This window comes from Oryzias latipes, chromosome 9 (assembly GCF_002234675.1).
Source record: "Oryzias latipes chromosome 9, ASM223467v1".
Taxonomy (NCBI): Eukaryota; Metazoa; Chordata; class Actinopteri; order Beloniformes; family Adrianichthyidae; genus Oryzias; species Oryzias latipes.
In genome coordinates, this window is record NC_019867.2 from 28,805,175 (window position 1) to 28,946,982 (window position 141,808).

At 41.8% G+C, this 141,808-nt stretch overlaps 9 protein-coding genes and 1 long non-coding RNA gene across 14 annotated transcripts; 5 read left to right on the forward strand and 5 right to left on the reverse strand.

The window, feature by feature from the left end:
• Positions 1-3,242: 3,242 nt before the first annotated feature.
• Positions 3,243-5,764, reverse strand: LOC111947914 (probable serine/threonine-protein kinase DDB_G0277071). Its single transcript, XM_023958620.1, has 3 exons — positions 5,750-5,764; positions 4,222-4,581; positions 3,243-3,968 (listed from the first exon to the last, which is right to left on the reverse strand). Exons 1-3 carry the CDS (start codon positions 5,762-5,764, stop codon positions 3,519-3,521), a joined length of 825 nt encoding a protein of 274 aa, XP_023814388.1. The 3' UTR covers positions 3,243-3,518.
• A 2,213-nt stretch (positions 5,765-7,977) lies between these two features.
• LOC110014609 (arachidonate 8S-lipoxygenase-like) lies at positions 7,978-14,018 on the forward strand. Its single transcript, XM_023958799.1, has 15 exons — positions 7,978-8,055; positions 8,134-8,313; positions 8,461-8,662; positions 8,752-8,833; positions 9,079-9,201; positions 9,283-9,386; positions 10,730-10,896; positions 11,010-11,153; positions 11,346-11,549; positions 11,625-11,711; positions 11,790-11,959; positions 12,739-12,860; positions 12,964-13,064; positions 13,274-13,444; positions 13,612-14,018. Exons 2-15 carry the CDS (start codon positions 8,164-8,166, stop codon positions 13,789-13,791), a joined length of 2,007 nt encoding a protein of 668 aa, XP_023814567.1. The 5' UTR covers positions 7,978-8,055; positions 8,134-8,163; the 3' UTR covers positions 13,792-14,018.
• A 5,130-nt stretch (positions 14,019-19,148) lies between these two features.
• On the reverse strand, positions 19,149-22,100 carry LOC105354832 (probable serine/threonine-protein kinase DDB_G0277071). Its single transcript, XM_011479798.3, has 3 exons — positions 22,086-22,100; positions 20,558-20,917; positions 19,149-20,304 (listed from the first exon to the last, which is right to left on the reverse strand). Exons 1-3 carry the CDS (start codon positions 22,098-22,100, stop codon positions 19,855-19,857), a joined length of 825 nt encoding a protein of 274 aa, XP_011478100.2. The 3' UTR covers positions 19,149-19,854.
• A 2,244-nt stretch (positions 22,101-24,344) lies between these two features.
• On the forward strand, positions 24,345-47,118 carry LOC101162054 (arachidonate 8S-lipoxygenase). 3 transcript variants are annotated; one of them, XM_023958802.1, is made up of 16 exons: positions 24,345-24,391; positions 24,470-24,649; positions 24,797-24,998; positions 25,088-25,169; positions 25,415-25,537; positions 25,619-25,722; positions 27,066-27,232; positions 27,346-27,489; positions 27,682-27,885; positions 27,961-28,047; positions 28,126-28,295; positions 30,219-30,340; positions 30,444-30,544; positions 30,754-30,924; positions 31,092-31,289; positions 47,048-47,118. In XM_023958802.1, the coding sequence occupies exons 2-15, from the start codon at positions 24,500-24,502 to the stop codon at positions 31,269-31,271; spliced, it is 2,007 nt and encodes a 668-aa protein (XP_023814570.1). In that variant the 5' UTR covers positions 24,345-24,391; positions 24,470-24,499; the 3' UTR covers positions 31,272-31,289; positions 47,048-47,118. The 3 variants fall into 3 exon arrangements, with proteins under 3 accessions (XP_023814570.1, XP_023814569.1, XP_023814568.1); XM_023958801.1 differs by having other exon boundaries at positions 31,092-31,273; positions 47,032-47,118; XM_023958800.1 differs by lacking the exon at positions 47,048-47,118 and having other exon boundaries at positions 31,092-31,498.
• Positions 37,029-39,592, reverse strand: LOC111947915 (probable serine/threonine-protein kinase DDB_G0277071). Its single transcript, XM_023958623.1, has 3 exons — positions 39,578-39,592; positions 38,050-38,409; positions 37,029-37,796 (listed from the first exon to the last, which is right to left on the reverse strand). Exons 1-3 carry the CDS (start codon positions 39,590-39,592, stop codon positions 37,347-37,349), a joined length of 825 nt encoding a protein of 274 aa, XP_023814391.1. The 3' UTR covers positions 37,029-37,346.
• Positions 41,787-47,207, forward strand: LOC111947934 (arachidonate 8S-lipoxygenase-like). Its single transcript, XM_023958804.1, has 14 exons — positions 41,787-41,883; positions 41,962-42,141; positions 42,289-42,490; positions 42,580-42,661; positions 42,907-43,029; positions 43,111-43,214; positions 44,566-44,732; positions 44,846-44,989; positions 45,181-45,384; positions 45,460-45,546; positions 45,625-45,794; positions 46,574-46,695; positions 46,799-46,899; positions 47,116-47,207. Exons 2-14 carry the CDS (start codon positions 41,992-41,994, stop codon positions 47,176-47,178), a joined length of 1,719 nt encoding a protein of 572 aa, XP_023814572.1. The 5' UTR covers positions 41,787-41,883; positions 41,962-41,991; the 3' UTR covers positions 47,179-47,207.
• Positions 47,208-54,162: 6,955 nt separating this feature from the next.
• Positions 54,163-63,491, forward strand: LOC105354806 (RING finger protein 225). 2 transcript variants are annotated; one of them, XM_011479660.3, is made up of 3 exons: positions 54,163-54,335; positions 60,764-61,590; positions 62,067-63,491. In XM_011479660.3, exons 2-3 carry the CDS (start codon positions 60,893-60,895, stop codon positions 62,308-62,310), a joined length of 942 nt encoding a protein of 313 aa, XP_011477962.2. In that variant the 5' UTR covers positions 54,163-54,335; positions 60,764-60,892; the 3' UTR covers positions 62,311-63,491. The 2 variants fall into 2 exon arrangements, with proteins under 2 accessions (XP_011477962.2, XP_011477963.2); XM_011479661.3 differs by lacking the exon at positions 54,163-54,335 and adding an exon at positions 57,842-58,055.
• Positions 63,492-69,990: 6,499 nt separating this feature from the next.
• Positions 69,991-75,222, forward strand: LOC110015560. Its single transcript, XM_020705620.2, has 3 exons — positions 69,991-70,124; positions 73,252-73,686; positions 74,099-75,222. Exons 1-3 carry the CDS (start codon positions 69,991-69,993, stop codon positions 74,334-74,336), a joined length of 807 nt encoding a protein of 268 aa, XP_020561279.2. The 3' UTR covers positions 74,337-75,222.
• Positions 75,223-91,610: 16,388 nt separating this feature from the next.
• On the reverse strand, positions 91,611-93,387 carry LOC105354808. 2 transcript variants are annotated; one of them, XR_002873899.1, is made up of 5 exons: positions 93,226-93,387; positions 92,922-93,032; positions 92,728-92,816; positions 92,542-92,636; positions 91,611-92,443 (listed from the first exon to the last, which is right to left on the reverse strand). It is a non-coding gene; the product is annotated as an uncharacterized LOC105354808 (long non-coding RNA). The 2 variants fall into 2 exon arrangements; XR_002873898.1 differs by having other exon boundaries at positions 91,611-92,636.
• A 6,377-nt stretch (positions 93,388-99,764) lies between these two features.
• LOC105354809 lies at positions 99,765-107,699 on the reverse strand. Its single transcript, XM_020706282.2, has 7 exons — positions 107,682-107,699; positions 105,336-105,723; positions 104,600-104,875; positions 101,130-101,438; positions 100,202-100,495; positions 99,961-100,098; positions 99,765-99,855 (listed from the first exon to the last, which is right to left on the reverse strand). Exons 1-7 carry the CDS (start codon positions 107,697-107,699, stop codon positions 99,818-99,820), a joined length of 1,461 nt encoding a protein of 486 aa, XP_020561941.2. The 3' UTR covers positions 99,765-99,817.
• Positions 107,700-141,808: the final 34,109 nt, after the last annotated feature.

Here is a 141,808-nt window from a genome sequence, read left to right on the forward strand (position 1 = left end):
TTATTTATTTATTTATTTATTTATTTATTTATTTATTAACATTTCACCAGAACAGAGTTCAATCCCAACAAAGATTAGTTTTATCCAGAACTGGTTGCCAGACTTTTTGGGATTAGTCTAATTTTTAGCTGACCTGTCACTATAATACAGAAGTACAATGTACCATGTCGACGAGCTCATTTCCATTCTGTTAATAATATAGTCATTAATTTATTTGTTTAAGTTTATCTATCTTTTACTAATATTAAAGTACATTGTACTGTCAGTGACTTTATTCCCATTCTTTATATACACAGTTTTTTTCTATTTCCTATACTATTCTACTTTTAAACATTTTAATTACTAATACTAAAGTACATTCTACTATTTCTGGCATCTTATCATGATGCTGTAACATCATCACCTCCTTCTGGGGATCAAAGTCCTATTTATTTCTACAGTATCTGTTTATACAGTAACTTGAACACACATGGCCATTGGCTGAGGAGTTGATTCTAGAATTTACTTGAACCAAAAAACAAAAAAAAACAAAATTTACTTGAGCCAAGGGTGAAGCAGAATCTGTTCCAGACTGGGGCGCCTTCTTGGGTTTTGGATGAAGCATTGCTTCATAAAGTCTTTGCAGTCTTTGGAAAGGTTTTGCCTGAGTTGGAGCTTTTTCTCCATGAGTTTAGTTGAATTGAAACGTTTGTTGTGGAGGCATTCAAACAGGACAATTCCCAGCTGCCACACTGTTGTGGGTCTAGCGCTGTACGTGTGTTCATACCACCATTCTGGAGGGGCGTGAATCTCTGTTCCATAAAAGGTGGTGTATTCTGAATGTGACTCTGTGAAGCAGCTGACTCCAAAGTCAATTAAACGGACTTGTGGGGCGCCTGAACTCATGTCTATCAAGATGTTTTCCACTTTGATGTCTCGGTGGAAAATCTTTTTGTCCTGAAGGGAAATGGCTGCTTTTACTAGTTGTTTCAGGATCATCTTGGCTTCTTTTTCTCCAAACCAATCTCTACACTCTTGAACGTAAGTTTGAAGATCCACGGCTGGCATTGGTCTCTCCAAAACCAGGATCAGCTCATGTGGCAGCACATACCAGTCTAGCAAGGCGATTGGTGCTCTTCTGCCAGCGGAGTGTGATGTTCCGCTCCTGAGCTTCAGCATCACAGCCACTTCCCCAGATATCTCTCTTCCCTTTTCATCCACGTGTTTGCAGTACTGGTATTTATTGGGGACGTGTTTGATGGCAACGTCCAAATGATCTGATTTGCGATAGCCAGCAAACACAGATCCACAACCTCCTTCACCGAGTGGATGCAGTTCTACATATTTAGCCTCAAATCTAAGCTTTGGGTTGTCTTCTTCAGCTGGGTTTCCTCTGAATCTTTTGTCCAGCGGTTGTTCCAGATAGCTTGCTTTTCTCTTTCTGTTATGGTCAGGAATATAGAATGCAGATTCATCCTTTAGGGAAGGAAACTCAAGGTCCCTTCTTTTCTTTGTCGGTGTTGCAGATTCTTTGTCATAGTCAGAGATTTTCCTTTTGCCGCATCTTTGCTTGACTTTAGCATCATCTTGAAATTGAACAATGACTTTTAGTGGGTCACTGTGAAATGGAGGATTTTGATGTTTGCTTCCAAGGAAAGCGACTTTCCTAAGAAAACTGCCCTGATTTTGAAACATGGTTTTCAAAAAGCTTTAACACTGAGAAGAGAAGAATATCAGTCTTTAAAAAGACTACGAAGGTCTTCCTCTTTCAGTGAAGGCTCAGGGGAGTCAACCTGACTTGGGTTAGCACGTGTATAAGTGGATTAGGTTGGCAGTGACATCATAAAGCAGTTGGTGACATCAGGTTGGCATTGTCATCAATGATGTCATAAAGCAGTAGGTGACATCAATGTGTCTTGACTTGGGGCTATATGTCGTGTTGCCTAGCAACATGACTGTAAGGCATTATTAAAGGGTCTTTATGATGCCCTAGAATCATTATGTCATGTTGCTAGGCAACAGAGCTTTTTTCTTAGGACAGAATAGGAAAGATACAACCAGTTACACAATTCATCGGTGTACCTTTAAACAAATTAACAAACCTAATTTACATAAGAAAAATTGAAAGTAATGAAGACACAATTTTATATGAGATTTGAATTATTACATATAAAAATGTGTAATTACATGATGTTACAAAACCCTTTAACTAACATGAATAACAAACCCTAATATTATATGAAAACAATAAGTTTGCTCCTGGGGAAAAAGTGATTTTTTTTTAACTCCACCCAAATACCTGCAAATGAAAAAAAAACCTTCATGACATCATTAAATCTGCTAATGGGAACAGTTTTGAAATATGGTTTGCTTTTGAACTGGGAGTCATTAAAAAATGAAAAATGAAACTCTGCCATTGGGAATTATTAGTTATTTTTGCAGCTCAGACTTCCCTCCTCCTTCCGCCCACTTCTTCCAGCACCTCTGGGGAGACCCCAGGGTGTTCTTAGGTCAGCCGACAGACATAGTCTCTTCAGCGTGACCTTGGTCTTCCCTGGGACCTCCACCCAGTGGAACATGCGTGGAACAATCCCCAGCGAGAAGTCCAAGAGGCGTCTGGACCAGATGCTTGAGTCACCTCAACAGGCTCCTCTTGACGTGGAGGACCAGTGGCTCTACTCCGAGGTCTCTCCAGGTGACCGAGCTTCTCACCCAATCTCTGAAGGAGGACCTGGAAAACTCCCATCCAGCCAGCTTCTTCACCAAAGAACCAAAGGTAGGACCCCTTCTTGGACCACATGAATCACATGTTAATTCTCAACTAAAATATATTCTAACATCCAACTGTGTTCTTTTTGAAACTCAATCAGGTTTCAGGGCCACAGTGCAATCACAGCTGCAGTGTCTGCAACAAATGACATCATCAGTGCCTTGGCCACAAACCTGCTCTACTGTGTGTCTCCTCTGCTTTCCCCTTTTCTGATCAGGTGCTGATATAGTGAAGAAAAGCTTTGGAAGTTTCTCTTTGTTGTGGAGAACTCAGCATTTCAGCTGTTTAGCATCAGTAGAAAACCTTTTCCCTGCTGGAATTCAGCTGCTCAGATCTGCTGCTAATCCCAGAAATGTTGACATGAGGAACCATTTCAAGGGAAATAAAGAGGCTTTCCTACAAAATCAAATCTAGAACTAAGAAGAAATTGTCTGTTAAACTAAAACTTCTTTAGATTTTGTGTAAAGTTTATTAAAACACAACAACTATTGACTAGAATGAACAAAAAAAGAATGAAATAGTTTAAATATTGAAGTTTCTGAAAATGAATCAGGAGTTTGTCTTCATCATTCTTTTGGCTGTTGGTGCAGCATCCGTACTTTTAGCACTTCTCTTAAAGTTCTGCTGTCCATGCTGCTTTTTTCTTTCTGCCAGTATTGATTTGAGGTTCTTGACCCACTTTGTGTTCGTACTGTTCATGGTCGGGGGCGGTACGGGTTTTCTCTTGGGGTGTGGGGTGTTTGAAGGTCTCTTTGAAGAACTGGGTCCATCACATCTTCCTGCAGGATTTCCTTTGTGCTGTCTCTTTAGAACAAGCTTGTCTTGGTCTTTCAGCTTCTCGTAGGTCCAGAAGTCCTCCTTGTGTGATGAAGAACACTGAGTTGGAGGAGAGGCAGAGGAAGCAGTGGAGAAACGTCTTGGAGGAGAGTCTGAATCTGAGGAGAAACTCAAACCACCCGTAGGTGTTCTTTGGAACAGGGTTGATGTTTGGAGAGGATGGAGCATAGAGATACTTCTGAGGAGGAGAGTCTGAGTCTGAAGAGGAGCTCAGTCCAAACTCTGGAACCGGGCCAGTTGGTGTCTTTGGAACAGAGTTGATGGTCTCCTCTGGGTTCTCTGATGTTCCAGGAATTAGAATTCTTCTCACAACAAGTATTGGATCGTCAGGATCGCTTGGGTTGGGAAGCAAAAGAGATTTCCAAGTGTAGTGCTGCTCTGTCTGAACATAAAGAAAACATTTATTTCAGTATTTCACTAGAAATGAAAACCTGTTTGTTTAAAGATTATCTACTGAATTCTGATTAAAACACAACAACAATTGACTAGGATGAATAAAAAAAGAATAAAATAGTTTAAATATTGATCTTCCTGAAAATTAATCAGAAGTTCGAAGAGTAAAGTTAATCTTTTTAGCTTTTGGTGCAGCTGAAAGACCTTGAGGAGAAAGAGAAGGAGCATTTATGGGAACGTACCAAGCTTGTACTGGAGCTCAGCTGAACATTTGAGGAGGTCTTTGGAGACCTGTGTGACGAACTGGGTCCATCACATCTTCCTACACGATGTCCTGTGAAGTCCTCCTTGTTTGATGAAGAACACTGAGTTGGAGGAGAGGCAGAGGAGGCAGTGGAGAGACTTCTTGGAGGAGAGTCTGAAGAGGAGCTCAGTCCAAACTCTGGAACTGGGCCAGTCGGTGTCTTTGGAACAGAGTTGATGGTCTCCTCTGGGTTCTCTGATGTTCCAGGAATTGGAATTCTTCTCACAACAAGTCTTGGATTGTCAGGATCGCTCGGGTTTGGAAGAAAAAGAGATTTCCAAGTGTAGCGCTGCTCTGTCTGAACATAAAGAATACATTTATTTCAGTATTTCTCTAAAATACTGAATACTGTAATAAAATACTGTATCTGACACTTGTGTCGGTGTGAGTGCACGTGTGCGTGCACGTGTGAGGTGAACTGGTGTTGCCAGCATTCCTCTGAGCACTGGGAGCTTGTTGGACTAGTGGTTGACCAGACTTTCTCTATTTTGATGGATTTCTTTGAAGAAACTGAAAGGGGAAGTGATGAGGGAACCACTGAACTCAGTCTCCCAGAGTTCTTTGCTGCAGTGAGCCTGTAGATTTTGTGCTGTTTGGAAACTTCTGCAGCATCTGCTACAGTAAGTTCACCTGTATTTTTGTGGAGTGGTTGCAGGTTTAATGTGGTTTTATGATGAATAATTCTCAGTCAGAACATATGGTAGACTATGATTTTACTAGTTTTTGTTCATGGAGGATTCAGGACCTTTTTCTGTATGATTTTATTTCCAGTTCCTCCTCCTCTTCATTCATTTTCACCTTTTATCAGATTAAAAAATGTCTGAATCTTTTCTTGTAACCCTTTAAAACCCAAATTCAGGAGAGGAGGAGAAGGTTTAGTTTCTCCTGTTGGGAGGGTGCAGATTCACACCCTGGATTGTGTAACAAACACAAAGTTGATGAGAACCTATCTGGGAAACTGTTTATCTGAGTTGTGCAGTGATTCCACAGAAGAGGGTGGAATAGTGATGAAACCTTGGGGTTGGGTCCAAAAACATGCTTCAGGGTTAATTAGTGATTCTAAATTGTCTCTGCTTGTAAACATGAGTGTTGTTGTTTGTGTGGCCCTGCAATGGATTAGTGAACTATCCAAAGTGAACTTCGGCTTCAGCCAACAGTGGCTGGGATAGGCTCCAGCAACCCTGTGACCCTAAAAGAGAATAAGTGTGTTTGGACAATGGATGGATAGACTGGGGGGTGAGGTGGGGGGACTTAGATAAACTCTGTTTTACTGTAGTGAAACAACATTTTTATTCATTTTAGATTTAACTTGAGTTTACAGAGGAAAAAACAGAAATAAAAATCTCAAAGTACTTTAGGTTCTTTTTGTTGTTTAGTTCAAATGTAGGTTACGTTGGTTAAATGGATCTGCAAAATGATTTAATGTCGATTTAATGTGACCTGACCTTTCTACCCTAGAACTTTACACAGTAACCAGTCATGGTGAGGCAGCTTACCAAGATTAGAAGCAAACAAAAAGCAGCTTTAAATTAAAATGTAAGATTTTTAAATCTAACTTCTTGTCACAGTCTTGTGATCATTTTAGTATTTTGTCACTTACACCTGAACTCTCTTCATTCTCTGATCTGATCTCAGTAGGTTGTCCTGTCATCTACTGATTACCGTTGGTGTTTTCATTGCTAGAACTTCCTGTCAAATCAGGCTAGCTAAAGTTCTGCTCTTCTGGACTCCACATCTGAAGAAGATGACAACTCCATCCAGCTGAGATGGAGACTTCTTAACCAAAGAACCAACAGTAGGACAACGTCTTGGTCCTCAGAATAAAGGGTTGAGTCTGACTTTCACTTCTTCCTACCCTCTTCTGTGGAAGAACTGTGTGGAAATAGACCTCTCCTTTGTTATCTCACAGCCCAGGTGACACATTTTATGAGCTTGACACTTTCTCAGGTTTTCTCTTATCAACTTTACCTTTATTGATCAATCCAGAGTGTGACTTGTCATCCTCCCACATGGATGAACCAAACCCTTTTCCTGCCAGCAGCAGCCTTACTCAGGTTTCCACAGAATTACCAGCCGGGGCCCCAAGGCTGGACTTTGCTGCAGCGGTTGTGATGAAGATGAGCTGAAGAGTTGAACTTCAGGCAAAAGATTATTAGAGGTAATGAAACTTCTGTAACTGTAACCCAGAACCTCTCCCAGTTCTTTATGTCTTCTGCACATAGATATATTGAGGTCTCCCTTCAAAACGTCCATCTACTGACCCCTTTCACCACATGACCAGCTGCACTGAATGATCATTCAGTGAACTCTGGAGGCTGAGCAGGTATGGCAAGCCATGAAGACCATAAAAGCCCCTAGATCCTGACATATATGCATGGATGCAAACGTCCCTGTGTATAGTATGCTTTGTGCAGGAGTCTGCGTTTCCTTTTAGTTTTGTTTTGACAGTTTCTATATCAATACTTTGGATGCAGTGCGTTGAAGCAAACAATCTAAGAAGAAAGTGACAAGCTGCAAATTAGGTAAGCAGCTATGGTGAATGCAGACCCTAATACTAAATCTAGGTTTTGATTCCTGTTTGGACCAGGACTGATACGAGGATGAGCCCTCATGTGGCAGTGACAGGTGTGTGGTTTTGTACAACCAGCTGTCAGGAACTGGTGGTGTTGGACCCAAAATGCCTCCTGCACCAGGCTTGGTGGCAGAACCTTAAACATTTCTCAAATAAACTGAATCCTGAGCAAAACTCTGGAGAAGCCGACAAAGCAGATGACCTGACAATGACAAACTGAAAACCAGACACTCAAACACACTGAGGACCTGGAGTGACTGACAGTAGACTAATCAGAACAGAACATGACCAACAATGTCACTGAAACACTAAAGTAGAGTGGACAACCATCACAGTACCCCTCTCCAAAAGGAAACATTCCAGATAATCTTTCAAACTACAACATTTGGACGGAGAAGACCTTATGGAACAAAAGAGCAAAAACAGAAAAAGTTTGACTCAGACAAATTCTAAAGTATTTTCATACATTCTAAAGTATTTTCATACATTCTTGTCAAAAGAACTGTGAGACTGATGGTGAGGTTTCACGTTTTCCCGACTATATTTCTTCTCGTCAGCAGAGGGTTGACGTTGGTGCTTCCCTGCAGCCTAATGGAAGCTGGTTCTGTAGAGAAGATGGTTTGGTTTCTCCTTTTGGGAGGCTGCAGATTGAAACACTGGATTGAGTAACAAACACAAAGTTGATGAGAACATATCTGGGAAATTATCAACCTGAGTTGTGTAGTGATTCCACAGAAGAAGGTGGAGTAGTGATGAACACTTGGGGTTGGGTCCACCTGCTGACCCCTTTTACTACATGACAGTCCATATGTGTGAATGACTGAGAGGCAGTTATCCAGTATGAAAATCATTTTGTCTTCAAAAACTGCTCCATCCATGAGTTCCAGGCACCTGTAGGAATCTTTAAAGGTCACTTTCAGGACATGATGAAGCCACTGAAGCTTCAGAGTCCACAGTCATCACATTCATGAGGAAACAAGCATTAAAGTGCAACCATCAATGACAGCTGATTGTTTCCTTTTTCTGAAGAACCTCACACGCTGAAGCTGTTTAAACATGTTGAAAGTTTCATCATCAGAAGCATCTGCTGCGCGTCACAGAACATGCCCACAACACTGCCTTTAAAAGAGCGAAGCCTCTGTGAGGAGCTGTATCTGCAGAGCAGTTCTTCAGAGGACGTTCTTGGTTTGATGCTCAGAGGTGAGACCTGCTTTTTGAAAACCTGAAACATAGCAACAGAAGTGTCTTATTGATCTGCTTCTGGTTTGGTTCTTGAAGCCTGTCAGGAATCTTTTGCTGAAAGACAAAATGACCGTGGAGTACCAAGTGACCGTTTCTACCGAGGACGTGGCCTTTGCTGGGACCATAGATGACGTGTACATCACCCTGGTGGGCCAGGATGGCAGCAGTGAACAAGTGAAGCTGGATAAAAGCAAGTCTGCTTTCCACAGAGGAGATGTAAGTAGAAAGCATTGGTTTGTGTGTTTAAGAGCGCCCCCTGTTGCTGCACTGCTGTCAAAGTCTGCAGCAGAGGTTGTGTTTCTGCAGGAGGCAGAACAAAGGAAGATCTGAGATGGTGATGAACGTGTTTTCTCTCAAATCCAGGAGTCCACGTTCACTGTGACCTGCTCTGAAGACCTGGGACAGCTGCTGGAGATCCAGCTTGAAAAATGGGGATGGATCATCATCAAAGACAGTTGGCTCCCTGCAAAGGTGGAGGTGGAGTCTCCTGATGGAAAAGTCTACAGTTTTCCCATCTACCACTGGTTAACAGACAGCAAGAAGCACTTCTTCAGGGAGGGGGCAGGTCTGTTCCTCTCACATGCACTTTGCTGTCCACATGCTGTCCTCCAGAATGATCTGACCTGCTTCTGGGCTTTTCTTCTCTGCTCTCAGCTGTGCTGGACTTCCAGGAGACAAATCCTCAGATGATCAAGACGAGGAAGAATGAGCTGAAGAATCAGAAGAATCTCTACAGGTCAGAGTTCAGATCTTTAAAGATGTTCTTTATGGTGATGCTCCATCATGATCTCAGCTCTGATGAAAGGAGCCACAGCTCCTCCCTCTGTTCACTGCATAGAAATACACTGAGCAGCTGATCAATCAGATCAGGGTTTTAGATGAAGCCATCTTTGTTGTTGGACGTGTCCAGGTCCCTCTGGGATCAGGACTGCTCACAGCTGGCTTACCTTCCTCTGCTCTCTACTGTTCTGTTCTGCTCAGGTGGGCCGTTTACAAAGAGGGAATACCACTCTGCATGGAGGCAGATACCCTGAAGTCTCTGCCCCCGGATGACCGCTACCCCTACACAAGAGAACTGGAGTTTAACTTCACAGCAGTGGCAGCGTAGGTGTCTGCTTCCTGATGGTGTGACATGTCAGAGTGACTTTGAGCTCAGGAAGTGACTGTAATGTTCTCACCCTGCAGGCTGGGAAAGCTGGGTTTGGAGGCGTGGTCTAATTGTATAGACAAGTGGAACAGCATGAGGGACATTGAACAGCTGTACGAGTGTCATGTGACCTCCATGTCAGGTACTCTCATTGATTCTTACAGAAAAAGAAATCCTTCCAAATACCATCAAAAATGTTACAGAGATGAACAGTGTAGTTTTTATGCAGATGGAGAGAATATTTGTGACAGAAAGACGCTCTTTCCAGAAACCACAGCTCTAGAGGGTCACTGTGGTGGACTGAGCAGTAGAAGGCAAGGACAGCTAACAATTTAATCAAAAATATTGAAATTCATTTTTCAAAAAGTGTAAATGGGCAAAAATGGGCCCTTAAAAGAGGTCAAAGCAACAAAGTTAACTCAAGCGTTTAAATGTAACAGAGGACAACTGAACAAACAAACCAACACAATTTAACTGATCTACCTAATTGCAAACACAAGGGAACATATATAGTGGCTGATCAAACCAACTAGACACACAAGGGGGAACTTAAAAAGACTAAGACAAAATACAGAGAACAAACTAAACTAAAGTCCATCCTATAGTAAATTAACATACACAAATAAATGAAAATAAAGATCATCAAAATAGAAACTACAGTAAAGAAACACAGAAAGAGTTCCTTGTCCACTGGGTGATGGTTCAGTCCAATTAGCTGCCTGCTGAATATAAGGCCTCTGCTGACTGGCATGCATTGTTGTGTCAGGCCTGACTTGATTGTTCCAGCAGCAGATGGCAGCAGCAGCAAGAATGGTCCCCTCAGCACTGGTAACTCAAAGCATAACATCAAATTAATAAAGCAAATTATAATAAAGTCAACTGAAACATGTTAATAAATTTCATGATCAAATGTGTGCTATTTTTGAAAAAGAAATCTAAAAGTATATGCAAACAAATAAAGTGAACAGATATATGTAGGGTGTGGTGCAGGAGGTTACTGCCCTGATGGTGTGGCAGCATAGGCAGCCATCACAGTCACACTTCAATACAGATCATTTCTAGTAACATAAATCTGGTCAAGAAAGATGAATCCTTCCTTGAAACTGTTTGGAACTAGATAGGTAGGATACAGTTGATAAAAGTTGATACCGTTGATAAAAAGCTTGACAAATTTACAAAAAGAAAACTTCTGACATATATTCTTCAGCGTGGCAAATCCTACGTAATTTCTAAAACAAACAAAAAACGTATTAAACATATTTTCTGTATTTCAGTTGTTTGACGGGTTTTAAAACCTGAAATGTCTTTGCAGTGACTAACACTGTGTTCATAAAAGAGGACTTGTAGCTACAGAGCCTGTCCTGATCACATTAGAGGATTGTTTTCACCCAAAATAAGACAATATTCTATTTTTTAAAGATTTCACTAAATTTTAACAGGATGGTTTTTGGAGAACGCCTTTTAAAAACAGATTTGTTTTGTCAGATTACGCCATGAAGCACTGGAGGGAGGACGCCTTCTTTGGCTACCAGTTTCTAAATGGAGTGAACCCGATGATGATCCAACGCTGTAAAACTCTCCCATCAAAGTTTCCTGTCCCCTTGGACATGAACTTCAGCAAGTCTCAGCTCACTCTGCGGACTGAAATGATGGTAACAAGCTCCTGACACGCAGCAGACAGATTCTTCTCTGGTTTCCACATGAACGTGGTGCTAAAATCAACCCCTGAGGGTAACAGTGTCATCTTTCTCCCCATTCACAACAGAAAGGAAACATCTTTCTGTGCGACTACAACATTCTGGATGGGGTGGAAACAAACACCATCAATGGGAGGAAGCAGTTTCTAGCAGCTCCGTTGGTCCTGCTCCACAAGAATGAAGATGATGAGATGATGCCTATTGCCATTCAGGTGAACAGAAACTTCAGGAAGGTTTTCCTCAGAAAAAGACATTTGTATTATTTCAACAAAAAGCTACAAGAACATGGCAGTTGGAGAAGAAGGAAGACTGGAGTCAGACATCTTTGTTGTTCTCTGACAGGACCAGGAGTCAGATCCTCCATGGATTTAATCATCACATGACACTTGTTGATATCTCTGCAGCTAAAACAGGAACCAGGAGAGGACAACCCCATCTTCTTCCCCACGGATTCAGAGTATGACTGGCTGTTGGCCAAGACGTATGTGAAGAGCGCAGACTCCAACCTGCATGAGCTCAACTATCACCTGCTGCGCACCCACCTGCTGGCTGAGGTGTTTGCGGTTTCTCTGCAGCGCAACCTTCCCAGAGTTCACCCTGTTTACAAGGTACCTGAAGCTGATCCGTCACCATGTTGATGTACTCTTTCTGGATCTTCATAACTTTTCCTGTCTCCATTTCAGCTCCTCATCCGTCACACACGCTACACCCTGCAGATCAATGTCTTGGCTCGAAACTCGCTTATCTCAGAGAGTGGAACTATTACCCTGGTGAGTGAACTGCAGAAGATTTCTTCAGCATTTGTGGGTCATCTGAAGTCTCTAACTTTGCTTTGATTGCCTGTTTAGTACACAGCATCTGGTGGAAAGGGCATGCTGACCCTCTTGGACAGGAGTGTCTCCTCCATGAGCTACAGATCCCTCTGCATACCTGATGACATCATTGATCGCGGCCTGGAAGATGTGCCCAACTTCTACTACAGGGACGATGGGCTGAAGCTGTGGAACATCATGCAAAGGTTGGTAGTTTCCATAACTAATGAAACATTTAGAAGCTGGGTTTAACATAAATAATGTTTAGAATCCCTTCAGGGCTGAAGTGACAAAAGAGAAAGTGCAGAATTCTGTTACTGCTGGGTCATTTTCTCGATGGGAAAATAGATTATGAGTTTGTAAAAGTTTGAATCATTAATTTATCCAATCATTCAACAACTTCCAAGACATGTTGGATTATATGGAAAGCCAAGAAGGTTCTAGAATGGATTAATTATCCAAAACCGGCAGAAACCACACCCACCACCAAGAAATAAATCACTAACTAACCTATAGGACAGGGGTGTCAAACTCATTTTCACCGAGGGCCACATCAGTATAACGGCTGTCTTCAAAGGGCCAGATATAACTTATACATGTAACTAAATGTAATGAAAAATAAACATAACTACTCCCTAATGTTAAATAACTGATTTTTTATTTACTATAACTTTTTAAAGTGACAATTACAGTTGCATAGAAAACATAGGTTTGCTTGTTTCTCTAGCATAAATCCTTTAGATATGAATAAATACACACAATTTTTATTCTAAGAAATTTAAAAGTATTATACATAAAATGACAAGGCGGGCCACATTTGGCCCGTGGGCCTTGAGTTTGACACATGCTGTAGGAGAAGCGGCAAACCTCATGAAGAGGCATTACGATTGGGATTAGAATATTCAAACAATGACAAAACACAATATACTGGACTCAAACTTCAGGTGGAAATGCATGTTGTTGACAGTTTGTGTTCTTCTCCAAGGTTTGTTCACGGCATCCTCAGCTTCTACTACAAGACCGACTGCATGGTCCAGAATGATGCTGAGCTGCAGAACTGGATCCAGGAGATCTTTGAAAATGGCTTTCTGAGATGCAATGAGACTGGTGGGTGGATTTTATGAAGTTGGAGATAAATACATTCCATCAGTTAATGGTTGATCTGATCTTAACCGCTGTAAGTGAAAACGTTTTTCCTCCTAATCCTCAGGAATCCCACAGAAGTTCACCACTGTGGCTGAGCTGGTCAAGTTTGTTACCATGGTGATGTTCACCTGCTCTGCACAGCATGCCGCTGTTAACACTGGACAGGTGAGTCTTCATCATTCAAAAGAGATCCTGGTTTCTATGTGTGAGAGATTTCTTGAAAATAAGGAGGAAATCTTCGACTGAAATCATCAGAGCTTTACTTTCTTATGAAGTTTACCTGATGTCCATCCTTTTCTTTAAAGTATCTGAGGCATATTTTTTTTTACCAATAATCCTCTTGGCCTCTGATTCAAATGCTACTTTTACTGCAGTATGACCTTTACGGCTGGATGCCCAATGGCCCCTCCACCATGCAGGAACCCCCTCCAACCCATAAGGGTAAAGCAGATGAAGCCAGCTTCCTGTCCACTCTACCAGACGTTCAGACTACAGTACACATTTTGGCTACCGTCTGGCTGCTCAGTATGCAGTCCTCTGACGCGGTAAGAGAACAGGGGTTATGATGCCATCTTAATTCTCTGAACCCTGATCACTTCAATCGTTGTTACCATGGTGACACTCCAGAACCACCATGCACTGCAGGGAAGACCCAGTTTTCTTCCTGCTTTTGATAGAAATGTGTGACTGAAAATGTCTGTGTTCTCCACAGCGATACCTTCATGATTTTGTGGAGGAGCATTTCACCGAGGACTTTCCGAAGTACAAGGTCACCACGTTCCAACGAGATCTCATTAAGCTCAGTGAAGACATCAAGGACAGAAATGAAAATCTGAAGTTGCCGTACACCTTTCTGGACCCAAAGTTGGTGGAGAACAGTGTAGCCATTTGAACCCTCAGAAACCTGTTGGTTTCCACAAATGGAAATTTCTTCAATTAGGACTTAGAAACTAAAGTCGCCTCTTTTCTTTTTCATAGGTCTTTGCACATCCACACATTCCTAATATTAAGAACATAGATAACCATATTGATTTGATATGATTTATTGATTTATTTCAAGCATTGTAGTCAAAGCAATAAAGAATTTACACATTTTTATCAAACTCATTACAGAAATGTTGAAATGCATAGATTAAAAAGACAGAAAAACAAACAAACAAAAAAGTCACTTAAATCACATTTGCTTAATTAAATACACTGATCATTAACTAAATTCAAGTAGAGCTTGATTTATTGCTTGAAAAGGAGTCAAAAGAAGCAAATTTATTTAACCCTTGTGCTGTCCTATGACCCCACCCTTACATTGGCGTGTTCTCCCTACCATAAATGCTAAAACAATAAACTAATTCAACTATGATCTAAGTTTCTTGCATCTTTTTGTCTAGTTTGTTCATTAATTAATGTTTTGAATATTTGTTCTTTGTACCACAATATCACCATGAGAAACCTCAATATGACTTCACAGTAAAGAAAACAGTTCTTTGTGTTTATTTTGGGTAAAGATAGAGAGAGTTTATAAGCCGGATCTTCTTGTTCGCTAAATATCCAAAATCATAGAAGTCTGTGGAGCCCAGAATCACTGTTCTCACTGTTGTCGAGTGGAGGGCCTCAGTTTATTAATGATAATCTCATATAATATAATCAGCTGCTTTAAATGTGGGTACTATTATTTCCAGTCATTGATAGATAAATGATGACTGAACAACCAAGAGACGTGCATTGGGTAAGACTTAATGAGCCTGTCTTACAAAAAGGAGTTCCTCTACTCTGGATAAGAGTGGCAACTTTGAGGTCTGTTAACCAAAAATAATCCAAAGAGAGAGAGTGAAGCAAACAAGAGCAAATGCACGCAACAAATTCTCTAAGGCAGACAAAACACTTGCTCCCTTTCTACTTCTCTGACCAGACACAATTAACATATTTTAATGTACTGGTATAATCATTTTGATTTACGATTAACCCTTGTGCTATCTTAGATGACCCACCCTTACTTTGACGTGTTCTCCCTACCATGACAAAGGTGGATAAAGGTGGAAAGATTTCATATAGACTATGGACACCAGTGAAGATCAAGAAATCATTGAAGAAAAAAGGTTCAGAGCACTGTCTAGTGGGTCTAGATGACCCCACTTCCAATAGTAAAGTGCCTAGGATAGCACAAGGATTACATCAAGTGATAGGCATACCTTACCAGGAGGTGGCCTCAGGGTAGACTTAGGACACACAGGAGTGATTCTGTCTCTGCTGGATGAAATATCGGATTTCCATAGGATCAGAATTCCTTTTATTGTCATTGTTGCACAAGAAGCTTGTGACACAACGAAAGTCTCTGTGCTCTCCAGCTGTTTAAAAAATGATAAAAGTCAGGTTGACTATAGAATAAATATTAAATATAGAACTAAAAAGTTAAGAACAGAAAAAATGTAAAGTAAAAAAACATACATTTATAGATAAAACATGTGTTGCACATAAACATTATCTCACTTCCATACTTCCTGAGGTCACCAGCAGCTTCCTTTCCAGGTTGTTCCTCCTGAGTTTTCTTAGGAAGCAGAGATGCTGGGCCTTCTCCACTGCCGCTGTGGTGTTTTCAGTCCAGGAGAGATCCTCAGTGATCTGCACGCCCAGGTAGCTAAAAGAGTGAACCCTCTCCACGCATGTCTATTGATGTACAGTGGGAGTCTGAAACTATACGTGATCAGACCCAACTTCTGATCATGTGATCAGATCAGGACATCTGTAGTCGCTGCACTAACCTCTTTGTGTTCATTTGTGTGCAGGTCCAAGGACATTACTTTAGAAGGGCTTTCTCAAAAAAACGGTTTGGTTGTTTCTGAGATTGGAGCCATTTCTGTTTCACAGGGATGCAGTGACCTCAACTCTTTGGGTTTTTAGCAAAACAACCTCAACTTGTTGAGAACCACCAATGATTGTTTTCATGTTAAATTTGAGTTTTCTTACAGTTCAACCCTCCTCCTTTATCCGGGCTTGGGACCGGCAGAGTTCTTGTAAAAAGACACTCTGGCGGAGTTACTTTTTTTGTGTGGGAAGCCGGAGCACCCGGAGAAAAACCCACTAATGAATGGAAGAGCTCGCTAATTTAAAACTATCATGTGTTTGCAGTTTTTTTACATCATTTTTTTTTTTTGCCTTGTTTGGATTAGTCTAATTTTTTTTATTTTATTTTATTTGGGTAGTGAAAACAGTCAATCATGAAAAATAGAACATCAAGATGTTTACAAACTCATATTTTCTTTTTAACATCACAACCTAACATAAACAGGCAGCAGTTTCAAAAATAAAATAATAATAAAAAAAAGAAAGAAAAAAAAAAGAAAGAAAATCACCAATCAACCTTCATCACCAGCGACAAAAGGCTATAACAGGTTTTTATTTATTTATTTATTTATTTATTTATTTATTTATTTATTTATTTATTTATTTATTTATTTATTTATTTATTAACATTTCACCAGAACAGAGTTCAATCCCAACAAAGATTAGTTTTATCCAGAACTGGTTGCCAGACTTTTTGGGATTAGTCTAATTTTTAGCTGACCTGTCACTATAATACAGAAGTACAATGTACTATGTCGACGAGCTCATTTCCATTCTGTTAATAATATAGTCATTAATTTATTTTTTTAAGTTTATCTATCTTTTACTAATATTAAAGTACATTGTACTGTCAGTGACTTTATTCCCATTCTTTATATACACAGTTTTTTTCTATTTCCTATACTATTCTACTTTTAAACATTTTAATTACTAATACTAAAGTACATTCTACTATTTCTGGCATCGTATCATGATGCTGTAACATCATCACTTCCTTCTGGGGATCAAAGTCCTATTTATTTCTACAGTATCTGTTTATACAGTAACTTGAACACACATGGCCATTGGCTGAGGAGTTGATTCTAGAATTTACTTGAACCAAAAAACAAAAAAAAACAAAAAAAAAACAAAATTTACTTGAGCCAAGGGTGAAGCAGAATCTGTTCCAGACTGGGGCGCCTTCTTGGGTTTTGGATGAAGCATTGCTTCATAAAGTCTTTGCAGTCTTTGGAAAGGTTTTGCCTGAGTTGGAGCTTTTTCTCCATGAGTTTAGTTGAACTGAAGTTTTTGTTGTGGAGGCATTCAAACAGGACAATTCCCAGCTGCCACACTGTTGTGGGTCTAGCGCTGTACGTGTGTTCATACCACCATTCTGGAGGGGCGTGAATCTCTGTTCCATAAAAGGTGGTGTATTCTGAATGTGACTCTGTGAAGCAGCTGACTCCAAAGTCAATTAAACGGACTTGTGGGGCGCCTGAACTCATGTCTATCAAGATGTTTTCCACTTTGATGTCTCGGTGGAAAATCTTTTTGTCCTGAAGGGAAATGGCTGCTTTTACTAGTTGTTTCAGGATCATCTTGGCTTCTTTTTCTCCAAACCAATCTCTACACTCTTGAACGTAAGTCTGAAGATCCACGGCTGGCATTGGTCTCTCCAAAACTAAGATCAGCTCATGTGGCAGCACATACCAGTCTAGCAAGGCGATTGGTGCTCTGCTGCCAGCGGAGTGTGATGTTCCGCTCCTGAGCTTCAGCATCACAGCCACTTCCCCAGATATCTCTCTTCCCTTTTCATCCACGTGTTTGCAGTACTGGTATTTATTGGGGACGTGTTTGATGGCAACGTCCAAATGATCTGATTTGCGATAGCCAGCAAACACAGATCCGCAACCTCCTTCACCGAGTGGATGCAGTTCTACATATTTAGCCTCAAATCTAAGCTTTGGGTTGTCTTCTTCAGCTGGGTTTCCTCTGAATCTTTTGTCCAGCGGTTGTTCCAGATAGCTTGCTTTTCTCTTTCTGTTATGGTCAGGAATATAGAATGCAGATTCATCCTTTAGGGAAGGAAACTCAAGGTCCCTTCTTTTCTTTGTCGGTGTTGCAGATTCTTTGTCATACTCAGAGATTTTCCTTTTGGCGCATCTTTGCTTGAGTTTAGCTTCATCATGAAATTGAACAATGACTTTTAGTGGGTCACTGTGAAATGGAGGATTTTGATGTTTGCTTCCAAGGAAAGCGACTTTCCTAAGAAAACTGCCCTGATTTTGAAACATGGTTTTCAAAAAGCTTTAACACTGAGAAGAGAAGAATTTCAGTCTTTAAAAAGACTACGAAGGTCTTCCTCTTTCAGTGAAGGCTCAGGGGAGTCAACCTGACTTGGGTTAGCACGTGTATAAGTGGATTAGGTTGGCAGTGACATCATAAAGCAGTTGGTGACATCAGGTTGGCATTGTCATCAATGATGTCATAAAGCAGTAGGTGACATCAATGTGTCTTGACTTGGGGCTATATGTCGTGTTGCCTAGCAACATGACTGTAAGGCATTATTAAAGGGTCTTTATGATGCCCTAGAATCATTATGTCATGTTGCTAGGCAACAGAGCTTTTTTCTTAGGACAGAATAGGAAAGATACAACCAGTTACACAATTCATCGGTGTACCTTTAAACAAATTAACAAACCTAATTTACATAAGAAAAATTGAAAGTAATGAAGACACAATTTTATATGAGATTTGAATTATTACATATAAAAATGTGTAATTACATGATGTTACAAAACCCTTTAACTAACATGAATAACAAACCCTAATATTATATGAAAACAATAAGTTTGCTCCTGGGGAAAAAGTGATTTTTTTTTAACTCCACCCAAATACCTGCAAATGAAAAAAAAACCTTCATGACATCATTAAATCTGCTAATGGGAACAGTTTTGAAATATGGTTTGCTTTTGAACTGGGAGTCATTAAAAAATGAAAAATGAAACTCTGCCATTGGGAATTATTAGTTATTTTTGCAGCTCAGACTTCCCTCCTCCTTCCGCCCACTTCTTCCAGCACCTCTGGGGAGACCCCAGGGTGTTCTTAGGTCAGCCGACAGACATAGTCTCTTCAGCGTGACCTTGGTCTTCCCTGGGACCTCCACCCAGTGGAACATGGGTGGAACAATCCCCAGCGAGAAGTCCAAGAGGCGTCTGGACCAGATGCTTGAGTCACCTCAACAGGCTCCTCTTGACGTGGAGGACCAGTGGCTCTACTCCGAGGTCTCTCCAGGTGACCGAGCTTCTCACCCAATCTCTGAAGGAGGACCTGGAAAACTCCCATCCAGCCAGCTTCTTCACCAAAGAACCAAAGGTAGGACCCCTTCTTGGACCACATGAATCACATGTTATTTCTCAACTAAAATATATTCTAACATCCAACTGTGTTCTTTTTGAAACTCAATCAGGTTTCAGGGCCACAGTGCAATCACAGCTGCAGTGTCTGCAACAAATGACATCATCAGTGCCTTGGCCACAAACCTGCTCTACTGTGTGTCTCCTCTGCTTTCCCCTTTTCTGATCAGGTGCTGATATAGTGAAGAAAAGCTTTGGAAGTTTCTCTTTGTTGTGGAGAACTCAGCATTTCAGCTGTTTAGCATCAGTAGAAAACCTTTTCCCTGCTGGAATTCAGCTGCTCAGATCTGCTGCTAATCCCAGAAATGTTGACATGAGGAACCATTTCAAGGGAAATAAAGAGGCTTTCCTACAAAATCAAATCTAGAACTAAGAAGAAATTGTCTGTTAAACTAAAACTTCTTTAGATTTTGTATAAAGTTTATTAAAACACAACAACTATTGACTAGAATGAACAAAAAAAGAATGAAATAGTTTAAATATTGAAGTTTCTGAAAGTGAATCAGGAGTTTGTCTTCATCATTCTTTTGGCTGTTGGTGCAGCATCCGTACTTTTAGCACTTCTCTTAAAGTTCTGCTGTCCATGCTGCTTTTTTCTTTCTGCCAGTATTGATTTGAGGTTCTTGACCCACTTTGTGTTCGTACTGTTCATGGTCGGGGGCGGTACGGGTTTTCTCTTGGGGTGTGGGGTGTTTGAAGGTCTCTTTGAAGAACTGGGTCCATCACATCTTCCTGCAGGATTTCCTTTGTGTTGTCTCTTTAGAACAAGCTTGTCTTGGTCTTTCAGCTTCTCGTAGGTCCAGAAGTCCTCCTTGTGTGATGAAGAACACTGAGTTGGAGGAGAGGCAGAGGAAGCAGTGGAGAAACGTCTTGGAGGAGAGTCTGAATCTGAGGAGAAACTCAAACCACCCGTAGGTGTTCTTTGGAACAGGGTTGATGTTTGGAGAGGATGGAGCATAGAGATACTTCTGAGGAGGAGAGTCTGAGTCTGAAGAGGAGCTCAGTCCAAACTCTGGAACCGGGCCAGTTGGTGTCTTTGGAACAGAGTTGATGGTCTCCTCTGGGTTCTCTGATGTTCCAGGAATTAGAATTCTTCTCACAACAAGTATTGGATCGTCAGGATCGCTTGGGTTGGGAAGCAAAAGAGATTTCCAAGTGTAGTGCTGCTCTGTCTGAACATAAAGAAAACATTTATTTCAGTATTTCACTAGAAATGAAAACCTGTTTGTTTAAAGATTATCTACTGAATTCTGATTAAAACACAACAACAATTGACTAGGATGAATAAAAAAAGAATAAAATAGTTTAAATATTGATCTTCCTGAAAATTAATCAGAAGTTCGAAGAGTAAAGTTAATCTTTTTAGCTTTTGGTGCAGCTGAAAGACCTTGAGGAGAAAGAGAAGGAGCATTTATGGGAACGTACCAAGCTTGTACTGGAGCTCAGCTGAACATTTGAGGAGGTCTTTGGAGACCTGTGTGACGAACTGGGTCCATCACATCTTCCTACACGATGTCCTGTGAAGTCCTCCTTGTTTGATGAAGAACACTGAGTTGGAGGAGAGGCAGAGGAGGCAGTGGAGAGACTTCTTGGAGGAGAGTCTGAAGAGGAGCTCAGTCCAAACTCTGGAACTGGGCCAGTCGGTGTCTTTGGAACAGAGTTGATGGTCTCCTCTGGGTTCTCTGATGTTCCAGGAATTGGAATTCTTCTCACAACAAGTCTTGGATTGTCAGGATCGCTCGGGTTTGGAAGAAAAAGAGATTTCCAAGTGTAGCGCTGCTCTGTCTGAACATAAAGAATACATTTATTTCAGTATTTCTCTAAAATACTGAATACTGTAATAAAATACTGTATCTGACACTTGTGTCGGTGTGAGTGCACGTGTGCGTGCACGTGTGAGGTGAACTGGTGTTGCCAGCATTCCTCTGAGCACTGGGAGCTTGTTGGACTAGTGGTTGACCAGACTTTCTCTATTTTGATGGATTTCTTTGAAGAAACTGAAAGGGGAAGTGATGAGGGAACCACTGAACTCAGTCTCCCAGAGTTCTTTGCTGCAGTGAGCCTGTAGATTTTGTGCTGTTTGGAAACTTCTGCAGCATCTGCTACAGTAAGTTCACCTGTATTTTTGTGGAGTGGTTGCAGGTTTAATGTGGTTTTATGATGAATAATTCTCAGTCAGAACATATGGTAGACTATGATTTTACTAGTTTTTGTTCATGGAGGATTCAGGACCTTTTTCTGTATGATTTTATTTCCAGTTCCTCCTCCTCTTCATTCATTTTCACCTTTTATCAGATTAAAAAATGTCTGAATCTTTTCTTGTAACCCTTTAAAACCCAAATTCAGGAGAGGAGGAGAAGGTTTAGTTTCTCCTGTTGGGAGGGTGCAGATTCACACCCTGGATTGTGTAACAAACACAAAGTTGATGAGAACCTATCTGGGAAACTGTTTATCTGAGTTGTGCAGTGATTCCACAGAAGAGGGTGGAATAGTGATGAAACCTTGGGGTTGGGTCCAAAAACATGCTTCAGGGTTAATTAGTGATTCTAAATTGTCTCTGCTTGTAAACATGAGTGTTGTTGTTTGTGTGGCCCTGCAATGGATTAGTGAACTATCCAAAGTGAACTTCGGCTTCAGCCAACAGTGGCTGGGATAGGCTCCAGCAACCCTGTGACCCTAAAAGAGAATAAGTGTGTTTGGACAATGGATGGATAGACTGGGGGGTGAGGTGGGGGGACTTAGATAAACTCTGTTTTACTGTAGTGAAACAACATTTTTATTCATTTTAGATTTAACTTGAGTTTACAGAGGAAAAAACAGAAATAAAAATCTCAAAGTACTTTAGGTTCTTTTTGTTGTTTAGTTCAAATGTAGGTTACGTTGGTTAAATGGATCTGCAAAATGATTTAATGTCGATTTAATGTGACCTGACCTTTCTACCCTAGAACTTTACACAGTAACCAGTCATGGTGAGGCAGCTTACCAAGATTAGAAGCAAACAAAAAGCAGCTTTAAATTAAAATGTAAGATTTTTAAATCTAACTTCTTGTCACAGTCTTGTGATCATTTTAGTATTTTGTCACTTACACCTGAACTCTCTTCATTCTCTGATCTGATCTCAGTAGGTTGTCCTGTCATCTACTGATTACCGTTGGTGTTTTCATTGCTAGAACTTCCTGTCAAATCAGGCTAGCTAAAGTTCTGCTCTTCTGGACTCCACATCTGAAGAAGATGACAACTCCATCCAGCTGAGATGGAGACTTCTTAACCAAAGAACCAACAGTAGGACAACGTCTTGGTCCTCAGAATAAAGGGTTGAGTCTGACTTTCACTTCTTCCTACCCTCTTCTGTGGAAGAACTGTGTGGAAATAGACCTCTCCTTTGTTATCTCACAGCCCAGGTGACACATTTTATGAGCTTGACACTTTCTCAGGTTTTCTCTTATCAACTTTACCTTTATTGATCAATCCAGAGTGTGACTTGTCATCCTCCCACATGGATGAACCAAACCCTTTTCCTGCCAGCAGCAGCCTTACTCAGGTTTCCACAGAATTACCAGCCGGGGCCCCAAGGCTGGACTTTGCTGCAGCGGTTGTGATGAAGATGAGCTGAAGAGTTGAACTTCAGGCAAAAGATTATTAGAGGTAATGAAACTTCTGTAACTGTAACCCAGAACCTCTCCCAGTTCTTTATGTCTTCTGCACATAGATATATTGAGGTCTCCCTTCAAAACGTCCATCTACTGACCCCTTTCACCACATGACCAGCTGCACTGAATGATCATTCAGTGAACTCTGGAGGCTGAGCAGGTATGGCAAGCCATGAAGACCATAAAAGCCCCTAGATCCTGACATATATGCATGGATGCAAACGTCCCTGTGTATAGTATGCTTTGTGCAGGAGTCTGCGTTTCCTTTTAGTTTTGTTTTGACAGTTTCTATATCAATACTTTGGATGCAGTGCGTTGAAGCAAACAATCTAAGAAGAAAGTGACAAGCTGCAAATTAGGTAAGCAGCTATGGTGAATGCAGACCCTAATACTAAATCTAGGTTTTGATTCCTGTTTGGACCAGGACTGATACGAGGATGAGCCCTCATGTGGCAGTGACAGGTGTGTGGTTTTGTACAACCAGCTGTCAGGAACTGGTGGTGTTGGACCCAAAATGCCTCCTGAACCAGGCTTGGTGGCAGAACCTTAAACATTTCTCAAATAAACTGAATCCTGAGCAAAACTCTGGAGAAGCTGACAAAGCAGATGACCTGACAATGACAAACTGAAAACCAGACACTCAAACACACTGAGGACCTGGAGTGACTGACAGTAGACTAATCAGAACAGAACATGACCAACAATGTCACTGAAACACTAAAGTAGAGTGGACAACCATCGAAGTACCCCTCTCCAAAAGGAAACATTCCAGATAATCTTTCAAACTACAACATTTGGACGGAGAAGACCTTATGGAACAAAAGAGCAAAAACAGAAAAAGTTTGACTCAGACAAATTCTAAAGTATTTTCATACATTCTAAAGTATTTTCATACATTCTTGTCAAAAGAACTGTGAGACTGATGGTGAGGTTTCACGTTTTCCCGACTATATTTCTTCTCGTCAGCAGAGGGTTGACGTTGGTGCTTCCCTGCAGCCTAATGGAAGCTGGTTCTGTAGAGAAGATGGTTTGGTTTCTCCTTTTGGGAGGCTGCAGATTGAAACACTGGATTGAGTAACAAACACAAAGTTGATGAGAACATATCTGGGAAATTATCAACCTGAGTTGTGTAGTGATTCCACAGAAGAAGGTGGAGTAGTGATGAACACTTGGGGTTGGGTCCACCTGCTGACCCCTTTTACTACATGACAGTCCATATGTGTGAATGACTGAGAGGCAGTTATCCAGTATGAAAATCATTTTGTCTTCAAAAACTGCTCCATCCATGAGTTCCAGGCACCTGTAGGAATCTTTAAAGGTCACTTTCAGGACATGATGAAGCCACTGAAGCTTCAGAGTCCACAGTCATCACATTCATGAGGAAACAAGCATTAAAGTGCAACCATCAATGACAGCTGATTGTTTCCTTTTTCTGAAGAACCTCACACGCTGAAGCTGTTTAAACATGTTGAAAGTTTCATCATCAGAAGCATGTGCTGCGCGTCACAGAACATGCCCACAACACTGCCTTTAAAAGAGCGAAGCCTCTGTGAGGAGCTGTATCTGCAGAGCAGTTCTTCAGAGGACGTTATTGGTTTGATGCTCAGAGGTGAGTCCTGCTTTTTGAAAACCTGAAACATAGCAACAGAAGTGTCTTATTGATCTGCTTCTGGTTTGGTTCTTGAAGCCTGTCAGGAATCTTTTGCTGAAAGACAAAATGACCGTGGAGTACCAAGTGACCGTTTCTACCGAGGACGTGGCCTTTGCTGGGACCATAGATGACGTGTACATCACCCTGGTGGGCCAGGATGGCAGCAGTGAACAAGTGAAGCTGGATAAAAGCAAGTCTGCTTTCCACAGAGGAGATGTAAGTAGAAAGCATCGGTTTGTGTGTTTAAGAGCGCCCCCTGTTGCTGCACTGCTGTCAAAGTCTGCAGCAGAGGTTGTGTTTCTGCAGGAGGCAGAAAAAAGGAAGATCTGAGATGGTGATGAACGTGTTTTCTCTCAAATCCAGGAGTCCACGTTCACTGTGACCTGCTCTGAAGACCTGGGACAGCTGCTGGAGATCCAGCTTGAAAAATGGGGATGGATCATCATCAAAGACAGTTGGCTTCCTGCAAAGGTGGAGGTGGAGTCTCCTGATGGAAAAGTCTACAGTTTTCCCATCTACCACTGGTTAACAGACAGCAAGAAGCACTTCTTCAGGGAGGGGGCAGGTCTGTTCCTCTCACATGCACTTTGCTGTCCACATGCTGTCCTCCAGAATGATCTGACCTGCTTCTGGGCTTTTCCTCTCTCCTCTCAGCTGTGCTGGACTTTCAGGAGACGAATCCTCAGATGATCAAGACGAGGAAGAATGAGCTGAAGAATCAGAAGAATCTCTACAGGTCAGAGTTCAGATCTTTAAAGATGTTCTTTATGGTGATGCTCCATCATGATCTCAGCTCTGATGAAAGGAGCCACAGCTCCTCCCTCTGTTCACTGCATAGAAATACACTGAGCAGCTGATCAATCAGATCAGGGTTTTAGATGAAGCCATCTTTGTTGTTGGACGTGTCCAGGTCCCTCTGGGATCAGGACTGCTCACAGCTGGCTGACCTTCCTCTGCTCTCTACTGTTCTGTTCTGCTCAGGTGGGCCGTTTACAAAGAGGGAATACCACTCTGCATGGAGGCAGATACCCTGAAGTCTCTGCCCCCGGATGACCGCTACCCCTACACAAGAGAACTGGAGTTTAACTTCACAGCAGTGGCAGCGTAGGTGTCTGCTTCCTGATGGTGTGACATGTCAGAGTGACTTTGAGCTCAGGAAGTGACTGTAATGTTCTCACCCTGCAGGCTGGGAAAGCTGGGTTTGGAGGCGTGGTCTAATTGTATAGACAAGTGGAACAGCATGAGGGACATTGAACAGCTGTACGAGTGTCATGTGACCTCCATGTCAGGTACTCTCATTGATTCTTACAGAAAAAGAAATCCTTCCAAATACCATCAAAAATGTTACAGAGATGATCAGTGTAGTTTTTATGCAGATGGAGAGAATATTTGTGACAGAAAGACGCTCTTTCCAGAAACCACAGCTCTAGAGGGTCACTGTGGTGGACTGAGCAGTAGAAGGCAAGGACAGCAAACAATTTAATCAAAAATATTGAAATTCATTTTTCAAAAAGTGTAAATGGGCAAAAATGGGCCCTTAAAAGAGGTCAAAGCAACAAAGTTAACTCAAGCGTTTAAATGTAACAGAGGACAACTGAACAAACAAACCAACACAATTTAACTGATCTACCTAATTGCAAACACAAGGGAACATATATAGTGGCTGATCAAACCAACTAGACACACAAGGGGGAACTTAAAAAGACTAAGACAAAATACAGAGAACAAACTAAACTAAAGTCCATCCTATAGTAAATTAACATACACAAATAAATGAAAATAAAGATCATCAAAATAGAAACTACAGTAAAGAAACACAGAAAGAGTTCCTTGTCCACTGGGTGATGGTTCAGTCCAATTAGCTGCCTGCTGAACATAAGGCCTCTGCTGACTGGCATGCATTCTTGTGTCAGGCCTGACTTGATTGTTCCAGCAGCAGATGGCAGCAGCAGCAAGAATGGTCCCCTCAGCACTGGTAACTCAAAGCATAACATCAAATTAATAAAGCAAATTATAATAAAGTCAACTGAAACATGTTAATAAATTTCATGATCAAATGTGTGTTATTTTTGAAAAAGAAATCTAAAAGTATATGCAAACAAATAAAGTGAACAGATATATGTAGGGTGTGGTGCAGGAGGTTACTGCCCTGATGGTGTGGCAGCATAGGCAGCCATCACAGTCACACTTCAATACAGATCATTTCTAGTAACAAAAATCTGGTCAAGAAAGATGAATCCCTCCTTGAAACTGTTTGGAACTAGATAGGTAGGATACAGTTGATAAAAGTTGATACCCTTGATAAAAAGCTTGACAAATTTACAAAAAGAAAACTTCTGACATATATCCTTCAGCGTGGCAAATCCTACGTAATTTCTAAAACAAACAAAAAACGTATTAAACATATTTTCTGTATTTCAGTTGTTTGACGGGTTTTAAAACCTGAAATGTCTTTGCAGTGACTAACACTGTGTTCATAAAAGAGGACTTGTAGCTACAGAGCCTGTCCTGATCACATTAGAGGATTGTTTTCACCCAAAATAAGACAATATTCAATTTTTTAAAGATTTCACTAAATTTTAACAGGTTTGTTTTTGGAGAACGCCTTTTAAAAACAGATTTGTTTTGTCAGATTACGCCATGAAGCACTGGAGGGAGGACGCCTTCTTTGGCTACCAGTTTCTAAATGGAGTGAACCCGATGATGATCCAACGCTGTAAAACTCTCCCATCAAAGTTTCCTGTCCCCTTGGACATGAACGTCAGCAAGTCTCAGCTCACTCTGCGGACTGAAATGATGGTAACAAGCTCCTGACACGCAGCAGACAGATTCTTCTCTGGTTTCCACATGAACGTGGTGCTAAAATCAACCCCTGTGAGTAACAGCGTCATCTTTCTCCCCATTCACAACAGAAAGGAAACATCTTTCTGTGCGACTACAACATTCTGGATGGGGTGGAAACAAACACCATCAATGGGAGGAAGCAGTTTCTAGCACCTCCGTTGGTCCTGCTCCACAAGAATGAAGATGATGAGATGATGCCTATTGCCATTCAGGTGAACAGAAACTTCAGGAAGGTTTTCCTCAGAAAAAGACATTTGTATTATTTCAACAAAAAGCTACAAGAACATGGCAGTTGGAGAAGAAGGAAGACTGGAGTCAGACATCTTTGTTGTTCTCTGACAGGACCAGGAGGCAGATCCTCCATGGATTTAATCATCACTTGACACTTGTTGATTTCTCTGCAGCTAAAACAGGAACCAGGAGAGGACAACCCCATCTTCTTCCCCACGGATTCAGAGTATGACTGGCTGTTGGCCAAGACGTATGTGAAGAGCGCAGACTCCAACCTGCATGAGCTCAACTATCACCTGCTGCGCACTCACCTGCTGGCTGAGGTGTTTGCGGTTTCTCTGCAGCGCAACCTTCCCAGAGTTCACCCTGTCTTCAAGGTACCTGAAGCTGATCCGTCACCATGTTGATGTACTCTTTCTGGATCTTCATAACTTTTCCTGTCTCCATTTCAGCTCCTCATCCGTCACACACGCTACACCCTGCAGATCAATGTCTTGGCTCGAAACTCGCTTATCTCAGAGAGTGGAACTATTACCCTGGTGAGTGAACTGCAGAAGATTTCTTCAGCATTTGTGGGTCATCTGAAGTCTCTAACTTTGCTTTAATTGCCTGTTTAGTACACAGCATCTGGTGGAAAGGGCATGCTGACCCTCTTGGACAGGAGTGTCTCCTCCATGAGCTACAGATCCCTCTGCATACCTGATGACATCATTGATCGCGGCCTGGAAGATGTGCCCAACTTCTACTACAGGGACGATGGGCTGAAGCTGTGGAACATCATGCAAAGGTTGGTAGTTTCCATAACTAATGAAACATTTAGAAGCTGGGTTTAACATAAATAATGTTCAGAATCCTTTCAGGGCTGAAGTGACAAAAGAGAAAGTGCAGAATTCTGTTACTGCTGGGTCATTTTCTCGATGGGAAAATAGATTATGAGTTTGTAAAAGTTTGAATCATTAATTTATCCAATCATTCAACAACTTCCAAGACATGTTGGATTATATGGAAAGCCAAGAAGGTTCTAGAATGGATTAATTATCCAAAACCGGCAGAAACCACACCCACCACCAAGAACTAAATCACTAACTAACCTATAGGACAGGGGTGTCAAACTCATTTTCACCGAGGGCCACATCAGTATAACGGCTGTCTTCAAAGGGCCAGATATAACTTATACATGTAACTAAATGTAATGAAAAATAAACATAACTACTCCCTAATGTTAAATAACTGATTTTTTATTTACTATAACTTTTTAAAGTGACAATTACAGTTGCATAGAAAACATAGGTTTGCTTGTTTCTCTAGCATAAATCCTTTAGATATGAATAAATACACACAATTTTTATTCTAAGAAATTTAAAAGTATTATACATAAAATGACAAGGCGGGCCACATTTGGCCCGTGGGCCTTGAGTTTGACACATGCTGTAGGACAGGGGTCGGGAACCTAAGGCTCGCGAGCCATATATGGCTCTTTTGATGGTCACATGTGGCTCTCAGACAAATCTTTAATTCAAATTTTTTTTCTTCATTAGACCAGTCCTTCTCGTGCGCGATGCGATGTCAGAGGCGCGCAGTAGTAGCGGTGCTTAGAGAGACAAATCTGCGCCAGCACTAGTATAAGTTTAAAATTGTCTATTAATTCACAGAGTTTGTACCACCCGGAAACCTGTGAATTGCCGTGCCTAAAACTGCGCGCTCCCGTCTCTGAGAAAGAGCGCGCAGTTGCGGGGACGGGATGTGTGAGGGAGAAAGCAGAGGGTGGGGCTGAGGTGTTGTGGGGACAGGCAGCAGGTGAATCGCGCAGGGATTGTAAAAACGTAAAACCCACTGCCTGTCACTCACTGCAGCGTGTGAGTGTGTGTTTGGCTCCCCGTCTGCATGTGAGCAGTCTGTCTCACATCTACAAAACATTCATACCAACCTAAGATCACGATTAAAGTCTCAACGCCTGCATGAAGCAGAAACTCACCACGTAAACCAGACTAGACCATCAGCAAAACTACCACGAGAAATACTCATCATTTATTAGAAACAGCATAACAATGGTATTAAAAAGAATCCACAGACTTATTGTACTTTAAAAAGGTTGAAATTACATCAAATGCACACATTCATTTGTATTTTAGTTTTAAACATATTGTCGCGGACTGAGTTGGATGGCTGTTGGGCCGCGTTAAAAGTTCTGGAGTTCATTGAACGCGTCAAGCAGAGATCTGATTGGCTCTCAGTTCTGTCGCTCAGCCTGTTGTTAGGTAATTTGGACCAATGGGGTTCAGCTATGGGCCGAATAAGGGAAACGGGAGGGCTGCAGCGGGAGCAGGGGAATATAAAGTTGGGAGACGCGCTCTCGTCTCGTCTCGGCGGGAGAGATTCAGGAGTTGCTGAATTAATTGTTCGGCGTTTGTTGCGGTCTGCAGTAATCGGAATAAAGAACCTTAAAAGAGGTTAAGTCTCCGTGCCTCAGTGTGGGAAAGGGACACTACATTATTGTATGGCTCTTTCGAAATTACATTTCAAAATATGTGGCGTTTATGGCTCTCTTGGCCAAAAAGGTTCCCGACCCCTGCTGTAGGAGAAGCGGCAAACCTCATGAAGAGGCATTACGATTGGGATTAGAATATTCAAACAATGACAAAACACAATATACTGGACTCAAACTTCAGGTGGAAATGCATGTTGTTGACAGTTTGTGTTCTTCTCCAAGGTTTGTTCACGGCATCCTCAGCTTCTACTACAAGACCGACTGCATGGTCCAGAATGATGCTGAGCTGCAGAACTGGATCCAGGAGATCTTTGAAAATGGCTTTCTGAGACGCAGTGAGACTGGTGGGTGGATTTTATGAAGTTGGAGATAAATACATTCCATCAGTTAATGGTTGATCTGATCTTAACCGCTGTAAGTGAAAACGTTTTTCCTCCTAATCCTCAGGAATCCCACAGAAGTTCACCACTGTGGCTGAGCTGGTCAAGTTTGTTACCATGGTGATGTTCACCTGCTCTGCACAGCATGCCGCTGTTAACACTGGACAGGTGAGTCTTCATCATTCAAAAGAGATCCTGGTTTCTATGTGTGAGAGATTTCTTGAAAATAAGGAGGAAATCTTCGACTGAAATCATCAGAGCTTTACTTTCTTATGAAGTTTACCTGATGTCCATCCTTTTCTTTAAAGTATCTGAGGCATATTTTTTTTTACCAATAATCCTCTTGGCCTCTGATTCAAATGCTACTTTTACTGCAGTATGACCTTTACGGCTGGATGCCCAATGGCCCCTCCACCATGCAGGAACCCCCTCCAACCCATAAGGGTAAAGCAGATGAAGCCAGCTTCCTGTCCACTCTACCAGACGTTCAGACTACAGTACACATTTTGGCTACCGTCTGGCTGCTCAGTATGCAGTCCTCTGACGCGGTAAGAGAACAGGGGTTTTGATGCCATCTTAATTCTCTGAACCCTGATCACTTCAATCGTTGTTACCATGGTGACACTCCAGAACCACCATGCACTGCAGGGAAGACCCAGTTTTCTTCCTGCTTTTGATAGAAATGTGTGACTGAAAATGTCTGTGTTCTCCACAGCGATACCTTCATGATTTTGTGGAGGAGCATTTCACCGAGGACTTTCCAAAGTACAAGGTCACCACGTTCCAACGAGATCTCATTAAGCTCAGTGAAGACATCAAGTGCAGAAATGAAAATCTGAAGTTGCCGTACACCTTTCTGGACCCAAAGTTGGTGGAGAACAGTGTAGCCATTTGAACCCTCAGAAACCTGTTGGTTTCCACAAATGGAAATTTCTTCAATTAGGACTTAGAAACTAAAGTTGCCTCTTTTCTTTTTCATAGGTCTTTGCACATCCACACATTCCTAATATTAAGAACATAGATAACCATATTGATTTGATATGATTTATTGATTTATTTCAAGCATTGTAGTCAAAGCAATAAAGAATTTACACATTTTTATCAAACTCATTACAGAAATGTTGAAATGCATAGATTAAAAAGACAGAAAAACAAACAAACAAAAAAGTCACTTAAATCACATTTGCTTAATTAAATACACTGATCATTAACTAAATTCAAGTAGAGCTTGATTTATTGCTTGAAAAGGAGTCAAAAGAAGCAAATTTATTTAACCCTTGTGCTGTCCTATGACCCCACCCTTACATTGGCGTGTTCTCCCTACCATAAATGCTAAAACAATAAACTAATTCAACTATGATCTAAGTTTCTCGCATCTTTTTGTCTAGTTTGTTCATTAATTAATGTTTTGAATATTTGTTCTTTGTACCACAATATCACCATGAGAAACCTCAGTATGACTTCACAGTAAAGAAAACAGTTCTTTGTGTTTATTTTGGGTAAAGATAGAGAGAGTTTATAAGCCGGATCTTCTTGTTCGCTAAATATCCAAAATCATAGAAGTCTGTGGAGCCCAGAATCACTGTTCTCACTGTTGTCGAGTGGAGGGCCTCAGTTTATTAATGATAATCTCATATAATATAATCAGCTGCTTTAAATGTGGGTACTATTATTTCCAGTCATTGATAGATAAATGATGACTGAACAACCAAGAGACGTGCATTGGGTAAGACTTAATGAGCCTGTCTTACAAAAAGGAGTTCCTCTACTCTGGATAAGAGTAGCAACTTTGAGGTCTGTTATCCAAAAATAATCCAAAGAGAGAGAGTGAAGCAAACTAGAGCAAATGCACGCAACAAATTCTCTAAGGCAGACAAAACACTTAAGGTAGAAAGGGATCACTTGCTCCCTTTCTACTTCTCTGACCAGACACAATTAACATATTTTAATGTACTGGTATAATCATTTTGATTTACGATTAACCCTTGAGCTATCTTAGATGACCCACCCTTACTTTGACGTGTTCTCCCTACCATGACAGAGGTGGATAAAGGTGGAAAGATTTCATATAGACTATGGACACCAGTGAAGATCAAGAAATCATTGAAGAAAAAAGGTTCAGAGCACTTTCTAGTGGGTCTAGATGACCCCACTTCCAATAGTAAAGTGCCTAGGATAGCACAAGGATTACATCAAGTGATAGGCATACCTAACCAGGAGGTGGCCTCAGGGTAGACTTAGGACACACAGGAGTGATTCTGTCTCTGCTGGATGAAATATCGGATTTCAACAGGATCAGAATTCCTTTTATTGTCATTGTTGCACAAGAAGCTTGTGACACAACGAAAGTCTCTGTGCTCTCCAGCTGTTTAAAGAATGATAAAAGTCAGGTTGACTATAGAATAAATATTAAATATAGAACTAAAAAGTTAAGAACAGAAAAAATGTAAAGTAAAAAAAACATACATTTATAGATAAATCATGTGTTGCACATAAACATTATCTCACTTCCATACTTCCTGAGGTCACCAGCAGCTTCCTTTCCAGGTTGTTCCTCCTGAGTTTTCTTAGGAAGCAGAGATGCTGGGCCTTCTCCACTGCCGCTGTGGTGTTTTCAGTCCAGGAGAGATCCTCAGTGATCTGCACGCCCAGGTAGCTAAAAGAGTGAACCCTCTCCACGCATGTCTATTGATGTACAGTGGGAGTCTGAAACTATACGTGATCAGACCCAACTTCTGATCATGTGATCAGATCAGGACATCTGTAGTCGCTGCACTAACCTCTTCGTGTTCATTTGTGTGCAGGTCCAAGGACATTACTTTAGAAGGGCTTTCTCAAAAAAACGGTTTGGTTGTTTCTGAGATTGGAGCCATTTCTGTTTCACAGGGATGCAGTGACCTCAACTCTTTGGGTTTTTAGCAAAACAACCTCAACTTGTTGAGAACCACCAATGATTGTTTTCATGTTAAATTTCAGTTTTCTTACAGTTCAACCCTCCTCCTTTATCCGGGCTTGGGACCGGCAGAGTTCTTGTAGAAAGACACTCTGGCGGAGTTACTTTTTTTGTGTGGGAAGCCGGAGCACCCGGAGAAAAACCCACTAATGAATGGAAGAGCTCGCTAATTTAAAACTATCATGTGTTTGCAGTTTTTTTACATCATTTTTTTTTTGCCTTGTTTGGATTAGTCTAATTTTTTTTATTTTATTTTATTTGGGTAGTGAAAACAGTCAATCATGAAAAATAGAACATCAAGATGTTTACAAACTCATATTTTCTTTTTAACATCACAACCTAACATAAACAGGCAGCAGTTTCAAAAATAAAATAATAATAAAAAAAAGAAAGAAAAAAAAAAGAAAGAAAAAAAGAAAGAAAATCACCAATCAACCTTCATCACCAGCGACAAAAGGCTATAACAGGTTTTTATTTATTTATTTATTTATTTATTTATTTATTTATTTATTTATTTATTTATTTATTTATTTATTAACATTTCACCAGAACAGAGTTCAATCCCAACAAAGATTAGTTTTATCCAGAACTGGTTGCCAGACTTTTTGGGATTAGTCTAATTTTTAGCTGACCTGTCACTATAATACAGAAGTACAATGTACCATGTCGACGAGCTCATTTCCATTCTGTTAATAATATAGTAATTAATTTATTTTTTTAAGTTTATCTATCTTTTACTAATATTAAAGTACATTGTACTGTCAGTGACTTTATTCCCATTCTTTATATACACAGTTTTTTTCTATTTTCTATACTATTCTACTTTTAAACATTTTAATTACTAATACTAAAGTACATTCTACTATTTCTGGCATCTTATCATGATGCTGTAACATCATCACCTCCTTCTGGGGATCAAAGTCCTATTTATTTCTACAGTATCTGTTTATACAGTAACTTGAACACACATGGCCATTGGCTGAGGAGTTGATTCTAGAATTTACTTGAACCAAAAAACAAAAAAAAACAAAATTTACTTGAGCCAAGGGTGAAGCAGAATCTGTTCCAGACTGGGGCGCCTTCTTGGGTTTTGGATGAAGCATTGCTTCATAAAGTCTTTGCAGTCTTTGGAAAGGTTTTGCCTGAGTTGGAGCTTTTTCTCCATGAGTTTAGTTGAATTGAAACGTTTGTTGTGGAGGCATTCAAACAGGACAATTCCCAGCTGCCACACTGTTGTGGGTCTAGCGCTGTACGTGTGTTCATACCACCATTCTGGAGGGGCGTGAATCTCTGTTCCATAAAAGGTGGTGTATTCTGAATGTGACTCTGTGAAGCAGCTGACTCCAAAGTCAATTAAACGGACTTGTGGGGCGCCTGAACTCATGTCTATCAAGATGTTTTCCACTTTGATGTCTCGGTGGAAAATCTTTTTGTCCTGAAGGGAAATGGCTGCTTTTATTAGTTGTTTCAGGATCATCTTGGCTTCTTTTTCTCCAAACCAATCTCTACACTCTTGAACGTAAGTCTGAAGATCCACGGCTGGCATTGGTCTCTCCAAAACTAAGATCAGCTCATGTGGCAGCACATACCAGTCTAGCAAGGCGATTGGTGCTCTGCTGCCAGCGGAGTGTGATGTTCCGCTCCTGAGCTTCAGCATCACAGCCACTTCCCCAGATATCTCTCTTCCCTTTTCATCCACGTGTTTGCAGTACTGGTATTTATTGGGGACGTGTTTGATGGCAACGTCCAAATGATCTGATTTGCGATAGCCAGCAAACACAGATCCGCAACCTCCTTCACCGAGTGGATGCAGTTCTACATATTTAGCCTCAAATCTAAGCTTTGGGTTGTCTTCTTCTGCTGGGTTTCCTCTGAATCTTTTGTCCAGCGGTTGTTCCAGATAGCTTGCTTTTCTCTTTCTGTTATGGTCAGGAATATAGAATGCAGATTCATCCTTTAGGGAAGGAAACTCAAGGTCCCTTCTTTTCTTTGTCGGTGTTGCAGATTCTTTGTCATAGTCAGAGATTTTCCTTTTGCCGCATCTTTGCTTGACTTTAGCATCATCTTGAAATTGAACAATGACTTTTAGTGGGTCACTGTGAAATGGAGGATTTTGATGTTTGCTTCCAAGGAAAGCGACTTTCCTAAGAAAACTGCCCTGATTTTGAAACATGGTTTTCAAAAAGCTTTAACACTGAGAAGAGAAGAATATCAGTCTTTAAAAAGACTACGAAGGTCTTCCTCTTTCAGTGAAGGCTCAGGGGAGTCAACCTGACTTGGGTTAGCACGTGTATAAGTGGATTAGGTTGGCAGTGACATCATAAAGCAGTTGGTGACATCAGGTTGGCATTGTCATCAATGATGTCATAAAGCAGTAGGTGACATCAATGTGTCTTGACTTGGGGCTATATGTCGTGTTGCCTAGCAACATGACTGTAAGGCATTATTAAAGGGTCTTTATGATGCCCTAGAATCATTATGTCATGTTGCTAGGCAACAGAGCTTTTTTCTTAGGACAGAATAGGAAAGATACAACCAGTTACACAATTCATCGGTGTACCTTTAAACAAATTAACAAACCTAATTTACATAAGAAAAATTGAAAGTAATGAAGACACAATTTTATATGAGATTTGAATTATTACATATAAAAATGTGTAATTACATGATGTTACAAAACCCTTTAACTAACATGAATAACAAACCCTAATATTATATGAAAACAATAAGTTTGCTCCTGGGGAAAAAGTGATTTTTTTTTAACTCCACCCAAATACCTGCAAATGAAAAAAAAACCTTCATGACATCATTAAATCTGCTAATGGGAACAGTTTTGAAATATGGTTTGCTTTTGAACTGGGAGTCATTAAAAAATGAAAAATGAAACTCTGCCATTGGGAATTATTAGTTATTTTTGCAGCTCAGACTTCCCTCCTCCTTCCGCCCACTTCTTCCAGCACCTCTGGGGAGACCCCAGGGTGTTCTTAGGTCAGCCGACAGACATAGTCTCTTCAGCGTGACCTTGGTCTTCCCTGGGACCTCCACCCAGTGGAACATGCGTGGAACAATCCCCAGCGAGAAGTCCAAGAGGCGTCTGGACCAGATGCTTGAGTCACCTCAACAGGCTCCTCTTGACGTGGAGGACCAGTGGCTCTACTCCGAGGTCTCTCCAGGTGACCGAGCTTCTCACCCAATCTCTGAAGGAGGACCTGGAAAACTCCCATCCAGCCAGCTTCTTAACCAAAGAACCAAAGGTAGGACCCCTTCTTGGACCACATGAATCACATGTTAATTCTCAACTAAAATATATTCTAACATCCAACTGTGTTCTTTTTGAAACTCAATCAGGTTTCAGGGCCACAGTGCAATCACAGCTGCAGTGTCTGCAACAAATGACATCATCAGTGCCTTGGCCACAAACCTGCTCTACTGTGTGTCTCCTCTGCTTTCCCCTTTTCTGATCAGGTGCTGATATAGTGAAGAAAAGCTTTGGAAGTTTCTCTTTGTTGTGGAGAACTCAGCATTTCAGCTGTTTAGCATCAGTAGAAAACATTTTCCCTGTTGGAATTCAGCTGCTCAGATCTGCTGCTAATCCCAGAAATGTTGACATGAGGAACCATTTCAAGGGAAATAAAGAGGCTTTCCTACAAAATCAAATCTACAACTAAGAAGAAATTGTCTGTCAAACTAAAACTTCTTTAGATTTTGTATAAAGTTTATTAAAACACAACAACTATTGACTAGAATGAACAAAAAAAGAATGAAATAGTTTAAATATTGAAGTTTCTGAAAATGAATCAGGAGTTTGTCTTCATCATTCTTTTGGCTGTTGGTGCAGCATCCGTACTTTTAGCACACCTCTTAAAGTTCTGCTGTCCATGCTGCTTTTTTCTTTCTGCCAGTATTGATTTGAGGTTCTTGACCCACTTTGTGTTCGTACTGTTCATGGTCGGGGGCGGTACGGGTTTTCTCTTGGGGTGTGGGATGTTTGAAGGTCTCTTTGAAGAACTGGGTCCATCACATCTTCCTGCAGGATTTCCTTTGTGCTGTCTCTTTAGAACAAGCTTGTCTTGGTCTTTCAGCTTCTCGTAGGTCCAGAAGTCCTCCTTGTGTGATGAAGAACACTGAGTTGGAGGAGAGGCGGAGGAAGCAGTGGAGAAACGTCTTGGAGGAGTGTCTGAATCTGAGGAGAAACTCAAACCACCCGTAGGTGTTCTTTGGAACAGGGTTGATGTTTGGAGAGGATGGAGCATAGAGATACTTCTGAGGAGGAGAGTCTGAGTCTGAAGAGGAGCTCAGTCCAAACTCTGGAACCGGGCCAGTTGGTGTCTTTGGAACAGAGTTGATGGTCTCCTCTGGGTTCTCTGATGTTCCAGGAATTAGAATTCTTCTCACAACAAGTATTGGATCGTCAGGATCGCTCGGGTTGGGAAGCAAAAGAGATTTCCAAGTGTAGTGCTGCTCTGTCTGAACATAAAGAAAACATTTATTTCAGTATTTCACTAGAAATGAAAACCTGTTTGTTTAAAGATTATCTACTGAATTCTGATTAAAACACAACAACAATTGACTAGGATGAATAAAAAAAGAATAAAATAGTTTAAATATTGATCTTCCTGAAAATTAATCAGAAGTTCGAAGAGTAAAGTTAATCTTTTTAGCTTTTGGTGCAGCTGAAAGACCTTGAGGAGAAAGAGAAGGAGCATTTATGGGAACGTACCAAGCTTGTACTGGAGCTCAGCTGAACATTTGAGGAGGTCTTTGGAGACCTGCGTGACGAACTGGGTCCATCACATCTTCCTACACGATGTCCTGTGAAGTCCTCCTTGTTTGATGAAGAACACTGAGTTGGAGGAGAGGCAGAGGAGGCAGTGGAGAGACTTCTTGGAGGAGAGTCTGAAGAGGAGCTCAGTCCAAACTCTGGAACTGGGCCAGTCGGTGTCTTTGGAACAGAGTTGATGGTCTCCTCTGGGTTCTCTGATGTTCCAGGAATTGGAATTCTTCTCACAACAAGTCTTGGATTGTCAGGATCGCTCGGGTTTGGAAGAAAAAGAGATTTCCAAGTGTAGCGCTGCTCTGTCTGAACATAAAGAATACATTTATTTCAGTATTTCTCTAAAATACTGAATACTGTAATAAAATACTGTATCTGACACTTGTGTCGGTGTGAGTGCACGTGTGCGTGCACGTGTGAGGTGAACTGGTGTTGCCAGCATTCCTCTGAGCACTGGGAGCTTGTTGGACTAGTGGTTGACCAGACTTTCTCTATTTTGATGGATTTCTTTGAAGAAACTGAAAGGGGAAGTGATGAGGGAACCACTGAACTCAGTCTCCCAGAGTTCTTTGCTGCAGTGAGCCTGTGGATTTTGTGCTGTTTGGAAACTTCTGCAGCATCTGCTACAGTAAGTTCACCTGTATTTTTGTGGAGTGGTTGCAGGTTTAATGTGGTTTTATGATGAATAATTCTCAGTCAGAACATATGGTAGACTATGATTTTACTAGTTTTTGTTCATGGAGGATTCAGGACCTTTTTCTGTATGATTTTATTTCCAGTTCCTCCTCCTCTTCATTCATTTTCACCTTTTATCAGATTAAAAAATGTCTGAATCTTTTCTTGTAACCCTTTAAAACCCAAATTCAGGAGAGGAGGAGAAGGTTTAGTTTCTCCTGTTGGGAGGGTGCAGATTCACACCCTGGATTGTGTAACAAACACAAAGTTGATGAGAACCTATCTGGGAAATTGTTTATCTGAGTTGTGCAGTGATTCCACAGAAGAGGGTGGAATAGTGATGAAACCTTGGGGTTGGGTCCAAAAACATGCTTCAGGGTTAATTAGTGATTCTAAATTGTCTCTGCTTGTAAACATGAGTGTTGTTGTTTGTGTGGCCCTGCAATGGATTAGTGAACTATCCAAAGTGAACTTCGGCTTCAGCCAACAGTGGCTGGGATAGGCTCCAGCAACCCTGTGACCCTAAAAGAGAATAAGTGTGTTTGGACAATGGATGGATAGACTGGGGGGTGAGGTGGGGGGACTTAGATAAACTCTGTTTTACTGTAGTGAAACAACATTTTTATTCATTTTAGATTTAACTTGAGTTTACAGAGGAAAAAACAGAAATAAAAATCTCAAAGTACTTTAGGTTCTTTTTGTTGTTTAGTTCAAATGTAGGTTACGTTGGTTAAATGGATCTGCAAAATGATTTAATGTCGATTTAATGTGACCTGACCTTTCTACCCTAGAACTTTACACAGTAACCAGTCATGGTGAGGCAGCTTACCAAGATTAGAAGCAAACAAAAAGCAGCTTTAAATTAAAATGTAAGATTTTTAAATCTAACTTTTTGTCACAGTCTTGTGATCATTTTAGTATTTTGTCACTTACACCTGAACTCTCTTCATTCTCTGATCTGATCTCAGTAGGTTGTCCTGTCATCTACTGATTACCGTTGGTGTTTTCATTGCTAGAACTTCCTGTCAAATCAGGCTAGCTAAAGTTCTGCTCTTCTGGACTCCACATCTGAAGAAGATGACAACTCCATCCAGCTGAGATGGAGACTTCTTAACCAAAGAACCAACAGTAGGACAACGTCTTGGTCCTCAGAATAAAGGGTTGAGTCTGACTTTCACTTCTTCCTACCCTCTTCTGTGGAAGAACTGTGTGGAAATAGACCTCTCCTTTGTTATCTCACAGCCCAGGTGACACATTTTATGAGCTTGACACTTTCTCAGGTTTTCTCTTATCAACTTTACCTTTATTGATCAATCCAGAGTGTGACTTGTCATCCTCCCACATGGATGAACCAAACCCTTTTCCTGCCAGCAGCAGCCTTACTCAGGTTTCCACAGAATTACCAGCCGGGGCCCCAAGGCTGGACTTTGCTGCAGCGGTTGTGATGAAGATGAGCTGAAGAGTTGAACTTCAGGCAAAAGATTATTAGAGGTAATGAAACTTCTGTAACTGTAACCCAGAACCTCTCCCAGTTCTTTATGTCTTCTGCACATAGATATATTGAGGTCTCCCTTCAAAACGTCCATCTACTGACCCCTTTCACCACATGACCAGCTGCACTGAATGATCATTCAGTGAACTCTGGAGGCTGAGCAGGTATGGCAAGCCATGAAGACCATAAAAGCCCCTAGATCCTGACATATATGCATGGATGCAAACGTCCCTGTGTATAGTATGCTTTGTGCAGGAGTCTGCGTTTCCTTTTAGTTTTGTTTTGACAGTTTCTATATCAATACTTTGGATGCAGTGCGTTGAAGCAAACAATCTAAGAAGAAAGTGACAAGCTGCAAATTAGGTAAGCAGCTATGGTGAATGCAGACCCTAATACTAAATCTAGGTTTTGATTCCTGTTTGGACCAGGACTGATACGAGGATGAGCCCTCATGTGGCAGTGACAGGTGTGTGGTTTTGTACAACCAGCTGTCAGGAACTGGTGGTGTTGGACCCAAAATGCCTCCTGCACCAGGCTTGGTGGCAGAACCTTAAACATTTCTCAAATAAACTGAATCCTGAGCAAAACTCTGGAGAAGCTGACAAAGCAGATGACCTGACAATGACAAACTGAAAACCAGACACTCAAACACACTGAGGACCTGGAGTGACTGACAGTAGACTAATCAGAACAGAACATGACCAACAATGTCACTGAAACACTAAAGTAGAGTGGACAACCATCACAGTACCCCTCTCCAAAAGGAAACATTCCAGATAATCTTTCAAACTACAACATTTGGACGGAGAAGACCTTATGGAACAAAAGAGCAAAAACAGAAAAAGTTTGACTCAGACAAATTCTAAAGTATTTTCATACATTCTAAAGTATTTTCATACATTCTTGTCAAAAGAACTGTGAGACTGATGGCGAGGTTTCACGTTTTCCCGACTATATTTCTTCTCGTCAGCAGAGGGTTGACGTTGGTGCTTCCCTGCAGCCTAATGGAAGCTGGTTCTGTAGAGAAGACGGTTTGGTTTCTCCTTTTGGGAGGCTGCAGATTGAAACACTGGATTGAGTAACAAACACAAAGTTGATGAGAACATATCTGGGAAATTATCAACCTGAGTTGTGTAGTGATTCCACAGAAGAAGGTGGAGTAGTGATGAACACTTGGGGTTGGGTCCACCTGCTGACCCCTTTTACTACATGACAGTCCATATGTGTGAATGACTGAGAGGCTGTTATCCAGTATGAAAATCATTTTGTCTTCAAAAACTGCTCCATCCATGAGTTCCAGGCACCTGTAAGAATCTTTAAAGGTCACTTTCAGGACATGATGAAGCCACTGAAGCTTCAGAGTCCACAGTCATCACATTCATGAGGAAACAAGCATTAAAGTGCAACAATCAATGACAGCTGATTGTTTCCTTTTTCTGAAGAACCTCACACGCTGAAGCTGTTTAAACATGTTGAAAGTTTCATCATCAGAAGCATCTGCTGCGCGTCACAGAACATGCCCACAACACTGCCTTTAAAAGAGCGAAGCCTCTGTGAGGAGCTGTATCTGCAGAGCAGTTCTTCAGAGGACGTTCTTGGTTTGATGCTCAGAGGTGAGACCTGCTTTTTGAAAACCTGAAACATAGCAACAGAAGTGTCTTATTGATCTGCTTCTGGTTTGGTTCTTGAAGCCTGTCAGGAATCTTTTGCTGAAAGACAAAATGACCGTGGAGTACCAAGTGACCGTTTCTACCGAGGACGTGGCCTTTGCTGGGACCATAGATGACGTGTACATCACCCTGGTGGGCCAGGATGGCAGCAGTGAACAAGTGAAGCTGGATAAAAGCAAGTCTGCCTTCCATAAAGGAGATGTAAGTAGAAAGCATTGGTTTGTGTGTTTAAGAGCGCCCCCTGTTGCTGCACTGCTGTCAAAGTCTGCAGCAGAGGTTGTGTTTCTGCAGGAGGCAGAACAAAGGAAGATCTGAGATGGTGATGAATGAGTTTTCTCTCAAATCCAGGAGTCCACGTTCACTGTGACCTGCTCTGAAGACCTGGGACAGCTGCTGGAGATCCAGCTTGAAAAATGGGGATGGATCATCATCAAAGACAGTTGGCTCCCTGCAAAGGTGGAGGTGGAGTCTCCTGATGGAAAAGTCTATAGTTTTCCCATCTACCACTGGTTAACAGACAGCAAGAAGCACTTCTTCAGGGAGGGGGCAGGTCTGTTCCTCTCACATGCACTTTGCTGTCCACATTCTGTCCTCCAGAATGATCTGACCTGCTTCTGGGCTTTTCCTCTCTCCTCTCAGCTGTGCTGGACTTCCAGGAGACGAATCCTCAGATGATCAAGACGAGGAAGAATGAGCTGAAGAATCAGAAGAATCTCTACAGGTCAGAGTTCAGATCTTTAAAGATGTTCTTTATGGTGATGCTCCATCATGATCTCAGCTCTGATGAAAGGAGCCACAGCTCCTCCCTCTGTTCACTGCATAGAAATACACTGAGCAGCTGATCAATCAGATCAGGGTTTTAGATGAAGCCATCTTTGTTGTTGGATGTGTCCAGGTCCCTCTGGGATCAGGACTGCTCACAGCTGGCTGACCTTCCTCTGCTCTCTACTGTTCTGTTCTGCTCAGGTGGGCCGTTTACAAAGAGGGAATACCACTCTGCATGGAGGCAGATACCCTGAAGTCTCTGCCCCCGGATGACCGCTACCCCTACACAAGAGAACTGGAGTTTAACTTCACAGCAGTGGCAGCGTAGGTGTCTGCTTCCTGATGGTGTGACATGTCAGAGTGACTTTGAGCTCAGGAAGTGACTGTAATGTTCTCACCCTGCAGGCTGGGAAAGCTGGGTTTGGAGGCGTGGTCTAATTGTATAGACAAGTGGAACAGCATGAGGGACATTGAACAGCTGTACGAGTGTCATGTGACCTCCATGTCAGGTACTCTCATTGATTCTTACAGAAAAAGAAATCCTTCCAAATACCATCAAAAATGTTACAGAGATGAACAGTGTAGTTTTTATGCAGATGGAGAGAATATTTGTGACAGAAAGACGCTCTTTCCAGAAACCACAGCTCTAGAGGGTCACTGTGGTGGACTGAGCAGTAGAAGGCAAGGACAGCAAACAATTTAATCAAAAATATTGAAATTCATTTTTCAAAAAGTGTAAATGGGCAAAAATGGGCCCTTAAAAGAGGTCAAAGCAACAAAGTTAACTCAAGCGTTTAAATGTAACAGAGGACAACTGAACAAACAAACCAACACAATTTAACTGATCTACCTAATTGCAAACACAAGGGAACATATATAGTGGCTGATCAAACCAACTAGACACACAAGGGGGAACTTAAAAAGACTAAGACAAAATACAGAGAACAAACTAAACTAAAGTCCATCCTATAGTAAATTAACATACACAAATAAATGAAAATAAAGATCATCAAAATAGAAACTACAGTAAAGAAACACAGAAAGAGTTCCTTGTCCACTGGGTGATGGTTCAGTCCAATTAGCTGCCTGCTGAACATAAGGCCTCTGCTGACTGGCATGCATTGTTGTGTCAGGCCTGACTTGATTGTTCCAGCAGCAGATGGCAGCAGCAGCAAGAATGGTCCCCTCAGCACTGGTAACTCAAAGCATAACATCAAATTAATAAAGCAAATTATAATAAAGTCAACTGAAACATGTTAATAAATTTCATGATCAAATGTGTGTTATTTTTGAAAAAGAAATCTAAAAGTATATGCAAACAAATAAAGTGAACAGATATATGTAGGGTGTGGTGCAGGAGGTTACTGCCCTGATGGTGTGGCAGCATAGGCAGCCATCACAGTCACACTTCAATACAGATCATTTCTAGTAACAAAAATCTGGTCAAAAAAGATGAATCCCTCCTTGAAACTGTTTGGAACTAGATAGGTAGGATACAGTTGATAAAAGTTGATACCCTTGATAAAAAGCTTGACAAATTTACAAAAAGAAAACTTCTGACATATATCCTTCAGCGTGGCAAATCCTACGTAATTTCTAAAACAAAAAAACAAACAAAAAACTTATTAAACATATTTTCTGTATTTCCGTTGTTTGACGGGTTTTAAAACCTGAAATGTCTTTGCAGTGACTAACACTGTGTTCATAAAAGAGGACTTGTAGCTACAGAGCCTGTCCTGATCACATTAGAGGATTGTTTTCACCCAAAATAAGACAATATTCTATTTTTTAAAGATTTCACTAAATTTTAACAGGATGGTTTTTGGAGAACGCCTTTTAAAAACAGATTTGTTTTGTCAGATTACGCCATGAAGCACTGGAGGGAGGACGCCTTCTTTGGCTACCAGTTTCTAAATGGAGTGAACCCGATGATGATCCAACGCTGTAAAACTCTCCCATCAAAGTTTCCTGTCCCCTTGGACATGAACGTCAGCAAGTCTCAGCTCACTCTGCGGACTGAAATGATGGTAACAAGCTCCTGACACGCAGCAGACAGATTCTTCTCTGGTTTCCACATGAACGTGGTGCTAAAATCAACCCCTGAGGGTAACAGCGTCATCTTTCTCCCCATTCACAACAGAAAGGAAACATCTTTCTGTGCGACTACAACATTCTGGATGGGGTGGAAACAAACACCATCAATGGGAGGAAGCAGTTTCTAGCAGCTCCGTTGGTCCTGCTCCACAAGAATGAAGATGATGAGATGATGCCCATTGCCATTCAGGTGAGTAGAAGCTTCAGGAAGGTTTCCTCAGAAAAAGACATTTGTATTATTTCAACAAAAAGCTACAAGAACATGGCAGTTGGAGAAGAAGGAAGACTGGAGTCAGACATCTTTGTTGTTCTCTGACAGGACCAGGAGTCAGATCCTCCATGGATTTAATCATCACATGACACTTGTTGATTTCTCTGCAGCTAAAACAGGAACCAGGAGAGGACAACCCCATCTTCTTCCCCACGGATTCAGAGTATGACTGGCTGTTGGCAAAGACGTATGTGAAGAGCGCAGACTCCAACCTGCATGAGCTCAACTATCACCTGCTGCGCACTCACCTGCTGGCTGAGGTGTTTGCGGTTTCTCTGCAGCGCAACCTTCCCAGAGTTCACCCTGTTTACAAGGTACCTGAAGCTGATCCGTCACCATGTTGATGTACTCTTTCTGGATCTTCATAACTTTTCCTGTCTCCATTTCAGCTCCTCATCCATCACACACGCTACACCCTGCAGATCAATGTCTTGGCTCGAAACTCGCTTATCTCAGAGAGTGGAACTATTACCCTGGTGAGTGAACTTCAGAAGATTTCTTCAGCATTTGTGGGTCATCTGAAGTCTCTAACTTTGCTTTAATTGCCTGTTTAGTACACAGCATCTGGTGGAAAGGGCATGCTGACCCTCTTGGACAGGAGTGTCTCCTCCATGAGCTACAGATCCCTCTGCATACCTGATGACATCATTGATCGCGGCCTGGAAGATGTGCCCAACTTCTACTACAGGGACGATGGGCTGAAGCTGTGGAACATCATGCAAAGGTTGGTAGTTTCCATAACTAATGAAACATTTAGAAGCTGGGTTTAACATAAATAATGTTTAGAATCCCTTCAGGGCTGAAGTGACAAAAGAGAAAGTGCAGAATTCTGTTACTGCTGGGTCATTTTCTCGATGGGAAAATAGATTATGAGTTTGTAAAAGTTTGAATCATTAATTTATCCAATCATTCAACAACTTCCAAGACATGTTGGATTATATGGAAAGCCAAGAAGGTTCTAGAATGGATTAATTATCCAAAACCGGCAGAAACCACACCCACCACCAAGAAATAAATCACTAACTAACCTATAGGACAGGGGTGTCAAACTCATTTTCACCGAGGGCCACATCAGTATAACGGCTGTCTTCAAAGGGCCAGATATAACTTATACATGTAACTAAATGTAATGAAAAATAAACATAACTACTCCCTAATGTTAAATAACTGATTTTTTATTTACTATAACTTTTTAAAGTGACAATTACAGTTGCATAGAAAACATAGGTTTGCTTGTTTCTCTAGCATAAATCCTTTAGATATGAATAAATACACACAATTTTTATTCTAAGAAATTTAAAAGTATTATACATAAAATGACAAGGCGGGCCACATTTGGCCCGTGGGCCTTGAGTTTGACACATGCTGTAGGAGAAGCGGCAAACCTCATGAAGAGGCATTACGATTGGGATTAGAAAATTCAAATAATGACAAAACACAATATACTGGACTCAAACTTCAGGTGGAAATGCATGTTGTTGACAGTTTGTGTTCTTCTCCAAGGTTTGTTCACGGCATCCTCAGCTTCTACTACAAGACCGACTGCATGGTCCAGAATGATGCTGAGCTGCAGAACTGGATCCAGGAGATCTTTGAAAATGGCTTTCTGAGATGCAATGAGACTGGTGGGTGGATCTTACGAAGTTGGAGATAAATACATTCCATCAGTTAATGGTTGATCTGATCTTAACCGCTGTAAGTGAAAACGTTTTCCCTCCTAATCCTCAGGAATCCCACAGAAGTTCACCACTGTGGCTGAGCTGGTCAAGTTTGTTACCATGGTGATGTTCACCTGCTCTGCACAGCATGCCGCTGTTAACACTGGACAGGTGAGTCTTCATCATTCAAAAGAGATCCTGGTTTCTATGTGTGAGAGATTTCTTGAAAATAAGGAGGAAATCTTAGACTGAAATCATCAGAGCTTTACTTTCTTATGAAGTTTACCTGATAGCCATTTGAACCCTCAGAAACCTGTTGGTTTCCACAAATGGAAATTTCTTCAATTAGGACTTAGAAACTAAAGTTGCCTCTTTTCTTTTTCATAGGTCTTTGCACATCCACACATTCCTAATATTAAGAACATAGATAACCATATTGATTTGATATGATTTATTGATTTATTTCAAGCATTGTAGTCAAAGCAATAAAGAATTTACACATTTTTATCAAACTCATTACAGAAATATTGAAATGCATAGATTAAAAAGACAGAAAAACAAACAAACAAAAAAGTCACTTAAATCACATTTGCTTAATTAAATACACTGATCATTAACTAAATTCAAGTAGAGCTTGATTTATTGCTTGAAAAGGAGTCAAAAGAAGCAAATTTATTTAACCCTTGTGCTGTCCTATGACCCCACCCTTACATTGGCGTGTTCTCCCTACCATAAATGCTAAAACAATAAACTAATTCAACTATGATCTAAGTTTCTTGCATCTTTTTGTCTAGTTTGTTGATTAATTAATGTTTTGAATATTTGTTCTTTGTACCACAATATCACCATGAGAAACCTCAATATGACTTCACAGTAAAGAAAACAGTTCTTTGTGTTTATTTTGGGTAAAGATAGAGAGAGTTTATAAGCCGGATCTTCTTGTTCGCTAAATATCCAAAATCATGGAAGTCTGTGGAGCCCAGAATCACTGTTCTCACTGTTGTCGAGTGGAGGGCCTTAGTTTATTAATGATAATCTCATATAATATAATCAGCTGCTTTAAATGTGGGTACTATTCTTTCCAGTCATTGATAGATAAATGATGACTGAACAACCAAGAGACGTGCATTGGGTAAGACTTAATGAGCTTGTCTTACAAAAAGGAGTTCCTCTACTCTGGATAAGAGTAGCAACTTTGAGGTCTGTTATCCAAAAATAATCCAAAGAGAGAGAGTGAAGCAAACTAGAGCAAATGCACGCAACAAATTCTCTAAGGCAGACAAAACACTTAAGGTAGAAAGGGATCACTTGCTCCCTTTCTACTTCTCTGACCAGACACAATTAACATATTTTAATGTACTGGTATAATCATTTTGATTTACGATTAACCCTTGAGCTATCTTAGATGACCCACCCTTACTTTGACGTGTTCTCCCTACCATGACAGAGGTGGATAAAGGTGGAAAGATTTCATATAGACTATGGACACCAGTGAAGATCACAAATCATTGAAGAAAAAAATTTCAGAGCACTGTCTAGTGGGTCTAGATGACCCCACTCCCAATGTTAAAGTGCCTAGGATAGCACAAGGATTACATCAAGTGATAGGCATACCTAACCAGGAGGTGGCCTCAGGGTAGACTTAGGACACACAGGAGTGATTCTGTCTCTGCTGGATGAAATATCGGATTTCAACAGGATCAGAATTCCTTTTATTGTCATTGTTGCACAAGAAGCTTGTGACACAACGAAAGTCTCTGTGCTCTCCAGCTGTTTAAAGAATGATAAAAGTCAGGTTGACAATAGAATAAATATTAAATATAGAACTAAAAAGTTAAGAACAGAAAAAATGTAAAGTAAAAAAACATACATTTATAGATAAAACATGTGTTGCACACAAACATTATCTCACTTCCATACTTCCTGAGGTCACCAGCAGCTTCCTTTCCAGGTTGTTCCTCCTGAGTTTTCTTAGGAAGCAGAGATGCTGGGCCTTCTCCACTGCCGCTGTGGTGTTTTCAGTCCAGGAGAGATCCTCAGTGATCTGCACGCCCAGGTAGCTAAAAGAGTGAACCCTCTCCACGCATGTCTATTGATGTACAGTGGGAGTCTGAAACTATACGTGATCAGACCCAACTTCTGATCATGTGATCAGATCAGGACATCTGTAGTCGCTGCACTAACCTCTTTGTGTTCATTTGTGTGCAGGTCCAAGGACATTACTTTAGAAGGGCTTTCTGAAAAAAACAGTTTGGTTGTTTCTGAGATTGGAGCCATTTCTGTTTCACAGGGATGCAGTGACCTCAACTCTTTGGGTTTTTAGCAAAACAACCTCAACTTGTTGAGAACCACCAATGATTGTTTTCATGTTAAATTTCAGTTTTCTTACAGTTCAACCCTCCTCCTTTATCCGGGCTTGGGACCGGCAGAGTTCTTGTAAAAAGACACTCTGGCGGAGTTACTTTTTTTGTGTGGGAAGCCGGAGCACCCGGAGAAAAACCCACTAATGAATGGAAGAGCTCGCTAATTTAAAACTATCATATGTTTGCAGTTTTTTTACATCATTTTTTTTTTTGCCTTGTTTGGATTAGTCTAATTTTTTTTATTTTATTTTATTTGGGTAGTGAAAACAGTCAATCATGAAAAATAGAACATCAAGATGTTTACAAACTCATATTTTCTTTTTAACATCACAACCTAACATAAACAGGCAGCAGTTTCAAAAATTAAATAATAATAAAAAAAGAAAGAAAAAAAAAAGAAAGAAAAAAAGGAAAAAAAATCACCAATCAACCTTCATCACCAGCGACAAAAGGCTATAACAGGTTTTTATTTATTTATTTATTTATTTATTTATTTATTTATTTATTTATTTATTTATTTATTAACATTTCACCAGAACAGAGTTCAATCCCAACAAAGATTAGTTTTATCCAGAACTGGTTGCCAGACCTTTTGGGATTAGTCTAATTTTTAGCTGACCTGTCACTATAATACAGAAGTACAATGTACTATGTCGTCGAGCTCATTTCCATTCTGTTAATAATATAGTCATTCATTTATTTTTTTAAGTTTATCTATCTTTTACTAAGATTAAAGTACATTGTACTGTCAGTGACTTTCTTCCCATTCTTTATATACAACAGTTTTTTTCTATTTCCTATACTATTCTACTTTTAAACATTTTAATTACTAATACTAAAGTACATTCTACTATTTCTGGCATCTTATCATGATGCTGTAACATCATCACCTCCTTCTGGGGATCAAAGTCCTATTTATTTCTACAGTATCTGTTTATACAGTAACTTGAACACACATGGCCATTGGCTGAGGAGTTGATTCTAGAATTTACTTGAACCAAAAAACAAAAAAAAACAAAATTTACTTGAGCCAAGGGTGAAGCAGAATCTGTTCCAGACTGGGGCGCCTTCTTGGGTTTTGGATGAAGCATTGCTTCATAAAGTCTTTGCAGTCTTTGGAAAGGTTTTGCCTGAGTTGGAGCTTTTTCTCCATGAGTTTAGTTGAATTGAAACGTTTGTTGTGGAGGCATTCAAACAGGACAATTCCCAGCTGCCACACTGTTGTGGGTCTAGCGCTGTACGTGTGTTCATACCACCATTCTGGAGGGGCGTGAATCTCTGTTCCATAAAAGGTGGTGTATTCTGAATGTGACTCTGTGAAGCAGCTGACTCCAAAGTCAATTAAACGGACTTGTGGGGCGCCTGAACTCATGTCTATCAAGATGTTTTCCACTTTGATGTCTCGGTGGAAAATCTTTTTGTCCTGAAGGGAAATGGCTGCTTTTATTAGTTGTTTCAGGATCATCTTGGCTTCTTTTTCTCCAAAGGAATTTCTACTCTCTTGAACGTAAGTCTGAAGATCCACGGCTGGCATTGGTCTCTCCAAAACTAAGATCAGCTCATGTGGCAGCACATACCAGTCTATCAAGGCGATTGGTGCTCTGCTGCCAGCGGAGTGTGATGTTCCGCTCCTGAGTTTCAGCATCACAGCTACTTCCCCAGATATCTCTCTTCCCTTTTCATCCACGTGTTTGCAGTACTGGTATTTATTGGGGACGTGTTTGATGGCAACGTCCAAATGATCTGATTTGCGATAGCCAGCAAACACAGATCCGCAACCTCCTTCACCGAGTGGATGCAGTTCTACATATTTAGCCTCAAATCTAAGCTTTGGGTTGTCTTCTTCAGCTGGGTTTCCTCTGAATCTTTTGTCCAGCGGTTGTTCCAGATAGCTTGCTTTTCTCTTTCTGTTATGGTCAGGAATATAGAATGCAGATTCATCCTTTAGGGAAGGAAACTCAAGGTCCCTTCTTTTCTTTGTCGGTGTTGCAGATTCTTTGTCATAGTCAGAGATTTTCCTTTTGGCGCATCTTTGCTTGACTTTAGCATCATCTTGAAATTGAACAATGACTTTTAGTGGGTCACTGTGAAATGGAGGATTTTGATGTTTGCTTCCAAGGAAAGCGACTTTCCTAAGAAAACTGCCCTGATTTTGAAACATGGTTTTCAAAAAGCTTTAACACTGAGAAGAGAAGAATATCAGTCTTTAAAAAGACTACGAAGGTCTTCCTCTTTCAGTGAAGGCTCAGGGGAGTCAACCTGACTTGGGTTAGCACGTGTATAAGTGGATTAGGTTGGCAGTGACATCATAAAGCAGTTGGTGACATCAGGTTGGCATAGTCATCAATGATGTCATAAAGCAGTAGGTGACATCAATGTGTCTTGACTTGGGGCTATATGTCGTGTTGCCTAGCAACATGACTGTAAGGCATTATTAAAGGGCCTTTATGATGCCCTAGAATCATTATGTCATGTTGCTAGGCAACAGAGCTTTTTTTTTAGGACAGAATAGGAAAGATACAACCAGTTACACAATTCATCGGTGTACCTTTAAACAAATTAACAAACCTAATTTACATAAGAAAAATTGAAAGTAATGAAGACACAATTTTATATGAGATTTGAATTATTACATATAAAAATGTGTAATTACATGACGTTACAAAACCCTTTAACTAACATGAATAACAAACCCTAATATTATGTGAAAACAATAAGTTTGCTCCTGGGGAAAAAGTGATTTTTTTTTAACTCCACCCAAATACCTGCAAATGAAAAAAAAACCTTCATGACATCATTAAATCTGCTAATGGGAACAGTTTTGAAATATGGTTTGCTTTTGAACTGGGAGTCATTAAAAAATGAAAAATGAAACTCTGCCATTGGGAATTATTAGTTATTTTTGCAGCTCAGACTTCCCTCCTCCTTCCGCCCACTTCTTCCAGCACCTCTGGGGAGACCCCAGGGTGTTCTTAGGTCAGCCGACAGACATAGTCTCTTCAGCGTGACCTTGGTCTTCCCTGGGACCTCCACCCAGTGGAACATGCGTGGAACAATCCCCAGCGAGAAGTCCAAGAGGCGTCTGGACCAGATGCTTGAGTCACCTCAACAGGCTCCTCTTGACGTGGAGGACCAGTGGCTCTACTCCGAGGTCTCTCCAGGTGACCGAGCTTCTCACCCAATCTCTGAAGGAGGACCTGGAAAACTCCCATCCAGCCAGCTTCTTAACCAAAGAACCAAAGGTAGGACCCCTTCTTGGTCCACATGAATCACATGTTAATTCTCAACTAAAATATATTCTAACATCCAACTGTGTTCTTTTTGAAACTCAATCAGGTTTCAGGGCCACAGTGCAATCACAGCTGCAGTGTCTGCAACAAATGACATCATCAGTGCCTTGGCCACAAACCTGCTCTACTGTGTGTCTCCTCTGCTTTCCCCTTTTCTGATCAGGTGCTGATATAGTGAAGAAAAGCTTTGTAAGTTTCTCTCTGTTGTGGAGAACTCAGCATTTCAGCTGTTTAGCATCAGTAGAAAACCTTTTCCCTGCTGGAATTCAGCTGCTCAGACCTGCTGCTAATCCCAGAAATGTTGACATGAGGAACCATTTCAAGGGAAATAAAGAGGCTTTCCTACAAAATCAAATCTAGAACTAAGAAGAAATTGTCTGTTAAACTAAAACTTCTTTAGATGTTGTATAAAGTTTATTAAAGCACAACAACAACGGTTGGCTAGGATGAACAAAAAATAATATAATAGTTAAAATATTGAAGTTTCTGAAAAATAATCAAGAGTTTGTGACGGTGACGTTTTTATTGTGTCTGTTTTTGGTGCAGCTGAACGACCTTGAGAAGAAAAAGAGAAGGAGCATTAATGGGAACGTACCAAGCTTGTACTGGAGCTCAGCTGAACATTTGAGGAGGTCTTTGGAGACCTGTGTGACGAACTGGGTCCATCACATCTTCCTACAGGATTTCCTGTGAAGTCCTCCTTGTTTGATGAAGAACACTGAGTTGGAGGAGAGGCAGAGGAGGCAGTGGAGAGACTTCTTGGAGGAGAGTCTGAAGAGGAGCTCAGTCCAAACTTTGGAACCGGGCCAGTCGGTGTCTTTGGAACAGAGTTGATGGTCTCCTCTGGGTTCTCTGATGTTCCAGGAATTGGAATTCTCCTCACAGCAAGTATTGGATTGTCAGGATCGCTCGGGTTGGGAAGCAAAAGAGATTTCCAAGTGTAGCGCTGCTCTGTCTGAACATAAAGAATACATCACTGTTGTCACTTCCTGGTGTCTGTGCAATCATGGATCATACAATTTTTTATATACGGGGTGGAATCGTTGTGTTCTACGGGGTTGAGGCGTTACTCAGGGACAAAACAACAATTATTTTACTAACAACTTAATATTAATATTAAAACATAAAAATCATTGCCATCCAAGAAGTATCAACATTTTTTTTGGTTCATGTAAAAATTATTGACTTTTTATGATAAAATTGGTTGGTATTTGCAATGTAAACTTTTATTTAATTCATGACAAGATTGATGGTGTTGTTCGAAAACAAATATTTCTAAATAAAACACACAACTTAAATATCTTTTTTAAAGAAGTATTTAAATTTGCCTTTTATTGTATATATTAAGCTGTTTGAATATAAAGCTTGATGACCAGTTATATTAAACACAGGAGCTTGAAGCAACTGTTCCATTTTCGTGGAAGGACTCAGGAACATTTGGCTTCTCCACACATTTTCTGCTTTCTTTGGTAGAAATGTTGACATCTGAAGTCCCAAAACTTTAGTCATTCATTTACCTTTTGGCACCTTTGTTTCATTAAAACTTCCTTTGGGCAGTTAAATCCAGAAATAGATTTCTAATCTGTCAAGAAACTTAGATGGAAAAAGACAAAACATCTTTAGTGTGTGTGCTTTCATGCTGTAAAGCTTCGCAGTATTGTTTTTTTTTAATACAATTTACATTTAAAGTAATGCCCATTTAAATAAAGAGAAGTCTGACTAGAGAGAGGCTGTCGGGGCGCGTGCATGCGTGCGTGTCTCGCGCATGCAAATCTGTCAATCAGCGTCACCGCGTTCAGGTGTGCAGCTTCAAGCAGATCCCGGAAGTCCCGCTCGCCGCTGATTTGACCCGTTTGTCCGCTTCATTCCGGGATTCAGACGTGGGGAAGAGGAGCTGCCGCTGAGGTGAAGCTGTGAGACGAACGTTGAGCTCGTGCGATGAAGAGGAGGACAGGTGAGAGCAAAGGAGTCTACGCGCGCCCCCATCAATCATCTGTACTACACTAAGACACGCGCCTTAGGTGTAAATATGAGCATTAGTTAAATAAAGGAATTTTCACTGAGAGGAATTAAGAGTGCGCATGTCTGGAAAAACCCTGCAGCCACAAAAGGCTGAAGAGTTTTTCTAAGAATGAAATAAATGCTAACCAAGTGGTTTAAGTCTATAAGGAGGACTGGCTTCACCTGTGCTGATGTTATATTTTGTGGTAGTTTGCATAGTTCAAACCTCTTTCACACGCACGCGCGCACATTAACACGTGCATATGATTATAGAAAATATTAATGTCAGTATTTTTCCTCCTGCAAATCCCCTTCTGCTGGCTGTACTCTCCCATTCAAAGTTCTAGCTGTCTGTTCTTTTATAGAGGCAAAGCGCAGTCAAAGTGGAAGTTAACATTTCTTCTTTTCTGTCAGATTCCGAATATTAAGAACCCCCCCCACCCCCAACTCTGAAATTAGGCTAAATCTCAAGATTTTTAAGTATTTATTCTGAGAGCGTTGTGAGAATTAAAAAATTTAACTTGTTTTTCTAATTTTTTGAAAAACTTTTTTTTTATAGATATGATTCTGCCATTCTTTTTAGACAAAATTATTATTTTTTTAAAGTGTGTACTGAGACATAACTTCTGCTGAACGGCAGGAGCCCATCAGAAATGTGAGTTGTGGGGTGTGTTGGTTTGTGTGGAGCAGGGGGTCTACGACCTTCACCCCTCAAAGAGCCATTTGGATCAGTTTCCCACTGGAAGCTGCAACACCCTTTGGAAAGGCTGCTGTTTCCAGTGAACAGCATCATTTCACTGGTTTTTAACGGTACAGCATGAACTGTCTTCAGAGAAGGTCCTGGCTCGTATGATGCCCTGGGTGAAACAAAACGTCATTTATTTTATGGTATTCTTAAGCATGAAACTAATCCTTTGTTTTATGGGAAGCCAGTGTAAGTTTTGGAGAGTAGGTGTGAAAAAAAAAAATTGGTGAGCAATTTTGGAGCTTAGATCCAGATTCCAGCTCAGACCAGGAAACAAAGATGTTCGTGGATCTGTTTGTCTGTAAGTGGATGCATCAGAATGGAGGGGAGCAGGAAGCTTGTGGCCCCTCAGCTGTAACTACAAGCTTTATTTTAATGACATTTTTTTTTGCATGCCCTGATTCACCACAATTTGAACAAAGAAATCCTCAAATGCAGTTTAAGTCTTATGTGCCTCAAAAAAATGCCCCAAGGACATGTTAAACACACATTTTTCATTTGGGTGGTTCTTTAAAGTGAGCGGCAGCTCCTCTTCCTCACGTCTGAATCCCATAATGAAGCGGACAATAAATAAAGGATGACGGGTTTCATCCATCATTCTTTCATCTGGATCTCAGTGATCAGCTGATGCAATTTCTCCATACAGGGGCACAAACTTTGGTTGGTGGTGTTTCAGGAAGTGATGGAACCAGCTGCTGCTCACTGTGAAATATTCTTTTGCAGCTGACGGGCTGGTGCGCTCTTCACCTCCACTCCCCTTCTCAGAAATTCCCGCAGCACCTCCTAGGGATGCAAGAGTCTCTTGCAAGCGTCCTGAGTTGTCTGAGTTTTTGTGATGAAGTGGAGGAGTCACATGACTTTTACCAAGACAACGGGCGCAACCAGCAAGCAATATGGCAGTCGATGTGTGTTTCTTCATCAAAATACTCTGGTGCTCGGCTGCAGTTGTCAGGGACAAACTGCATGACAGTGTTGATGTTTCTCTTTGCCCGTTCTTCCTCCCAGGAAATTTCCATAGCTCTTCGCCATCCTGGTCTACATTCATCCAAACACCAACGCCGCCACAGCGACTGAGCACATCAACTGCTTTAATCAAACTACAGCCGTTATCTCCAAATGCCCCCAGGCTCATCATAGGGGATGTTAATCAACCATCCTGCTGCCTCCAGCACACACCAGTCATTAGGGGAGGTCATCAGAAGCTTCAGCTGACTGAGGAAAGCATCCAAGCCTCCAAAGGCTGTTTGAATCAAACTGACTTGTAGCAGGGGGGGGGTTGTTTTGCGCCAATGGTCCCACCCACAACTGAGTATTTCTTTATTCAAATTGTTCTGAATCAAGAGCTGGAAAAAGATGGTATAAATTACGCCGAAAATAAGCCGGGCGCACCACAGCTCCCTACTTCCCTTGAGGGGGGTGTTTGCTCTACGCCACCTGCCCCAAACTATACAGTGAATTTCTGATTTTAGCTACTGTCTCTCTGGAGAAACTGTCATAGAAAACACAGGTTTTTTGGTTTGGGCTTACATCAACATAATCATAATCAAAGGACCACTGGAAACGATTTGAAAATGGATCTAAAGATGATCAGCAGTAGGACTCCAATGAGCAGCTGGACATGGGTTTCATCACATATGTCCATAGTTCTATCAAAATCTGTCTATCTTTCCAAATGACCAGCCTTGATCACCAAAGCACAAATATAAATTCTCAACAAGAACAGGATTTTCTTTATCGGCTCAGAATCTGAATTCAGAGAAGATGACACTGACCTTAAACTGCAAAGCTGCAGTGGACAACTGAGGCAGAAAAACGAGAGGCTTAAAACCCCGGTAATACAGCTGCCAGCAGCCCAGAGTCATTCAGGTAGACGGTAGCAGCACCACATCCTTTCTTGATGACCAACATCTTTTTAGACTCGGACAACACCATCCAACTCCAGGAGATGTGAAGCCCTGTAAATCTTTCAAAATGTGAATATGCAATCATATTCTACCTCTAACTCCTTCAGAATAGTCTTTTCTCTTTTATAGTCTTTTGTTCTTGAATGTTTTGCTCTGGTTTTGCTCCTTTACATCACCTGCTGCTCTGTGCTATTTAAATTGTCTCCAGGGGACTATTATTTCTTTGAAGTGAATTGAACAGTTTATCTCTAGGATGTGTCATTCTGGATCTGTGATGAGACATGAAGACTTCTGGAAATCACTGAGTGTTTTCTCTGCATGTAACGTGATGGAGCTCAGAGCTCCTCTTAAACAACAAACAGCCCTGCGTGAGTGGAGGCATTGACCATTGTTTTGCAGAAAGCACAAAGGGACACTGAGCTGTATGGAAAAACTTGGTTGAACTCCTTTGAAATAATTTCATATGAACCGGTTTACATAACCCCAAGCCTTTAAATGCAAGGCTGTAGTTGGTCGTATTTTGGTGCATCAGGAGTCTGTAAAGTTAAACATTTAATTGGCTCAAAAGCTTTTTAAAGAGTGGACTCTGAAGCTGATTTGATGAGCTTTAGGGGTTTGTAGTGTGTGTGTGTTGCAGAAGCTGTCAAATTTTAGCAAACTGTTCCTGCAGTAGAGCAGAATTTGCATCATATTTTCCTGCGTAAATACAACGGCTGATGCAAATGTCTGAGCTGATGCTCTTAGTAGATTATGAAATGTATTCAGATGATTACCGAGAAGCTTGACAGTGTCCATTTGTGAGCACACCTGTTGATGTGGAAAATGCGTTGATCTGGCTATCATTTACCTTATGGTCTACAAATAGAAACACCAGATTGCTGGATGTGAGTTCTGTTGAACGCCCAAAACTGTTTGGACGCTGCATGAAGCTCTCTGGGTTTCAGCTCTAAGCGGCTTCGTCTACATCAGTTGTTTTTCACTTTTAAGGCTGGAAAAACCAACTTTGAATGGTTGTTCTGTAAACGTAAGTGTCATTTTCTCTTTTTCAAACAGCTTTTGAAATTGCCTAGATTCTCTTTACTGAACAGTTTGATGTGAAATTATTATTATTTATTTTTTTTAGAAGTTACTTTTATAAGTATTTAGTGTATGCGGGGTCGGTGGGAAAGGTGGGCTAGATTTTTATTATAATATTGACTTTTTGTCTTAAATGTTGGAGCATTGGTTTGCGCAAGGCATGTAAAGCGCTTTTTTATAGTTTGATTTGATTCAGAACCTAACATGTTCAAAATGCTCCTAATCAATCAGGTTTAATCTCAAAGATCCAGAATTTATTCTAATTCTTCAAAGGTTTCCACTAATATTTTTGAAGCTCTTGTTTGGCGTTAAGCTGATTTGACACATTTCCTGGTAAAGTTATTGCATTTGATGGTTTTCAGAGGACCTTATTGCGTTTCTGTGACATTTCCATTTAGTAAAGATGCAATGTTGTTTTATTCCAGGAGATATTTTTAGAACTAGACTTAAAAATTTGGGCATTTTTACGATATAAAAATATGTTTATAAAAAAGTTTAAATGGAAAGATGACTTGGAGATATTGATGCTTTTATCAAACTGAAGCTTACCATGTGACAGAGAATCGACGAGGCTTTTGCCAGTGAATTGAAGGTAGCTGCACTAAAATCAATTACTTGCAGGCATGTTGGACTCCAGCAGGGATGCCCTTTGTCACCGGGTCTGTTCATAGTTTTTATGGACAGAATTTCTAGGCGCAGCCAGGGGCTGGAGGGGGGCTGGTTTGGGGGCCACAGGTTTCCTCTCTGCCCTTTGCAGATTATGTTGTCCTGTTGGCTCAATCGAACCAGGACCTCCAGCGGGCTTTGGGGTGGTTTGCGGCACAGTGTCAAGCGGTTGGGATGAGGGTCTGCGCCGCTAAATCTGAGGCCATGGTTCTCGACAGAAGAAAGGTCCACCTCTCGGTGGGTGGAGGAGTTTAAATATCTTGGGGTCTTGTTCACAAGTGAGCGAAGAGCCGCGCGTAAGATTTACAGGAGGATCTGGCCCTGTACCTTTCCCCTTGTGACCGGTACAGGGACAGGTACAAGAGAGAGTTGAGCCAGAAAGCAAAGCTCTCAATTTACCAGTCAATCTTCCTTCAAATACTCACGTATGGCCATGAGCTCTGGGTCATGACCGAAAGAACAGGGTCCCGAATACAAGCGGCTGAAATGAGCTTCCTCCGTAGGGTGGCTGGGGGCTCCCTTAGAGATGGGGTGAAAAGCTCTGGTTACCTGCGGAGAGAGCTTGGAGTAGAACTGCTTCTCCTCCACATTCAGAAGAGCCAGTTACAGTGGCTCAGGCATCTAGTCAAGATGCATCCTGGACGGCCGCCTCCCTCTGGAGGTGTTCCGGGCATGTCCTACTGGAAGGAGGCCCCGGGGAAGACCTAGGACTTTCTGGAGAGACTACACCTCTCAGCTGGCCTGCGAACGCCTCAGGGTCCCCCCAGAGGAGCTGTAGGGAGAGGCCAGCTTTTTATTTTACTTATTTTATTTTTACTTTTTTACTTTTTATTACACTAATGTTTTAAACTTGATTCACTATGTATTATCATCTCAAAATTATATCACATTTGAAGAAAGCACAACCGAGACTATTGTCTCGTAACATTCCTTCAGCATCCTCCCCTTTCATCTTTGTGTGTGCTGGTGTATGTGCTCTGGGAAATGTCTGTGATAACCTCAGAGAGATCTGACACTTGAAGCTCTCTGACCTTCGAACATCTAGCCTGCAACAACCTGTGGGTGGGTTTTTCACACCACTGTCCATCGGGTGATCTTCTGAATATGCAAATGCAGGGTTTATATACCAAACCCATTTTCCAGTTTCCTTTGTTCGGAATTTGATGCAGCAACCCTGTTCATCTGTCTGTAACCCTTCGTACAAATTTGTGCCTCTTGTTTGGAGTGAAACTTCACTGAAGCTAAGTTTTGTCTCTGAGTCATTATTCATTCATTTCTGTGTGCAGGAAACTGATGGAACGAACCAACCTAATTTACCTATCTCACAGTCCTGTTTAGAATCTCCAGTTTCCGCACAAGTATGATTTCTTGATTGTGGTTGGTTAATTACATTTTCATATAAAGAGGCACAACTAGACGAGACAAACCAACTACAGCAAGCTAACTGGGAAAAAAGTGTGAAAAATTGACAAATCAACAACAATTAATTCAATTCAATTTAACGTTACTAAAATAGTTAAAGGAATGTCAGGCCGAATGGTTTTCCCTCACACATTTCCACCTCACTAAATGTCTCTTTGTCAAAAGTTTGGACATCCCTGCACTAAAGGAAACATGGTGTAAAGATTTCAAAGCAGCTTTCTTGTTTCTGTGACAAGCATTCATTTGAAAGGTTTCTGCAACAGTAAAAGAAAACATGTTTGCAGAAGTTGTGACATAACATGCAAACGAAGGACTAAAGTCAGTTTTCATGGTTGTAAACGTTATTGTGTTTGTGCAGAAAAACATCTATGCTGTTGATGAAATGCTGTTTCCAGTTATTAGTATTTGAGATGAGGAAATCTGATTTTCTGGAGATTCGTTTGTTTTCCAGCTGCTCAAACATCAGAAGTGAACACAGCATCATAAAGTAGACAGAAGAGTAATGCCTTAGTCCAAAATCAGCGTCTACTGAGTCGTGTTGACGAGCTTCTTTCTTTCTTCCCACAGACTAACATTGAATGCAGAATTGTGATGCTTCAGTTTGACCTCCACCTGATGCCTGAGGCTCCTTCTCACTGCTGAAAGTTTGGCACCATCTTCACTTGTTTGTCCCCTCAGAGTTCCAGCTCCTCCCTCATGAATCCTTACTCGGAAACAAACCAGGACTTTTCTCGAAGTGAGGACAAAGATGCTCTGAGCTCAATTTGCTGTTCAATTCCTGATTCCAACCCGTCGGTGCCCACTTCTCCTCTCCCCCAAATCTACACGGGTGAATCTTTTCCCCCAGCTTCACAGCGTCTGTCAGTCTCAGACCTGACCTGGCTGGACCAAAATGTCCAACCTCCGAGTTCATCTTTGCCCCTTCCAGCATTCACTCCTGCATCTACTCCTTCATGGGGTCTGACCCAGGACTCCCGGTCTCCTCCCATAGCAAACCCTTACTTCTCTTTTGACGACAACCCGCCCCACAAAGTCTCTGTGGATGTCCAGACTCCAGACCTGCACCCCTCTCCTCTCCCGTCTCAGTTCTCCGAGGAGTGTCCGGATCTGGAGTGCTCGATCTGCTTCAGCCAGTTCAACAACGTCTTCCGTTGCCCAAAGATGCTCCACTGCAAGCACACTTTCTGCCTGGAGTGCCTGGCACGCATCAACGTCAAGTCTGCAGAGCCCAATGCGATTCAGTGCCCGCTGTGCCGCGGACTCACGACCCTGCCAACCCTGGGCCTCCCAAAACTGGCCACGGACTCGGACGTGCTGTCCTACCTGCCAGCCGCCATGCAGAGGGTTTACAGCATCCGCTTCATCCGGAACAAAGGCAAGCTGCAGGTCAAGAGGTGAGATTCAACACTCTGGTGGGATCTGTAAATCTGCAAGCAGACTTCTTTTGCCTTTTCAAAGTAGTCTTGATAATGCTGTACAGAAGTTTTAAAAATGTTCAGGATTTTTTAATTATTTCATTCTAAAACTGATGTAAGATCAGTTCAAATGCATCATAGCTGCTGGGTTGTAAGGGATCAGTCCAAAAAAAAAAACCTGGGCTGATGCTATAAACATTTTTTTTTTAAATTGTTTTTATGTCCTCCAGCTTTTATTTACTTTAACTCCAAGATGAACTAAAACAAGTCTGGACCAAAACAGGAAAAGAAATTGACAGAAGAGTAGAAAGAGGCCTGAGGCTTATTTTATTCTACTTTACCATTAAAAGTAAAACTGCAAATAAACCGGAAATGAACAAATTACATTTTTTTATTAATTTTATTGCCCTGTCAGTTTTTTTCTTGTATGAACTGACGGCTGTTCTCCTGTTCAGGGCAACTGAAAGATCCCGGCAGAGGAGTCGCGCTTCGGTGATGTCTCTGGGCCCAACCAACCGCACGCTGAACGTAGGACTTCCCAGCTCAACCACGCAGGGCGGCGAGGCCCACAACATGGATGGAATGGTGCTGTGGATGACGGGACGGCCGGCGTGTCGAGCCTTCCTTATGAGCTGTGTGGTGATCACTGTCCTTGTTCTCACAGCCGCTATCATTTACCTTTTGTCCTACAAAAAGTAACACCATGTTTCACATTCACCTGTTGGATCTTTTTCCGTAGCTTTTACACCCATAAATTCTAGAGACTTGTTTTTTTTCTAAGCCGCTGTGATGAGAACCTTAAGAAATGGTGGAAGAAAAAATTTCGTTTAAAAAGATTTTATGATAAATAAGTGCCAGACTCCCTACAGATGTTGTGGCTGAACAGGATCTGTAGGCAGCAAAGGGGAACAAAAGTCAAACAGGACTGTCGGCATGAAAAAGGGATCATTGATTCTGTGAGGAAGTGATGCATGAGCCGAAGCCATGAAACCAGGCTGCAGGTCAGTGTGTTGCTGAAGGGGAACAAGCAGCAGCTCGCTCTTTGATTTCTGCTCTGATACAATGACGCTCAGGTTTTCATTTTTGTGTACAGGTTGTTGAACTGGCCAACAGTCAGACCCTTCCTCCTCTAAGCACTTTAAATCGTAGTTTTTAAACTTGTTACTACTATGTTGGAGCTGCAGCACTGTTCTTCTAAACAAATGCTGACGGCTCCATGGAAATGAGCCGGGCTGCAGCAGGTCTGCTGCCTGGTTCGGAGAGGGGAGCGGTCTTCTGTGGAGACGGGTACAAAAAGTTCAGTTTACCTGCTAAGGTCTGGTTTTATTCACGTTTGCAGCATGTTACATTAGTATGGAGTGAACTGGGTTAATGTGGTCCCAGCAGTTTCTAGGTTTTTTCTTCTGAACATCGTCTCTTGTTTATAGAGCAGTTTGTCAGTGAGGCCAACACTGGACTGAAGAAACAACAACTGTATAGATTCACAGAGAGGGGAATCTGGCCTTATGCCTCTGCTGCCTCTGCCTGCAAACATCTGCTTTAGTTTGGTCAGAAAGCGTTGTAGCATCAGATGATCATGATCCTCTCTTTAGACTCCGAAGGACTGAGACAAGTTTTCCATAAAAGAAATGTTTGTAAATCAAGACTGAATCCCGAAGCAGCTTTTTGTCCTAAAACCTAGTGTGTCAGTTTGGCTTCAGCATCCAGTTTAGTTTGACTCTACGCTGAAGCCCTTTGTCTTTGTTCTGTGTCTTTTAGGCTTCTCCCTGTTTTACTTTGCAATGTAAAATAAATGACTTTTATGTATTTATAACAATTTTAAGCAAATGTTGCACCTTTTCATATGTATTAAACTTAAATAAATTTCTACGAGAATCCAATCTTTTGTTTCTTATTACAAAAAGTAAAGTTTTCAGATTTGACTTTGATATCTGCACCCTTAGACGTGCAGAGATTACTGGTGTGGCGTGACCTTTCAGGGGAGGACTGCAGATATGTTACCTGTACAGCGACAAAACTGAAATCTGCAGCTTTGACCCTCCTGTTTGGGTCAAATCTAAACTGATTTACAACTTAAAACACTCATAAATGCTGTTTCATCTCTGACTGCCTCTATTATTTAATATCAATGAACTTGAGCATAAGTGATGAGCGTTTTTTCCTTGAATTTGGAGTGTATTAATTAGCCTTGTTGCGTTCTTGGTCAAAAGTGGCCGCCATAGGAAATGAAGGAATATCCAGTCTTTGGAGGTCATTTACACAAAACATCCCGCCAACTCACTCACTTACTTTTATCCATCTATCCATCCATCCATCCGTTGTCTAAACCTGTTCTATCCCGTTTGGGGTCATGGGGTTGCTGGGACCTGTCCTGGTTTCTGTTGGGCGAAGGCGGGATGCACCCTGGACAGGTAGCCAGCCTGCTAATCACTCCCACACAGGGATTAGTGACACTTGGGTGACATAATTCATGGGTTCACTCAGGTGTCTGTTAGGTGAACCTTTCTCTTTCTCAGGTCATCCACACCTTTCAGACTCATTGACATCATCTTCACACAGATCCCACATATATAGTAGTCAATTCCCAGTGTTTTCTGTTTAATGAATGATTCAAGTCCAAGACGTAAATAAAAAAACATAAGATGAAGAAAAAAACCCAGTTTTTGCTTCCTCAACGTGAAGGAAGGTCAGCTCTTGATACAGTAATTGCAAAAAAACATTTTCATGGTTAACACTTCAACTTTTTTCTGCCTTTATGATGAGCTTCATCCAGTCTGGGTCTTTGGGTAAGACCATTTGTGCTACCGTCTATGAAGCCACAAGGAGTCTCTAGTCTGGGTCCCTCTGTACCGGTCCCCAGCCCCCATGAGAATAAGTGAAAGCTGATTCGCTGTGCCCACTCACACACACACAAACACACACACACGCTGCTCTGAGCTGCATCAGCATATCCAGCCTCCGCTTCTTTCCTGGCACTGTTGGCTTCTGGGAATGTGATCCTCTAAAATGAGTTCACTGAGGACGTGCACGACGGAAAAATTAAATGATGTATTTCTAGCAATCATGCAGACCAGATGATGCCCTAAAAAGTTTAATCAGAAAAGTGAAGATGGAATTACTTTTGAAATGTGGTTTTGTTTTGATGACAACTTTGTTCTTTTTAAGGAAAATCTAAAAAATGTTTCTTTTCTTTTTTTGATGGTTCAGGCTGACCTGCTAACCTTTTTCCATTTATGCCAATTGTTTTTTTCAGTCTTCAATGTAAAGAAAAATAATCTAGCAGCACATTTAAACCAGTTAAAAAATCTTTGTTTTAATAAATGTAAAAGTAAGCAATTTAAAAACAATTTAAACAAGTTAAATAATTTAAACGTTTGTCCATTTAACCTTAAAATAACTACTAATCAATTGGACTTTAAAGAAGAGATGTTGAAATACAGAGGAATTGTATGTCACCTTTGAAGGCATTGCCATAATTTAATATTTATAATAATTTCATAAACACTGTACAATACTGTACTAAACTATACTACACCACATTCCACTATTTAACAATATACGTATACTGCCCCACACTAAACTATACTATGCTATACTAGACTAAACTATACGACTCGACACGACACAACACGAAACTTTCTAAACTGAGAACATTGATTCTAAGCGTTTTTTATGCTGATGATACCTAGTTTATTAAAAAGTTTGCTGGTGAAGTATTTGGTGGTTTTTACCCCCAGATTCATTTAGGAGTCTGTGTATCAGACAAAAACTACCCTTTAACCCTTGTTCTATCTTAGGTGACCCCCCCTTACATTGACGTGTTCTCCCTACCATGACAAAGGTGGATAAAGGTGGAAAGATTTCATGTAATCCATGGACACCAGTGAAGATCACAAATCATTGAAGAAAATGAACCTGCATGCCTAGATTTCTGCAGTACTGTTTTGTTACCAGGAGGGTGCAATCTTGTCTTTGCTAACTAGCAGTTTTGCAGCCGTCTGTCTCTGCTACTTAGTCACTGCAGGCATACAGACACAAAATAACTTGCATTTTTACTCAAAATGAGCTGAGAAAAAGAAAGCATTCAACCCAAAAATTATTAAACAATACAAAATTCTATATTATTTAGTTTTTCCTAAATATTTAGTGCTGTAAAAGAATTTCTGCTGCATTTCTGTGCTTATGACACACCACTGTTGTTCTGTGCATTCATAAAAATGGAACGAGTTAAATGAATGAAGCAGATGCTGGCTCTGAACGGGAAGCAGCTGCAGGCTGCAGCTTTGTTTGGATACATTTTTTTAGTCATTTAACTTGATTTGTATAACTCCCTCATTGTGTTTGCAGGTTCGAAGGAAGCCTCTCCTAAAGCCTTTGCACAAAAAAAGCTCCCCTAGAATTTGCTATGGCCAAAGCTGAAAAAGAGGAGGATTACTGGGACTCAATACCCTGGAGTGATGAGACAAAGATGTCAGTTTTTGGAACTTATGGTTTTAAAAGTATATGGCGTCTCAAAGGTTTGGATTTCAAAGAAAAATGCGTGGTGCCTACAGTAAAACATGGTGGTGGTCATGAGCCGGACCAGTCTAAATCTGCCGTTAAAGCGTCTGTTGGGATTAAATCTGCTCCCACAGTTTACTTGGTGTTTGGACACCTGCATCCGTGAGAAGTTTGTTGATGGTAATTGAGCTGCAAGGTTTCTTAGATGGGGTGAAGAAAGGACAGGAGCAAGCTGGGTTGGAGGCAAACACCTCATTGAATCTGCAGATTTCTGATTTAATTAGGAATGAATTCCACTTATAAATCTGTTTTTACATTTCAGGGACTCATCCATGATCCTCTGTGATCATTTGCCGGTAACACCTTGGCTTTGAGTATAATGTGGAATTTGCAAGAGCTGCTGAGTCAGGAATCTTTACCCAGAGTAAGGATGTAAGTTGATGTTGCCATGGTAATCTGCAGTAGAGACCCCAGCAAATATTTTTCCCTAACTTGCAACCAGTGGAGCTCAACTTCTCTGTACTGCTCCAAAGTTCCCTTTTTTTTCAGATGTCAAAGTAGGAAAGAACAGATATTATAATAATTCTGAATTGATATAAACCCTTTTTAAAACCATTATTAATAAAATATTGAAACAATTCAAAGAAATAATTAATACTTAAATCTAAATGTGACACCTGGATACATTATAATACAAAACAATTTAAAGGTTTAGATTTGATTAGTTGTGTTGCTATGATGATGTATTTGAAACTGGTTAATAGAAAACCTACAGATAATAAATAAACTGTTTTACTATTATTTGCCTAACACACATAGTCACAGGAACAAACTACTTAGGTTCATAGCTGTCAAGAAGGAACAGCCCACATGTAAAAATAATTATCCAGGTGTTTCATATATCATGCTGAAGGGAATTAAGCCAAATTCATCTAGGATGTTAAATAAAAAATAAAAAAAAGAGTTTGATGAGCAGATGTTTATAGACACAGACCGAGCAGAATAATGCAAGGACAGCAAGTAAATTTATCAAAAAACGTTTACATTTATTTTTCAAAATGTGTAGTTGGACAATGATGGGACCTTCAAAGAGGTCAAAGTAACAAAAGTAACTCAGGTTTTATAGCTTCAGCTTAACAGAGGACAACTGAACAGACAAACAAACTAATTTAAACTGACCTACTGGATTGAAAACTCAAGGGAACCTATATAATGGCTGATCAGACCAACAAGACACACAAGGGGGAACTTAAAATGACTAAGGGGCTGGGGTTGTTCTCCTGGGGCGGGGCCCAACGTTGGGCCCTACTGGCGCGGTGGGGGGCTGCTCTCCTGGTTGGGCTGGAGCTTGTACTCTCTGTCCCCCAGTGTCTCCCCGCTCTCTGGCTTTGGGGGCCCCTCAGGCGGTCCTGCTGGCCCTGGCCTGGGTGGCGGATGTGCTGCCGTGCGGTTGTCGTGCGTGCGCGTGTGTGTGTGTTTGTGGGGGGTTGTTGGGAGGGTCCTGGCTGCTGCTGCTGCTGCCGTGGCGGGGGTCATGGTGTGGGGATGACTGGGCACTCTCCCTCCTTTTTTTTACATTCCATCATCCACTTTAGAAGAACATAAAGATCCACTCGAGAACAGGTGCTATCTCACCTCTTAACAAATAGTTTGAGTGATTAAATGAAATATTTCACATGGGTCGGTCCGAATGCACAAGTATACGTGTGAACATCAGTTGTATGGTGTACATGTTGACGTATTTTGTATGTGGGCATTTTTGGAACCCACAGGTATGTTTGTGGCATTTCGGTGTGTGGACAGGTCCCACCCCCTTTTGGATTTATAGTACTTATAAACCTGACTGTAATGATTTTAAACATCCAGCAACTTGTTGCCCTTATGCTGCTTTACGGTTCTACCCCCCCCCCCCCCCTCCTCTTTAATCACCCTCCTACCCCACCGGGCATCCCTCTTTCTTCTTTTCTCCTTTATTTTTTCGTCCGGTCCAACAAAAAACTGTTACAGATATGAGTAAGATGAATAAAGTTTAGCCTAAATTACAAAAAGGGGTTTATTTAAATATACACCTAGTGTGTCACATGTTTCATAACCCCTATTGTAACAGTAAAATCTGTCCAACACAAGAGGCTTTCAGCTTTCATAAGTCTGCTCAGCTGTTGGACAGGACAAGTTAAAAAAAATAATAATAAAATGACTAAGATACAATAGAGCAAAAAAAAAAAAATGATGTCCATCCTGCGGTAAATTAACATACACAAATGAATTAAACTGAGGAACATCAAAATAGAAACTAAAGTAAAGCAATACAAAAAGAGTTTCTTCTCCCCCCAGCGATGTTTCAGTCCAATTAGCTGCCTGCTGAATATAAAGCCTCTGCTGACTGGCATGCTTCCTTGTGTTAGGCTCCAAGTGGAACAGGGACATCTTGGCATACAAGGAGCATTTGAAATCAAAGATTGAAAAACAGGCGCATGATATCTGATGCATCACTCCCGACTCTTCTCCTGGACACGCCGTCAAAGGACGAGCGGTAAACGCCCAAGTCGAACAGAAACAGTCTTATGCATCTTCATGGACTTGTCTCTAGTACGTGTTCTGTATTCTCAGTTTGACATTCGGTCTATCCTGCTCTCTGATTGGCTGATTCTCCTGGAGCATCTTTATTTTTGAATGCATTCCGTTGTGTTGTCCTAAAAGACAACAAGACAAAGCATAGCGTTAAATGAATGAAGCAAATTATAATAAAGTAAACCGAAATGTGTTAATAAATGTGTGTTCAACCAAACATGTGTTTATGTTATGTTTGCAAAATAAGACATCTTCAAAAGTTTATGCAAAATGTGGAGTGAACAATTAAATGTAAGGTGTGGTGCAGGAAGTTACTGCCCTGATGGGGTGGCAGCGTAGGCCGCCATCACACACAGAAATTGCCAAAGAACAAACATTGTCTTAGTGAAACCGTGATAAAAGTCAGTGTGAGTCCATGCCTGGTCATTTTTGACTCTTATACCATTACATTGAGTCAGTCCTGTGGTGTTTATTCTATAAACGGGTGTGACATGCAGAAACATGCATACGTTCTTTCAGTGGTATGATTTCAGGATCAGGAAACTCTGTCATTTCAGCTCTAAGTAAGCAGTTTCATGAGGGGCAGACGGTGTGAGGGCCAGTGTGCTACGCTCTGTCCTTTTGCACATTTCCATGCATGTTCACTAAACCCACATTTAATCAGCATGAATGACTTCTCCGTGGCAATGACTTCTGTTTTGTCATGCATCACACAGAGTGTGTCATAACACCCCTTCACTGCTATTCTTGCAGATTTATATGCGCCTGTTACGGCGCTCATCCCCCAGTTTTTTGTAAACACTCCACAGTGGATGAGCAGCAAAAAGTGCAATTCTCATCCCTCCCTTCTTTCCTCTTCTTCTTTTCCGTCCAGTCCTACAAAACAGGGAGACAAATGTAACCAATCTGAATGAAGTTTTGCCTAAATTACAAGAGGGGTTTATACAAATATACACCTGGTGTGTTAGAAGATCCAGAACCCCCCGTTGTAACAGGAAAATATGTCCAACACAAGCGGCCTTCAGCTCTTCTCTGTGTGCTCAGCGGTTGACCAGGAAATGTTAGAAAAATGGAAAAAAAAGGAGATTCTTTCCTCTTCAAACAGAAATCCTAGACATATCATTTATTTGTATTATTCCGGTCCCTCTGTGCAACCCAACCCCATCTTTTAGTTGCAAATTTGATGCAAACCAGGAGGGAAATCTTCCTTTTCCTCGAAAGATCAGGGGAGGCGGTTGCAGAAGGGAACAATTTGACGTTTAACAATGTGTGTGCATGGTTGTTGTGTGTCTCCACCGTTGCAGTGACATGGCGACCCGCTTCCTGCCTGCAATGATGTCTGTGGTTGTTGATGATCTCACCTTCACTGTGGAACAGAAGCCTCCCAATGAAGAGAGGAGCTTGCTAACGTACCCCACAGGCCTGCCAGATGCATTTAGCAGGTTTGTTAGGAGGAAGTGTTGAAAAGCTCATTTTGACTCTTTAGAATCAGAAACAAGTGGAGATGGACCCATATTTTGTTTGTTTGTTTGTTCTTCATGGTTCGATACCAATTTATGTTGGTCAAAAAGGCTGATAACCAATATTTGGAACCAATTTGCATTAAAAGTTAGCATACTGGCAATAAAAATTCAGAATGATACAAACACCTATAATTAACTTAATTATATTTAAAAAAAACAAGTAAGTAAAAAGCAAATAAATATCTCCTTGGAGTGCAGGATCAGGAGCATTTTTTACATAACCAGTTTCCTGAAAATCTCGAATGTAAAAAAGTAAAAATTTATTAACATAAGTTACTGTACTTTAAACACTATATAGTGGGGCAAAAAGTATTTAGTCAGCCAATTATGCAAGTTTTCCCACTTAAAAAGATGAAAGAGGGCAGTAATTTTCATCATAGGTATAGACTTTTCGATTTTTGCAAAAAAGATAATGATGATATCAAATCAACCATAATAAAGTATTTTCAAAATGGTTTGTCCATCCTCCTTCCTTCAATAGTCTAGGCAGGGTCCAGGTCCTACTGGAAGGTGATGGTTTGATTGTCAGCAGAGTCACTGCATTCGGAGGTTGAATTTTCTCCCTGTGCATGTGTGGCTTTTGAATGATGTGAAATTTAAAAAATGATATCCTGAGGCTGTAATGTTTGATAATCTGCTGTATTTATTGAGCTATGGTAGCAAATCGATTTCAGCATTGTGGGATCAAAAATGGTTCTACTCTAGTCTATTCTAAACAACCACAGCTATAAGCTTATAACAGCAGTCTGGGGCCCTTTTGGACTTTTTAGTTCTACTTAACAATTTATTTATACATTTTTGCCAACAGATCAAAGCCCATTAATAGGTGAATTCACTAAGATTTTGATGCATCTGCTTGTAGACGACTAGATCCACGTACGTCTTTGTTTTCCTTGTCCAAGCCTGAGTCTGGCTCCAAACTGCAAGGTTGGATAGGATGCAATTTTGATGGCTACTTTTGTTGCACCGGTAAAGTTAGGTTGGGGGTGTGAGGGGCTGCAAGCTACTGGGAGTCTAAATAAATGTTTTTCAGGCAGTGGGGGTGGTCCTAAACTTATGAACTCTTGCCACTCTGCAGAAACTATTTACAAGAAAACAAAACCGTTTTTAAAATTTTGGCTAAAAACATAATAATAATCATAATTAAAAGACCACTGGGAATTATTTGAAAATAGATCACATGATGATCAGAGTGAACCTTTACAGTGTTGTTGCAGCTAAACAAAGCATCTCAACTGTAACAGCTTCCTGTTGTTTCATTAAAAAAGTCACATTTAGCTAAAGTTCATGGCAGAGATTCCTGACATCACTTGTTCATAAACGGAAAGTAGATTTAAAACCAAAATGACTTGGAGCACAGCAGAAAATGAAGGGATGGACTCCCAAAGGTATAGCAAAGTGATTTTGCTTTCTTTTCTTGCAGACTTGGAGAACATCTCTTCTCAGTTGGCATCTTCTAAAGCTCAGATAGTTGTGCAGCATTAGGTTCCCTCTGAGGATTTGATGGTACGTGGCTCCGCCCATCCTCCCATCCACACGGTGAAGTAACCCTGTGCAAGTTTCCTTGTGCAGTTCCACAATCCCATCCTTTAAATCCACTGAAAGCTCTTTAGTCTTTCCATGTTGGAGAGTTTGGAGCCGGATTCTGTGGACAGGTGTCTTTTCTACAGGTGACTAGTTCATACAGGTGTCTTCAATTCAGGTGACAGGTTGATTAGGAGAGTCTACTAGTCTGTGTGAACCAGAACTCTCAATGGTTATTAGGGGATCAAATGCTTATTTTCCTTATGCAACAGGTTTACAGAACCTGAAGCTTTCAAATGGAAGGCTGCAGTTGGTCGTATTTTTGTGCATCAGGAGTCTGTAAAGTTAAATGTTTAATTGGCTCAAAAGCTTTTCAAAGAGTGGACTCTGAAGCGGAATGATTGATGAGCTTTGGGTGTTTGAAGCGTTTGTTGGTGAAACTGTCAAATTTCACCAAACTGTTCCTGCAGCAGAGCAGAATTTGCATCATATTTTCCTGCATAAATATAACGGCTGAGCCACTTCATCTCCATCAGTTGTTTCTTTTTTAAGGCTGGAAAAACAATCTTTAAGGTGAAAATATTGAAGTTGATCAGCATGGTTGTTCTGTAAATGTAAGTGTGGTTTTCTCCTTTTCAAAGCGCTTTAGAAATTGCCTAGATTCTGTTTACTGAACAGTTTGATGTGAAATTAAATTTAAACTTACTTTTATAAGTATTCATTGTGTGTGGGTTCGGTGGGAAAGGTGGGCTAGGTTTTTATTATAATGTTTATGTTTTTTTTGTTTTAAATGTTAAAGGGCTTTGACTTGCGCAAAGCATGAGAAACACTTTTTTTATAAATAAAATTTGATTTGATTCAGAACCTAGCATGTTCAAAATGCTCCTAATCAATCTGGTTTAATCTCAAATATCCAGAATTTATTCTGATCCTTCAAAGTGGTTATCATTGATGGTTCACAAGGTTTCCACTGGTATTTTTGAAGCATTTTTGAAATTTGTCATAAGTTTGGACATCCCTGCACTAAAGGAAACATGGTGTAAATTTTTCAAAGCAGCTTTCTTGTTTCTGTGACATGCATTCATTTGAAAGGTTTTTGTAACAGTAAAAGAAAACATGTTTGCAGAAGTTGTGACATAACATACAAACGAAGGCTTAATGTCAGTTTTCATGGTTGCAGACCTTATTGTGTTTATGCCAAAAAACATCTATGCTGTTGATGAAATGCTGTTTCCAGTTATTAGTATTTGAGATGAGGAAATGGGATTTTCTGGAGATTCATTTGTTTTCCAGCTGCTCAAACATCAGAAGTGAACACAGCATCATAAAGTAGACAGAAAAGTGATGCCTTAGTCCAAAATCAGCTTCTACTGAGTCGTGTTGATGAGCTTCTTTCTTTCCTCCCACAGACTAACATTGAATGCAGAATTGTGATGCTTCAGTTTGACCTCTACCTGATGCCTGAGGCTCCTTCTCACTGCTGAAAGTTTGGCACCATCTTCACTTGTTTGTCCCCTCAGAGTTCCAGCTCCTCCCTCATGTTCGAAATAGATGATGATTATGATGATGACTGTTTTTCACCTGAGTACGATGATGATCTGAACACAGATTTCTATTCATCTTCTCCTTATCAACAGTATGAGCCCCAGTATCAGCCCCAGTATCAGCCCCAGTATCAGCCCCAGTATGATCCCCAGTATGATCCCCAGTATGAGCCCTCGCCGGACCAAAATGTCCAACCTCCGAGTTCATCTTTGCCCCTTCCAGGATTCACTCCTATACAATTGGATCCGAACCAGGACTCATACTCTTCTCAGGACGACCCGCCCGGCTCTGATGATGGCCAGACTTCAGAACAGGCCACGGACTCTGATGCACCGACCAAGCGGCCGGCCGGCAGGCGGAGGAACCCCAACAACCGCGTCATCCAAAACAAAGGCAAACCGCAGGTCAAGAGGTGAGGCTTTTCAAAGTGGTCTTGATAATACTGACCAGAAGTTTTTGCCATTTCCGACTTTTACTTCTCCTTTATGCTAACATTTTTTGTGTTATTTAACTCTAAAACTGATGTAAGATCAGTTCAAATGTATAATGACACCCGGGTTGTTTTTGTCCTCCAGCTTTTGTTTACTTTAATTCCAAGATGCACTAAAACAAGAGTCTGGACCAAAACAGGAAAATAAATGATCAGGAAGTAAAAAGAGGCCTACGGCTTATTTTAGTTTTCTACTTTAGAATCAAAAGTAGAACTGCAAATAAACCAGAAATTAACAAAAAAAAATTTTTTGTTAGTTTTATTAGTTTTGTTGCCCTGTCTTTTTTTTTAAATGTATGATTCTTCTGAACTGACGGCTCGTTCTCCTGTTCAGGGCCGCTGAACGTTCCTGGCAGCAGGGTCCCACTTATGTGACTGCTATTGGCCCAGCCTACCACACACAGAACGTAGGAATTCCCAGCTCAACGACGCAAGCTGGCGAGGCACATAGCACGGACAGAATAGTGCTGTGGCTGACGCGCCGCCCAGCAGGACGAGCCTTCCTCATGAGCTGTGTGGTGATCACTGTCATTGTTGTCACACTTGCTATAATTTTTGCTACCAAAGGTTAGTGAAGATAAATTTGGTTTAAAATGATTTTATGATAAATGAGTGCCAGACTACCTACAGATGTGGCTGAACAGGATCTGTAGGCAGCAAAGGGGAACAGAAGTCAAACAGAACTGTCAGCATGAAAAAGGGATCATTGATTCTGTGAGGAAGTGATGCATGAGCCGAAGCCATGAAACCAGGCTGCAGCTCAGTGTGTTGCTGAATGGGAACAAACAGCAGCTCGCTCTTGGATTTCTGCTCTGTGTTACGGCTGTGGCCGTAATATTGTTTTGTTTGTACTTTTGGAGCGGTTTTCTGTCTCCTTTTTTTCTTTTTCTTCGTTGCAATCGGAGGTTCCGTCTTTCCTTCTCTTCCCCTCCTATATTTTTTTTCATATCGGAGCCCAAGTTATTCTGAGACCCTGATTGGCTGGGTACGTCCAGCTCGGGTTTAAATACTGACACATCATCTGTTGGAACCCCCCCCCCCCCTCCATCTGGCAGCAGAAGAGCTTTACATTGATTGATATTGTTTGAGGCTTTGGTCCTTGTATTTTGGTGGTTTTTGTGTGGTTGGTGAGTTTTTTTTCCTGTAAAACCTTCCCAGCCAGGTTTCAGCCTGGGCTTGTTCGTGAGAGTTTTTGAGTTGTTGGAGTATTTATTTTGTTCCTTTTACCTTTATATTACAAACTTTTACAAGCACATAGACATGGGTGTAACATAAATTGGGGGCTTTTCCGGGATTTAACCTGTTTTTTTTGTGTGTGTGTGTGACATTTGGAAGCTAATTTACTTCATATTTTAATATTTGGCTTTGGGTTTTGCTTATTTGTTTGTCTAACTTTTTTTTGCAGTTTGGTTGGACAGTTTTATTGTGAGAGTAAATGATAATGGCTTTTGACTTAAATGATTGTATTCTGGCTCCATGTTTTGAGAAGTTCGATGTGTGCACCAAAGCTGACCTACTAACAGTTGTCCGTCACTGGGATTTTTACATAACCTGTAACTGTCGTAAACAGGAGAGAAGGGACATTTGTTTAGGCAGTTGGTGAAACAGGGTGTGGTCCTGCAAATGTGTCCCTGTTGCCTCCTGTCGCTGCTACACAGCAGTTTGATGTAAGTAAGCACATTGCACTCGTTTCAGCCTTAAGAGAAACTGAAGTTGATTCATATTTTAATGCGTTTCAGCGCTTCCCTGCTACTTTGAGATGGCCAAAGTGTGTAGAGTTTGCTGTTAACAGTAAAAAACTCATGGGAAAAGCACAAGAGGTGTGCTCCACATTATCAATAAACTAAAACCACTGGTTCCGGAAGCTTACCGCCAGAAATTTCGTGCCTGCAGAAAAGCTGTCAACCAAATGCAGTTTGATTGTGAGAAAAGCGTTCTGTTTGACAGGTGGTGCGCTGCATGCAAGGCAGATGACTTTGCTCAACTTCATGAATTAGTTTTACTTGAGTAGTTTCAGTCCTGCCTCCATGCAGGGGCGGTTTTGACACAAATGGCGCCCTAGGTGAGCCACACCAGTAGCACCCCTCTGTACCCCCCAATTACGACCCAGAAATGTACAATTGCTTATTATGGTTTACTTTATTGTTCAAATATGGAATATGGCAAAGTGGAATTAGAGGCTTGTATTCTTACAGCTTATAGGACTGTTATAAAAAATACTAAAGGTAACAATAAGTCTTACAAGGATAACATCATACATGTTTGCTTGAAGTTTCAAATGACCTCCATTATCAGATAAAAAAAAAACTATATACAAGTAGTGCAATTTAAAGCTTGAAACCCATTGAGATGACTATTGCTGTAATATTGGGCGATATAAATAAAACTGAATTAAAATGAATTGAAAATTCTTGCTGCTTACATTATGAACTTGGTCGAGTTCATTTAGTTTAGTTTAGTTTCTCTTAATAGAAACTAAAAATGTGCCCATCTTGCCTTAATACAGGTAAAGTCTTCTATCAAATCCTCATATGTTAGTTCCTCAGCTATGGTGTGGTTTATGCTTATAACTGCCAAACCAGAGAGCCGATCTTGAGCCTTGGATGAACTTAGGAACATTTTGATAAGCTTAAGCTTTTTTATCCGTACAGCTAATATTTTAAGTTTTCATGCAGTAGATATTATGTGGGCTTTTGTCATGTGAGGTGATCAAAGAACTGGCCTGCTTCCAGTCATTACATCCAGGGTTTGTTAAACTAATTTTCTTTTTAGAGATAAAGTTTGCATCAAAAAACACAAGAGCCTAATATTTTTTTCCAAGTACACCAACCATGTTCTTTTCATCTATTCTTCACCAACTAAAGTTTATTTTTTGAAGTACTGGTGATGGAAAAACAAATGTGGATGGCATCTCAATCGGTCCTCTGGAAACCAGATGTGTTCAATTCCTGTCAACATGGGTAAGGGCCAGTTAGCTGGGTCAGTTCTTTATCCACTGAAGCAACGGTAATGGATGGGGATTTTTTTGTGTTTGTAATCTTAAAAAAAAGGCACATATATTGTGAATAAATAAGTGTTTGTGGAATTTGTTGAAGCATTATGGATTGTCATTCATTTATTCATCTTCTTCTGTTTGTTCCCTTTCGGGGTCAAGGGGGTTCCGGAGCCTGTCCCGGCCACTTGTGGGCGAAGGCAGGGGACGCCCTGGACAGGTCGCCAGTCTATCGCAGGGTTGGATTGTCATTCAATTTATGAAATTATGTACACACTGTGACTAGGAAAATATGTACCATATCTACAACACTAGTAATTTAAAATGATGTGCAAACCCGTTGTTTCTTGCTGATGTGGATAAGATCCAAATAGGCCTTCAGTCTCTTTGAAAATGTTTGGTTCTGCCTAGGATAGCACAAGGGTTAATTGGCTGAATTTAACCACCCTTGTGCTATTTTAGATGACCCCCACTCTTACATTGACGTGTTCTCCCTTCCATGACAAAGGTGGATAAAGGTGGAAAGATTTCATGTAATCCATGGACACCAGTGAAGATCACAAATCATTGAAGAAAAAAGTTTTAACGCACTGACTAGTGGGTCTAAATGACACAACTCCCAATGTTGAAGTGCCTAGGATAGCACAAGGGTTAATGCACAAATTGAGTTTGGATTAACTAAACGTTTATATTAGAGGTTGACAAAAGCCTTAGCCTAACTCTTCAAATAGTATTGTGCGTGTTTAGTAAAGTTGTCTAAGGTTTACACATTGACATTAACTGTGTTCAATATCATACCTTTGTCCTTTTCACGTTATGTCGCCCACGATATAGGCCAGAGGTGGGCACTGAGGCCCGCATTCCTGCATGTTTTCCAGCATACCCTGCTCTGGCATGTTCTAATTGGCTGGACAAACCTGAACCAGGTAATCAGCCATGAGTAGGGCAAGACTATCTGAAAATCATGCAGACACACCGGCCCTCAAGGCCTGGAATTGCCCACCCCTGATATAGGCGACCGGCCATATCAAAAACCGCCACTGCCTCCATAAGAGGACTGTCGTTTATTTGAAATAATGAATGCATTAAACTCTGTCAAAGTGTTGGAGCATCAGATGATCATGATCCTATCTTTAGACTATGAAGGAGTGAGACAAAAGTTTACCACAAAAGAAATGTCGTTTGTAAATCAAGACTGAATCCCGAAGCAGCTTTTTGTCCTAAAACCTAGTGTGTCAGTTTGGCTTCAGCATCCAGTTTAGTTTGACTCTACGCTGCAGCCCTTTGTCTTTGTTCTGTGTCTTTTAGGCTTCTCCCTGTTTTACTTTGCAATGTAAAATAAATGACTTTTATGTATTTATAACAATTTTAAGCAAATGTTGCACCTTTTCATATGTATTAAACTTAAATAAATTTCTACAAGAATCCAATCTTTTGTTTCTTATTACAAAAAGTAAAGTTTTCAGATTTGACTTTGATATCTGCACCCTTAGACGTGCAGAGATTACTGGTGTGGCGTGACCTTTCAGGGGAGGACTGCAGAAATCTGTTACCTGTACAGCTACAAAACTGTAATCTGCAGCTTTGACCCTCCTGTTTGGGTAAATTCTAAACTGATTTACAACTTAAAACACTCATAAATATTGTTTCATCTCTAACTGCTTCTATTATTTAATATCTTTGCCACACTATGAACTTGAACATATAAAGTGATGATGACCGTTTTCCTCGAATTTGGAGTGTATTAATTAGCCTTGTTGCGTTCTTGGTCAAAAGTGGTCGCCATGGGATATAAAGGAATATCCAGTCTTTGGAGGTCATTTACACAGAAAACATCCCGCCAACTCACTCACTTACTTTTATCCATCTATTTATCCATCCATCCATTGTCTACACCTGCTCTATCCCGTTTGGGGTCATGGGGTTGCAGGGGCCTGTCCCGGCTTCTGTTGGGCGAAGGTCGGACAGCTTGTTGCAGGCCACATAATCCCTGCCACACAGGGATTAGTGACACTTTAGTGACACCATGCAACCTCTGATGCATGTTTTTGTACTGTGGGAAGTAGCCGGCCCGACCGGAGAAACCCACGCATGTATGAGGATTACATGCATCCTTCACACAGGATTCAAACCAGAGCCTTCTCGCTGTGAGGTGAGTGTGCCGGGGTGCAGCCCCACTCATTTTCAGATTTGATGTCTTTGATGTGTCATTCTCGCGCTTTTCATCTTCCAGATGAAACTATAGTTCATGTCTTCACACAGGTGTCTGTCAGGTGAACCTGTCTCTTTCTCAGGTGATCCACACCTTCCAGACTCATTGGTGTATCATCTTCACACAGAGCCCACGTATACAGTAGTCAATTCCCAGTGTGTTCTGTGTAACCCTTGTGCTATCCTAGGCACTTTAACATTGGGAGTTGGGTCATTTAGACCCACTAGACAATGCGCTGAACCTTTTTTCTTTAATGATTTGTGATCTTCACTGGTGTCCATGGATTACATGAAATCTTTCCACCTTTATCCACCTTTGTCATGGTAGGAATAACACGTCAATGTAAGGGTGGCATCATCTAAAAATAGCACAAGGGATAATGAATGATTCAAGTCAGATGTAAATAAAAAACGTTATAAAATGAAAAAGAATCCTTGTTTTAGTTATTAAACAAATGCTTCCTTAACATGAAGGAATGTGAGCTCTTGATACAGTAATTGCAGGAATCATATATTTTAATGGTAAACACTTTCAGGCTTTTCTGCCTTTACAATGAGCTTCATCCAGTCTGGGTCTTTGATGTTTCAGGCTGATCTGCTTATCCTTTTCCCTTAATGCCACTTGTTTTTCTCAGTCTTCAGTGTAAAGAAAAATAATCTAGCAACACATTTAAACCAGTCAACAAATCTGTTTTAAACAATTTAAAAGTGAAAGTTTGTCCATTCAACCTTAAAAAAACTATCTTCCAATTTGACTTTAAAAAAGAGTGGTTGAAATACAGAGGCATCGTGTATCACCTTGTAGACTGAAGGCATTTCCATCATTTATTATCTATAAATAATGGGTACCAGCCTCACCAATTAGCTGTAGGGAGGTTCCAATTATTATTAGCATTTACAAAAACAAACATTTTTTGTTTTTTGTTCTCAGCCTATTTCCTATTTCTCATTGTCTTTCCTCATCAGTTAGGGGTGAAAGGTGTGACAGGGGTGGGGGTTAGGGGGTTGTGTCTAGGTATGGGGAGGGGGGCCTTATTTTTATTTTCATGCAAGTTTTTATATAATTTATTTTGTTTTGTTTTAATGTAAAGCACTTGTGTTATGCTTTTATATGAAAAGTAATATATAAATAAAGTTTGATTTATAAAAATATCATAAACACTGTACTATACTATACCACATTTTACTATGCAACAATATATATTGCACCACGCTATACTATAATAGACTAGATTATACGACAAGGCAGAACACAACACTAAACTTTCTGCACTGAGTACATTGATTCTAAACTGTTTTTGTGCTGATGATACCTCGTTAATTAAAAAGTCTGCTAACTGAAAAGAAAATGAACCTGCATGTGTAGATTTCTGCAGTTCTGTTTTGTTACCAGGAGGATGCAAACTTGTCTTTGCTAATCATCAGTTCCTGCAGCCGTTTGTCTCTGTAATTAGTCACTGCAGGCCACAGACACTAACTATGGAAAAGAAATCATTAAACCCCAAATTAGTTAAACAAAAGTAAATTCCATAGTATTTATTTTTTCCTAAATATTTAAAAAAATTTCTCCTGCATTTCCCTGCTAATGACACACCAGTGTTGTTTTGTGCATTCATATAAATGGAATGAGTTAAATGAATGCTGGCTCTGAGTAGCAAACCGCTGCAGGCTGCAGCTCTGTCTGAATAAATTGTTTGTCTTTTTGATTTGTATTTTCCCTGATTGTGTTTGCAGGTTCTCTTGGAGGTTCCAGCATAGTGTTGGTCATTTCCAATTGGGTGCATATAGTTGTTCTTTATGGAGTCCTATACTGTTCATAATGAAATAAATATTTAATTCAATAAAGAAATATGGCCTCATGCAAATACACAATCAACCAATAAATCTCTCATAAATATATAAAAAGATCATGAAATTGTGATCCATGGAAATCGACTCATATTCCTGGATACCCGCTCTGCGGTGTGCCAGTCAGAGAGATGACACATTTCAGCGATATCTGCATGGCTTTGCTGACATTAGAGATCAAATAGAGAGAAACTATCTGTCTGCTGCAGAAGATGCAAACATGGACGACTCCGTTTTTGTAGTTTGAGGGTTTGTGTGGACCAAACCACAGAGGAGCTCCGGTCGTCCACGTCTCGAAGCCCCCCGTTGAAACACTCCTCGTTCTCACGCCATTCTCTCAGAGCTCGTCTCTGCTCTGCAGCTAACAGCTCTGCTGTCTGTGCTCACAGATCCAGTGTGACGTCACATCGTGCCTCACACTGTGTCGGCTCACGGGAGGCGAGCTGGCGGCCAGACCGGCTGGGGAAAGTGGAACAAGCCTGCTCGGCCTCCTGAACCTTATATTTTTTTTTATTTTCATTGAGAAAATGATTTTAATAACCAGGTCCTTTGATTTTATTTTTCCCTCTCGGGGAAAATGTTGAATCTTTCCTGCGATGACGTTTCTGACCGTGGTCGGAAAACGCAGCGGAGATCCGGGGTTTGATTTGGGGTTCACTTCCCCGTTCTGACCCTCCACAGCGGGTTAATAAAAGAATCAGGCTCTGTACTTTGGAGGAAACCTTTTTTTACTATTACTTTTCCGGCGAACTGAGCAACAGACCCTTAACTTGCGCTCACACAGACACACACACACACTTGCTGCGTGCTCTGATTTACACGTAATTTAAGACGTAGTTTGACTGCAGGAGTTGAAGCAGAGACTCTCTGGGATGATCTCATGAACTCAAACATGGAAACATTGTTATGTAGAACTATTCAAAATAAATAAACCTGATCTCTTAACATTCTCCGTGTGCATTGTGCATCCATGCATTGTAAGTGAGATAATCACAGACACCACTCCACATGTGGCTATCAGGCTTAAAACATTAGCTGGTAGCTCCTCACACATGCCGCATGGTATGTTCATGGAACTCCAGTTCATAGAGGTTTTGTGGAACTCCAACAGCCACCCAGCCTAACTTAGACCACTACTATACGTTCATCAGAAGATGAGAACCGCCGAACTGACCACAGAATCACCCGAATTATGCATACTCGCCCAAAGCCAATTTTATCCGCAAATTTAGAACCAAAACTGTCCAATTTCTTTTTCATTTTTTTTTTTTAACTTGTCCTGTCCAACAGCTGGGCAGTCAGATGAGAGCTGAGGGCCTCTTGGGTTGGACATATTTTACTTTAACAAGAGGGGTTATTAATCTTCAGACAAACCAAAGGTATGTCTGAATAAACCCCTTTTGTAATTGAGGCCAAACTTTATTAATTTCAAACATGTCTGAAAATCTTTGGTGTTGGACCGGACGGAAAAGGAAAGAGGGGAAGAAGAGAGAGGGACATTAGAGAGAGGGGGGGTAGGGGGTGATAATAGGAGGGGAAGGGGGATAAGACCATGAAGCAGCATAAAGCAACAAGTTTACTGGTTGTTAATCATTATGGTAAGGTTTAAATGTAAAAAAAAAAAAAAAAAAAAAAAAAAAGGGCGGAGCCTGTCCACACACACACTCAAATGTTATAAACACACCTGTTAGTTGCAAAAATGTCCACCTGTCGACATGTACACAAAACAGATAGTGTTCACACGCATACTTATGCCTTAAAACCAACTAGTGTGAAATATTTCAGTCATTCAGTCTGTTGAGCTAACACCTGTGCTCAGGTGAGTGTTTATGTTCTTCTAAAATGGATGGTGGAACGTGAAAAGAAGGAGGGAGAGTGCCCAGCCATCCCCACCCCAAGACCCCCACCCCACCAGCAGCGGCAGCCGGAATCCCCCCAACGCCACACGGAAACCGGCAGGGAACAACCGCCGCCCGGGCGACCAAGCCCGCCACCCAGGCCAGGGCCAGCAGGGCCGCCGCAAGGCCCCCAGAGCCAGAGAGCAGGGAGGCACGGAGGGAAAGAGGGCGCCGCCCCAGCCCAACCAGGAGAGCAGCCCCCCCGCCGCGCCGGGAGAACCCAACGCAGGGCCCCACCGAAGAAGGACGCCCACAGCCCCAGACGAGCACCCCACCACCACCCAGGAGTTCCGGGCATCCCCCCGCCCCAACCCCAGGTACGAGCCAGGACCCCCCAAGGGAGACCCACTCCGCACTCCAGGCAGCCATCCGCCCGGCCGACGGTTGGTCCAGGGAGGAGCGAGGCAGGGGCCCGCCGCCCCCGCCCAGGAGGGGGAAACCCCGGGGAAAAAAGAGGGCCCACAAGGGGTGTTGTAAATATGGCCCGACCAGGCTCGGCCACAGTTGGAAATTTGGCGGGGCCCAGCACTCAGGAGCAAGGACCAGAACCCACCCCCCAGGGACACGAACACCCCCGGCTCAGATGTAATGTGAACCCCCCCACCGCGCGGAGAGAGCACCGCCGGGCCCAGGAAGCCGGCACCCCGGGGACACAGCCGCCGTTGCAAAGGGGCCCGTACCCCCCACCAGGGAAGAGGCAGGGGACAGATGGTCCTAGGTCCCACCTTCCTTGCAAAATGTGTGTGCGTGTATGTGTGTTTGAGAGAGTGTGTGTGTGTGCATGTGTGTGTGTTTATGTTGGGATGTATATATTGAGGGGGGAGGGGTGTGTGTACTAAGGGGGGTGCGGTTAAAATTGGCGGGTAGGGCACTAAGGGGACATCTCCTGATTACTCACAGTGACGTCCCCTCACCCTCCCCACCAAGGGGCCCTAAATGTCTAAGGTGCGGTTAAAATTGGCGGGTAGGGTGCTAGGAGAACATCCTCTGCTTGCTGGCAGTGATGTCCAAGCACCCCCCCTACCAAGGGCCCTACATGTCTAAGGTGCAAATAAAACCGAAAGAGGGGGGGCCCACTCCATACGGCAACCACAGGAGGGGGGCCACTGCCTAGTAAACCCCCCCCCCCAAGGCTCATCGCAGGCTAAGCCCCCCACCCCCTCACCCTATTATGAGGTTATATGAGGAAGGGGGTAAGTTGGGGACAGATGATAGACTGTCCCCCCGGTGGTCAAACAGCCGTCCCCCGCCCCCCCCCCAGCAAGGGGCCAGGCCCACCCAGCCCCGGGGCCCCACCCCCGGAGGCGCAGACACCCCAGGCCCAGCACCACCACCCCCACACAGAGAGAGGGGAGCCAGAAAGCGCCGCCCCCCCCCGGAGCAAGCCCAGGCCCCCACCCCCAAACGCCGGCCCTAGAAGAGCTCTGGTCAGGCCTCGACGGGACCGAGGCAGCCAACCGGCCGGGGAAACCGCCGATGGCCTCAGCGGAGACCCCGACCCGTCAACCCCCCTGCCCCGTACCAATAGTGCCCCCCCCCCTCCCCCAGAATGCCCCCCCACAGGACAGGGCCGACAAGACCCCCACCCCACCCCACCCCCAGACCCCGCAGCCGAAGCGGATGACACCCAGAGCGACCGGGGGCCCCAAGAGGGTTGTCCCGTCCCGCCCCAGAGCCAGGGAAGGGCCGATCCCAGCCCCAGGTGTAGACGGGAAGCCCATCCAGCGCCGCTGCCCCCCGGGCAGCGCCCCCCGCCAACCTCCCCCAGCACAGGCAAAGGGACCACCCCCCCAAGCCAAGCCAGACCACCACCCCACCCCCCCACCACGCACCCCCACACCCAAGCCCAGAGTACCACGCAGCGCCCCAGGCTGCCCCACCCAGGCGCCGGACCCGACCCCCCGACCAACGGAGCCCCCACCACCCCCGGCCAGGCACCGGAGGCCCCGACCCCCACCCGGCCCACGGCAGAAGGGCAAGGAGCAGCGACGACCATGCCCCCCCCACCCCCTAAGTCACGGAGTTAGCTATGGGAGACCAGAGAGACCGAATTCTTTCAAAGTTACTTGAACTTTGGGCTGACATTTTTTCCAAGCTGATATGATCAAGCAGCAGATTTCTGTGTTGACTTATATTTATATTTTTTTTGCTTTTCCAATTTATTAAAATAGTTTTTTTAGCAATGCAAAGAGTTATGAAAATGATAGAGCCTAATCCTCCTTCTACATCGATGGCACTCATGTCACCAAGCACACAAAGTGACGGTGAAGCTGTGATTGAAACCTTAAGCCAGACTGATAGATCGGCACATACCTGCTGCCAGAGAGCCTGGACAGGCGTGCAGAACCATAGTGCATGCATGTAATTGTCGGGTAGATTACTGTCACAGTGCTGACAAATGTCTGAGTTACTGAGACCCATCTTGAACAGCCTCTGTCCAGTGTAGTAAATTCTGTGAAGAGTTTTGAAATGGATTAGCTGCAGATTTGGACTTTTTGTCATTTTAAAGGTGTTTAGACAAAGTTCTGACCAAAAACTTTCATCTGTGCTGATGCTCAAATCCGCATCCCATTTTGTTGTCGGAAGTGAAATATTGTTATCTAAATTACATAAAAGTTTGTATATTTTGGAGAGAGTTTTATTCATTGAGAAATTGATCAGAGTGGTAACTACATCTGGTAGCTTTAAATCGTTGTCTCTGTATAAAAAACTTAAACTTTTTAGTAATAATTGATTTAAGTTGCTGATATTCCAAGAAGTTATATATTCCATGTTTGTCTTGAAATTCCTGGGGAGTTATGAATCTTCTATCAATAATTATGTGCTCTAGTTGTTTTATGCCCCCTGCTTGCCAAGCTGGGAAGTGGATAATTTTTTTGTTTATGAGGATGTCTGGGTTGTTCCAGATGGGTGTCATTTTGCACGGTTGAATTGATGATTTTGATATTTTGAGAAATTCCCACCAGGCTGTTAAAGTGGCATTTATATTAATACTTTTGAAACAATCCTGTTTTTTAACTATTTGACTAATAAATGGAAGATCTGACAGGTTGATCTTTCCACATAACGCCTGTTCCAAGTCTAACCATGAGTTGGTTTCTGGATTATTTTTTAACCATTTTAAGATGTATTGTAATCTATTTGCAAGAAAGTAATTGTGGAAGTTAGGTAATTCTAATCCTCCACAGCTTTTTGCAGATTTTAAAGTTTTTAGACTAATTCTTGCAGGTTTATTGTTCCATAGAAAGCTTGATATGGATGAGTCTAATGTTTTGAACCATTTTAATGGCGGTTGTGTGGGAATCATTGAGAAGAGATAATTAACTTTGGGTAAGATTTTCATTTTAACCGTGGCTACCTTGCCCATAAGGGACAAAGGCAGGTTGGTCCAGCGTGTTAGATCGTCCTGTATGTTTTTCAGTAATGGGGTGTAGTTTAGCTGCACCAGTTCTGATATTTTGGGGGAAAAATAAATACCTAGATATTTTATATTGCCTGATTTAACTGGTATTGTGAGTCTTTGCTCCGCATTACTGTTCAGTGGTAATAAAACAGATTTATTCCAATTAATGGAATAGTCTGATATAGAATTCATTAATGATTGTTGCCGTTTCATTTACAGAATGTATATTACTTAAAAACAGTAATATGTCATCTGCATAGAGACTAATTTTATGATGGCTGTGTTTGGTTTTAATTCCTTTAATACTCTCATTCTGTCTTATTGCTGCAGCTAGAGGCTCGATAAATATTGCAAAAAGAGAGGGGGAGAGTGGGCAACCCTGTCTAGTTCCTCTTCCAAGAAAAAACCTGTTGGAAGTCTGTTTATTAGTTCTAACTGATGCATTGGGGTTGTGATATAATATTTTGATCCAATTGATGAATGATTCTCCAAACCCAAACTTATGGAGGGCAGCAATGAGGAACTTCCAATTTACTCTATCAAAGGCTTTTTCAGCATCCAGTGATAGTATAGTCATTTCCTGGTTTTTGATGGTGGCAAAGTCTATTATGTTAACGAGTCTGCGGACATTATCATCCGAGTGTCTGCCTTTGATGAATCCAGTTTGATCAAAGTCAATTATGTGAGGAGTGACTTTTTCTATTCTCTGTGCTAGTGCTTTGCAGATAATTTTTACATCTGCATTAATTAAAGAAATGGGGCGATAGCTTGAAGGACTCGTGGGGTCTTTGTCTGGTTTTAGAAGAAGGATAATGTTGGCAGAGTTCATGTTAGGTGGTAGAGATTGGCTTTCATTGATAAATTTTACCGTTTTATAAAACGTTGGTGCCAGTTGTTCCCAGAATTCCTTATAAAACTCTGCAGGAAAGCCGTCAGGCCCTGGTGCTTTACCATTAGGCATAAGTAACAGAGCTTCATGAAGCTCAGACAACGAGAGCGGAGAGTCTAAATTTGTGATTTGATCTTCGTTTAACTTGGGCAGGTTTATATTGTTGAGAAATGAGTTGATGCTTTGTTCTGATGGATTGATCTGTGGAGTGTATAAGTTTTGATAAAAGTCTTTAAACGCATTATTAATTTTTACCGGGTCATGGGTGACATTCCCTGTTTGGTCCATAATCGAAGTGATTGTTGATTTTTCTTTATTAATTTTAAGCTGATTAGCTAGAAATTTGCCAGATTTATTTGAGTTTTCATATCTTTCCAGTCGAAGCCTTTGTATCTGGAATTGTGTTTGTTTATTGATGATGTCATTTAACTGCAGCTTTAAATTTTTCAGGTCCCCCAGTATGTGTTCCTGTGCAGAAGCAGCATAAGCAGTCTCCAGAGTTTTTATTTTATTTCCTAATTCTAATAAATCTGCTTTCTCCTTGCGTTTTTTATGCGTTGAATAAGAGATGATTTTCCCTCTCATGACTGCTTTTGCTGCTTCCCAAAGAATACTTGGTGATATTTCAGAAGTATCGTTGAATTCTAAGAAGGTTGCCCACTCTTTTTTAAAGAATTCAATAAATTCCTGGTCTTTTAACAGAGACGTATTAAACCTCCAGGTTGAACCCGAGGGTCTGGGTACTTCCCTTGAAATAGTAACAGAAACTGGTGCATGGTCACTGATAATAATTGGATGAATGTTGGAACTTTTAATTTCTTTCAAAAGGGAGTTACTGACTAATAAATAATCTAAACGAGATTGTGAATTGTGAACTGGAGAAAAAAAGGTGAACCCCTTAGTGCAGGGGTCGGAAACCTTTTTGGCCAAGAGAGCCATAAATGCCACATATTTTGAAATGTAATTTCGAAAGAGCCATACAATAATGTAGTGTCCCTTCCCCACACTGAGGCACGGAGACTTAACCTCTTTTAAAGTTCTTTATTCCGATTACTGCAGACCACAACAAACGCCGTTCAATTAATTCAGCAACTCCTAATCTCTCCCGCCGACACGAGAGCGTTTCTCCCAACTTTATATTCCCCTGCTCCCGCTGCAGCCCTCCCATTTCCCTTATTCGGCCCATAGCTGAACCCCATTGGTCCAAACTACCTAACAACAGGCTGAGCGACAGAACTGAGAGCCAATCAGATCTCTGCTTGACGCGTTCAATGAACTCCAGAACTTTTAACGCGGCCCAACAGCCAAGTTAAACTCAGTCCGCGACAATATGTTTAAAACTAAATATACAAGTGAATGAGTGCATTTGATGTAATTTCAACATTTTTAAAGTACAATAAGTCTGAAAATTCTTTTTAATAACATTGTTATGCTGTTGATAAATGATGAGTATTTCTCGTGGTAGTTTTGCTGATTGTCTAGTCTGGTTGATACGTGGTGAGTTACTGCTTCATGGAGGCGTTGAGACTTTAAACGTGATCATAGGTCTGAATGTTCTGTAGATGTGACAAAGACTGATCACATGCAGACGGGGAGCCAAACACACACTCACACGCTGCAGTGAGTGACGGGCAGCGGGTTTTACGTTTTTACAATCCCTGCGCGATTCACCTGCTGGCCGTGCCCACAACCCCTCACCCCCACCCTCTGCTTTCTCCCTCACACATCCCGTCCCCGCATCTGCACGCTCTTTCTCAGAGACGGGAGCGCGCAGTTTTAGGCACGGCAATTCACAGGTTTCCAGCTGGTACAAACTCTGTGAAATAATAGATAATAGTAACTGATAGCGCTGGCGCAGATTTCTCTCTCTAAGCACTGCTACTACTGCGCGCCTCTGGCATCGCATCGCGCCCGAGAAGGACTGGTCTAATGAAAAAAAAAAACTATAATTAAAGATTTGTCTGCGAGCCACATGTGACCATCAAAAGAGCCATATATGGCTCGCGAGCCATAGGTTCCCGACCCCTGCCTTAGTGCTTGGATGACATGAGCGCCAAGCGTCGCAGAGACCCAGATCATTCATGTACTGCTTTAGAATACTTGCAGACTGCCATGTACGCTGGTTTGCTGCTGTGCTGAGTCTGTCAAGTTCAGGGTCCAAAACAAGGTTGACGTCTCCTCCTATAATGATTGTGGAGTCAGAGTGAACTGAGAGTGAGGTGAAGAATCTGTGAAAGAAGGAAGAGTCGTCAAAATTAGGACCGTATACACTCGCTATACAAAAGTCCTTATTCTGAATGGATATATTAATGATTACAAATCTGCCTTCTGGGTCAGTAACTGTATCCTTATGAGTAAATGTAACATTTTTATTAATCAAAACTGCAACCCCTCTTTGTTTGGAGTTGAAACTGGCAGAATACATAGCTGGATACTGGGAACAGCACAGGAGATGACCAGCTGATAAAGATAAATGGGTCTCCTGCAGCAGAGCTATATCTGCTTTAAGATCATTCAGGTGATTTAACACTTTCAATCTCTTTGGCCCAGAACCAAGTCCACGCACATTCCAGCTAACGATGTTAAGACTGTTCATAGCTGTTCTAACCGGGAGAGTGCAAGGCTAAATAGTGCGTGTGCCCGTCCGTGTGCGCGTGCCCGCTGTGCGTTCCTGCTACACTGACAAGCGCTATGCGTTGTGGGTGAACGTGTCTTAGCTGTGAGCTACATGTTGCGTGCGTCCTGTGTGAGCCTAAGTGAGGTTTTTGCAGTTTATCAACGTGTGTGTGCGGGATCGCGTGTGCATGCTCTTATGCGCGCTAGTATGCGCGCGCGCCCGTTCCGTGCATAAATAAATACTCACCGTGGTTGCGTTGACTTTACCTGATTCACATATGAGGAAATGGGAAGGGGGGGGGGGCAAGAGAAAAGAGAGAGGGAAAGAGAAAGAACAAAAAACAAAAACAACAACAGAAACATGAATGTGAGAGAAAGAAAAAACACTTTTCCTGAGAGGTGTGGATTATTGATGATCCGATTATTTCCTATTCAATTAAATAAGTTTGCGGGTTTCTTCTGGGCAGTGCAGGTGTCAGTGCGCCTCTGAAAGCCTTCAGCACAGCCAGGGTGTTACCTCTGGGTCCCGGAACAGCTTGCCATTCACAAAAAGTTTATCAACGGCAACCACCGCACGGGCTCCAGCAGACAGGTGCTTCCTCCTCAGCGGGAAGAGGATTTTCCGCCGGCGGAGGATCTCGCCTGGAAACTGATCATTCACGCTGTAATGTGTGTCTTTCAGCTCTCGCCCTCTGCTTTTTACCTGCTCCTTTTGTTTATAATGTTCAAATTTAGCAACAATAGGACGGGGACGCTGATTGTCCGGCCTCTTTCCTCCGAGCCGGTGAACCCTGTGGAAGGAGATCTTCTGGACTTCTTCCTTGGGGAGTTTCAGGTGGACCTCTATGAAGGACTTGACAATGTTCTCCGGGACTTCTCCTGCCTCTTCTGGAATCCCTGCGAACACTAGATTGTCCCTCATGCTCCTCGCCTGAAGATCCAGGAGGGTTTCCTTGATGGATCCGTTTTCCTCAGAGAGACGGGCGGTGTCGTGGCCCAAGGTCTTGACGGTCTCTCTGAGGGCCTGGTTCTCCGCTGCGAGCTCCTGCACCTGCTGTTGGCTGAACTCCAGAGACTCTCGCAGACCTTGGAATTCCTTATGGAGGATCTCCAGCAGATTTAAACGGCAATCAAGGCTGGAGAGCCTTTTATCAATTGAATCCAGGATATCACTCATGTTGCTGCCTGGGGAGGAGGCAGCCCCCGGGGAGTCTTCGGGACGGTTGCGTTTGGTGGACGGAGTGGCGGTGTTGGATTTCTTCATGGGGCAGGTATTGAAACACTCGATGTAATTCTCCAGATCCTCCAGGTCCTCCAGGTCTTCCAGGCTGGCAAATGCTTGACAAACTTTTTCAGATTTTTATTTTTTAAACTTTATGGATTATTTAAATATGGCGGTGTAATTAAATAAATCAAAAATGTTTGTTCACAACTTACGCGCCGCCAAGTAAACTCACCACACTCCTCTCGTCGGCTCTCGCGATACTACAGCATCACGTCCAAAAACTGTCCAATTTCTGGTAACACTGGATGTGTTGAGGTGCACACTCCCCTCTAGTGTTGAGGAGTGGGCATCGCGCCGTCACGTTTGCTGAAGCATCTTCGATGATGTAGTCAGGGTGCTGCTGCTTATGTCTGAGTGTAGGAGTAACCAATCACAAATGTGTTTCTGCCTTGTCTGGTTTGACAGACTCAGTCTGCTGAAAAATTTCTACATGAAATAAATAAGTCATTGTGAAAAACAGCAACATGAAATAAAACAAAGCTACTTTGGAAAATATTGATTTTGAAATCCGAGGTTCTGAAAAAAGACGTAGAATTATAATATTCAACATGATTAAAATGAATATTGAAAAATGCTGTTTTGAAAATAATGAACAGGTTTTTAAAGCAAAATGAAATATATTGAATAATATAATGGCTCATTTACAATCTGTGTGCAGGTTTTTCACAATTTCATGATCTTTTTATATATTTGAGAGATTTATTGGCTGTGTATTTGCATGAGGTCATATTTATTTAATTATGAACAGTATAGGACTCCAAAGTTCTTAAAGTACTTACAAAAAATTACAGTATATGAAAAGAAAACATTTTTCCTAACTCGTGTTAAAGAAAATGTTCAGGAAATGAACTACAATAATATGAAGTTGAACTACAAAGAGCACACATAGAAATGCATCACACAAAACATGCAAACACACTTTTAAACATGAAATGCTCTTTAAAGAGCCATTCTAAGGAGAATGGTGTTTTTTTGTGATTAGTGCATCAGTAGTGCAAATTTTAACATGATAAGTCTTACACGTCATATAAAAGTTCATTGGTGGTACATGCGTGAAAAGTCTGTTGGACATGCGTGGAAAGCCACAAACATTCGTAAGTGTCTCGCAGAAATAACGCACAAATTTGTAAAATTTATGTAGTACAAGGCTAAAGTGTGTAGCGCTCAACAATACAAAAATCTTGGACAGCTCACGGCCAAATTCCTGTAAAGACACTGGCTAAAACCCTGAACGGACATCTGAACACATGGACGAGTCACAAACACAAGAAAGATTTATGAATTCCATAAATCATGCATGCATCATGAAAGCTCAATTTCATTCATGGAAAAAGTGGGTGGGGTGTTTTTCTGTTGATCCACATTCATGCTCACCAGCAGCAGACTGGGAGAGACTAGACGCAACTCTTGGTGAAGTGGGGAACTGGCGGTTTCTAGCCCAACTTTCCCGCTGGAACATGGTGATGTGCTACTGAACCTCGCTGGTTTTCCATTCTTCTGGAGATTTCAAACTCAGCCTGTTTGCAAGGTGTTGGATCTAAATACAAGACAACACTTCTCAACTACATGCATGAAGGAGGAAAGGACACGCACTCACTAGATATCTTTCTCAAGGAGAGCAAACAGGAAACGCACTCAGACAAATCTCCAATTTGTTGAGTTTACAGTGTCTGCCACCTCGTATTTACTGAAGTCAGGGAGTTCCATCAATACAATGTGCAGGGTCTGCTCTGAGGGATAAGGACACAAGTTCCATAAAAGAGAAAGTTACAATATACTCGGACAGTTGGACCTTGTTCATCACTGAATGAGGGCGGCTACCTCCAGGGACTTCTCAGCCCCACTGCACCGGTGGGTAGCCAACTAACAACGCCAAGGGAGATCTCCAATCCAACCCTCACCAGTAGTACCTGCCCAGGGCCCCAATACACACAATCACACCACAACCCCAATAGTGATTTAAAAAAAAAACAAAAAAAACAAAAAAAAAAAAACACAAAACAGAGGAGGTGCACCTGAGCAGGACAAAATTACTTGTAGGCTGAAACACAAGGCTACCATATGGCAACCACCAACTACTGCAAGGATGAAGGGAGAAGGCAGCCACCTCCAGCCAAGTCCAACCACTAAGACAAAAAGGGGCACAAAAACACAGTTTAAAAATGGATAAAAATAAGGGTGTCAAGCTTGATTAAAACATTAAAAACAATTACTAAAAACACAAGAAGCAAAACAGCAGTGGCAACTCTCCTGGAAAAAATAAAGACTAATAAGTTAGTTCTCCCTGGGACATACACATCATGTTTACAAACCCTTTACCTCTCATGCCCCAGGGTCAGAACTCATTCCACCACCTGTTGATATAAATACAATTTAAAATGTTGCAAACTCAAATAAAAACTTCAGTAAAAGGACTCAAATAATTAAAAACTTCAGTGTAAAAAAAGAGAGAGAAAAATAAAAAAAGGTCCACATATCAAGATCACTCACCAAGCCAAACCAGGAAACCAGTATCTAGTTGGGACTCCCACAGCTGCCATTTATCAGCCTCATGGGTCACTAATAGCTCAACAGACAGGTGGTGGCCATGAATGTTGGCCTATGGTACACCATGAGGAACAAACTACCACCCACAGCCCTGTCTGTCACATAAACACCCTCTTTCAATAACAACTGCTCCTATGAGATATCTCTTTGCAGCTGACCTCTGTGGTTTAGAACAGTGGTCTCCAATCTTTTTAATGGCACGGAGCAGTATGACGTCAGTCAAAGATTTCACGGACCAGTCTTTAAGATGTGGCGGACTATTATGCTGCGATGAAGAAGGAACAGAGACGTGACAAGACAAACTTTGCACTTTTATTTTGACATGCATGTCATTTTTCATTGCACAGGTGTCATCATCCTCTCCCCTTCCCACACTCATGGTGCAAAAAAGACATACTGTCTATTAAATGTAGTTTTCTTTTTTTTTGGAAGTCGAAGGCTCCTCTTCTGTCTCCTGGCTGGGCATTTTCCCCTTGGCAAAGAAACTTTTATAAAGACGTTTGTTTTTTACTTATTTTGCTAGCTCCTATAGGTTTCATTTTAGGGTGCCTCGGCCTGAAGGGTGCCTTGACCTGCGTCGAGTGACATAGACGGATGTAACACAGAATCGGCCAAATCCCTGCAAAACCAGAGCCCTGAATGATCTTCAACTTGTGGGTGTCACCTCCCTGATTATGACAGCCATGGAGAAGGTCATGAGCACCAGCTCATCAGAGCTACAGACTCCCAGATGGACCAATTACAGTCTATGTATCACACAGGTGTGGAGGATGTAAAAACATTCATTTTCATGATTCGTAACAGCTGGAGCAACCCAGCTCTTCTGCCAGAATCCTGTTTGGTGGCTTTTACTCCCTGGAAGACACTAAACCCTCCTGCTGCCTTCTTTAGTTCCTTGAAATGAATTGAACGGTTGATCTCTAGGATGTGTAACTCTGGATCTGTGATGAGACATGAAGACTTTTGGAAATCACTGAGTGTTTTCTCTGCATGTAACGTGATGGAGCTCAGAGCTCCTTTTAAAAAACATTCATCGCTGCGTGAGTGGAGGCATTGACCATTGTTTTGCAGAAAGCACAAAGGGACACAGAGTGCTGTATAGAAAAACCTGCCTGAACTCATTTGAAATAATTTCATATGAACAGGTTTACATAACCCCAAGCTTTGAAATACAAGGCTGCAGTTGGTCATATTTTAGTGCTTCAGGAGTCTGTAAAGTGAAATGTTTAGTTGGCTCAAAAGCCTTTCAAAGAGTGGACTCTGAAGCTGATTGATCGATGGGCTTTGGGGGTTTGAAGCGTGTTTTGGTGAAACTGTCAAACTTGAGAAAACTATTTTTGCAGCAGAGCAGGATTTGCATCATATTTTCCTGCTAACAGCTGATGCTCTTAGTAGATTGGGAAGCTTAACAGTGTCCATTTGTGAGCACATCTATTCTTAGTGATGGGAAAATGTGTTGATCAGCCTTCCAGATGGACTGTGGCTCTCACAGTGAGTTCTGTTGAACGCCCAGAACTGTTTGGATGCTGCATGAAGCTCTCTGGATTTCAGCTCTGAGCGGCTTCGTCTACATCAGTTGTTTTTCCTTTTTAAGGCTGGAAAAACCAATTTTAAGGTGGAAACTTTGAAGTTGATCTTGGATGAAAGTTGATCTTAAGTTTTCAGCATGGTTGTTCTGTAAACATAAGTGTGATTTTCTCTTTTTAAATCAGCTTTAGAAATTGCCTAGATTCCGTTTGATGTGAAATTACATTTAAAGTTTCTTTTAGGAGTTATTTTTATAAGTATTTAGTGTTTGCGGGGTCATGTGTCATGTGTGTTAACGGAGGGGAGTGGGAAAGGATGGTTGGGTTTTTATAATGTTTTGTTTTTTGTTTTAAATGTTAAAGAGCTTTGAGTTGCGCAAAGTGCTTCTTTATAAATTAAGTTTGATTTGATTCAGAACCTAACATGTTCAAAATGCTCCTAATCAATCAGGTTTAATCTCAAAGATCCAGAATTTATTCTGATTCTTCAAACTGGTTATCATTGATGGTTCACCAGGTCTCCACTAGTATTTTTGAAGCTCTTGTTTGGCGTTTAGCTGATTTGACACATTTCCTGGTAAAGTTATTGCATTTGATGGTTTTTCAGAGGATCTTATTGTGTTTCTGTGATATTTCCATTAAGTGAAAACACAATGTTGTTTTATTCCAGGAGATATTTTTTTAACTAGACTTAAAATTTAAAAACACTTTCTAAAAAACTGGGTAAGAATTTCTTGATTGAGGTTGGTTAATTACATTTTCATATAAAGAGGCACTACCAGATGAGACATACCATCTACTGCAAGCTAACTGGAAATAAACAGTGTGATAATTGACAAATCAACAGAAAAAAATGTATTTTTATGTTTTTGTTCTATGGGAATAAATGAAAAGTATGCAATAAAAGGTTAATTATTAAAATAGTTAAAGGTCAGCCCGAATGGTTGTCCTTCACACATTCACTCCAAATTTTTCCCTCTTTGTCAAAAGTTTGGACATCCCTGCACTAAAGGAAATGTGGTTTTCAGTTTTCAGTTTTCATGGTTGCAGACCTTATTGTGTTTGTGCAGAAAAACATCTATGCTGTTGATGAAATGCTGTTTCCAGTTATTAGTATTTGAGATGAGGAAATGGGATTTTCTGGAGATTCATTTGTTTTCCAGCTGCTCAAACATCAGAAGTGAACACAGCAACATAAAGTAGACAGAAAAGTAATGCCTTAGTCCAAAATCAGCTTCTACTGAGTTGTGTTGACGAGCTTCTTTCTTTCCTCCCACAGACTAACATTGAATGCAGAATGAATCATGAATCCTTACTCGGAAACAAACCAGGACTTTTCTCGAAGTGAGGACAAAGATGCTCTGAGCTCAATTTGCTGTTCAATTCCTGATTCCAACCCGTCGGTGCCCACTTCTCCTCTCCCCCAAATCTACACGGGTGAATCTTTTCCCCCAGCTTCACAGCGTCTGTCAGTCTCAGACCTGACCTGGCTGGACCAAAATGTCCAACCTCCAAGTTCATCTTTGCCCCTTCCAGCATTCACTCCTGCATCTACTCCTTCATGGGGTCTGACCCAGGACTCTCGGTCTCTTCCCATACCAAACCCTTACTTCTCTTTTGACGACAACCCGCCCCACAAAGTCTCTGTGGATGTCCAGACTCCAGACCTGCACCCCTCTCTGCAGGTCAAGAGGTGAGGCTCAACACTCTGGGATCTGTAAATCTGCATGCAGACTTCTTTTGCCTTTTTAAAGTGGTCTTAATAATGCTGTCCAGAATTTTTTTTTCAACTTTTACTCCTTCTTTATGCTAACATATTTTGTGGTATTTAACTCTAAAACTGATTTAAGATCAGTTCAAACGTATCGTAGCAGCCGGGTTGTAAGGTTTTAAGGGATCAGTCACAAAATGAACAAGTTCATTTTTTTGGAGAAGGTTTTAGTTTTATTGCAGCCATTTTTTTTTTGTACGATTCCTCTGACATGATGGCTGTTCTCCTGTTCAGGGCTGCTGAAAGATCCCGGCAGAGGAATCGCACTTCTGTGACGGCTCTGGGCCAAACCAACCGCAAGCAGAACGTAGGACTTCCCAGCTCAACCACGCAGGGCGGCGAGGCCCATAGCATGAACAGAATAGTGCTGTGGTTGAAGCGCCACCCAGCGTGCCGAACTACCCTTATATGCTGTGTGGTGATCACTGTCGTTGTTGTCACAGCTGCTATCATTTTCATTTTGTCCTACAAAAAGTAACACCATGTTTCACATTCACCTGTTGGATCTTCTTACGTAGCTTTTACACCCATAAATTCTAGAGACTTGTTTTCCAGTCCAGTCTGGGTCTTTGGGCAAGACCCTTTGTTCTACCGTCTACGCATGTAGCCAAAAGGGGGCTCTAGTCTGGGTCCCTGTGTACTGGTCCCCAGCCCCAATGAGAAAAAGTAAAGGCTGATTTGCTGTGAACAACGACATGATGCTCCAAGTGCGTTACAGTCACAGGTTTCATCCATACACACACACACACACACAATCACAAACAATTGAGGGGGGAACTGCCTTGCAAGCCGCTAGCCAGACCACTAACAACAGTGTTGGGGTCATCCTTTGGACTCAAATAGGCAGACGGTGTGAACCGAATCTGTGACTTTTCAATCAGCCGTTAACCGCTCTTCCACTATGCCCCTGTGCCACAACGGCAGAGAATAAAAACAGAAGGACAGAGAGGAGAGCTAGAATTCAAACGTCAAGCAAGTTTGGATTTTTAAACACCCCAAAATCAAGATTCAAGAAATATTTACTGTAATTTTGATCCAGTAATTTACCAATAAAAAATGTATACATTTATCTGTGTCCCTCATAATTCTTTATTTATAGGCTTATTTACCACGTCCTCGTGTGTGTGTGTTTATGTGTGTGTGTGTGTGTGTGTGTGTGCACTTGAGCTGCTCTAAAGATGTAAAGTCTACAAATTCATCACTGTACTATGACTCTACATGTTTGTGTTGGACATTACCAAACGCCCTCCCTAACGACACACACACACACACACACCTAAAGACACACACAACCACACACACGCTCACCCACACACGCGTGCAGTCACTGCAATGACATTTGGTTGAATGAAGACTGTTTGTTTTTAGGGAAAGAGGAAGAGGAGGAGAGCTTCATCTGCTGCTGCTGAAGATGAAGGTGAGACAGGAAGTCAAAGACAGTTGGTGTTTCCATGATGGAGGAATCAGATGGTGGATGTGATCAGAGCAGGAGTCTTTGTAAGCTTTGTAAATATTTACAAATATGTATAAAGCTTTTGTCAAAAGCCTTGTTAATATTTTTAAATTGTTTTTTTTCAAACTTAATTAAAAATCTTTCAATATTTTAGTGAGTTTTTTTTTCTTATAGACTGGATGAATCAGATGATCACTTCCAAAACACACAAACTCTTTCAGGCTCATTATCTTCTGTTTATTGATTGAAAAAATCATTAAACCGCTATACATTTAGTTCTAAAATATATCATATTTTAGAACTAAATGTATTTCTTGAATGTCTACAAAGAAGGTTTGAAATGTTTGCAAGTATTAAATAGTTTGCAGTGGAATGTGAATAAAATCTCTGAGAAGACGTGTGTGTGTGTGTGTGTGTGTGTGTGTGTGTGTGTGTGTGTGTGTGTGTGTGTGTGTGTGAGTGGGGGTGAGTGGGGGTGGGGGGTCAGCTGCTCCTGCTGGGACAACATTGGGAAATGCTGCAGCACCTTTGAAGAGCAGGTACTCCCCCAACATGAGGATGAGGATGGTGACCAGCAGCTCGCTGAGAGGAAGCAGGATCTGGATCCTGGTTGGTTTTATTAGAGTTGCTACTAGAATTAGTTAAGGGTGAGTGTTTCTGTGAGGAAGTTACATGTTATGTTCAGAAAAGAGCTGTTAACAAAACGCAGTGGGTTATTAATGTATCAGGCAGAGGTTTGACACACAACAAGACACACAGTGGAGTCTTGTACCCCCTGATGTTGTCGAAGCACAAAAAGCATCAATAGAAGAACCTAACATATTAAACCACTCCATAGTTGTTCTATTTTTATTTGATCAAATGTTTGATTTCATTCATTCAAAATAAAGTTTTCCATGTGATTGTGTTTTTACAACACAAATGTGTTGGTTGTTGAAGACCTTGTAGTGTGTTGCTGCCACTAGGGGGCAGAATTTAAAGCAAAAATGCAAGATTTTTCAGTTAGTTTTGCTGCAGAGAATTAAATGTATAATAACAATCTAGAAGGTTTATTTTCACTTGTGGTTCATCTTGATCTGCAGGACTATCAGCCTGGAAGACAACTGAGTCTCTGTCATCAATGTGGAAGATATTTTCATGTGTTCCAAAGTGGTAGTCTTTCCAAAAAAACACTGATGTTGGTCACAAAAACAACAAACTGTCTAATGAAAAATAATTTTGATTTATAAATAGTTTATTTCAAGCAATCAAAGCAAAGAAATGATAAATACGATAAACACAATTTATAAGTATAGAAATAAAACTTTAAGTGATTCATTTTGACCTGATTAAAAAAAAATTCAAGTTAAAAGGACACACACACGCACGCTTACACACACACGCACACACCATTTCCTGCATCTAAGCTGTTATTGAACAGGCTACTGAGAAACTTTCAGGTGAAGCCAGATCCTAACAAATAAAGCTTCTGTAGTTGAAATATCTAAAAAGAAATAAAGAAAAAGTCATAGAGAAGAAAATATCTGCACACCTTTAAACAATAAAAATGTGAACAAAAAAATGTTTTCTCATTTTTATTTACTTGTTCTAAGAAGAGTTTTCTTAATCTCTTCTTCACAGGACGTCTTCATCAGCATCTACAGTTCTTCTCCCTGAGGAAGCAGAATTTGGAAGATCAATCAGATGTTTTTATTTCTAAAAGTGCAACTATTGTTTAAGGTCGCCAACTTAATTTGTTAGTAAAAGAGTGAAAGTACTTGTTCTAGTTCTCTGGTCCTCATTCCCTTTGGTTCTCCTCCTGTACATGTAGACCAGAGCAACAACCACACCCAGAAACATCAACACCACCTTCATCACGGCTCCAACGATGATGATGATGTTGTGACCAGAAAGATCTGCAGACAAAAGATTTACCAACATCAACTAAATATATGTGTGTATGGATTACACATTCAAAACTTTGTCTCTGTGGATAAAAATAATGAAAAACATTTTTACCTGAAAGGTCCAGAACATAGACAGCATCTATCTTCACTTCATCATCTTCAACAAACTTGCAGGTGAAGCCTTTGTTGTTTCCACTCTGATGTTTCACAGTCAGAACAGAATCACAGTTTGTTTGTCCTCTAAACTCAAACCCAACACCTTCACCAGACAGGTGAGATCCTGTCGCATCCACCCAGATGATGCTGTTCTGTTCACAGGGAATTGTTGTATCATGTCTATTCAGTGAACACTGTAATGTGACACTTCCATTTCCTCTTGGATGAACTTCTGCTGGATCTTTAGAAACTGAAGGAAAACAAAAACAGAAAAGTTTCTCTGTTAGACGTTTTGACAAAAAACCTTTAGTCCTGACAGTGACTACATTTACCTGCACACCATGTTCCCAATAAAGAACAGGTTTTACTGTTTTAGAAACTATTCAGAGAAAATGTTTTCATTTGTTTAAACAGTAGAAATATTCTTGATTTTTGTGTTTCAGAGTAAACAAAGTCAGAGGTTGATGGAGTCACAACTTTTAACAAATAATATTATAGAAATAATATAAAAATATATCAAATGAATCCAAAGAAATGTTCTCTGCTTGAAGCTGAAACTGCTCTGTCGTCGTCTCTTTCTTTGTCTTTCTAGTCCTGATTCTCCCGGTCTGTCTGGTCTAACTCCTATATTTCTCTGTTAGAAAAGCACAGAAGCTCTGGATTTGTGAAATAAATCTCTCCTCATCTAAGAGGAAAACTGATTTTGACTCTGAACATAAATAAAGGAACAATTTGTCATCTATTATAGAATCTTGAGATTAGAGACTTTAGATAATAAAAAAACTCCAAATGTCAGAGTCTCTTCAGGATTTGAGCTTTTTTTGGATCAGATCAGAATGTTGACATTCACGTAGTCACAGAATTATTCAAGTCAGAATACTCACTGCTCAAAGTATTAAGATACACGTCTAACTCATTCTTGTTCCTGAGCTGACAGAGATATCGACCAGCATCTTCATCAGTGATGTTTGTGATGAGCAGAGAGCAGTCACTGCTCACACTGAGCCTGGAAGCTCCAACTGAACTCTGGACAACATTTCCATTGTTTACTTCTGTTCTTGATGCTGCATTTGGATCTTTCTGGTACAGCCAGTTAACATCAGAACATGAGGAAGAGGAGGATGTAGTTCTGCAAGGTAAAAGGACGTCATCTCCAACTCTTTCATAGAGATGTTTAGTTTGTCCACTGATGTCTGCAGGAGACAAAAGAACAAACTCAGAGAAAAGTTGAACCTTTAACACAACAGTCACTGAAAAAATCACTGAAGAAATACAATAAGATAGATCCACCTGTAAACACACTCCTGATTAAAATCTTAAGACCAGTTAATAAATTGCATGCGTTTCCATTTTGCGTGGTTACATTTTAATAAGGTTCTCAGTAGAGCTTTAAATGTAAAACAAAAATAAAATAAAAAAAGAAATGGGACCAAGAGACAGTTGAATTAAAACAACAGCTGAACTGAAATGGGCTGTTCATTAGCTGATCAAAAGTTTAGGACCATAGCACAAAAACCCTGTTACATTCAAACAAAACGCTCAGTCATAAAAAGCTGCACCAGTCTTGCTGATCACCCCAAAAATCTGTATTGGCTCGTTTCTAAAAGGCTTTTGGAAAGGTTGTGCCAAGTGGTGAAGATGGCTTCATGAAGAGCACCCACTGTCTGGAACTGATGTCCATATTTGTCATTTGTACCATCCATCCCCAAATGTTCTCAAAAGGGTTTAAATCAGGGGAACATGCAGGATGGTCCAAAAGAGTTCAAAAAAGAGCTGATGAACAATCCATTTGATTTATTTAGTTATTATCAATAAATTGGCAACTAGGAATATTTGTTTTCCTGCTCCTTTTTCTTCTTTTTGCATTTTGAAGATCTATTTAGAAGCTTGTTAAGGTCCAGCTGGAATACGTTCAATCTCCTGCATTTTTTTAATTGGTCTCAAGAGTGTAGATTTGTGTTTTTTCCTTTCATCCATGTTTCGCCTAATTGTGCCGTTCATCAACTTTTACTAAACTAGATCTTTACCTTCAGAGTGCAGAATAAAAAGGATCAATAGTTACAGCTTTAGAGCCAGCCTGTCTTGTTGGATGCTGATCTGTTATAAAAGTTTAGTTCAGGGTTGGATTTTCTCTTTAGTAATGATCTAACTAAAAATCAGTCATGGCTCCACCCACTCTGTAATGGAGTCAGACATTTTAAAGCTAAAATGTTACAAAAATAAAGAATAAACAAGACAGTCTAAGTAGTGAAATGTTTTAGAGAGGGAAAGAAAATTGTCACGGTTTTAGTTTCTTTGCTTTTGTGTTCCAGTTGTTTTTTGTTTCTGTCTTGTTTTGGGTTCAGTTTCCTGTTTTATTTTGAAAGTCTTCCTGTTATGTTGTTGTTTCGAGTCTTACTTTTGGTCCCCATCTGCCTGCATTGTTTCCACCTGTGTCTCGTCTGTTCTAAATGTATTAAGTCCTGTCTTCCCTTCTTCCTGTGCTAATCCATAGTGTCATGGTGGTTTGTTTCTCGAGTTTCTGTGTCTTTGTAGGTTCGAGTTTGCCAGCATGCAGCAGTGGAGTTTTCTTTATTAAAGAACTTGGGATCCTGGAACCTCCTGCCTCCTCCTCCTCTCTGCGCCTCGGTGCTTCCCTCAACCCTCAACCCCATTGTAACAAAAATAAGTTCAGACGCCGTGACTCAACTTCAAGACAACGTCCAAATCCAAGTTCCTCCTCTGGGGCTCCTCCCCATCGTTCAGATTGTAGGAGCATTTAAGGTTTCAATGGTGTCTGAACCCTTTTTTTAAGGGGGAGCTGTAGTGAATTTAAGGCAGGATATTCTCCGTCAGAAGGGTAATCCATGTTGCCTTGTGCTGCGATATATAAGTAATGACTTTTTGTTTGCATGATGTTTTAAAAACAGAAAACCGATCTTGTTCTGTATTTTCCCAGCACTGGCAACTGACCAATCATGACATCATCTAGTGGTAGTTACGTTGAAGACAGAATTTTTCCATCTCTCTACGCTTGGAGACTAAATTTAGGGGTAGAAACAAGCCTTAGGGGTGGGGAAGAATTCAGATGTCACCTAAATCAATGAGAATCTTCATCCACATATTAAGGGAAGTCTTTTTTTTTTTTTTTTTTTTTGCTCCTACTTTTCTTTCTTGTCAGTTTTGTCATAAAAGAGAAGCTTCCTGTTGGCAAATGTCTTGTTCCTGTTTTCTTCATGGTTCTTTAGCTGCTTTGCAAACATCTATCAGATGACGGGTTGTGTCTGTGTTTTTCAAACTTTCTTTTGCATCACTTTCTACAAAAGAAATGACTTTTTGTGGCAAATTTGGAGTTTTCTATTGTGGAGGTCAATAATTAATTAATTAATAATCTCCCCTTTTGCAAAAGGGGAGAGGTGGAAACTGCACATTTCATTTTTGGACGTCCTGAACCATCCGAATCTGCGAAGGCCGGACGAGACGGCAACACTATTTTACTTTTTTAAAGTCAGAGTTCTTTTGAGAGATTTTTGACTCATCAATGCAAGAAGGTTTTCCTAAAATGAACCAGAAGAGTCATCATAACGCACTTTTTTACAGTAAAAAGGTGTGAAAAACGTCTTCCAAATCCTCACAGCAAGTGATCAAGTACCTAGAGAGCTCACAGCTCCCCTAAATAAGGTTAAATGTGAGTCTCTGCTACAGGATCAACAGAGTCTCACTCAAGAACACAACAGACATTTTGAACAACTGCAGAAAAAAACAAAAACTGAAACTATCTTCTTGAGGCTTTAACATTTTCTTGATTGTTAACTAAATAAGTCATAAAAGTCACACGTTCCTCTAAAACTGTTGAATGGTTGTAATTTCATTCATGTTTTTCTAAAGTAAACTCCAAACAGGTTCTGTTATTTAAAGTATAAAATCTGCTTTAAAAGAAGTGTTTTATTGAATTTAATTTCTGCTTATAGTTGCTTATAGTTTTGCAATTTCGTTGTACTGTTGTACCAAGTCTGACTGTACAGTGACAATAAAGCTTTTTCTTATTTTAAAAGAAACAGTCTCAACAGAAACGAACACGTTTTGCCTGCCGGCTTATTTTCTTACTAGTCAAAATAACAACTATGAAATTGACATTGAAAATTTAAAAATATATATTTTTGATTGACATTGAATGTGTTTTAAAATGATCCACAGTGATGTTGTGTAAAAGTTTGTTTTTGTTTGAATCTGAAAATCTTGACAGAGCAAAGATTCACAGCAATCACTGAAAAGAACAGAATGTGTTTTTGTTTCTAAACTGTGAAAAAATATGTGGTTAAGATATGATTTGATAAAACACAATTATAAACTAAAATCCTTCAAAATGTCTTACCTGTAAGAACGTAGACAGCATCTATCTTCACCTTGTTGTTTTCAACCAACTTGCAGGTGAATCTTTTGTTGTTTCCACTCTGATGTTTCACAGTCAGAACAGAAACACAGTTTGTTTGCTTTTTAACCTCAAACTCAGGATTTTTACCAAACAGTTGAGATCCTGTCTCATCCATCCAGATGATGCGGTTTACATCACAGGCATATGGTCTATAAAAACCTCTTAAAGAGCATGTTAGGTCGACTCTTCCATAAATATCTGAAGGAGACGAAGAGACTAAAGAAAAACAAAAAATAGAAAATAGTTTTCAGTCTATCCTTTTTGTTCATAATTGAATTTTCTATTTAACATTTTTTAATGTGTAATACATTTACAGTTTTTACTAAAATCAATCAAACTGATCTGAAGTTTATCAAGTTAAACTAAACAGGAAACTCTCTGTTCACCTCTTTAATCAGTGATAATCAGAGACATTGATCTTTACTGTTCATGGATTCATCAATTCAACCTATTTACTATATAAAGAATGAAACATGTAATGATATTTTCTCCCATGAGTCGACTCTCTCACACCTCTCACAATAAACATGCTTTGTCAGCAGTTTGACCTTTTTCCAGCCTAAATGATTCAATGAGTTCACATGTCAGAGTCTCTTCAGGGTTTGAGCTTTTTTTGGATCAGATCAGAATGTTGACATTTATGTAAATACATAATTATTCAAGTCAGAATACTCACTGCTCAAAATATTAAGAAACACATAGGTGTCATTTTTGTAATTGTCTCCTAGCCGACAGGCGTATCGATCAGCATCTTCATCAGTGATGTTTGTGATGAGCAGAGAGCAGTCACTGCTCACACTCAGCCTGGAAGCTCCAACTGAACTCTGGACAACATTTTCTTTGCAGCTTATTTGTTCTGAATGAGGTTTTCCAGGTCTGTAGAACAACCAGTGAACATCATAGAATTGGTTAGAGGATCTATCAACATCACACGGTAAAGTGACGTCCTCTCCAACTCTTTTATAGAGGGTCTCCTCTTTAAGACTGAAACCTGCAGGAGAAACAAGAAGCAGAAAGTTAAAATCCGAACCACAAACAGAATCATTGATAAAAACTGCAGGTTTCTAAATACAGAGTAGAAATCCACAGTCTGCACACATGTTTAGTATTGACCTCACTCACATCTTTAACTCTGACATTTTCTGAATAGAATTGTGAATTCAGATGAAGTATTAATTATTTCCTGTAATTGATGGTATTTCAAATATTTGGTCTCTTTTCAAATTATTAGTTTGTACTTTTAGAAATGGAAAGCAAAAGTTACAAACAAACCAACATTTAGATTATTAATGACCTTTTAGGCATTTAAAAACTAAAGCCATTTGCAAACATTTGGTTATTTTTCTTTCCTTGATTTAATGTAAACCATAAATGAAGAGAAACTTCACATTTTTAAAAGTAAATTTGTTTAGTGGTGAAATATGAGGTCAGTCAATCAATTTCTGAAATCTGTAGCGTTATTATTGGTGTTCTTGAAAGTCTTCCTTTTATTCTCTTCCTCAATTATTTCTTTATTCAACAAAACTGATTATTTTCATCTTTATTATTATTTAATGCAGTTTTTGCAGTTAAAATAACAAAAGTCATTTCAGTTTCAGGAACTTAGTTCAGTTTTTAGTTCATGAGTTTTAGCAAATATTTCAACTTTTAGACTTTTCTTCACTGTGTTAACATTCTTCACCATCTTCACAGTTTTAACTGTCAGTATTCAAATATGCACTTTTGCAGCAAATGGAACTTTTAAAAGTGATTTTTTATTTGTTTTTATTTAAAAAGAAATCTGTTTACAATACAAATTAGAAGAAATATTTTGCAAAAAATACCTATATCCCCTCCAGACTGAAGCATTAAAAAAAGGATTATTTTGTTTTCAGAGTCAAAGTCTGCTTTATTGTCAAATATGCTGCATACACATGATATACAGCATAGATGAAATTACTTTCCTCTCGACAAAACAAATTACACCAAAATTGTTTTTTCTTCCTAAGGAATCTTAAAATACATTTTTTATCAACATAAAACTAATAATATCTACAACTTTATCCTATAAATAACCTACTTTTACTAAACACATCTTTATGAAAATATAACTTAAGAAATAGATCCTCTATATGTGGTAAAGAACAGTTTAAAGCCAAAGTAAGAAATAATTTTGCAAAACATTAAAATAAATATTACCTCCAGATTGAAGCATGAAAATAAGGATTATTTCCAGTAATAGTGTCATTCTTAGTTTGTTGGTTTCTCGCTGTAAATGTTCATTTCCTCTTTGATGATGACTAAATAGAAAAGAAAGTCTTGGCTCCACCCACTCAATAATTTTAGTGCCAGTACATTTGTGAGTGATGTCAGAGTGAAAGGATGAATCACTGATTAAAAAATATAAAATTAAGTTTCTGAAGGTAAAAATGAAACAAAAGAAGACATTTGATGTCATTATATTTGAAGATAAAACTAAACAGTTCATCAGTTTAGTATCATAAAAAGAAAGTCTTTCTTTGTCCTGTCAGGAGTGTTACAACAGAGGAAAAGCTGTGTTTGTTCATTTCCTGTACTCACTACATGCTTCTTAAACTGCTGTGCAGTGAACTTTATTACTTTTGTTCACAAACTGTCTGGTTTTGATCTTTTATAACAAACTTGATGTTTCATCAAAGCAGCAACTGAAACGACTGTTAGTCCATGAAAAAGTCCGTCCTCTTTTATTCCAACTGGTCCAGTCTTGTGAAGGAAGCCGCCTGCTTTAAAAAACAAATGTAATCTCTGGGATTAGATTTGATCACAGCTGCATTTCTGTCTCGGTGGCGGTTTTGGAACAAATGATGTCCTGGGCGAGCCACATCAGTAGCGCCCCTCTGTACCCCCTAATTACGATCCATAGATGTAGAATTGCTCATTATGGTTTACTTATTGTTCAAATATGTAACAAATTTAAATGATAAAAGATGCACCTACAGGCTTGTAATTTCTCATAGTTTATAGGACTATTATAAAAAATACTAAAAGTAACAATAAGTCTTACAAGGATAACATCACACATGTTTGCTTGAGGTTTTAAATGATCTCCATTATAAGATTAAAAAAAACGATATACACATAGTGCAACTCAAAGCTTGGCAACAGCGGCCGTGTCCCTTGGGTGCTGGCTTCTTGGGCCCGGCAGGCCTCTCTCCAGGCAGGGAGAGGGATCCCTGTGCTCTCTGGCAAGACCAGGAGCCGGGGATAACATCACATCTGAGCCAAGGGGTGTCCGTGTTCCTCCAGTGTGGGTTCTGGTCCTTGCCCTCGAGCGCTGGCTTTCTCCAAATTCCAACTATGGGTGAGCCTGGTTCGGCCATGGTAACAACACTCCTTGTTTTGTTTTTGGTTCTATGTTTAGTTCTGGTTCCTGTTTTATTTGGAAAGGTTTCCTGTTTGTGATTTGTATAATGGTTTTGAGTTTTACCTTTGGTCCCCATCTGTCCTGGTTCACCTGTGTCTCGTCTTGTCTGTATGGATGTAAGTATGTATAAGACTGTGTTCCTAGAACCTCCTCCTCTCTCCACCTGGGTACTCCCTCAACCCCCACCGTGACACTACTGGGTGGTGGGTGTTCGTCTGGGGATGGGGGTGCTCTCCGGGGGCGGGGCCCCGCGTTGGGCCCTCCCGAGATGGCGGCGGGGGGGTTGCTCTCCTGGTTGGGCAGGAGCTGCACTCTCTGTCCCCCCATGCCTCCCCGCTCTCTGGCTTTGGAGGCCTCTGTGGCGGTCCTGCTGGCCCGTGCATGGGTGGCAGATGCGATTGCCTGAAGGGCAGTTGTCCTCTGGTGTGGGGATGGCTGGGCACTCTCCCTCCTTCCTTTTACATTCCATCATCCATTTTAGAAGAACATAAACACTCACTTGAGCACAGGTGTTAGCTCACCTTTGCATAAATAGTTTGCGTGACTGAATGAAATGTTTCACGTATTGGACTGAAGACATAGGCATTCGTGTGTGAACATTAGTTGTATTGTGTACATGTTGACATGTGAACATTTTTGGAGCCAACAGGTATGTTAATACCTGTTTTAGATTTGTATTACTTCTAAACCTGACCATAATGATCATAAACATCTAGTATTGCTTTATGCTGCTTATTGGTTTCACCCCCCCCCCCCCTTCTTTTTTTTTTTTTTTTTTTTTTTTTTTTTTTAACTTGTCCTGTCCAACAGCTAGGCAAACAGATGAGAGCTGAGGGCCTCTTGTGTTGGACATATTTTATTTTAACAAGAGGGGTTATTCATCTTCAGACAAACCAAAGGTATGTCTAAATAAACCCCTTTTGTAATTGAGGCCAAACTTTATTAATTTCAATCATGTTTGAAAATCTTTGGTGTTGGACCGGACGGAAAAGGAAAGAGGGGAAGAAGAGAGAGGGACGTTAGAGAGAGGGGGGGGTAGAAGGGTGATAATAGGAGGGGAAGGGGGGTAAGACCATGAAGCAGCATAGAGCAGACAGGTTTACTGGTTGTTTATCGTTACGGTACGGTTCAAATGTAGTACAAAAAGGGCGGGGCCTGTTCACACACACTCAAATATTATCAACACACCTGCTAGCCGCAAAAATGTCCACATGTCAACATGCACACAAGACAGATAGTGTTCACGAACGCATACCTATGCCTTTAAACCAACTAGTGTGAAATCTTTCATTCATTCAATCATGCAAACTATTAGTGCAAAGGTGAGCTAACACCTGTGCTCAGGTGAGTGTATATGTTCTTCTAAAATGGATGGTGGAATGTGAAAAGAAGGAGGAGGAGCGCCCAGCCACCCCCACACCCATACCCCCGCCGCAGCAGCAGCGGCAGCCGGAATTCCCCCAACGCCACACGGGAACAGGCAGGGAACAACCGCCCCCCGGGCGACCAAGACCGCCACCCAGGCCAGGGCCAGCAGGACCGCCGCGAGGACCCCAGAGCCAGAGAGCAGGGAGGCGCAGAGGGAAAGAGAGCACCGCCCCAGCCCAGCCAGGAAAGCAGCCCCCCGCCGCGCCGGAAGAGCCCAACGCAGGGCCCCACCGGAGAGGGACGCCCACAGCCCCAGACGAGCACCCCACCACCACCCAGGAGTTCCGGGCATCCCCCCGCCCCGACCCCAGGTACGAGCCAGGACCCCCCAAGGGAGACCCGCTCCGCACTCCAGGCAGCCACCCACCCGGCCCACGGTTGGTGCAGGTAGGAGCAAGGCAGGGGCCCGCCGCCCCCGCCCAGGAGGGGGGAACCCCGGGGAAAAAAGGGCGGCCCACAAGGGATGTTATAAATATGGCCCGACCAGGCTCGGCCATGTTGGAAGTTTGGCGGGGCCCAGCGCCCAGGGGCAAGGACCAGGACCCACCCCCCAGGGACACGAACACCCCCGGCTCAGGTGTAATATGAACCCCCCCACCGTGCGGAGAGAGCACCGCCGGGCCCAGGGAGCCGGCACCCAAGGGACACGGCCGCCAAGCCCAAGGGGCCCGCACCCCCCACCAGGGAAGGGGTAGGGGACAGATGGACCCAGGTCCCACCTTCCTTGTAAAATGTGTGTGCGTGTATGGGTGTTTGAGAGGGTGTTTGTGTGCATGTTTGTGTGTTTATGTTTGAATGTATATATTGAAGGGGGAGGGGTGTGTGTACTAAGGGGGGTGCAGTTAAAATTGGCGAGTAGGGCACTAAGGGGACATCTCCTGATTACTCACAGTGATGTCCCCTCACCCTCCACACCAAGGGGCCCTAAATGTCTAAGGTGCGGTTAAAATTGGCGGGTAGGGTGCCAGGAGGACATCTGCTGCTTGCTTGCAGTGATGTCCAAGCACCCCCCCTACCAAGGACCCTACATGTCTAAGGTGCAAATAAAACCGAAAGAGGGGGGGCCCACTCCATACGGCAACCATAGGAGGGGGGCCACTCCCAAGTAGCCCCCCCCCCAAGGCGCATCGCAGGCTAGACCCCCCACCCCCTCACCCTAATATGAGGTTATATAAGGAAGGGGGTAAGTTGGGGACAGCTGGTAGACTGTCCCCCGGTGGTCAAACAGCCGTCCCCCAGCCCACCCCCAGCAAATGGGCCAGGGCCACCCAGCCCAGGCCCCCCCCCCCTCTTCTGTAATCACCCTCCTACCTCCCATCCCCCTCTCTTTAACATCCATCTCTTTTCTTCCCTCCTTTCCTTTTCTGTTTGTTCCACAAATACCATTAAGATGAATAAAGTTTGGTCTAGGTTACAAAAAGGGTTTATTCAGACATACCTCTGGTAATTCAGAAGATTCATAAACCCTGTTGTCAAAGTAAAATACGCCCAACACAAGAGGCTTTCAGCTCTCATCTGTTTGCTCAGCTGTTGAACATGTAAGGTTTAATGGCCACGAAGTGTGCTTTGCCACTTTTTAACCCATGCCGTGGAAGCCTGAATTGCTTCTGCGAAGTGTGTTAAAAGTGATAATGCACACGCATTGCGCCGCACCACCCCTGCAGTCAAGATTCGGCGGATTATATATGCTGATCTTTCTGATGGGTTGAAGAAAGCATCAGTTCAGAGAAAAAGTTCACCTCTTACTGCTTGTTTTTGTCCAAGTGATGAAGCAAAAGGTTGTTTTAAAGAAGCCAGCGCAGTGATACAAAACATTTAGGCTAAGTGACCGGAACTTCTTTTTTCACCGTGCGGTAATCCTGTGTTAATATCACTTTTTAATGTACACCCAGCAGCCAATAAGAATCGAGTATTCACCCGGACCAAAGTATAAGACAAGTTAGACAGAAAAAAAAGGATTGTTCTTCTGTTTATTTCAAGGAAATACACACATCAAACAGCTTAGCCAGAGTTAACCCAGCGGCTACCCTGGAGATCAGACACCCATGAATTCAGACACACACATGAACTAATTATTATTTATTAATTGTTTTTATTACCCTCTGATGGATTTGAGTGTGGTTTAAGATCCCAAAAAAAAACTTAATATGAAATTAGGCAAAGAGCCACAGTACAGTATTTTCATATCCATAGGGCGCACTGGATTATAGGGTGCAGTTTTAGTTATGGGGGCTTTTTCTGTATTTAACACATACAAAAGGGGCACCGGGTTTTAAGGCGCGGGCACGTTAACACATAACGGTAAAACATGCATGCTAGTATGTGTTTAAAAAAGGCAGCGGGAGCAAAACTGAGTTGGTTATGATTTATTTTATATTTTTTCAGTCATCAATCAGCATCCCAAATCCATAAAAGTCCTCATCTTCTGTATCTGAAATGAACACCTGGGCTAAATTTCCATCAAACACGGCAGCTTTTTTTTTGCTCCTACTTTTCTTTCTTGTCAGTTTTGTAATAAAAGAGAAGCTTCCTGTTGGCAAATGTCTTGTTCCTGTTTTTCTTCATGGTTCTTTAGCTGCTTTGAAAACATCTATCAGATGACGGGTTGTGTCTTTGTTTTTCAAACTTGCAAAATTTCGTTGTGATGAAACTTTGTATGCTGCAGAAGTGTATCATATTAAAGATTGTTGTTTTCACTGCTGTCTTGTTTCTCTTTCAATTTGCCACATGTTTGCAAGAAGTAATCAGACTAGATTATGTTTTTACAATGCAGTTACTTCAGGCTTACAAACAAGTTAGCATTGTCTCATTGGTGAGGTCAGAAGACCAAGTGTGTATAAACACTGTACGGGAAGGTAATACGTGAAGATACCCAGCATTTACTACTGAAAGTACCATGTAGTTGAGTGGAAATAGGGCTGACTTTCTTTTACAGTCCAGTTTCATTGTACTTAAGGGGTAAGTACCAACTAGGCCTGCACAATATACCGCAAATTTATCGTTATCGCAATATCCAGCTCTGCAATATGCATATCGCGAAAGACGGTGAATATCGCAATAAATCATAAACCCAAAATGTGTTAAAACAATCTTATGGCAGCTTGAAGCATTTAACGCATTAAATAAATCCCTTTGTGCTTTGACCAATCAGATGGACGCCTTCCCATTGTTTACCAATCAGATGGAGGCCTATTATGTTAGACGATTGTCACCTATGTCAATGAGGGTCATTTGGAGTATAATTTTCAAACTGTTGCAATGAAATGGGAATGATGTTTTTGGTTATTTTTCTATTTGTTTATATACCGCAAATTATATCGTTATCGCCATATTGATCATTTATATCGCATATCGCAAGTTTTCCTCATATCGTGCAGCCCTAGTACCAACTAAAATATTCAAGTGAACATACCCAACATCTACACACACACACACACACACACGCAATGCTGGGAGCTGCATCCAGCCTCCACTTCTTTCCTGGCACTGTTGGTTTCTGGGAATGTGATCCTCTAAAGCAGTGGTCTCTAACCACCGGGCTGCGGGTCGCTACCGGTCCGTGGATCAATTGGCACTGGGCCGCAGAACAAATAGATAATTATGCCTGTTTTTTTTTTCTTTTCTTTTCTTTTAAGTTTCGACAATCTTTTATCCTAAAAAATCTTTCATTTTGAAAAATAACCAGATACTGGGCGGAGGCCCCGGAGAAGACCCAGGACACGCTGGAGAGACAACATCTCTCAGCTGGCCCAGGAATGTCTGGAGAAGGAAGTCTGCGCATCTTTTTTTAGACAGCTTCCCCGCGACCCTCTCCCGGATGAGAGGAAGAAGATGGATGGATGGATGGATGGATGGATGGATGGATGGATGGATGGATGGATGGATGGATGGATGGATTCTCTCAGCTACAGCTAAATCGGAATTATAATTGGCCCATGAAATCATATCAAATGCGCATTAGAGCTGGCCCACAGTAATTTACATGGTTGTTTTTTGTCATTTGGGGCTATCTTTATTATTGTCCTGTTTTTTTGAGGCAATAAAAATCAAACACATGAAACTGGTGTTTCTTATCAGTCATTAATAGTGTTATGTCTTGCTGCTGTCAGGATTAGTTAGCCCTCTGGCTGTCACTTCCTGTTTTATTTTGAAGGCCTGTCTTTTTTGTCTTCATTTCCAGTTCCTGCTGTGTGATCTGCTTCCTCCTTAATGTGCTCCACCTGTGCCTCATTGTCTTCCCTATATAAGCAGTGCTCTTTTCTCAAGCCAGTGCCAGATTGTCTTTCTTTCCCTGTGAGCAATCCAGCCTTAATCTCTCCAGAGTTCATAGCGTAATTTGTTCCTGATTAATTCCTCTTTTGGATGGCCTCCTGAACTTATATTAAAGACTCTGATTCTGCCACTCCCTGACTCCACCATTGTGTCCGCCTGAGCTGCACCTGATAGTACAATCTGGCCATAACATGGATACATCGGAGTCAGAACGTCTCCTCGCAGCGCTTGGAACACAAGGTCAGAGAATAACCCAGCAGGACCAACAGCTCGCACAGCTTCGCCATGATTTTGCAACTGCCATGTCATCACTCTCAACGCAGCTCTCTGACGTAACCACGGCGCTCCAGAATCGGAACGTTTCGGAATGTTCTTCCTCTGTGACTCCCTCTGCTCCCGCTGAGACAGATACTACGCCCCCCGGACCTTCCGAGCCCCGCCCTGTCAGACTATCCAGTCCAGAGCGCTTTTCCGGGGACTCAGGAGACTGTCGCTCTTTTCTCACGCAGTGTGAGCTCCATTTTGAGTTCCAGTCCCACGCTTTTCCTTCGGACAGAGCCAAAATCGCCTACATCGTATCCTACCTGTCTGGACGAGCCAAGGCGTGGGCCACATCGGAATGGAGCCGGCGCAGCGCTGTGTGCAACTCGCTGCCTTTATTCCTAGAGACTTTCAGACAGATTTTCCATTCAGCTGTCCCTGGAAGAGAGGCTGCCAAAGCTCTTGTGAACATAAAACAAGGTAGAAGATCAGTAATGGATTATGCCATTGAGTTCAGAACTCTATCTGCTGATAGTGGATGGAACCAGCCGGCGCTAGTGGATGCCTTCTACACCGGATTGTCGGAGCGTTTAAAGGACCATCTCGCTCCTCTCGACCTCCCCCCAGAGCTGGATGCTCTGGTTTCGCTGGCGTCCAGAATAGATCAACGTTTACAAGAGCGTCAACGTGGGAGATTATCTGCCAGTCTCTCCAGACCTCCAAGTTTGCCTTACGCCCCTGAACTCCAACCATCATGCTCAGGGGCTGTTCCGCCTCCTGATGCTGTTGAACCCATGCAAGTGGGTCACACCCGCCTAACTCCAGCAGAACGCCAACGGCGTTTCAGCGAGGGTCGCTGCCTCTACTGTGCTCAGCTGGGACACCTGATCGCCAACTGCCCTATCAGGGGAGCTGCTTCCACCAACACCTCCTCCGTCATGGTGAGTGCAACCCAGTCCAGGATCTCTGTACCCAGACAACTAACGCAGGTCACGCTCACCACAGACACCTCCACATCCGCTCAGGGTGTGCTGCTAGATTCTGGAGCAGACACCAACTTGATGAGCTATGAGCTAGCTTCCAAACTACACATAAAGGAAGTTGAGATGTCAGTACCTCTCACAGCCACTGCACTGGACGGCAGATTGCTTTGCTACATCACGCACAAGACCCCTCCCGTGACTCTTTCATTTCCTGACGGACATTCAGAGCTGATAACCTTTCACCTGTTTCGCTCAGCAGCTCATCCTCTGATATTAGGGTTCCCGTGGCTTCTCAGGCACAACCCCCACATAGACTGGTCCATGGGAACTGTAAAGTCCTGGGGGAAAAGCTGCTTTAATGACTGTTTTCCTGTGTCCCCTAACCTAAATCCCGATGACACTCCAGACCTGGAAGGTGTTCCTCGGTGCTACCATGACTTAAAGGATGTGTTTAATAAATGTTATGCCACCTCCTTACCTCCCCACAGAGACGGTGATTGCGCCATTGACCTCCTCCCAGGGGCACCCATTCCTAAAGGCAGGCTTTTCTCCCTGTCAATCCCTGAGCGTCTTGCCATGGAAGAATACATCAAGACCTCGCTACGGGCGGGGCTGATCCGGCCGTCCTCTTTCCCTGCTGGTGCAGGATTCTTTTTTGTTGAGAAAAAGGACAAGACCCTGAGACCTTGTCTAGATTACACTCAACTAAATGACATAACCATCAAAAACAGGTACCCTCTTCCCCTTGTCTCCTCTGCCTTTGACATTCTGCAGGGTGCTAAAATATTCACAAAACTTGACCTACGGAATGCCTATCACCTGATCAGAATACGGGAGGGGGATGAGTGGAAGACGGCCTTCAACACCCCCATCGGACATTATGAGTACCTGGTCATGCCTTTTGGCCTCACAAATGCCCCCGCCGTATTTCAATCTCTAGTGAATGATGTTCTCCAGGATCTGTTAAATAAAAAGGTTTTTGTGTATCTGGACGACATCTTGGTTTTTTCCCCCAGCCTGGACGAACACGTCTCCACAGTAAGAGAAGTCCTCACACGACTACTTGACAACAACCTCTATGTGAAGGCGGAGAAGTGTGAGTTCCATAAGGACCAGGTCAGTTTCTTGGGTTACATCATTTCTCAGGGGTCTCTGGCCATGGACCCATCCAAGGTGGATAGTGTGCTGAAGTGGCCCATCCCTACCACCAGGAAAGATCTCCAACGGTCCTTGGGCTTTGCAAACTTCTATAGGAAGTTCATCAAGGGTTTTAGCTCGGTGGCTGCTCCCCTTCATGCGCTAACCTCTTAAACTACTTTCCAGTGGTCTGCATCGGCTGACGCCGCCTTCCAACGTTTAAAGTCATCCTTCACTACAGCTCCCGTCCTCACCTTGCCGGACCCAGCTAAACAGTTCATCGTGGAAGTGGATGCCTCCAATATTGGTGTTGGAGCTGTCCTCTCCCAGAGGTCGGGTGAGGACGGAAAAATTCACCCTTGTGCTTTCCTTTCTCGCAAGCTGTCTTCTGCAGAAAGGAACTATGCTGTGGGGGACCGCGAACTCTTGGCAGTCAAAGTCGCACTGGAAGAATGGAGGCACTGGCGAGAGGGCGCAGTCCATCCGGTTCTTATCTGGACCGATCACAAGAATTTGGAATTCATAAGGACAGCTAAACGTCTGAATCCCCGGCAAGCAAGGTGGGCTTTCTTTTTCTCCATATTTAACTATATACTTTCATACAGACCTGGATGCAAAAACATAAAACCGGATTCTCTGTCGCGGATGTATTCCTCTGCTGACCTGCCTGCGGAGGAGTCCGTCATCTTGGCTCCTGAAAGAGTTCTGGGAGCATTCACATGGAGCATTGAATCCAAAGTAAGGTCTGCTAACAGATCCATCGCCAGTCCTGCAGCATTGCCCCCTAATCGGCTGTTTGTTCCTCCGGAGTTGAGAAGTGAAGTACTACAGTGGGGGCACTCCTCCCTGTTATCGTGTCACCCAGGGGTGAAACGGACCTTGTTTCGTGTAACAGAGAGGTTCTGGTGGCCAGATATGAAAAAAGATGTGTCCGAGTTTGTGTCTGCATGTTCTGTCTGTGCCCAACAGAAATCCTCAAATGCCCCTCCAGCTGGACTCCTTCAACCCCTGCCTATTCCTCAGCGTCCCTGGTCAGAGATCTCTGTGGATTTTGTCACCGGATTACCGCAATCTCAAGGTAACACTGTGGTTCTTACAGTGGTTGACAGATTCTCCAAAATGACCAAATTTTTTGCCCTGCCCAAACTTCCAACTGCCAAACAGACTGCTGAACTCCTCACCACCCATCTGTTTAAAGAATTTGGATTTCCTCAGAGCATTCTGTCTGACCGGGGCCCACAATTTGTTGCCCAATTCTGGAGGGCGTTTTGTGTCCTGATAGGTGCTGAGCCGAACCTGACCTCAGGTTACCACCCCCAAAGCAATGGCCAGACAGAGCGAGTGAATCAGGATCTGGAAACGGGACTGCGATGCTTGTCTGGGCAGAATCCCTCGTCCTGGTCCAGATCTCTTCCCTGGGTGGAATACGCCCACAACACGTTACCCTCTGCCTCCACAGGCCTGACGCCCTTTCAGGTGGTTTTTGGTTACCAACCTCCTCTGTTTCAGAGCTTGGAAAAGGAGGTTGCAGTTCCTTCAGCGGCAGCTATGGTGCGTCGTTGTAAAGGCATGTGGATCAGAGCGAGGGCAGCCCTGTTGAAATCGTCACACTCATACAAAAAGTCTGCAGACCGCCGCCGTCGTCCGGCTCCGGTTTACTCGCCTGGGCAGAAAGTGTGGCTTTCATCCCGGGACCTCCCGCTGAAATTGCAGTGTCGTAAGCTGGCTCCGAGATTTATTGGACCATTTCCAGTATCGAAAATATTTAATCGCTCTGCTGTCAGACTCCGCTTACCCAGGTCTTCTCGGATTCATCCCACCTTCCATGTTAGCCGCATCAAACCGGTAAAGGAAAGCCCCCTGGTTCCACCCTCTGCACCACCTCCGCCCCCCTCGGATACTTGATGGAGGCCCTGTATATACTGTCCGCCGCCTGCTGGCGGTACGGCGTCGGGCCGAGGTTGCCAGTATTTGGTGGACTGGGAGGGCTACGGGCCTGAGGAACGGTCCTGGGTTCCCTCCCGCCATATCATGGACCCCCGGTCCATTTCCACACCTCTCACAGGTCTGGGCCGCACGGGGTCGGCCGTGGGAGGGGGGGTACTGTCAGGATTAGTTAGCCCTCTGGCTGTCACTTCCTGTTTTATTTTGAAGGCCTGTCTTTTTTGTCTTCATGTCCAGTTCCTGCTGTGTGATCTGCTTCCTCCTTAATGTGCTCCACCTGTGCCTCATTGTCTTCCCTATATAAGCAGTGCTCTTTTCTCAAGCCAGTGCCAGATTGTCTTTCTTTCCCTGTGAGCATTCCAGCCTTAATCTCTCCAGAGTTCATAGCGTAATTTGTTCCTGATTCATTCCTCTTTTGGATGGCCTCCTTAACTTATATTAAAGACTCTGATTCTGCCACTCCCTGACTCCACCATTGTGTCCGCCTGAGCTGCACCTGATAGCTGCTTCTGCTTTGCTGCATCCCCTTTCATTCTGCTCACCTGGCAGGTGAAGCCAATGATCTTGATCAGCACCTGCCAGGTGTTTAAGTCATAGGAGGCCACAACCAAGAGAGGCATGCAGAGAGAGCAGAGCAGAGGGGTATTCCAGGAAGCATGTTTAAACTAGCCTGACTTTAAGCCTGAACTCTGGCTGAAATCCGCCTGAACTTGCATACTCGGGGTATGTCGGTTCCAACAGACCGGATATGAGTTGGCGTAATTACGCTCGACTTGGTAACCCTGGGTTAATGCGGGTGCATGTCAAGTACATAAAGACATTCTCAATGGATCGCCGATTTACAGAGTCACCATGGAAACGCGTGGAGAAAAAAAGAGAACGTCTACCTCAGTGATGCCATTTTTGCTTTGAGAATGTTGATGGAAAAGTACAGAGATGGTCAGAAGGAGCTGCATTGTGTGTTCGTAGATTTAGAGAAGGCGTATGACAGGGTGCCGAGGGAGGAGCTGTGGTACTGTATGAGGTCGTCTGGAGTGGCAGAGAAGTATGTCAGAGTAGTTCAGGACATGTATGAGAGAAGTATGACGGTGGTGAGATGTGCTGTAGGTCAGACAGAGGAGTTCAAGGTGGAGGTGGGACTACACCAAGGATCAGCTTTGAGTCCCTTTTTGTTTGCTATGCTGATGGACAGGCTGACAGACGAGGTAAGACAGGAATCTGCCTGGACAATGATGTTTGCAGATGACATCGTAATTTGCAGTGAGAGTAGAGAGCAGGTGGAGGAACAGCTAGAGAGGTGGAGGTTTGCTCTGGAAAGAAGAGGCATGAAGGTCAGTCGTAGTAAGACAGAATACATGTGTCTGAACGACAGGGATCAAGGTAGAAGCGTTAGGTTACAGGGGGCTGAGGTGAAGAAGGTGCAGGAGTTTAAGTACTTGGGGTGAACAGTTCAGTGTGATGGGGGGTGTGGAAAAGAGGTGAAGAGGCGAGTGCAGGCAGGTTGGAGCGGGTGGAGGAAAGTGTCAGGAGTGTTGTGTGACAGAAGAGTGTCAGCAAGACTCAAAGGAAAGGTGTACAAGACAGTGGTGAGACCAGCTCTGCTCTATGGGTTAGAGACGGTAGCAGTGAGACAGAGACAAAAGGCTGATATGGAGGTAGCGGAGATGAAGATGTTGAGGTTCTCCTTAGGAGTGACCAGGTTAGACAGGATAAGGAACGAGTACATCAGAGGGACGGCTCATGTTGCCTGTGTTAGCGACAAAGTCAGAGAAGCCAGACTGAGATGGTTTGGACATGTTCAGAGGAGGGACAGTGGATTTATTGGTGGAAGGATGTTGGAGATGGAGCTGCCTGGCAGGAGGGCAAGAGGACGGCCAAAGAGGAGATATATGGATGTCTTAACAGAGGACATGAAGTTGGCTAATGTTAGGGTAGAAGATGTCCATGATAGACTGAAGTGGAAAAGAATGATTCGCTGTGGCGAAACCTGATGGGAAAAGTCGAAAGAGAAAGAAGATACCTCAGTGAGACGGAGTCTGAGATTTGAATGACGGCATATGAAGATTATACGTCCATCAAAATAGTAACACGGCTGCATCAGCAAAAGAAAGAGTTTCTGCTTGTAGAAAAAGAACAGACAAAGTAAACGCACGAGTTTCTGATCTTATTTACATTTTCCTTGTGATGCATATATATATATATATATATATATAAAAAATCTCTTATCCAATTTTGCCACCTTAAATGAATTACTTCTATTGGTAACAAATAATTGAGTTAAATTTATTCAACCTAATTTCTTACGTCTATAAAACTCAATAATTGTTTATGCAACTGAAATTTATGTATTTATCTAACTGTCATACTAATCGAATTCAATTAATATTTTTTCCTTAATAATTAATTATATTTCTTGATCTCTCATATGTCTAAGTATGAGCCGGCAGATATGCTCATTTTTTTAACAATAAAAAGACGGGGGAAAAATAAACGTTGCGCGTAAATTCATTAAAGAATATTACTTCATTGTCTTTACAGTATGAAGTGGTTGTATTGCTATATAAACTCATCATCCTCTCCTTCACTCTCACTCATGGTGCAGAGACATAACCACAGTAGGACAAAATAACTCGGTAAAACATGGCAAAACACAGTAAAACAGCTACAACTAAACACATTTGGTCAAAAACCCACACTTAAACCAAAATCCGTCCAGACAGGCAAAGGGAATGGTATCCCACAATTCCTTGCAGTGCCGATCCAACAGCAGCACCAAAGTTACACCTACTTAATTGAATTCATTTGAATGAAAGTAAAATAACTGTCTGATAACTACGTGTTATTTTTAAACTGATTTAACAAAAACTGATTTATCTTAACTGAAGCAAATAACTAAGTTATATCAAAGTAAAAAAGTTTAATTTTCCAACATCCATATGTGATCTTATCACCCTCTCACAGTGGAAAAAGTATTATCTGAGCTTCTTCATCCAATAAATCATCTTCAGATGGACATGCCATGCTGCTTCACCTCTCTGTAAACAAACTAACCTTCAACTAAACCTGCTCCAGACCAGGTTATGTTCAGAGCATGAGTTGCTATGGCAACTTGACCCACCCTGAAACATACCTCCATTTCTGGAACCGAAAACTGAGGTTATCAACTTCCTTAGCCTCAAACTTACCGTGGGAGCTACATAACCTGCTTCCTGGAATACCCCCCAGGAGGCTGAGGAGCAGTTGTTTTTGTGTTGGAGCTGTGCTGGTTGGTTTGTTTGTTTCCATTTTGATTCCTTCTTGGTCCTCAGCAGTCTTATACTGCTGGGTTTTGTTATGTTAGTTTGGGGTTGGACCTTGGTAGTCCTTACTTGCGGGTTTTGTTTATTTACTTTCAATACTTAGATTTTGTTAGGCAGCCTTAGCAGGGAGCTGCTGACTCCGACGGTCAACGTGGCTGGGTCAGTTGTCTCCCTGAATTATTTTCTGCTTGGCCAAGGCTCCAATCCCTTTGTTTTGTCTTTTGTTGGGACCAGCACAGTAATTCTTTCTTGTTGTTTTACAGGACACAGGTTATTTCTACCATCTAACAAACTGTGTTCCTAAACTTTGGTGTCCATCGTCCATATGTTTTGGCCCCTTCATGATTTTCCTCTAGACTGCGACAGGTTTGCCTGTCAGGGCCGTAACATATTTGGGGGCTCGTCCTAAAAGCTTTATCCCGCTTGACCAGTGGCAGTTTTTGTTTTGGCAATACTTATTTGGAGGTCTGTCTTTATACAGCCTGTATTGTCTTTGTCATCTGCCCAGGGTTTTGGCGCTGGAATGCGCATTTGTGACTCGTGTTAGCACTTAGTTTTGGGGTGCTTTTTTGTGCCTCATGCTGACACTTCGTTTGAGACATTTTTGCTTGTTTGTGTGAATTTGTTATTCGCACATCTTTAGACACCAGTTTGTGGTTTTGTGTAATCTTCTGCTTTGGTTTTTTTCCTCTCTCTTGCTCCTTTGTAAAGCCCCTGCCTGTCAGTTGATTGAGGGTCAGCTGTTTTGATCTGAGCGAAATTTTGTTGCTCCCTTTGGAGGTATTTTGTTTGGGAGGATGAGTTTGCCGGACAGCAAAGCTTCTACGTCTCTCCGTCTTAAGGAGCTTGAGGTTGAACTGCTTCTTTTGAGAATCAAAAAGAAGGAAGTTGGTTATGAGTTTGAGCTCAGAAAAATTAAGGAGGAAAACCACAGGCAAATCTGCCTAAATGAGCTCGAACTGCAACAAGCCACCTCAGTTGCACCACCTCCTTCCTTTTGTGTGACACCATTTGATGTGGACAAATGTGTTAAATCTGTACCTCCACTAGGTGACAGGGCCATTAATGAGTATTTTGCTCTGTTTGAGAATGCTGCTAGGGTGTTGCAGTGGCCTAAGACTGTCTGGCCAATTTTGCTGCGGAGAGTCCTTACTGGGAAGGCACAGGAAGCAGTGGTGTCCTTGCCAGCCACTGAGAGTCTGGACTATGACAAGGTGAAGGCTGTGGTGCTGCATGCATATGCACTTAAGCCTGAGGTTTGTGGAGGAGATGATGGATTTATCAGGAAAACAAATGATCTAGCTGAGGACCAAGCCCTGATAAACAAATATGTCGTTCCCATCTCTGTTAATCAGGTTTCTGAATTGGTTGTGAAACATCCTAAAGGTTTTCCTGCCAGAGACAGAAGACAGGAGCAGGATAAATCTACAGGAAATGACTTTCTAGACCTGCGTGACGGCTTCATGGCTCATCTTGAAGCAACTGGCCTGCAGCCTGTCGAGTTTCATGTTCACATTGGTGACCATGAGGCCAGAGTCCCTGATCCCCTGGGTGTTTACCCTTTTCTGGCACTGCTTTAAGGGACTAACAGTGTTCCCTCTAAAGAAACTTATTTTAAGGAAAATGTGTGACCTTTCAATGACATCCCAATCTCATTTAGTAGTAGATGCTCCAAGGAACCAAGGGACAAAAAGTATTCAGTGCCTTCAGTTTCTGGTAATGGATGAACAATCTGAGCAGGTTACTGTGGACAGAAACCCATTACCAAGCACTGAAGATATGAGACGGTTTCCTTTAAATAACATGCATTCATGGTCTCTCTTTACAGAAGCCATCCTCACAGCACACACAGCCAAAGCAGACCTTTTACAGGAGAGGTGAGAATTCTGGAGCATTTGTTTTCCAGGTACAGGACCCCACAGGGTTTGAGTTATTCCAACCCAATACCTGTTGGAGTGGACCAGTCCAAAAGATCAGCAAGACCTCACAGTTGCCTCTAAAAAGAACAACATTTTGTCTGACTGTATTACTTGTAAACATGTCTTTTCATTTTCTAATTGCAGGAAATTGGCCCCCTCGCTATATAACAATATATATGCACCACACTATACTATAATACGCTATGCTATACTAGACTAGACTATATGACACGACACTAAACTTTTTACACTGAGTACATTGATTCTAAACTGTTTTTATGCTGATGATACCTCGTTTCATTACAAAGTCTGCTTGTGAACTATATGGAGGTTTACCTCACACAAATTAATTCAAGAGTCTGTGTATTAGACAGAAACTACCCTTTAACTGAAAAGAAATTGAACCTGCATGTCTAGATTTCTGCAGTACCGTTTTGTTACCAGGAGGGTGCAAACTTGTCTTTGCTAATCGGCAGTTCCTGTAGCCGATTGTCTCTGCTGTTTAGTTACTGCAGGCCACACAGACACAAAATAACTTGCATTTTTACACGTTGCACAATGAGCTGAGGACAAGAAAGCATTGCACCCAAAATTTGTTAACAAAACAAAATCCTATAGTTTTTATTTTTTCCTAAATATTTAACAGTGTAAATACATTTCTGCTGCATTTCCCTGCTTATGACACACCATTGTTGTTCTCCGTGGCGGAGCTATGTCCGGTGAATCGTATGGCAAAGCAGCAAGCCTAGGTATCATAAATCTTATAATATTTTTCTTATCTTCATTGAGACAGTAATAAATTGATCATTCTTGTTTTTATTTTTCCTTTCTTGAAATAATGTGGGTCACAGATACACGAAAGTTACCGTTGAAAGCGGCTTTTGCGGCCCGACGGAGAGCATATCCGTGTTTATGAATGACATATGACGTGAATAATTATTGCGTTCGAACGAATTAATTATTGTGTTCGCACAAGTTAAGCATTTCGAGGGAAATGATCGAGGGAAATGTTCGCACGAAATACCATTTCGAAATACCATTTCGTGCGAACAAGATATTAATTTGTGGAAACAAGATATTAATCTGTGAGAATGAGATATATTTTAATTTTTTAATGTCAGGACACGGGCTCCGTGGGTATGGACTCTGTTTCATGTGTTTTTGTGTAATTGATGGTAATGCTGGTTGTCCTGGATATTATTTTAAGTTACCTCTATTTTAATATTTTGAGGACTTATAGGTTTTTTGATTCTATATTATTTTGATATTTGTTAAAACAAAAATGCTTTGAGTTATTACTATTATTATTTTGTGAAAGTTTTCTCTGAGTTTGTGCCGAGACGACTGAGAGGAGCATACTGCGACCCCATGTGTTTAACCAGGGAACTGCATGTCACCAAGTTGTCTTTATGTTTTGTTTGATATGTACAGATCTCGCTGTGGTGATCAAATAAAAGGGCAGCAACCAGCAGATGCTCGGGTCCAGACTCTCCTCATTTGTCCAGCAACACAAAAATAACACAACGCAAATTGATTGGGTCAACGGACGCGCATTGCGAACTGAATTGCAGCCAGACTGATTGGCGCCCGTTACACGGACAAAATGAATGAACATCGTTGTGTTTCCACCCCCATTTCTGAAATAGCTTTGATTTACTCAGATGAACACAGCTGTTATATAAAACTGTGAGCAGCTCTGAATTAACTGTGTCTATGAGCCCCCAACCTCTGCCCTTGCAGGTCACTTCATTGTTGAAGCAATTGTTTGTCTCAGTGTACAACCCAGTCTCATCCCTAAAACGGTAGTAGCTGTTTGCAAAGGATTCAAAAGTGTGTCACATTTAGGTTCAAAATGTTAACCAACATGGTGGCAAAATAAATAAATGGCCACACCCCCTTTTGCAACAAGCTTTTGGTGGTGTTTGAAAGGGGGGTGGGTCAAAATGGCTGCAACCTCATGTTTGCAACTTTCAATGACACTTTGAATAAACTGCATTATCAGAGTCACAGAGTCCATGAATCTATTTTTCCATTTTGTGGGAGTTTTTAAAGCAGGACTTTTTACTGTGGATAAAATTAAATTAAATTTACTCCAAGAATTTCTGCACAATTTTCACAAGTTTCAAGCAGAGTACACTGAAACGTATTTTCATTTATTGTCCTGAATGTGTTTTTTACAAGTGAAAAAGCTGTGATGACATCATCGCAGAACGTCTTCATTGAATCATTTCAGGAAAATCCTGTTTGTATGATTTATCCACTGGAGCCCTGATTACTTCCGACAGCAATAATTGTGACCAGCAGGCGTTGCAGACACAGTAGGAAATGATGACGATGCATTTTTACAGGCACAATCACTGCTCCCCACAAATATGATCTCTTTTATTCAGACTTAATGATTTTCAAGCTCCAACATGCCTCAGCTTTCCTGGAGCACTTTAAATCAGCATTTGTTTAGTGTTCACTTCCCTGATTGGTTGTATTGAGATGCTGTCATCCTGAGGAGAAACGGGGAAAATCCACACTTTCTCTTGTTGCATCAGAAGAGTCAGTCACATCCTCTTACAAAAGGTTTCTTCATTACCACAATTAGCTGAAAAACTAGCACTGCTCTTCCTGATATGTCTTTCAAGATATTGATATGAATTAAACCCTGTGTGTCTTCAGTTTGAGCAAAGTTATTTTCTCCAGAAAACTTCCTTCATCATGAATCTTCTTGCAAGTTCTTGCAGAGTCGCTTATCAAAGATATTTCTTTTTCCTGTTGTAAATCTCAGCTGGATAGTCAGTGTGATGAAGAAGTCAATGAAACAAACGCAATTTAACAAAGGCTTTAGAAGAGGGGTGTCAAACATACGGCACGCGGGCCATATCCGGCCCGCCAGATGGTTTAATCTGGCCCACACATGAAGAGTAAAAATTATAAGGATTTTAAAAAAAACATGTTTCTAGTCCATTCCTGTGGTGAGTTATGATTTTGTGAAGAAATAACCGAAATGTGCAATTCCGCCACTAGGGAGAGCAAAGGAAAAGCATAACAGGTGAAACAGCATATCTCTGCACGTGCCAAAAGCGAAACCTAAGAGCTTTAGGTCTGGGTAGAATGTAGTTTGGTTCCCTGCAAGCCTCACCACTGTTACATTGCTATAAGAATGATCAGTATTGACACAATAATGACCAATATGTTGTCAAAAAGAAAAAAAAGGTTGAAGTGGAGTGCCGAGCTTTCCAGGAAAAATGGAAAGAGTTTTATTTGTTCACAGAGCTGAATGCAAAAACTTGGTTTTGGTATGTCATCAACAGGTCACAGTGCTCAGAGAATATAACGTTCAGCACCACTATGAGACTCACCATTGAGAAAAGTTTCACCATTTGGAGTTAAGAAAAAAGAAGACGTACAAACTATTAGCTGGACTGACAGAACAACCATTTGCATTTACCGCTGCTGTGACGTCATTTATGGAGCAGTGACACTTTATTGCAGACAAGTTGGAGCAAACATCCAAGCCATTTTCAGAGTTGAACTTATGATATTTCTGCAGAAGTCTTTTGCCCCCAAAAGCAGTCGACCTTTGCCAACATGAGTCTGTCAAGGACTACCATTGCAGATACAACATCTCTAAAGAGACTTGGTCGCCAAATGAAGGAATCCAGTCATTTATTGCATTTGCGGTTGCTGCTGATGAAAGAACCGACATCACAGAAGATGCACATCTGTGCATACAGTCTTTTGCATATTTATTAGAGGTTGAAGAGACTGTCACAGCAGAGTTTCACGAGTTTTCTCCCATGATAGACACAGCAACAGCTGATGACATAGTCAGCTCTCTAGTAACTGCACTGGACAACGTTGGAGTGAACTGGTCACCTGATGTCAGTCTGGTCACTGATGGCACCCCTTTAACCCTTGTGCTATCTTAGATGACCCCACCCTTACATTGACCTGTTCTCCCTACCATGACAAAGGTGGAGAAAGGTGGAAAGATTTCATGTTATCCATGGACACCAGTGAAGATCACAAATCATTGAAGAAAAAAGGTTCAGAGCACTGTCTAGTGCAGGGGTCGGGAACCTTTTTGGCCGAGAGAGCCATAAACGCCAAATATTTCTAAATATAATTTCGAAAGAGCCATACAATAATGTAGCGCTCCTTTTCCACACTGAGGCACGGAGACTTAGCCTCTTTTAATGTTCTTTATTCTGGTCGCTGCAGGCCGTACCAAACACCGTACAACTTGTTCAGCAACTCCTGAATCTCTCCCACCGAGAGCGCTTCTCCACAACTTTTTATTCTCTCGCTGCCTGCCGCATCAAGCCCTCCCATTTCCCTTATTTGGCCCATAGCTGAACCCCATTGCTCCAAACCCCCCAATGACAAGCTGAGCGACACAACTGAGGGCCAATCAGATCTCTGCATGATGCGTTTAATGAACTCCAGAACTTGGAACGCGACCCAACAACAGTCAAAACTCAGTCCGCTACAATATGTTTCAAACGAAATATACAAATGAATGTGTGCATTTGGTGTATTTTCAACCTTTTTAAATTACAATAAGTCTGCGGATTCTTTTCAATAACACTGCTATGCTGTTGCTAGTAAATGATGAGCAGTTCTTATCATTAATGCGACTTCTGGTGCTGCATTGTTTTGCTTATGCTCTTGTAGTCTGGCTGATAAGATGTGAGATTGAGCTACATGCAGGCGTTGAGACTTCCGTCGGTTAGACGAGATCGTACGTTGGTCTTAATGTTCTTAAGATGTGAAAAGGACTGCTCACATGCGTACGTGGAGCCAAACATCGTCAATACAGCAACACTCACACGCTGCAGTGTGAAGAATGTGACAGGCAGCGCGTTCCAAGTTTTGAGAATCAGCTGGTCTGCGGGTTGAAGTGTTTTCATTTCTTCCCACTTGTGTTGGCTCGCCAGCTCTGCTTTCTGTCGTTCAAGTCTTTCCAGATCTTCATTCAGTGACTTGAACTTATTCACCCACAAGTCTGAGGCCTTCAGGTCAGCAGCTTGCAGCTCAAAATCTCTGACAGAGACACCGGGGATGTAACTCAAGTCCGTGCTGTTCACAGCGCACTCATGTGGATGGGTGATGAACTTAAAAAGACGAGTGCGCTCGCGAAATTCTCCAAAGCGCGCTTTGAATGACTGCAGGAGATTAGATGTGAAGCCTGCTAGCTGCTGAAGATGAAGATGTCGATCAGGGTCACTTGCTATGCATGCATCTTTAAATTCTGACAGTTTCTCAAAGTGCAGTAAACGACCCGTTTCAATGTCGGCGATGAAGAGTTCCAGCCTGTTTTCAAATGCAAACACTGCTTGTTGCAGGGATAAGATTGTATTTCCAACACCTTGCATTTTTACATTGAGGTGGTTTAAATGTCCAGTCATGTCCACGAGATAATAGAACTTCAGGAGCCACTCTGTGTCAGCTAACTCAGGATGCTCGACATTTTTCCTTTCTAGAAAAGTCCGGATTTCGCTCAGACAAGCCGCAAAACGGCTGAGCACCTTCCCCCTTGACAACCAACGCACGTTGCTGTGCAGAAGCAGACCAGGGTAACTGTTCCCAACTTCATCCAGCAGAGCTTTAAACTGGCGATCATTTAAAGCTCGGGCAACAATAAAGTTGACCACCCTCCTGATGTAGGATGCAGTGAAAACTTAGGATGCGTCTCTTTTCATGTTCACGAAGAAGCGCAACGAATCCTCTGTTTTTCCCCACCATGCACGGAGCACCATCAGTGCACACCAAAACAAGTTTGTCCATCGGTAGATTCTTTTCTTTAGCAAACTCATTGAAGGATTTAAATAAATCCTCCCCTCTTGTTGTCCCTTTCAGAGGCAAAACAGCAAGACTTTCCTCACGTATTGTGTCACCAGCAACATACCTTGCAATCACGCTGAACTGGGATAAATTGCTCACATCTGTTGACTCATCCAGAGCGAGAGAAAAAAACGGTGCCGCATTTATGTCCTTCACTTGTGTCGCCAAATTTGATTTGACATCATGATGGTCCGATCGTGAACAGTTCTTGCAGACAGAGGCATGTCTTTTATCTGTTTTATTATCTTGTCTTTATCCGAAAAGTTGGCATAAAGTTCATTGGCAACATCAAGCATGAAAGATTTGGCGAACTCCCCATCTGTAAATGGCTTTCCGTTTTTTACAATTGTCAAAGCAGCAGCAAAACTAGCCGAATTCCCGTCACCTTGTTGGGTCCAAACACGGAGTTGCTGCTGGCTAGCTTCCACTCTGGACAGTAGCTCTTGACATGCTTTTTTTCTGCTGTCCCCCGCAGGATATTTCGATGCAAATGCAGCATGACGTGTGTCGAAGTGTCGTTTAATATTTGACCTTTTCATTGATGCAATTTTATCACTGCATATAAGGCACACTGCAGAACTTGCTCTCTCCACAAAGGCAAATTCATCTGTCCAATCCTGCTGAAAAGTACGATACTCATCAACTTTTTTTCTTTTAGCCATCTTTAGCCTCAAAAGGTTTCTAAAGTTAGTTAGCAACAACGCGTGTTCACGGTAAGCCGTTGAGCGGACCCTTTGGCGCAAACGCACATCGCCCCGCTATTTTACGACATAAAATACGGCAATCCCACTTGAACAGTGTTTCTGCCTCATCTGCGTTGTCTATAGGATTGATAAATAAATAGACAGCATGATATGTATTTTTCCCACTTTCACACTGAAATGACTGTGAACCGGCCTTCTAGTTGCCGGTGACAGTCGCCGGTGACAGTCACCGGTCCGCGCATGTGCAAAGCAGTCTACTAAAACATTTTTCGTCTGCGAGCCATATGTGGCCATCAAAAGAGCCATATATGGCTCGCGAGCCATAGGTTCCCGACCCCTGGTCTAGTGGGTCTAGATGACTCAACTCCCAATGGTAAAGTGACTAGGATAGCACAAGGGTTAAAGGTCAAGAAGAAGGCAGGTGTTACCTCAAAATTCAGGCAGCCAACCAGAAAAAAAATTCTTGAAAATGTCATTGTGTTTGCAAACTTGAACAACAGTAAATGTGTTTCTGCACAGGATCTGAATTGATGACAGGCGGAAGTTTCAGGAGAGAAAGGGAGGTTAACTCCAAATTCTTGTTAGGTTCACAAATGTTTGCAAGTTTGATTTAGTTTAATTTTTCATTGATTTGCACATTTTAATCTTTGGAAGGGTGTTTAATTTTTTTCTGTAGCCCCCTCTTGGTTATTTTGCTTTTATGTCACTGGTCCGGCTCACTTGAGATCAGACGGGTTGAATGTGGCCCCCGGACCAAAACAAGCTTGACACCCCTGCTATTGACTGTATATTATCAGGGTTTGGTATCTTTCCTTCTCATGAGATTCCATATGCATCTTTTAAGTAGTTCCACTGAAAAAGGGCTTGAGCTGCCATTGCATTTGCTCTCTGAAACAAAGCTCCTACAAGATCAATATTTGAAAAGGGAGTAGAAAATACCGCATGTAAGGATTTTCCTCCATGTTTTGGGAAAAAAAGGTTTCATACTAGAGAAAATGTTTCATACAGGAAATGTCTGGAAGTTGCAGGTTCAACTACACTTCTACCTGTGGACACTGAGCAGCTCTTCTCAGGCAAACTTGCCAATCTGCACACTTCAGTGGGAATCCTGCTACAGCAAATAAAAGATCTGCAAAATGTTCACACTTCATGTCAATTTAAAAACAAAACTCTGACAGTTTTTTGTTTTAGTTCTAAACAAAAACAAAACCAAGTTTTCATGTCATTTTTTGACACTAATCCTTTAGATTAATTGATCAAAGACTCAAATCCTCCCAAACTTTGAACATTTCAAAGCGATCAGCCGCAGTAACAGCTCTGTCAGGTTCTGAGGACAAATTCAGGGTAATATTTTTTTGCTGTGGTAGAGTGGCTGGACGTTACAGCATTCTGGATGGATTTGGACGACCAGGAAGCAGAAGGTCAGAACAGTGGGACAGGAATGGATTTTTTGGAAGTCCTAAAGTGTCAGGTTGGGAGGGCTGGTGAGCATTAAAGACCCAAAATGCAGAGACAGTAGGCACACAGTTTCAGGGCAAGGGGTTTATTCGTAAACAAAAGCGCAGCAGAGCAGGAAAACTAAACTAACATGAACACATGACAAACTACAGTCAGGGAAGAGACGCTATGGACCGGCACAAGAGGAAGGCAGAGAGAAGACTTATATACAGACAGGACTGACAAGACACAGGTGAAAACGATCAGGGAAGTCAAAACTCAAAAACATCACAAAACAGGAAACCTTCCAAAATAAGACAGGAAACAGAACTCAAACATGACAGTAACAAAAAACTAAGGCAAAGACACCCAAACCATGACATAAAGAAGACCGGCTCACTGGCAGAAACTCAAACTTTAAAGATATCTGAAGATATCCTAGTTTTTTTAAGCTTTTATAAGATTTATATCAATATTTGACACCTCTCATCCTTCAGATAATTAAGATTATACCAAAGTAAAAGTAAAGTCAAAGTGGAAGTTAAAATTTCTTCTTTTCTATAAGTTTCAGATAAATATTATTCAGCTGTTCTGTCATCATATGTTCCCCCCCCCCCCCCCCCCCCTATTCTGAGATTAGTCTACATCTCAAAACTCTTTGGGATTTATTCTGAAAGTATATTCGTAAGAATTCAAAAAATTAAACTTCTTTTATGTCGTATTTTTTAAAACTGGTTTGTTGGAGATATTATGATTCTGCCATTTTTAGACAAAGATAATTTTAAAAAGTATTTTCTAAGACATTACTCCTGCAGAACGGCAGGAGCCCATCAGAAATGTACCCTGTGTTGTGGGGTGTGTTGGTGTGGAGTAAGCCTGTGTTTATTTCCCATCATGCCTTTGCTTAAATGCTTTCCCACTAACTTACAGCCCCTCACAACTCCAACCCAACATTACCACTCCAACAAAAATGCTGAGCAATATTGGGGCTTTTGAGCCGTTATCTCCACATGCCCCCAGCTCATCATAGGTGATGTTAATCAACCATCCTGCTGCCTCCAGCACACACCAGCCATTAGAGAAGGTCACCAGAAGCTTCAGCAGACTGAGGAAAGCATCCAAACACTGCAAGGCTGTTTAGAATGAATGGCTGACACAGAAGCTATTACGGAAGGGGGGGTTGTTTTGCACCAATGGTCCCACCCACAACTCTGAATATCAGTATTTCTTTATTCAAATTGCTCTAAATCAGGTGAAGAAAAAAAGCTATACCAGCAGGAAAAAAGATTGTATATATTACGCTGAAAATACGACAGGGGGACCACAGCTCCCTACTTTACTGGGGGGGGGGCTGCTCTACAGCATAACCAAATGAGCACCTTGACTGGACCACTGGGTTGTTTCAGACCCCCTTCAAAGCTGTCTGAACAGCACCAGGTTGTCTCATTGACCATTGTTTTGCAGAAAACTTAACAGGACTATGAGTGCTGTATGGAAAAACTTGGCTGAACTTATTTTAAATAATTCCATATGAACTGCTTTACATAACCTCAAGCTTTCAAATGCAAGGCTGCAGTTGGTCGTATTTTAGTGCATCAGGAGTCTGTAAAGTGAAACATTTAATTGGCTCAAAAGCTTTTCAAAGAGTGGACTCTGAAGCTGATTGATCGATGAGGTATGGGGTTTTTTTTAGGGTGAGTAAGTGAAACTGTAAAATTATAGCAAACTATTTCTTGCAGCAGAGCAGGATTTGCATCACATGTTCCTGCTAAGAGCCGCTGATTTTAGTAGATTATGAAATGTATTCAGATATTTACTAAGGAAGCTTGACAGTGTCCCTTTGTGAGCACATCTATTCTTAGTGATGGGAAAATGTGTTGATCAGCCTTCCAGACAGACTGTGGCTCTCACAGTGAGTTCTGTTGAACGCCCAAAACTGTTTGGACGCTGCATGAAGGTCTCTGGGTTTCAGCTTTTAAGCAGCTTCAAATAAATTAATTCTTTTCCTTTTTAAGTCTGGAAAAGCAAAGTTTAAGGTGGAAATTCTGAAGTTGATTTTTAGATGAAACTTGATCTTAAGTTTTCAGTCTGGTTGTTCTGTAAATGTAAGTGTGATTTTCTCTTTTTTGATCAGCTTTAGAATTGGCCTAAATTCTGTTTACTAAACAGTTTGGTGTGAAATCACATTTAAATTTTCTATTAGAAGTTATTTTTATAAATATTCATTACGTGAGGGGTCGGTGGTAAAGGTAGGTTGGATTTTATTATAATGTTTATATTTTTTGTTTTAAATGTTAAAGAGCTTTGAGTTGCGCAAAGCATGAGAAACACTTTTTAAAAATACATAGTTTGATTTGATTTGATTTGATTCAGAACCTAACATGTTCAAAATGCTCCTAATCCATCAGGTTTAATCTCAAAGATCCAGAATTTATTCTTCAAAGTGGTTTTTATTGATGGTTCACCAGGTTTCCACTGGTATTTTTGAAGATCTTGTTTGACGTTTAGCTTATTTGACACTTTTCCTGGTAAAGTTATTGCATTTGATGGTTTTTCAGAGGATCTTATTGGATCTATGTGATATTTCCATTTAGTGAAGATGCAATGTTGTTTTATTCCATGAGAGACTTTTAGAACTAGAATAAAAAATTTGGCCATTTTTAAGATTCATTCATCTTCTTCTTATCTGTTTGCTCCCTTTTGGGGTCACAGGGCTGCTGGAGCCTATCCTGCCCATTTGTAGGCAAAGGCAGGGACAGGTCACCAGTCTGTTGCAGGGCCACAATCACATTCACACTCACACCTAGGAACAATTTTACATATGAAAAATATATTTAAATGGAAAGCAACAGTAAAAGAAAACGTGCTTGCAGAAGTTGTGACATAACAGACAAATGAAGGACTAATGTCAGTTTTCATGGTTACAGACCTTATCGTGTTTGTGCAGAATAACATCTATGCTGTTGATGAAATGCTGTTTCCAGTTATTAGTATTTGAGATGAGGAAATGGGATTTTCTGGAGATTCGTTTGTTTTCCAGCTGCTCAAACATCAAAAGTGAACAAAGCAACATAAAGTAGACAGAAAAGTAATGCCTTAGTCCAAAATCAGCGTCTACTGAGTCGTGTTGACGAGCTTCTTTCTTTCTTCCCACAGACTAACATTGAATGCAGAATTGTGATGCTTCAGTTTGACCTCCACCTGATGCCTGAGGCTCCTTCTCACTGCTGAAAGTTTGGCACCATCTTCACTTGTTTGTCCCCTCAGAGTTCCAGCTCCTCCCTCATGAATTTTTACTCAGAAACAAACCAGGACTTTTCTCGAAGTGAGGACAATGATTCTCTGAGCACAATTTGTAGTTCAATTCCTGATTCCAACCCGTCGGTGCCCACTTCTCCTCTCCCCCAAATCTACACGGGTGAATCTTTTCCCCCAGCTTCACAGCGTCTGTCAGTCTCAGACCTGACCTGGCTGGACCAAAATGTCCAACCTCCAAGTTCATCTTTGCCCCTTCCAGCATTCACTCCTGCATCTACTCCTTCATGGGGTCTGACCCAGGACTCCCGGTCTCCTCCCATAGCAAACCCTTACTTCTCTTTTGACGACAACCCGCCCCACAAAGTCTCTGTGGATGTCCAGACTCCAGACCTGCACCCCTCTCCTCTCCCATCTCAGTTCTCAGAGGAGTGTCCGGATCTGGAGTGCTCGATCTGCTTCAGCCAGTTCAACAACGTCTTCCGTTGCCCAAAGATGCTCCACTGCAAGCACACTTTCTGCCTGGAGTGCCTGGCACGCATCAACGTCAAGTCTGCAGAGCCCAATGCGATTCAGTGCCCGCTGTGCCGCGGACTCACGACCCTGCCAACCCTGGGCCTCCCAAAACTGGCCACGGACTCGGACATGCTGTCCTACCTCCCAGCCGCCATGCAGAGGGTCTACAGCATCCGTTTTATCCGGAACAAAGGCAAGTTGCAGGTCAAGAGGTGAGATTCAACACTCTGGTGGGATCTGTAAATCTGATCTGCAAGCAGACTTCTTTTGCCTTTTCAAAGTAGTCTTGATAATGCTTTCCAGAAGTTTTAAAATTTTTCCAATTTTTACTCCTTCTTTATGCTAACATTTTTTGTGTTATATAATTCTAAAACTGATGTAAGATCAGTTCAAATTATTAACGGAAGCCGGGTTGTAGCGTTTTAAGGTGATCAGTAAAAAAAAAACTGGACTGAAGCTATATATGTGTATATGTAAAAAAAAAAGCCCCTCTCACCCTTCTGCGGGTGGTTTCTTCCCCAAGCTCCAAGGTCCTCTACCAGAGGCCTGGGGGCTTGAGGGTCCTGCAGTATCTTAGCTGTTCTTAGCACTGCGCTCTTCTGGACTGAGAGGTCTGAGGTCTTTCCAGGTATCTGTTGTAGCCACTCCTCCAGCTTGAGGGTTACTGCCTAGAGTGCTCCAATTACCACAGGCACCACTGTCACCTTCACTTTCCAGGGTTTCTCCAGTTCTTCTCTGAGTCCCTGGTATTAGTCCAGTTTCTCATGTTCCTTTTTCCTGATGTTCCCATCGCTTGGCACTCCTCTGTTCTTTATCCACCACTACAATGTCTGGTTTGTTAGCCATTACCGTCCTATCAGTCTGGATCTGGAAGTCCCACAGGATCTTTGCCCTCTCATTCTCTACCACCTTCGGAGGTGTTTCCCATTTTGACCTTGGGGTTTCCAGTTCATATTCTGCACACATGTTCCTGTATATTATTCCAGCCACTTGATTGTGGCGCTCCATGCATGCTTTCCCTGCCAGCATGTTACACCCTGCAGTTATGTGCTGGATTGTTTCAGGCGCCTCTTTGCACAGCCTACACCTTGGGTCTTGCCTGGTGTGGTAGATCTACACCTTGGGTCTTGTCTGGTGTGGTAGATCTGAGCCTCTATGGCTCTGGTGCTCAGGGCTTGTTCCTGAGCTGCCAGGATGAGCGCTTCAGTGACTACCTTGCCTCTCTTTGTCACCATCCAGCTGCTTTTCTCGTCCCTGAATGACTTCCCAATGTCAGTACTGTAGATCTTGGTGGTGTGGATCAGGGAGTCAATGTCACGCTTGCTCTTAGCAGATAGCTTGATGTCATCCATGTAGAGGAGGTGACTGATGTTGGCCCTATTTCTGAGTCGGTATCCATAGCCAGTCTTGTTGATTATTTGGCTGAGGGGGTTCAGACCTATGCAGAAAAGCAGTGGGGACAGAGCATCACCTTGGTACATCCCACATTTGATGGACACTTGTGCAAGTGGCTTCCCATTGGCTTCAAGGGTGGTTTTCCACAGCTTCATGGAGAAGGCTCTTAGATTCCTGTTGATGTTGTACAGCTCCAAGCATTCAGTGATCCATGTGTGTAGCATTGAGTCATAGGCTTTCTTGTAATCAATCCAGGCTGTGCAGAGGTTGGTGTGTCGTGACCTGCAGTCTTGAGCGACTGTTCTGTCGACCAGGAGTTGGTGTTTGGCTCCTCTGGAAGGGTTACATGCAGAAAATGTTGAATAAATAGTTTTTCTTGCACGATTCCTCTGAACTGACTGCTTGTTCTCATGTTCAGGGCTGCTGAAAGATCCCAGCAGAGGAGTCGTGCTTCTGTGATGTCTCTGAGCCAAACCAACCGCACGCTGAACGTAGGACTTCCCAGCTCAACCATGCAGGGCAGTGAGGCATATAGCGCAGATGGAATGGGGCTCTGGATGATGGGCCACCCAGCGTGTCGAGCTACCCTTCTGGCCTGTTTAGTGATCCTTCTTATTGTTGTCGCAGCCACTGTCATTAACCTTTTGGCCCACAGAAAGTAACACCATGTTTCACATTCACCTGTTGGATCTTCTTACATAGCTTTAACATCCATAAATTCTAGAGATTTGTTTTTCCAGTCCAGTCTGTGTCTTTGGGCAAGACCCATTGTTCTACCATCTATGTATGTAGCCACAACTTTTTTTTTTAGTCTGGGTCCCTCTGTACCGGTCCCCAGCCCGAATGAGAAAAAGCGAAAGCTGATTTGCTGTGCCCAAAGGTGAACAAGGACATGAACGCTCAAAGTACGTTACAGTCACAGGTTTCATCCTTACACACAGACACATTTGGGGGAACTGCCATGCAAGCCACTAACCAGACCACTAACAACAGTGTTAGGTTCATCCTCAAATAGGCAGACGGTGTGAACTGAGCCTGTGACTTTTCAATCAGACATTAACCGCTCTTCCACCATGCCCCTGTGCCACAACGGCAGAGAATAAAAACAGAAGGACAGGGGCATGGTGAGCTTGAAACCAAACACTAAGCAACATTGGATTTTTTAAACACCCCAAAATCAAGATTCAAGAAATATTTACTGTAACTTAGATCCAGTAATTTACCAATAAAAAATTGATACATTTCTATGTGTCTTTCATAATTCTTTATTTATAGGTTCATTTACCACTTCCTCTTAAGTTATTTCTTGTGTGCAGCTGTGTGTGTGTGTGTATGCGTGCGTGCGTGTGCTCGAGCTGCAGAGCTAAAGATGTAAAGTCCAAAAAATGGATCACTGTACTATGACTCCATAAGTTTATGTGGGACATTACCAAACGCCCTTCTTATCCACACACACACACACCCACACACACACACACACACACAATGCTGTGAGCTGCATCAGCATATCCAGCCTCCGCTTCTTTCCTGGCACTGTTGGCTTCTGGGAATGTGATCCTCTAAACTGAGTTCACTGAGGACGTGCACGATGGAAAAATTAAATGATGTATTTCTAGCAATCATGCAGACCAGATGATGCCCTAAAAAGTTTATCAGAAAAGTGAAGATGGAATTACTTTTGAAATGTGGTTTTGTTTTGATGATGACAACTTTGTTCTTTTTTTCTTTTCTGTTTTTAGGTTCACGCTGACTTGCTAATCTTTTTCCATTCATACCACAAATTTTTTTCAGTCTTCAATGTAAAGAAAAACAATCTAGCACATTTAAACCAGTTAAAAAATCTTTAAAAGTGAAAAGTTTTTCCATTTAACCAAAAAAAAAAAAAAAAACTACCAACCAATTTGACTTTAAAGAGGAAAGGAAAGGAAATACAGAGGCATCGTATTTCACCTTGTAGATTGAATGCATTACCATTATTTATAATAATTTCATAAACACTGTCCCGTAATGTACTGTACTGTACTATACTTTACCACATTACACTATACAACAATATATACTGCACCACATTCAACTATTTAACAATATACTTACACTGCCCCACACTAAACTATACTATGCTACACTAGACTATACTATACAACAAGGCACAACAAGACACTAAACTTTTTCCACTGAGTACATTGATTCTAAACTGTTTGTATGCTGATGATACCTCGTTTGTTAAAAAGTCAGCTTGTAAACTATTTTGTGGTTTATCCCACCAAATTAATTTAGGGGTCTGTGTATCAGAGAGAAACTACCCTTTAACTGAAAAGAAAATGAACCTGCATGTCTAGATTTCTGCAGTACCGTTTTGTTACCAGGAGGGTGCAAACTTGCCTTTGCGAATCAGCAGTTCCTGCAGCCGTTTGTCTCTGCTACTCAGTCACTGCAGGCCACACAGACACAAAATAACTTGCATTTTTAAACAAAATAAGCTGAGCTGAGAAAAAGAAAGCATTAAACCCAAAATTTGTTAACAATATATTTTTTATTTTTTCCTAAATATTTAAAAGTGTAAATGAATTTCTGCTGCATTTCCCTGCTTATGACACACTATTGTTGTTCTGCGCATTCATAAAAATGGAACGAGTTAAATGGATGAAGCAGAGGCTGCACCTCTGTCTGGATAAATTGTTTTAGTCTTTTTCTTTGACTTGTATTTTCCCTTATTGTGTTTGCAGGTTCTCTTGGAGGTTCCAGCATAGTGTTGGTCAGTTTGACCAATTTGTTAACTTCAACATTATTTCAGTTGGGTTGAGTGCTTATAGTTGTTTTTAAAGTACTTACAAATTAAGTTAATTTTGATTCAGAAGATCCATCCATCTGTTATTTTATCCGGGACCGGGTATCAGGGACAGCAGTCTAATCAAAGATGCCCTGACTTTCCCTCTTCCTGGTCACTTCTTTCAGCCCCTCTGGGGGGACTCCGAGGCGATCCCAGGTCAGGCAAGGGACGTAGTCTCTCCAGCGTGTCCCGGGTCTTCCCTGGGGCCGCCGCACAGTAAGACATGCCTGGAACACCTCCCCAGGGAAGCGTAGGAGGGATCCAGACCAGATGCTCAAGCCACCTCAACCAGACTCTTCTGGATGTGGAGGAGCAGCGGCTGTAGTCCGAGCTCTCTCTCTGGTAGACCAAGCTTCTCACCCTATCTGGGCGGCCGTGGTGCAGTGGTAGGGCGGTCGACCCATGATCATAAGGTTTCAGGTTCAATTCCTGCCTTGCATGCCCATGAGTCAAAGTGTCCCTGGGCAAGACACTGAACCCCACCTTGCCTCTGGTGGTAGGCGGGTGCCTGTGTTTGGCAGCAGAGCAGCCACTAGTGTGTGAATATGTGTGTGAATGGGTCTGTGACTGTAAAAGCACTTTGTCCTTGTAGGTAGAAAAGCACTATACAAGTATACACCATTTACCATCTATCTGGTCAGGACAATCCACCCTCATTTTAGCTGCTTGTATTTGCGACCTTGTACTTTTGGTCATGACCATAGGTGAGTATTGGAACAAAGATCAACCGGTAAATTAAGGTAAACCAGATTGTGAATGCGGTTTCACACCAAGAACATCAACAGCGGTCTTCAATGCTTTCTTTCTGTGAATAGTTCCAAGAAGAAGTTATTTTTAAATCCAAATGTCTTTTTCTAACATCTCTGTTTGCAGACTGAACTGTGAGACAATGCCTTCAGTGCTTTCTGTCACTCAGGTTTCAGCTCTCAAACTTCATGTGACGTCCTGAACCAAACCCTCCACTGACATTTAGCACGGGTCTGGAGGTTGGAGATTTGTGTTTATCTCTCAACTGCTTCTTTTATTGTCTCTAAAATGTGATTAATGAGGTCTCTGCATGGCAGCAGCTTCTGTTTTCAGGTCATGTTTTGATGTAAGAAAACAGAGCAGTTATGTGACAAAGCCAGTGGGTGGAGGATGAAGAGGAGGAGGACAAAGACACTCAGTCCAGAACCCAAGAACAAAAGAAACTTCAATCCAGAAAAAATGAATGAACATCGTTGTGTTTCCACCACCATTTCTGAAATAGCTTTGATTTACTCAGATGAACACCGCTGTTATATAAAACTGTGAGCAGCTCTGAATTAACTGTGTCTATGAGCCCCCACCCTCTGCCCTTGCAGGTCACTTCCTTGTTGAAGCAATTGTTTATCTCACTGTACAACCCAGTCTCTTCCCAAAACCTGTGGTAGCTGTTCGCAAATGATTCAGATAGTGGGTCACATTTGGTTTCAAAATGTTATCCAACATGGTGTCAGAAACGCATATAGTAACGACGCAGGCCACACCCCTTTTTGCAACAACCTTTTGGTGGCGTTTGGAAGGGGGGGTGCTAGAAATGGGTGCAACCTAATGTTTGCAACTTTCAAAGAAACATATTTTGAATAAATTGCATTATCAGAGTCACAGAGTTTATGAATCTATTTTTCCATTTTGTGGGAGTTTATAAAGACTTTTTACTGTGGATACAATTAAATTTACTCCAGGGATCTACTTAAAGTCCCCACTCAGATCATCTTTTGAACTCTTGTAAAAGTTGGTCTTTTAATTATGGTTGTGTCATTTTTAGCCAAAATCAGGCCATAGTTTGTGCAGAGCGGCAGGAGTTTATCAGAAATTCACCTCTGAGTTGTGGGTTGGACACAACTCGGGCTCCCGCTAGCTTAAAGTCCCTCATGACCTCAATATTAACAATGCTACAAAAATGGCGAGCAACATTGGAGCTATCCAGCCGTACAGTTCTGATCCACATACCAGCTCAGACGAAGAAAATAAAGACGTTTATGGATCTATTTGTCTGGAAGTAATCAGGATGGAGTAATTCGATGTTTCGACAACAGTAAAGGGAACATAAACCATTTTATATTATTTGCTTGGGTCTTTTAATCTACACAGGTCTCTACTGCTTCTTTTAAAACTCGGCTCCTTTCACCTTTGGATCTTTGCCTTCAGATGCAGCATCTTCAGAGTCACTGCTATTTGTTTGAGCACGTCGGCTGTTTGTTTCCCGACTGTCATGGTGATCTGTCAGTGTTACCTTTGGAATCAGAGCAAGTATCGATTGCCTAACTCAGTGGTAAAGATGAGGTTCTCCTTCTCCTTCTCCTCCTCTCAGGGTCAAACGGTTTTGGATTGTAGCCTGTTGAGACTCACCCCCACCTGAAACCTCACACACTTATTCATTAGCTCTCCCTGTCATTATAAGTGTAATCAGATTACAGGTTGGAACTGGGGCAATAGACATGCCTTTCAAGGGTCTGAACAATGCTTCTCAATGTTTTCCTGCTTAAACTGCTTTTGATGAGGAAAGACAGAAAGGCGTCATCATTATG

Excerpts from the sequence above, each read along its gene's own strand:
- LOC111947914 (XM_023958620.1), bottom strand. Across the intron at positions 3,969-4,221 it reads TGAGCTCCAGTACAAGCTTG|ACAGAGCAGCACTACACTTG; the intron begins GTACGTTCCCAT and ends CTTTATGTTCAG.
- LOC110014609 (XM_023958799.1), top strand. The coding sequence starts at position 8,164 with ATGACCGTGGAGTACCAAGTGACCGTTTCTACCGAGGACGTGGCCTTT. Across the intron at positions 11,960-12,738 it reads CTGTGGAACATCATGCAAAG|GTTTGTTCACGGCATCCTCA; the intron begins GTTGGTAGTTTC and ends TTCTTCTCCAAG. Across the intron at positions 13,065-13,273 it reads CCGCTGTTAACACTGGACAG|TATGACCTTTACGGCTGGAT; the intron begins GTGAGTCTTCAT and ends CTTTTACTGCAG.
- LOC105354832 (XM_011479798.3), bottom strand. Across the intron at positions 20,305-20,557 it reads TGAGCTCCAGTACAAGCTTG|ACAGAGCAGCACTACACTTG; the intron begins GTACGTTCCCAT and ends CTTTATGTTCAG.
- LOC101162054 (XM_023958802.1), top strand. The coding sequence starts at position 24,500 with ATGACCGTGGAGTACCAAGTGACCGTTTCTACCGAGGACGTGGCCTTT. Across the intron at positions 24,999-25,087 it reads CTTCTTCAGGGAGGGGGCAG|CTGTGCTGGACTTTCAGGAG; the intron begins GTCTGTTCCTCT and ends CTCTCCTCTCAG. Across the intron at positions 25,538-25,618 it reads AACTTCACAGCAGTGGCAGC|GCTGGGAAAGCTGGGTTTGG; the intron begins GTAGGTGTCTGC and ends CTCACCCTGCAG.
- LOC111947915 (XM_023958623.1), bottom strand. Across the intron at positions 37,797-38,049 it reads TGAGCTCCAGTACAAGCTTG|ACAGAGCAGCACTACACTTG; the intron begins GTACGTTCCCAT and ends CTTTATGTTCAG.
- LOC111947934 (XM_023958804.1), top strand. The coding sequence starts at position 41,992 with ATGACCGTGGAGTACCAAGTGACCGTTTCTACCGAGGACGTGGCCTTT. Across the intron at positions 42,491-42,579 it reads CTTCTTCAGGGAGGGGGCAG|CTGTGCTGGACTTCCAGGAG; the intron begins GTCTGTTCCTCT and ends CTCTCCTCTCAG. Across the intron at positions 43,030-43,110 it reads AACTTCACAGCAGTGGCAGC|GCTGGGAAAGCTGGGTTTGG; the intron begins GTAGGTGTCTGC and ends CTCACCCTGCAG.
- LOC105354806 (XM_011479660.3), top strand. The coding sequence starts at position 60,893 with ATGAATCCTTACTCGGAAACAAACCAGGACTTTTCTCGAAGTGAGGAC. Across the intron at positions 61,591-62,066 it reads GGCAAGCTGCAGGTCAAGAG|GGCAACTGAAAGATCCCGGC; the intron begins GTGAGATTCAAC and ends TCTCCTGTTCAG.
- LOC110015560 (XM_020705620.2), top strand. The coding sequence starts at position 69,991 with ATGGCGACCCGCTTCCTGCCTGCAATGATGTCTGTGGTTGTTGATGAT. Across the intron at positions 70,125-73,251 it reads CTGCCAGATGCATTTAGCAG|TTCCAGCTCCTCCCTCATGT; the intron begins GTTTGTTAGGAG and ends GTCCCCTCAGAG. Across the intron at positions 73,687-74,098 it reads GGCAAACCGCAGGTCAAGAG|GGCCGCTGAACGTTCCTGGC; the intron begins GTGAGGCTTTTC and ends TCTCCTGTTCAG.
- LOC105354809 (XM_020706282.2), bottom strand. Across the intron at positions 104,876-105,335 it reads GTTTCTTAATATTTTGAGCA|TCTCTTCGTCTCCTTCAGAT; the intron begins GTGAGTATTCTG and ends GTTTTTCTTTAG. Across the intron at positions 99,856-99,960 it reads GGACCAGAGAACTAGAACAA|GGAGAAGAACTGTAGATGCT; the intron begins GTACTTTCACTC and ends CTGCTTCCTCAG.